The 144179-nt window shown below is 44.8% G+C and overlaps 4 protein-coding genes and 1 pseudogene across 6 annotated transcripts in view; 4 read left to right on the top strand and 1 right to left on the bottom strand.

The window, feature by feature from the left end:
- Positions 1-3510, top strand: part of LOC124688917 (O-methyltransferase 1, chloroplastic-like) — a 4537-nt gene extending 1027 nt beyond the window's left edge. The window contains exons 2-8 of one of the 3 annotated variants that reach the window (XM_047222539.1): positions 15-190; positions 264-384; positions 740-864; positions 2467-2595; positions 2683-2779; positions 2813-2886; positions 3324-3510. In XM_047222539.1, coding sequence (XP_047078495.1) covers positions 15-190; positions 264-384; positions 740-864; positions 2467-2595; positions 2683-2779; positions 2813-2886; positions 3324-3395 — 794 coding nt within the window. In that variant the 3' untranslated portion in view covers positions 3396-3510. Of the gene's footprint in view, positions 1-14; positions 191-263; positions 385-739; positions 865-2466; positions 2596-2682; positions 2887-3323 lie in introns of all 3 variants that reach the window. The other 2 variants (XM_047222537.1, XM_047222540.1) reach the window with 2 other exon arrangements.
- A 72273-nt stretch (positions 3511-75783) lies between these two features.
- On the top strand, positions 75784-82156 carry LOC124688916 (riboflavin biosynthesis protein PYRR, chloroplastic-like). Its single transcript, XM_047222536.1, has 9 exons — positions 75784-76302; positions 76645-76779; positions 77869-77968; positions 78086-78211; positions 78302-78615; positions 79542-79661; positions 80014-80259; positions 80397-80522; positions 81896-82156. Exons 1-9 carry the CDS (start codon positions 75886-75888, stop codon positions 82154-82156), a joined length of 1845 nt encoding a protein of 614 aa, XP_047078492.1. The 5' UTR covers positions 75784-75885.
- Positions 82157-83217: 1061 nt separating this feature from the next.
- On the top strand, positions 83218-97939 carry LOC124691023 (annotated as a pseudogene).
- A 28761-nt stretch (positions 97940-126700) lies between these two features.
- Positions 126701-127594, bottom strand: LOC124691022 (EID1-like F-box protein 3). The gene has a single exon (XM_047224316.1). The coding sequence runs from the start codon at positions 127592-127594 to the stop codon at positions 126701-126703; it is 894 nt and encodes a 297-aa protein (XP_047080272.1).
- Positions 127595-136564: 8970 nt separating this feature from the next.
- Positions 136565-142236, top strand: LOC124691021 (actin-related protein 2/3 complex subunit 1B-like). The gene is made up of 15 exons (XM_047224314.1): positions 136565-136651; positions 137517-137602; positions 137749-137825; positions 137927-138021; positions 138516-138585; positions 138777-138846; positions 139316-139389; positions 139501-139543; positions 140070-140151; positions 140701-140789; positions 140880-140965; positions 141267-141327; positions 141844-141950; positions 142033-142091; positions 142178-142236. The coding sequence occupies exons 1-15, from the start codon at positions 136582-136584 to the stop codon at positions 142234-142236; spliced, it is 1128 nt and encodes a 375-aa protein (XP_047080270.1). The 5' UTR covers positions 136565-136581.
- The last annotated feature ends 1943 nt before the right edge of the window (positions 142237-144179 follow it).

Raw genomic sequence — 144179 nt, 5'->3', positions numbered from 1 at the left:
TTCCGTGGTTGCAGATCCCCTTTTTATCGATCCATATGCTGCTGTGCTACTTTCGCTTGATGTGGCACATCACGCTTCGGAACCTCTCGCCTTGCATTTAACGCCATGTGCAGACCATTATCGACTAACTACTAGATATGTTGATGATAAATTGCAAAATTTGATAACCAGTTCAGATAATTTTAGACAGGTACTGAAATTTACCTAAAATTTATGCCAGTTGTCTTCCAGTCTACCTGAGGAGCAAGGCTTATTCCTTATAGATTGTTTTGTTGACAGATGGAATGGACACTCGTCCATATAGGCTGAGTTGGCCAAAGTTGTCTGTCGTCTACGATGTATCACCTGGAAGAGTCTTCAGTGCAGCAGCCCAGCAACTCAGAGGTGTGACTAGTATTATGCTGCGCAGTCCTATTTTCGCCCTTCTGAGGAACTGGTGCATGTCTTTGTTATCGAAGATGAACGTTTAATATTTCACTTGTCCGCTGAGTGCTAATTATTCACATGTCTGAAACAGTAAGATGTATCTTATTCGAGGCTAACAGAAACATGTAATCATCAAAGCAGTATTTTTGTTACAGTGTTAGCGAATCTATTTCTACGTCTCTACTTTTTGTAACTGTGGAGGACGAAAATAATAATGCTATATGTTATTTCCAAATTTGGATTTATTTCTGCGAGGCTGAAAATTGATGACCACTAGCTCCTGTAATTTTATTTATTTCTTGGATGATGACAGGGGCAGGAGCAAAAATACCCAGGAATTGTGTTTTGCTGCATACTCCTTTAGAGTCTCCTAATTTACAGGAGGGCTTGTGCAAAAATGGCTTCAACGGAAATAGGCCGAGCTTGTGGGTACTGCAGGTAATTAGCCTTACCATTCAGTTCAACCAAATATCTGCTAATCTTTTTGTGCATTTTTCTTGCTAGTTTATTCTAGTTGGTTCAAGGATGCTTACATATTAGCTATAGATTCAGCGGTGCATATTTTATGGATGTGGCACAATTATGTTGCGTTAGAATTAGTTTGTGGTATTTGAAGTTCAATAGCTGACATCACCTTTGAAGGACTAATTGCTGTATCTTGATCCATGGATTATGTGTTCTCTTTTATTTGCATTCACAATAACCAACATATTTATCGTAAGACATAGTTGCACAATTACCACTTGCTGCATGCTTCAGTTACCATCCATTGCATACCAGGTGTGTGCCAGGGTATGGAAAAGTAGTGGTCTTTGAGTAATGGCTCGTTCCTGCATGTTCTTGCGGGTGCAGGGTACTACGTGAAATTCTGCAATTGTCTTAGTTCTTTTGTTGTTTTAGCTCAATTGTATATGTGTGGAGTAGTAGTAATATAGTGAGGATGAAGATTGAATTCTCAAGAATCAAAGACAAGACTGGACATAACAAACAAACTAGAATCCAGCAAAACCTGACCATCCGATACACTGGATTGCCTATTTTGTGCACATCTCTAATACGTCCTCTCAGATCCGCTTCAGTAATAAATCGTGTCTGGCATTTGTCCATAACTTCGAATCTGCAAAAAAATGGGAATATAAAACGCAAGGCCTTGATTATTTTGGCTAGTTTCAGCTGGTTTAATTGAAAAACTCGGAAACTTCATGCCTGGTCAAGGTTTGGGTCTGAGCTTCTGGTTAATTTCTCAGTGAAGTTTTGGAAAATCTGGTTTTGTTAAATTCTGTGTCTACTACCGTAGCCATCATACACTATGCTTGGCCTACAACATGCTCACAGCTGTACACATGGGGCACTGTCTTGGTGCTAGAATCAACAAGCACTCCTGGACCAACCCTATCATAATGCAGTACTAGATGGGTCATGTTTTATGTTTGGTCTGTAACATGGTGGGAGTGTTAATGATTTAAGATGGAGGAGATGCTCCTGTACCCTCGTGACATGACACTTAGTCAAAGATGGTGCAGATGAAATGCAAGGGCAGGACTTGAGAGGACAGGCTGACAGGGTACACAAGATAATACTTTGCTTAATCGATAATGAAATAGGGTCAGTCATTTCATAGCCAGCGGACAAGGTAAATATGTGTATGGAAAATAACAAACTTGGAAATATCCCTAACAGGTCTAAACATGCTATGTGTAAAGAATATATGGAATTGTATACCTGTTTTGTTGGGGCTGTGCGCGCTAGGGCCTGCTCCCCTCCCTATAGAACTCTCTTACATCTAATAAACCTTAACTGTCAGATCCATACCATGCTTCCAAGAAATCCTGTTCAACCATTTCCCAACCAAAATGTCAAGCAGCGAGCAATATACCTTTTGAAGTTTTACTTCCCTGATGACTATATGTCTACTGTATCAGATAATTTAATCTGCATTGGCAAATTCTATATAAGCTTGAACCTGTTTGGCCTTTTGTTCAATATAAGAAAAGCTCTAGAAACTGCATTTTGTGTAACAAAATTGCCATGTCATTGCAGGGTTTACCTCTGTTCACTTCTTCAAGCTTGGAAAGCCTTTTGCTCGTTATAAGCAGTTTAGCAATGAAGGGGAGTATCTTCATAGGAGAGTTGACACATTTTCCAGATTGGACAGCAGCAGCAGACATGGTTGATTTAAGTCCTTACTATATAAGAACATCTATATACTTGTACATTGTTCATCAAATAACAGTGTCGTTGTCCTACACTATGCAGGTCTCTGAGAAAGATAGGCTCGAGAACCTTTTCTTTACCCAGGGTTTCCAGGTCAGCTTTGTTCACTATGAAAATGTTGCAAAGGATCTTGGCTTAGGTTATGAAAATGTTGCAAAGGATCTTGGCTTAGGTCTAGCTCCTCCAAGGAAACAATGTGGCAGAGTCCTTTTGGTTGCTGAACAGCTGCGATTTTCAGATGCACAGGTAATACAACCAATGGGAGACACTAAACATCAATTTTGGCTTTGATAGTTTTGGGGATTGGCATGTGCTCAAATAGTTTAGAAGAAAGTCTATTTCTCGTTAGCACTCCTTATGTAAAAAGTTAAGGTTTTTGATATGTCATTCTAATAGTATAATTATCTCTAAAGCAAGATGAGTTTAGTGGTACCCTTACTTCAGTTGATACTTGATAGTCTATAACATACATTGGCAGTGGCAGCACCCGCATGTTAATGGTGCAACCAAATGGACCCAGTTAGCTAGACCAAACTGCGCAAGGGCTTGAATAGACAAAATGAACTGAAAGAAAAGGATTGCACAATAGTCGAGTAATTGGGGACCTGACTGCTCACATTTACTTTTGTAGGCCATCCTTGCAATTTTGACCCCTGTTTTCTCTTGTTTGTATGGCTTCACAGATGGAGAGTTTCAGGTCCCATTTTGAAAGAACAGAGGAGGATGCTGATGAAGAAGGATTCGAGGAACTTTAGTTCCGTACGTACACAGTGCATTTAAGATTTCAGAATGGTTTTGGATTGCTATTGAAGAAGGATGCATTTTGTTTTCTTGAGTTAAAATTATGTCTGGTTCTAGTCTATGGCATAAAGGGTTTTACAGTTTACTTCTAAAACACGCAAACGGCGCTCTCTCAGTGAATACAGGTTTCTTTGTCTCGGTGTTGCATGCTAGCTTCTCGAGTCGTTGAATTATTTTACTCTGACCAAGTTGAAGAAAGAAGTGCCACAATACTCTGATGTTGGACGCCGAGTATATTCCATTATTAATTGTCAGGTTATAGTCAGTCAGATTATAACCACTTCATTTTTTCCACATGATAATTAGGCCTCCACTTCCCCATCACTCTCATGAATCAATAACTTATCAATCGTGAACTTACGCATCAATTTTTTTTGCCTTAGCTTTAGCCAAATGTGAATCAGACAGAAACTTCACATCTGATTTTGTTTGCCTCAGGACATCCTGAAGTGCTCGAACTTCCCGGGATGTTCTCATCCACTGACAGTTCCATCTTGAAGCTATCATTGCTCCCGGTGGTCCTCCTTGAAGGAGGGCGCTGATTCCACTAAATCATCAGTTTCATCTTCATCTACTCCTCATTTCTTTATCCTCTTCATATCATCGATGTTTTGTGTTGTATTCATTAAATCATTATCGATAGTATTACCGGTTTAGTTCTCTACCAAGAAAAGCTATGTAGCAACGCTGCCTCCTTGACCGACCAGAACCGCCGGCGCAGTGTTGGTATCTATATTACCATCACTAGATATCAACCGCTTCCTCAGGCCACATGGAAGGCAGCCAAGATCATCTAGGTCCTTGTGTCATAGGTTCATGTCTTCATCTTCATCAACTCTTGGTTCACGGCGAACCCTTCCTCTTCCTCTACCCTCACATCCACCTCTTTTGCTAATGTGGCTGCCTTCGGCCCTTGGTGGTAAAGTCTCAAGAGGCCATAGCATCTAGCCTTCCCACCCGCACCCTTGCACGACATGAACTCCATCACCACATTCCTCAACCACATGTCCAATAAGACCACAAAAAATGACACAAGTTTGGTGATTTCTCATATAAGACCAGACACTTTTTCTTCCCCTTTAGGACTAAAGGAACCAACTGAAAAAAGGTTTACTGATATCCAGAAAGACTTGTGATGCAGGTATTTTTCAGGATTAATCCTACCCTCATTCACAATAACCGTGAAAGTTGGATCCCCAAATTTCTTTGCTACCTTTTCAGACAATTCCTTCTTCCTCATTAGGTCATCTGGCAATCCCTGGATACATTCCCACATTGGGATCTTATCAAGCTTATACTCCTGAACATGACAATGACCACAATCAATTACCCTATTCCAAATTTCCAATCGCCAAGGAGCTAGAATTGGACTAGGAACAAGTTTGAACCGATCACCTTGAAGGTAACATCCTGCGCAAATGCCTAGGCATTACACATCTATTTGAATAGTGTCGTGTGACTAAAGGGTTTGGTTGTGTGGACTTTGAAAATCCCCAACCATCTGACCTCCTTGATCAGTCCATCAAGCTCCTCCGAGAAATCTAGATCCTCTTCCTCTTTTCCATGAAGGCTCAGGCCCTCAAATTTATCCTCAAAACTGAGATCAGCCATGGGGTTCTTCCCACCTCTCCCAGTATTCGGCGATGAACTCCCGTCGCCTCCTTTCCCGCCACTGGATCAGCCGTGCAACCTCGCTCTGGGGAGCGTAGGGAACAGTGGAGAGAGATGTCAGCCGAAGATCCTCACTCCGAGAGCGTAACCACGTCAATCAAGGTGATTTTGGATTTTTGGTAACTCATGTGGCACACTGATAGAGGAAGACGAAATCCTAGAAAAACCCTAGGGGTCATTTGGTCTTCTTTTGTCTGGCGTGTTTGTTATTAAGATGGCAACCTTAATGCTGAGTGCTTGTATTGTCATGGTTAATTGTTTCATGGAAACACAGTAACACGCATGTCCGGTTTTCCTTGTGGGATGGCAAAGAACCTTTAACTGTGATATATTACTTTTATACTCTACCTAGACCGTCACTGAGGATCTGCAGCGTGCCAAAGCGCGCCTATGGTTCTAGTTCGAATGAATGGTCCATATCAATATTGGGAGATACGCTCTCAACCACAAACATAACCACACAACAATATTGCAAGTATATGATCTGCCAAAACATCTGTAGTATATGGCAAATCAGCTCACAGTAACAAATGACTTTCAGAAATTCTGTTGAATCGGCTGATGCGGCACTCGGAATCACTTTTAGCCCTGCTTGCCTATTTGGATCAGACAACAGATGGCTGATCCAAATAGGCAAGCAAGGCTAGAAGTGATTGGATAACGGTGCAGAGAAGAACAACAGCTGCTGCTACTACCGCTAAGGCTAACCATGGATTTCTGAGATGGTTATGCCACAACCAGGCCATCCATCTATTTATACGATTCTGATAATAATCTTCCATCATAAGGCAAACCGATTTAAGATAGTGCGCACTATTCTGATCAAAGTCCACATTCTTACCCAGCTTACTGAAAAGAGTTGACACTTCTTCATCGGTACGCATGTGGTTCATGATTATTCCTTTGCGAGCAAGCAGTGCAACATCACGGGGTGTACTAACAAGCTGGGAAATAAATGCAATATATGCAGTTAGATCATTTCCATACTGCGAGCATGTTTGCTCAAATGCAACCAAGTTCCTGAAGAGGCAAGCGGTGTTTTCATCAATAAGCAAGCATGGAATTTCGACCTGTCCTTTGTTAAAACTTATGTCCAGAAGAGAATGCTGGTTATGCTCGGTTTGCACTTTCCTTGTAAACTCAATTCCAGCTTCATGATACTGTTCCGCTCGTCGCCATCGACTCAGTGTCTGACAAGAACTTACATGAGACGCCTGCTGATATCTGTAGCCACTTAGTTCGGGATGTCTGGACCAGAAAATAGTGAGACGATTTGACCATCTGTTTCCAACTTGACAATGCTTCTCTGGTTGAATCCTTCGTTGAGGGCGGAAATACATATGACACAACTGGAGCAAGTGATCAAAGTCTTTCTGCCCATCAAATTCTCGAGCCACTGTTGTGTACTTCTGAACATTGAGTTCTAAATATTTACAGACCTTTTCCGTAAGTAGATCTGGAGCTTCTTCTCCCACAAGTAACCCATATATGCTCTTCAGAACAGAAAATGGTAACTGGTTCTCAAGAAGTAGTAGGTCACGAAATACTTCGCTATGATGCCATGCAAATACCGAGTCATGTTTGGGCTGCTCAGGATCCTTCTGGTCATAGCATTGTTCGCCTGAACTAATATGGCCAAGTTCCACGCCTTCTGTTGAACACAAATTGGACGATGTCCTGGCACTCATACTTTCAGTACTTGCTCCCTTATGAAATGTATGCTCCATAATCCCCCCCTGTTTTGCTATTGTGTGTTGAAGTGGTTCTCTGCCCTGATAATTACTATCAGTTGCATTTTCTTCCTTAACGCACCAATCTAAACCATTTGTTACACCGAGATAAACAAGTAGAAAGCATCCATCGAGCATGAGCATTCGCAGGAAAATGTCACTTTCCAGCGAAACTTCCTGAGAGTAGCAACTCCTTGCCTGCTTCTCCAAACTTTCCATGACTGTTAGATAGAACTCCAACTTTTTTCTGTAGTTTAGTTTCAGAACGTAATCTAGGCAGTTCCATTTTACTTTCTCCATAAACAGCAGGGAAGAATTTCCATGGTAATAAGGACCGATGGACAGAACTTTTGGTTCGTAAGATAACTTGTCAACTTGTTTAATGTTTTTCGGAACTCGGAAAATCATGCACAGTTTTCTTCGCTGGTCGTGTTCTTTGTAGATTGATCGGTAATAACTTAGCTTCCTTTCCATCAAATTCGCCAATTCATCGATGTTCATAGCTTTTGCTCTACTCATCTCACCTTGAGCCGTCATTAATTACTCAGTAACATGACACTAATGGATGATAGATAGCAGGGAGCTGAGAACAGTAAAGAAACATAGTAAGGGCAATATTACTAACTAATGTTCGCAAAGTAAAACCATGTAGTAAAGATAACAGTCTGCTTCATACAAAGCTAAGTATCTCAGGTAACTTTGGAAACATATTTCATAAGCCTGCTGTTAAGGGAAAAAATAAAACCACTGCAGATTTTAACAATCCAATGGCTAGATCCTACATTCTACTATACATTATACAATCATCTATTATATTATAAAGTAGTAAAAAGCAATGGCTTGGATTAGCTAGACATAAGAAACACAAAAAGGAATGGCTAGATTCATTGCAGAAGTCCAGGGACGTACACTATATTGAAAATCAATTCCTATCCAATACGGATTAGTCATATGATTTCGGAGGAGGGTATCAAGCAATATGAAAATATTAAATTGGTCCTTCACACGATATTTCACCCACGTAAATATTACAAGAATGAGCAGGTAGAATAATTATAAGAACATCAATCACCCACATGTTCCGTGCATGAATTATTTGCATACAGCCTTTATATGAGCTCCATGTATCAAAATTTGGAATTGATTCTATCAGAATACAGTAGCAGTTTGATACACATATATTTCAACATATACTGGGAATAAAATAAAGTTATTACTTTTTTCATTTCATACCATGCAAGTATCAACATGGTTCGAGTGGAAGCTAAAACCTAAAAGGATTTCGACAGCAAGAGACTGGGGTTAAGCTGAGGCATATACATGAATTGGTGGTCAGTGGTGAATTTTTACAAGCTGAAAAAATGGAGGAGCAATAAAGTACTGTACGATTTGAAAGTCTATGGTTTCTTATCACAGGTCCCCCCCCCCCCTCTCCCCCATCCCGACGTTAGCTGCCGTCCGCTGCAGCTTAAAACGAGGTCCAATGGTCCCCCGCATCTGCACATCGCCCTGCGGACGTGTACGTTCTGGAGGGCCGGGTTTGCGGTAGCGCGGATAGGCCTCAAGTCCGTGGCGCATGGCTATTTGTCCGCCCAGGACCCTCTAGCCAGTCAAACAAGCAACTACCACCTCTTTCCCAGTTTCCACCCCCCACGCGCCCCTCCATCGCCCCTCCGCCTTCACTGGCCGATTTGGCCACCATTTAGCCACCCCTCTGTGCGACTCTCATCTGCCACCCCTGTGGTCCGTGCTGCCCGCAACCTATTCGACCAAACCCCTAGCCGTTCGTCAAGGTAACCTCCATTTACAAGGTGACGTGCTTTCGTCGATGTTTTCGGATGTCAAGGGATCTGTTTCTGAAGATCATGCACGTCGTGAGGTGCTACGATGACTACTTCAATTTAAAGGAGGATGCCACACGTAAACTTGGCTTCACTTCATACCGGAAATGCATTGTGGCCATTAGGATGCTAGCATATGGAATCGCTAGTGACCTAGTGGACGAGTACATCCGCATGAGCGAGTTAGGTTGCCTTGAAGCAATGTACATGTTCTGCAAGGTTGTGGTTGCTATTTTTACATAAGTAACCAACTGTTGCTGACACTGCCCGAATATTGTCAATCAATGCAATAAGAGGGTTTTCTAAGCAAAAAATTTCTTATTTTGATACAAGAAGAATCGACACAAGAAAAGGCTTTTTTTTTATTTTGTTCTTATGCCGAAAAGAGGATTAAGAAGACCTGCAATTCCTCTGAAAAGGAATAATTCCTTTTATTGTTCTCGCCTTTGCCTTGGATTTGATTCTCTTTTTGGGTGGCAACGTTAGTACCATGGCCATACAGAAGGTTGCACAATCATATTGGCTATGGCATCTCAAGATCTTTGGATTAGCACTCATTCTTTGGCATGGTAGGCTCGAACAATGACAATAGTGTGCTTTAGCAATCTTCAGTGTTGATACGTCTTGCTGAAGGTCATGCTCCACCGGTCCAGCATGAGGTCAATGGCTACCTCTATGACAAAGAATACTATCTAGCTGATGGTATATATTCTCCATGGTCCACACTTATGAAGACAATCTGACAGTGTTTGCTATAGAGCAAGAAGCCTGTAGGAAGGATATGGAGCGGGTATTTGGGATGCTGCAATCACGTTGGGCTATAGTTTGGCACCCTGCTAGGACTTGGAGCCATGAGACTATGTGGAAGGTCATGACTTCTTGTGTGATCATGTATAACAGGATCGTGGAGGATGAGCGCGATGGAAACTTGTTTGACGAAGGCTAGGAATCCCAATGTAAGAATGTTGCGCCCTAGCCTGGACCCCCAGCTGACTTGGTCGATTTCCTAGCCGTGCAGCATGAGATGCGTGACAAGGCAACTCACATCAGCCTCTAGAAAGATTTGATCCAACATAAGTGGAATCATCTTGGAAATAACCACTCCCTCCAATTCATATTACTTGCCACTAGTATGGATGTACCTATAACTAAAATATCTAGGTGATCCATACTAGTGGCAAGTAATATGAATAAGAGGGAATAATACTCTTATGTTTATTTGATTTTCATTCTAATTATCATCATTTGTGTAAAACTATGTTCTATGATATTTTGTATTTGTTTTATGAGTTTGGATGCTATGATTGTGTAATAATTCCGTGTTTCACCTTTTTCGCAATCAAAATTTGTAAAAGTAGATAAACAACACTAAAATATGTGAGGCCGCGGATATTTGGGGGTCACCGTTGGGGCTGCTGCCACCCGCATCTAGACCGCGTCCTAATTCATGTCCATGGGCCGCCGCATCCGGATCCAGGCGGACCGAAAAGCGGTCCAAAATGAGGGGCCCTTGGAGATGCCCTAATATTGTTCTCTTGGGACTTACGCTTTATACAATATTATTAATCTGTATTTTAAATGATATCCAATATTAATGTACGGGTGAATTAGTACAATACTTTTAGCACATGGGCTGATGACTTGATTTTTCTGCCATGGTATTTGCTCTCTATTCTGCATCGAAGTCTTCTACAATTTTAGAAACACACGATAAGATATAACAAACACAAAAATATATAAGACACATAAAAATGTATATCCCTGCCCAAAAACATAACAATACATTTGAAATACCTAGCCATCATTATACGCGGAACATACCATATTTTTTTTCCCCGATAAAGAGAATATGTTAATATCGAGAAGAGATCAATTACACATAGCTTCTGCGCAAACAAGATGTCCAAAGACATCAAGAATGCACACGGCCAAGAAAAAAGTAAAAGCAGAGAAAACAAAGATCACACCGTGGTGATGATACACTCACAATAGAAGCACTCTAGCCACCACCGAACACAACAAAAGGGGTACAACAATGTCTCTAAGAAGAAAACAATGCACAAGATTTGTTGTTGCCCGATCGATGATCTTAGGTTTTCACCCTAAAAAAGTTCAAGTCCACAAAATAATGTCTTCAGCAAGGTCATTGTTAGGTACAACCAATAAAGAGCATACCTTGGGTTTTCAACCTGAAAAACGCGACTCGGTACTCGAGGAGCATCACCACAAATATTGTCCTCCTATGCTACCACCCCCTCTTGCCAAGGCCATTGGTACAAGTCACCAAACACCCGGCACATGGGAAGAGCCTGTGCAACACTGTATTCATTGCAACCAATATACCTCTCAGTCATAACTTTAAAACTCCCAATCGTAGCCACCATGAATGTCTCCACCTCTGTCAAGATAGTGGGAATTTCTAATCTAGATATCTACTGGTTCTAGGGGTGTGGGGGGGGGGGGGGGGCTAGAGTAGATGAGCAAGACGACCCTCCGCATCTAGCCCCTCGTGGTTCTACTGAACTGCAGTCTAATTTCACATCGAGGTTACAAGCCAACCCTCCAACGTAACTAACCAAAGGACTAAATACCCACTCGCACGGTTGCCGTCTTCCACTAGCTCATCTAGGCTAGATCGGTGAACCGACCAGTGTCTTCTTCCTTCTCGTGGGCTTTGGTTTGGGCCCAAGGCCCATTCCTTCTCCTTCATTAGCGGCAGGATTAGTACAAGCTTCAGGTGTAGGATGATCTCTGACACTACCTTCTGTTATAAACCCATTAGTAATACTGACATGTTTCAGTGGTCGCCCATACCTAGTTTCCAAGTAATATGGATATAAACCCATTAGTAAAATGACTTGCGATGTCAAGTACTAATATATATGAGACAAATCTAGCTACTCTGATTCATATTACTTGATATTAAATGTATCTAGACACATTTTAAATTTTTAACTATAGATACATTTATTTTAGTGACAAGTAATATGGATCGAATGGAGTATCAGAATTTCATACCATGCCTATTAGTTCGTTTACGTAATCTAGCATCTGCATTTTACAGATAACGTTATTGGTGAAATCCACTTCACGGAACAATGAAAGACATACCAAGCATAGTATTTGGTCATACTTTTAATCCACCAATGTACTATGTTCACGTCATATCAGTTGCACTCACTTTCCGCAAAAACACAATGCCCTAATCTGAGCAGAACATGAAAATATCGCACCATTCATCAGACTGATGAATTATACGTGTTACAAGAGGTTCGAATCCGATCCGAGGCCAACCAAAAAACCAAATTAATCTGAAATGAAAACAACCGATGTTTTCTTTTGAAAAACTCAAGGAGCAATAGATAGGTGTAGAAATTTTCATTACCGTCTGAATTATCTCGGGAGCAACAGGTGAGATCGAAGCTGGACTAATTTTCTGCCGCGCCAAAGCCGATCTCCATCGCAACTCGACGGCCGAGTTTCATTGGAGAAATTGGTTGAAGGAAGGTGCAAACCGGGAGAGGGTGAGGACGCCGCCGAGGAATGAAGGCTTTTCCTTTCTTCCGGGGAATGTATCACAACTGGCAGACGCCTACACTTGCAGAGGCCTCACATACGCGCGCCTACTCACGCAGCATTTTTTTCCTAATAATAGGAAAGAGATCCGCGTTGCTAAAATTAGGTGCAACCAAATTGAAGAAATTCCTACGGTCAAACCATTCCACATATATCTCGTCCAAGGTCGTGGTGACTGGTGAGCAACGCCCAAAACGCGAAATTTTGGTCTGGTAGATGGCCTAGCAACGATCTCGGTCCGTGCCAACGACTATGACGTCACCTGCAATCCATCTGCAATCCATGAACATGTACTTCAGCAGGCTAATTCAAAAACGCCACCCGTCGTCAGATACACCATGGCTGGGCATTAAAAACCGAGAAGAGGGTTGGAGGGGAAGAGCCCAAAAGGATGAGGCTAGGAAGAACCTGTGAGCTGACCCGAGCGGCGCGTGCGGCCAAGCGCCACGGGAACAGTCAATCGAGAAACGCGTCGAGCAGGATGGAATTCGCGGCGCTGGGACCTTGGGGCGGTAGGCTAAGATTTAGCCCCGTAATTAGCTACATACAGGATTTGACATGCAATGCTCCTCCCTTGGCAAGGGCGTGTAAAAACAAAGACGATGGAGATCATCCTATACCCCCTTAATAAGCGGGAGCACGATCGTAAAATCATCAAATCTGACATGTACGCTGTAGAGACCCGTATGGCCCGCGTTGTCTTTCAGGAGCAAATTCCGTAGGTATGGCGTACTCATACCGTCACGTGTGTGTGTGGCGCAATGTTTACCAAAAAGGCACCACGTAGAAAAGAGTATATACCATATCTATACAGAAGGATATACATAGTAGCTTCTACCATACCTTCCTTTTTATATAGTAGAGATAGAGATATATAGTATAGATATAGATAGAGAGTAGAGATAGAGAAAGCGGGACAAAAACTTATTTCGAGGAGGAGGGACTTTGTAATCGACCTATTTATCATATAATGAATTATAGAAGGAGTAGGAATCCCCACCGGTACTCGAACCTAGGTAACATTGTTGCCAATCCCGTCTTGGAAATTCCACATCCCCTTGCTCCTCTCTCTCTCTCTCTCTCTCTCTCTCTCTCTTGTAATCCACCCTCGATGGCTATTACTGTGACGAAACCACGGCAAGTGATTTCATATGGAATCACTTAGTCGCTTTTCCTAAACTTGAATGGTTGATTTTCGATGATATGCCCAAATGGGAGGAGTGGTTTCTACTTGAGGAAGAAGTTGCTGGTGATGAATAGGGAGAGAATGAAGCTGCTGAGATGCGAAAAGAGCATACCTAGTCTACAAGGTTGCAATTGCTGCCTTGTTGCGCGAACTTGGGATTTCAGGGTTGCCTGAAGGTTAAGGCTCTCCTGTGATAGATTGGAGAGGACGCAGCCAGCTTTGACGAAGTTCAAATTATTTGGAACAAAAAACTTGAAGGCCGTGGACAACTTTCCACTGCTTTCTAAGCTCGTTAACATTGAATGTGATGGCCTGGAGAGGCTCTCCCGTGATAGATTGGAGAGGACGCAGCCAGCTTTGACGAAGCTCAAATTATTTGGAACAAAAAACTTGAAGGCCGTGGACAACTTCCCACTGCTTTCTGAGCTCGTTAACATTGCGAAATGTGATGGCCTGGAGAGGGTCTCCAACCTCCCACAAGTAACAAAACTATGTGTACAAGGTTGTCAAAACTTAAGCCTTGTTTGTTGGGTTGGGCAGTTTGCAGCAGCTACGGCTGGGTGAGGATATGCAAGAAATCTCTTCCCACTTGGTACTCGGGCTTCAAAAGCAGCGCACAACATGTATTAGATGCTTTTACATCTAATTTTGTTTTCATTTTCTCGAGGATGACAATTGTATTTTCTCACCGCACATATCTTCATCGTGTTGTTTGCAAATTCCTGTGCATAGTACAGAAAAAAAATTCTTCACAAAATTGTTTACGCTGAATTTGCATATATGCAGTATCTGTTTGTTTGGGCTGACCCTGTGCAGATCATGTACTTGCACATGCCGCCGCAACACGCGTGGGGTGTCATCCAGTAATACTAAGTTGGCAGGACAGGCAGAAGAAATCAGTAAATTAAAACATGACATGCTCCGCACAGATACATGATACGCAGGAAGTTAAGAGTTGGGAAAGATGATCATCAGTTCATCATATATATTTGTTCCAGCGACAATTAAGCTCAGAACTGGCACAATTAATTATTATAACAAAGGGGTGTTACATCACTTATTTCTCGTTCACCATTGGCCGGATAGACCTTCCTGGATAGAGTTTTCAGCCGCGGGACGGGGGGAGGCGTGGAGGAAGGAAGTAGCCTTTCGCGGGGAACAAGATCTTGTCTTCTGTGGTAGCTCGAGCGCTCCCACCGTACCCTAGCAGACATCAGAGGGCAAGGGTCAAGAAGGTTTGCAAATGTAATTAAGTAGACTCGCTTGGCTTGGAACTAAGTGGCAGGCAATGCAGTACTCACCTGTTCCAGATACTATGCTCGGTTTGGGAGCTGGAACTGTGGAAGCCACAGGAGCGGCCAACGGGATACGCCCGGCCGAGGCGCCAGGGCTGGTGGAGCCGACGACTCCAACTAGTATCATGGCGCAGACGACGAGAGCTTTCAGAGACATGATGATTCTTTCTTTTTCGATATGGTGATTCTTTGTTCGTGCGTCGTCGTATCAGAGCAGCTTGACGCATTATATAGCCAGCCATATCACGGATCGGGGATGGCTAAAGCGAAGCAATACGTACTGAGCAATTGCGCACATGAACGAACGTGGGCGTCCTCATCGGTAGATTCCCGACTGCCAAATAATTTGGTCTGTTCGGCCGGTACTTACGTGCATGCCTGCCCTATACCGTGCAAAACTACGCCGTCGCTTTGAAGTCGTGAGATAGCTGACCGTAGGAACTAAATACACTCCTACTGGTAGTATCAAAGGTTAATAAAGGGCCTGTTTGATCCAAAGAAATTTGAAAACAAACGAAGAGGAAAAAACACATGAATAGTATGTCATGACTCATGACATGTGAAATTCTAGCGAATTAAAAAAAACACAGAAATTAGTTTTAGAAGTTGTTTGATTGTGCCACACAAAAGAACGCAGAAAATTTCTATAGAGATTGAGGACATGCTATAGTTGTCATAGAAACAGAGGACTTTTTTTTCAAGAGGTCTAACTTCTTGCAAGAAATCCTATGAAACTGAGTATAGTAAAGCAATCTATTGAAACTTCGAGGGTTCGTCCTGTACTTGCGTGCGTGCCTGCTTGCTCTATACCGTGCAAAACTATGTGTCACTTTAAATCCGTGAGATAGCTTACCGTTGGAACTGACTACTCGTACTGATAACATTAAAGGCATGTTTAATAATATAGCTAGCAGCTAGCTATAAGATGTTGGCATGTCATTTATAGCTAATCTTATGACTAATGTGTATGATAATTAGGTAGAACGATATATGAGTATTACTTTACCTGCTTTTTGTCTTTTTACAATCCGTTTTTTTACCGTTTATCCTAACATTTGTGACACGGGTTTCCGTTTCTCAATTATTCTCTTGCATTTTGTTCCATCAGTTTTTGCTCGAAATTTCATAGTCTTCTCCGGAATCCACGCTTAATAGTAAGATAGAAAGCAAGTCATGTGCAAGAAAGGACCCGGTGGTACAACAAAAACGCAAAAATGGGGGCGCACAACATGATCGCCTTACATACATCGATATTTGCGGATTAATCTGTGATAGGGATCTCGGTCTTTATGAATTGAAGAGGTAACCGTTGGAATTATTCCGTATCAAAGATTGTGCAGTTTAAACATAATCATAATGATGAGTAAAACTGACACGTCTCATGTAACAATTTGTTTGCCTGTATGTAACATTGGTTGCAACATTTTCCGCATCGTGCGTAAAAGTTATAATGATGAGAAAAAAAACAACGTATGCAAAAAATCACTATTTGGTTCCCCACTACAATAGTATGGTTTAACTAACCAATGTCACTTACCAAAGCATCTCAAGATTTCACTTCCGGTCCTTTTGGCTGATGATGGACGGTTTCCATGAAGCGGTCGCTGCAGGGTGGTTTGCTCTGGAAGAACAACATGATCCTTTCGATAAACTAAGTAATTGTTTGAGATCAACTGCTTGGATTGTCACACGATTGCGGTGACCCAGCATACCACTGCATGTTGTAGTATACAAGTCGTTGATATGATCTTTGTGAAGGGACTTCTTCACAAATTGTCATATCCCTCAGAGTGGTACAACAGAAACATTGCAGGTCATAACACTCCATATATTATTACAAACATTGTCTTAACAAGTTGGTATTCTCACAGGTCCTATGAGAACACCCTAAGATATTACTTAAGTATGATTACAACTTATAACCATATATAAAAGAGAGCTCAACAACTTATTTAGGTAAATTCTACGTTGCTCGGCTCTATGATGCTAGGGTATATCACTACTCCTCCACCTCCGTGTCATCGGGTCCGTAGACTATCCCATAGTCTACTCCTTCAACTCCGCCGGTAAGATCAGGTTCCTCGTAGACCACCTCGTAGCTTCCTTCCGGTGCTCAATCGTTGATGGCCTCCACTTCCGGATCACAGTCTAGCAAGGGTGTCGAAGGAAAGTGAGTACAGAGGTACTCAGCAAGTTCTAAAAGAGTAAAAGGTGTTTGATGCACTAGCTACGACTCTTGATCAGGAAATCGCAGGTCAATGCATGTTTTGAAATCATTTCTTCAAAAGGTTGCTTTTATTATGAAAACTATGCCCGTCAGTCTTCACAGGTTGACCGAACTTCATGGAGTTCCTTTCCTGCCGCGTTCGCAGCTCCCTTCCCGGAACAAGGAGTGACAACCACAATTTGATACGCTCTCGCAGAGGTGCGTTACTTTTCCCACAAGAGATCCCACCCTTTTTGCCATCCGCAGGGACTTGCCCCCGTTCACACTTCCTTTGGTGTGAGGCCAGGTATAAAGATCCAAGCCCACACCGCCTTCTCCGCGACTGCAACCCCACCCTTTTGTCCGACCGTACACCCCCAGTAGACTTCTTCCGATAATACGGCTTTACTCACGGTGTACTCCGGACAATCCATCATAGACCGTAGAGCTAACATCACTAATGGATGGGGATTTAAAAGGATATCCCAACCTACGGCAGTGCCTCCAACACCCCGCAGCTCTACCAGTCCGTTGGCGTGCAGAAGGGAAAAGATACGGCTGGCTTCCCTAGAGCCATTATAGATCTCATGGTTAACGCGGTTTGTACGGCGCTAAAATCACTGGACGGCATTGGTGGTTAATCCTGGGTTAATATAACCCATGCAATGGAACCTCCACCATATCAACACATACCATGGTTCCATTGCCAGCCACATAGTCATATTCATAGTTGGAAAGTAACATTTTATTTGCGATGCAGGAATGATAAGTATATAGCTTTGCATTAAAGTAATAGAAAATACTCAAGTTGGTATGAGCAAGGGTGAACTTGCTTGTGGACTGCGAGATAGTGCAGCTTCAATGCAGCTTGATGGAACCTGGACCTCGGGTTCTGTAAGAAGCATCATTGTCCGGTAAGGACAATGTTATAAAATCCAAATAATGCAATCATGGATGTATTATTTTATGTTGAATCCCTTTACCCCACTGAGTTATAACAATTTAGGGTTGAGTTTAAGATTTATGCCTTTGGCAGTAACTTGCAATTGCTTTAATGTGTAAACCACTTTAATTCTCATAAAGTAAAATAATTCAAAGTAAAACTACTTTACTTGGTGATTCATTATTCATTCCAAAAATGAGTTGAAATAATAGAGTTGTCTCTATATTTTTGGAATACATAGGGAATAGAGTATTTTTCTTTGAAAAATACCTTTCTCAATAGAAATGACTTGGAATAATAGAATTTCATTTTGAAATGTTTGAAAATAATTATTTGAACTTATTTGAGATTTTTCCTTGATTTTTAAATACAAGGAAATAATAGTTTGAAATTCCAAGTTATTGTTTTAAATTCATCAAATTCATAAATTTGAATTTGTTTCTTAAATTCTATTTTATATTTTATTCTGGTTAAGAATAATTTTTCATTCACTAATCCAATTTTTAATGGATTTTTAGAGTTGTATTTTATTTACTAAAAATTGGTGAAATTCTGGCCTTTTTCTTATTTGTGAAATGACCAGAATACCCCTGGCCCCTATTGGGCCAGCCCATTAACCTAAGCCCATGGGACAGCCCACTAAGGCGTGCCCCATAGCGGTTTGGTGACGCCGAAGCGGCCCACCTCGCTCACTTACGCGTCTCTCTCACTCGCTCGCCCTAACCCTAATCTCTCGCGACTCCCGTGGCGATGGCGTCGCCGCCATGGCCGCCGCCGTGCTCCGGCCATCTCCCCGGCCTCCCTACCTTCGCCACCTACCTAATCTGGACCGCCGCGAGACGATCTATCGATCTGTCCGTGTGGTTTCTCCCATTACCTCCTCTCCTGGCGAATCGCCTCCTCTCTGGATCCACTGGAGAATTGCCTCGGCGATTTGGTGGTCTCCGGCGAACTCTCGTCCTCGTCGTCGACGTGCGCGCCCCTTGAGACCGACCTGGCGCAGGTGCTGCTCGTAGTACCTGTGCCGTCGTCTCCGTGTCGTGCTGCTGTGGTGGTGTTCGTGCTCGTCGGTGTAACGCCGGCGTCTACCCTGGGTCTTGCAGCTGCTATGGCCGCGCGAGCACTGCCTCGCCATGCCATAGCCTCTACCACCAGGCGCATGTAAGTGATCTGCTCCTTCTCCTTCTCTTCTCCATGCATGTGCGCCTCCCAAGCTACTGTGCTTCTTCTTCCTCCTGTTCTACTGCTCTCTGGTGATCCTGTGATCACACAGAGCCTTGCCATAGCTGCCTAAGTTGCCTATGCTTCCATTTTCTGCAAGCTATGGCCAATCTACCAATTTCTGGTACTGTCCAGTGCTACCTTGCTTGATGTACATGCCATTTGTTGATTGCCTACTGCTCCTAGCATGCTCTGATCTTGCTATGCTATCCTGTACTTGCTTACAAGCTTGCTATACCATGCTGTTCATGCTTATGGGCTTGCTATGCTTACTGGCAATCTACACTTGCTTGTCTAGGTGTACTGCTGTGCATTTGTGACACCTGTGAATGCCAGTGATGTGTGTGAGATACTTCTGTGCTTCCTGTGTAAGCCATTGATCCATTGGATCAACCATTTCTTGTTGGCTAGCTTATCTGTGTGGCTTGACTTGATTCAATTGATCCATTTGATCAATTAAATGTCAGTGATTGGTGATTGATTAATTCTGTGGCTAAGTGAATCATTTTCCTTGTTGATGCTGATGCTCAAGCATCACTATGCTTACTGTATACATGTGCTGTTGCTTATCCTAGCTCACTGGACTTGATCCAGTGGCTATGATGCAGTGACTTGTGCTGTGTTGCCTCACAGTGTGCTACTGTCAATAAATAGCATGAATCCATTACATATTCATGCTTGAATAAATGGATTCATGATGAACTGCTTATGCAGTGATGATCTAAATTACCTGCTTGTATATGAATTTGTTGTTCATGATTATTTAATAAGCAAATGAATCTGAATCCAACTCTGGATAATGATGTTCTGTATTTGGCTTTACTTTAAATGGTGCAAAATGTGATGTGACCTCAGTAGCCTTGCTACTGATTGGTTGCTCACATGTTTGGTTGGATCTTGTGGGCTACTCAACTTTGCTTGCATGTTTGGTGATCATACTAGATATGAATGCCAATATGCTTGCCACGTGATGAAATCTAGGGTTTTACCGATGGTTATGTGCCTAGGATTTTCTCGTGTAATCTTTACTAGCTGCTAATTATTGCAATACATCTACTGCTGCTTATCCGTGCATAAGATCTTGCTTCGTGCACAAGATCCAGTATCTGGATGGTTTCTATTTTGGTGGCTTTTTAGACTAGCGATGATCCTTGGTGAAAACCAAGTGATGATTCACCCTGTTGAGCATCTGCTCAATCCCATGACTGTGCCATGCATGATTTATGGATTAGATCCATTGGATCTATTCCAGGAACTTGGTATACCTTGTTCCAGCTCCTAGAATGAAATTTTGTGTTGATGCAGACTTGTGGTTTATTCACAGCCCTTCACCTCCAGTCCTGGCTGATCTTCTAGGTCACCATGATTTCTGGTGGCTGAGGGTTTGTGTGTGTTGGTTCTGTTCTTGAGCAAGAACTGGATGAACTCTGTGTTGCTCTAACTTCACCCTTACCTGGTGAATTTCTTATCTGGTCGACTGGTCATTGTTCTAGGGTTTGTGTTGCTTTTATATGAGCCCTACTTCTATTCTGGCCATGACACACAAGCCTGACTTGCTTTGTGACTAAGCCCTTGCATGGCCTTGCTGTGACTTGCCCAGCTCAAGCTCTCATATGCTGAAACTTGAGCCCTCTGTGGTGCTCAGTCTTGGTCTGCTTGATCCTATCTTGTGCTGTCCAGGCTTTGGACAAGCACAAGTGTGCAGTGGCAGTGTACTCTGTCCAAACTGAATTTCTGTGATGTCCTCACTTTGTCCAAACTGAATTTCTAACACTTAATATTCTGGCTAGCACTTGTGATTCCGTTTTGCAGGTTTTGAAGTTGAATATGACCAGAAGATATTCTTCAAAGCATTTAGTCTAGGTTTTAGTTTAGGACAATATTGTAATTTTCCTTTTTCATTTCTGTTTATTATTCATCAATTCTTGTATCAAGAATATTGTAAAGACAATGTAATTTGTGTTGTGTATCAATAAAGCTCAAGTTTTTGTTTATGAGCTTTTGAGTTATATAATGTTTATATTCTGGATTAAATATTGTATTTAATATTCAATTTGAAATTCAAAGTCATTTGAATTCTTATGTTGTAATTGAATTGTGAATTCAATATTCATAGTGCTTATTGCTTATTGTTTAATGTGTTATAACTTGTCAAATGAATTCATTCCCCAAATCAACAAGATACAAAAGAGATCATGTCGAAATTTCTCTAACTCACATTGCCTAAACCTAAGTGCAAAATGAGAGAGAACCTCGATCCCTCTTAGGTTTAGTTGTAATAAGGAGCGAAAATTTCCCCCGTTTTGCGATGAAATGCACATCCCATTTCTAAATCTACCCTTCGTTGTTCCTATGTTCTGGGTTATTACAACAATGGAGTCAAAGGCGCGTGGGTAATGTCAAGGAACATATCCTCATGGCTAATGAAGTTATCCTCCAGTTGCACAAGGTGATGGTTGATGCGTGTAGTTGACACGTCCGTTGGGAACCCCAAGAGGAAGGTGTGATGCGCACAGCAGCAAGTTTCCCTCAGTAAGAAACCAAGGTTTATCGAACCAGTAGGAGTCAAGAAGCACGTTGAAGGTTGATGGCGGCGGAGTGTAGCGCGGCGCAACACCAGGATTCCGGCGCCAACGTGGAACCTGCACAACACAATCAAAGTACTTTGCCCCAACGTAACGGTGAGGTTGTCAATCTCACCGACTTGCTCGTAAACAAAGGATTAAACGTATTGTGTGGAAGATGATGATTGTTTGCGAAGAACAGTAAAGAAAGCGCTTTTCTTTAACGCCTTTCAGCTAGGTGTAGAAAGTGTGTATCAAGTATTGTCAAGAGACGAAGCATCAACATCAATAGGTATGTTAGATGCTCCCCCATCCGTAGTGGTGCTAAGGGCTTTGTCAATTTTAGGCCTATAATAGCTTTTTGGCTTAGGCACTTTAGAGGCATACATGAATTTTTACTCCTTACCCACATAAGCTTTCTCCCTAAACTTAAGAGAAGAAAAAGTTGAACCCAAGGTTCCCATAGCTTCTTCAAGTTCACTGATCCTATGGGTTCGATTATCATGAGTAGCACAAGTTTCTAAAACTGCAATTCTCTCATTAATTCCACCTAGAGATTTATCAAGTTTATCAGTGCTATTAAGTAATATTCCCAATTTAGTCTCAATACTTGGAAGATCTTTCTCTATGGCCTCCAACTTTTTCATGACATCTTCAAGAGAGATTTCAATTTTAGCTTCATTAACAGGTGGTATTCCAACTAGACTCTCAATAATGCAACTAGCTTCTAAAGCCGGAGTGCCTAGGAAATTACCTCCCGCAAGAGTATCAAGAACATACCTATTCCAGCTAGAGATACCAACATAAAAGTTCCTAAGTAGTATAATAGTGGAGTGTTTCTTAATGCACCTATGATGAGCATCACTAATTCTATACCAAGCATCTTTAAAACTTTCTCCCCCTTGTTGCTTACAGGAACGAGCTTCAACTTCTGGATTACTCATTTTTAGCAGTAATAAATAAAGCAAACTAAATAAAGTAAATGCAAGTAACTATTTTATTTTTGTGTTTTCAATATGGAGAACAAGATAGTAAATAAAGTAAAACTAGCAACTAATTTTTTTGTGTTTTTGATATAGAGAGCAAACAAAGCAGTAAATAAAATAAAGTAAAGCAAGACAAAAACAAAGTAAAGAGATTGGATGTGGAAGACTCCCCTTGCATCGTGTCTTGATCTCCCCGGCAACGGCGCCAGAAATTTGCTTGATGCGTGTAGTTGACACGTCCGTTGGGAACCCCAAGAGGAAGGTGTGATGCGCACGGCAGACAAGTTTCCCTCGGTAAGAAACCAAGGTTTATCGAACCAAGTAGGAGTCAAGAAGCACGTTGAAGGTTGATGGCGGCGGAGTGTAGTGCGGCGCAACACCGGGATTCCGGCGCCAACGTGGAACCTGCACAACACAATCAAAGTACTTTGCCCCAACGTAACAAAGTGAGGTTGTCAATCTCACCGGCTTGCTGTAAACAAAGGATTAAACGTATTGTGTGGAAGATGATGATTGTTTGCGAAGAACAGTAAAGAACAATTGCGATAGATTGTATTTCGGATGTAAAGAATTGGACCGGGGTCCACAGTTCACTAGTGGTGTCTCTCCCATAAGATAAACAGATGTTGGGTGAACAAATTACGGTTGGGCAATTGACAAATAAAGAAGGCATAACAATGCACATACATATATCATGATGAGTACTATGAGATTTAATCGGGGCATTACGACAAAGAAAATAGACCGCTATCCGAGCATGCATCTATGCCTAAAAAGTCCACCTTCGAGTTATCATCCGAACCCCCTCCAGGTATTAAGTTGCAAACAACGGACAATTGCATTAAGTATGGTGCGTAATGTAATCAACACAAATATCCTTAGACAAAGCATCGATGTTTTATCCCTAGTGGCAACAAGCACATCCACAACCTTAGAACTTTCTCGTCACTCGTCCCGCATTTAATGGAGGCATGAACCCACTATCGAGCATAAATACCCCCTCTTGGAGTCACAAGTATCAACTTGGCCGAGCCTCTACTAGCAACGGAGAGCATGCAAGAACATAAATAACATATATGATAGATTGATAATCAACTTGACATAGTATTCAATATTCATCGGATCCCAACAAACACAACATGTAGAATTACAAATAGATGATCTTGATCATGATAGGCAGCTCACAAGATCTAACATGATAGCACAATGAGGAGAAGACAACCATCTAGCTACTGCTATGGACCCATAGTCCAGGGATGGACTACTCACACATCGATCCGGAGGCGATCATGGCGATGAAGAGACCTCCGGGAGATGATTCCCTCTCCCGGCAGGTGCCGGAGGCGATCTCCTGAATCCCCCGAGATGGGATTGGCGGCGGCGGCGTCTCTGGAAGGTTTTTCGTATCGTGGCTCTCGGTACTGGGGGTTTCGCGACGAAGGCTTTAAGTAGGCGGAAGGGCAGGTCAAGGGGCGTCACGGGGGCCCCACACAACAGGGTCGCGTGGGCCCCCTGTAGGCCGCGGCGCCCTAGTGTGGCGGCGCCCCGTGGCCCCACTTCGTTTGCTCTTCGGACTTCTGGAAGCTTCGTGGAAAAATAGGCCCCTGGGCGTTGATTTCGTCCAATTCCGAGAATATTTCCTTACTAGGATTTCTGAAACCAAAAACAAGCAGAAAACAACAGAATCGGCTCTTCGGCATCTCGTCAATAGGTTAGTGCCGGAAAATGCATAATAATGACATATAATGTGTATAAAACATGTGAGTATCATCATAAAAGTAGCATGGAACATAAGAAAATTATAGATACGTTTGAGACGTATCAAGCATCCCCAAGCTTAGTTCCTACTCGCCCTCGAGTAGGTAAACGATAACAAAGATAATTTCTGAAGTGACATGCTATCATAATCTTGATCATACTATTGTAAAGCATATGAGATGAATGCAGCGATTCGAAGCAATGATGAAGATAATGAGTAAACAATTGAATCATATAACAAAGACTTTTCATGAATAATACTTTCAAGACAAGCATCAATAAGACTTGCATAAGAGTTACTCATAAAGCAATAGATTCTTAGTAGAAAGCTTTGAAACAACACAAAGGAAGATATAAGTTTCAGCGGTTGCTTTCAACTTCAACATGTATATCTCATGGATAATTGTCAACACAAAGTAATATAACAAGTGCAATAAGTAAACATGTAAGAATCAATGCACACAGCTTGATACAAGTGTTTGCTTCCGGGATAGAAAGAATAGGCAAACTGACTCAACAATAAAGTAGAAGATAGGCCCTTCGCAGAGGGAAGCATTGATTACTATATTTGTGCTAGAGCTTTTCATTTTGAAAACAAGAAACAATTTTGTCAACGGTAGTCATAAAGCATATATGTTATGTATAAGATATCCTATAAGTTGCAAGCCTCATGCATAGTATACCAATAGTGCTCGCACCTTGTCCTAATTAGCTTGGATTAACATGGATTATCATTCCATAGCATATGTTTCAACCAAGTGTCACAAAGGGGTACCTCTATGCCGCCTGTACAAAGGTCTAAGGAGAAAGCTCGCATTGGATTTCTCGCTTTGGGTTATTCTCAACTTAGACATCCATACGGGACAACATAGACAACAGATAATGAACTCCTCTTTAATGCATAAGCATTCAACAACAGATAATATTCTCATAAGAGATTGAGGATTAATTGTCCAAACTGAAACTTCCACCATGGATCATGGCTTTAGTTAGCGGCCCAATGTTCTTCTCTAACAATATGCATACTCAAACCATTTGATCATGAAAATCGCCCTTACTTCGTACAAGACGAACATGCATAGCAACTCACATGATATTCAACAAAGGTAAAAGTTGATGGCGTCCCCAGAAACATGGTTACCGCTCAACAAGCAACTTATTAAGAAATAAGACACATAAGTACATATTCTTCACCACAATAGTTTTTAAGGCTATTTTTCCCATGAGCTATATATTGTAAAGACAAAGAATAGAATTTTTAAAGGTAACACTCAAGTAATTTACTTTGGAATGGCGGAGAAATACCATGTAGTAGGTAGGTATGGTGGACACAAATGGCATGGTTATTGGCTCAAGGATTTGGATGCACGAGAAGAATTCCTCTCAATACAAGGCTAGGCTAGCAAGGTTGTTTGAAGCAAACTCAAGTATAAAAGGTGCAGCAAAGCTCACATATGAACATATTGTAACTATTATAAGACTTTACATTGTCTCCTTGTTGTTCAAACACCTCAACCAGAAAATATCTAGACTCTAGAGATCAATCATGCAAACCAAATTTTAACAAGCTCTATGTAGTTATTCATTAATGGGTACAAGGTACATGATGCAAGAGCTTAAACATGATCTATATGAGCACAATAATTGCCAAGTATCAAATTATTCAAGACATTATACCATTTACCACATGCGGCATTTTCCGTTTCCAACCATATAACAATGAATGAAGTAGTTCAAATTTCGCAATGAACATTAAAGATAAAGCTAAGAACACATGTGTTCATACGAAACAGCGGAGCGTGTCTCTCTCCCAAAAAAAGAATGCTAGGATCCGATTTTATTCAAACAAAAACAAACAGACGCTCCAAGTAAAGCACATAAGATGTGACGGAATAAAAATATAGTTTCACTAGAGGTGACTCGATAAGTTGTCGATGAAGAAGGGATGCCTTGGGCATCCCCAAGCTTAGACGCTTGGGTCTTCTTAAAATATGCAGGGATGAACCACGGGGCATCCCCAAGCTTAGACTTTTCACTCTTCTTGATCATATTGTATCATCCTCCTCTCTTGACCCTTGAAAACTTCCTCCACACCAAACTCAAAACAAACTCATTAGAGGGTCAGTGCATAATTCATATATTCAGAGGTGACATAATCATTCTTAACACTTCGGACATTGCTCAAAGCTACTGAAAGTTAATGGAACAAAGAAATCCATCAAACATAGCAAAACAGGCAATGCGAAATAAAAGGCAGAATCGTTAAAACGAACAGTCCGTAAAGACGAATTTTAAAGAGGCACCAGACTTGCTCAGATGAAAATGCCCAAATTGAATGAAAGTTGCGTACATATCTGAGGATCACGCACGTAAATTGGCAGATTTTTATAAATTTTCTACAGAGACTACTCCTCAAACTCGTGACAGCAAGAAATCTGTTCCTGCGCAGTAATCCAAATCTAGTATTGACTTTACTATCAAAGACTTTACTTGGCACAAAAATGCAATAAAATAAAGATAAAGAGAGGTTGCTACAGTAGTAACAACTTCCAAGACTCAAATATAAAACAAAGTGCAGAAGTAAAATAATGGGTTGTCTCCCATAAGCGCTTTTCTTAACGCCTTTCAGCTAGGCGCAGAAAGTGTGTATCAAGTATTGTCAAGAGACGAAGCATCAACATCAATAGGTATCTTAGATGCTCCCCCATCCGTAGTTGTGCTAAGGGCTTTGTCAATTTTAGGCCTATAATAGCTTTTTGGCTTAGGCACTTTAGAGGCATACATGAATTTTTACTCCTTACCCACATAAGCTTTCTCCCTAAACTTAAGAGAAGAAAAAGTTGAACCCAAGGTTCTCATAGCTTCTTCAAGTTCACTGATCCTATGGGTTCGATTATCATGAGTAGCACAAGTTTCTAAAACTGCAATTCTCTCATTAATTCCACCTAGAGATTTATCAAGTTTATCAGTGCTATTAAGTAATATTCCCAATTTAGTCTCAATACTTGGAAGATCTTTCTCTATGGCCTCCAACTTTTTCATGACATCTTCAAGAGATATTTCAATTTTAGCTTCATTAACAGGTGGTATTCCAACTAGACTCTCAATAATGCAACTAGCTTCTAAAGCCGGAGTGCCTAGGAAATTACCTCCCGCAAGAGTATCAAAAACATACCTATTCCAGCTAGAGATACCAACATAAAAGTTCCTAAGTAGTATAATAGTGGAGTGTTTCTTAATGCACCTATGATGAGCATCACTAATTCTATACCAATCATCTTTAAAACTTTCTCCCCCTTGTTGCTTAAAGGAACGAACTTCAACTTCTGGATTACTCATTTTTAGCAGTAATAAATAAAGCAAACTAAATAAAGTAAATGCAAGTAACTAATTTTTTTTTGTGTTTTCAATATGGAGAACAAGACAGTAAATAAAGTAAAACTAGCAACTAATTTTTTTGTGTTTTTGATATAGAGAGCAAACAAAGCAGTAAATAAAATAAAGTAAAGCAAGACAAAAACAAAGTAAAGAGATTGGATGTGGAAGGCTCCCCTTGCATCGTGTCTTGATCTCCCCGGCAACGGCGCCAGAAATTTGCTTGATGCGTGTAGTTGACACGTCCGTTGGGAACCCCAAGAGGAAGGTGTGATGCGCACAACGAGCAAGTTTCTCTCGATAAGAAACCAAGGTTTATCGAACCAAGAGGGAGTCAAGAAGCACGTTGAAGGTTGATGGCGGCGGAGTGTAGTGCGGCGCAACACCAGGGATTCCGGCGCCAACGTGGAACCTGCACAACACAATCAAAGTACTTTGCCCCAATGTAAGAGTGAGGTTGTCAATCTCACCGGCTTGCTGTAAACAAAGGATTAAACGTATTGTGTGGAAGATGATGATTGCTTGCGAAGAACAGTAAAGAACAATTGCAGTAGATTGTATTTCAGATGTAAAGAATTGGATCGGGGTCCACAGTTCACTAGTGGTGTCTCTCCCATAAGATAAACAGATGTTGGGTGAACAAATTACAGCTTGGGCAATTGACAAATAAAGAAGACATAACAATGCACATACATATATCATGATGAGTACTATGAGATTTAATCGGGGCATTACGACAAAGTACATAGACCGCTATCCAAAGCATGCATCTATGCCTAAAAAGTCCACCTTCAGAGTTATCATCCGAACCCCTCCAGTATTAAGTTGCAAACAACAGCACAATTGCATTAAGTATGGTGCGTAATGTAATCAACACAAATATCCTTAGACAAAGCATCGATGTTTTATCCCTAGTGGCAACAACACATCCACAACCTTAGAACTTTCTGTCACTGTCCAGATTTAATGGAGGCATGAACCTACTATCGAGCATAAATACCCCCTCTTGGAGTCACAAGTATCAACTTGGCCAGAGCCTCTACTAGCAACGGAGAGCATGCAAGAACATAAATAACATATATGATAGATTGATAATCAACTTGACATAGTATTCAATATTCATCGGATCCCAACAAACACAACATGTAGAATTACAAATAGATGATCTTGATCATGATAGGCAGCTCACAAGATCTAACATGATAGCACAATGAGGAGAAGACAACCATCTAGCTACTCGCTATGGACCCATAGTCCAGGGATGGACTACTCACACATCGTTCCGGAGGCGATCATGGCGATGAAGAGACCTCCGGGAGATGATTCCCCTCTCCGGCAGGGTGCCGGAGGCGATCTCTCGAATCCCCCGAGATGGGATTGGCGCGGCGGCGTCTCCGGGAAGGTTTTCCGTATCGTGGCTCTCGGTACTGGGGGTTTCGCGATGAAGGCTTTAAGTAGGCGGAAGGGCAGGTCAAGGGGCGTCACGGGGGCCCCACACAACAGGGCCGCGTGGGCCCCCTGTAGGCCGCGCCGCCCTATTGTGGCGGCGCCCCGTGGTCCCACTTCGTTTCCTCTTCGGACTTCTGGAAGCTTCGTGGAAAAATAGGCCCCTGGGCGTTGATTTCGTCCAATTCCGAGAATATTTCCTTACTAGGATTTCTGAAACCAAAAACAGCAGAAAACATGAATTGACTCTTCGGCATCTCGTCAATAGGTTAGTGCCGGAAAATGCATAATAATGACATATAATGTGTATAAAACATGTGAGTATCATCATAAAAGTAGCATGGAACATAAGAAATTATAGATACGTTTGAGACGTATCAATGGTCCGTAGGCAACTCAATGTTGATGAAAGCTTGTTGCGGGGTTGGCCAAAGAAGAAGATTCTTGGGTTGGTGTCGCTCAAACACACAATCGCACGACAAAGATCACGAATTTCTTGGTTGCAAGAGGGTGACGCCAACACGATGTTTTTCACCTCCATGCCAGCGCCAGAAGAAGGAGGAATCACATATTTAGATTGGGAAGATAGGGACTTACGGTGACAGAGCCTGCAGCTATGTGTGAGGCGGTGAAAACACACTTCCAAAACCTGATGGGAACGCCAATGGTGAGAGGTAACACACTGGATCTAGATGCCCCTGGGGTAACCCCAGATCTGGGTCTTCCGCATCGAATGATGACGGTACCCGACGTCATTACCCCTGTTGAGGGCATCGTTTTTGGAGTAGCAGTCGACTGGAATGATTTGGAGGTGGACCAGTGGAGCGGCGTGTCTCTACTGCATCCGTCGACGATTTATTGAGTGAAGTAAACCTTAACCTAAACCCTAAGACCATAATAAATCACCAACTCAGAACCCTAGTCAAATACGTAAACAAAAACCAACATACGATGATTTCGAGGGTTTAGAATGTTTGATATCATCTTATTGCATCACATCATATTGATGCTCTTTTGAAAATTAGTCTATAATGGACCAATCATGATCTTCCATATGGATCTTATGACCATGTTGAAGCATGTTGATTACTTAATCTGGCACTAAGGAGGCAAGTTCAACACTTGCATAATCCTTGATTATTTTACATTGTTTACGAAAACCTTTCTATACTCTGTACCTTATCACATGCATTAAAAGGAAAAACTATTTTCTAAAATCTAAATTGAGGGTTACCGGCCTAGGGTGGTTGCGTAATTCATTCGGTCGGTACTGGAACCATGGTAAGAGGGCGAAGCCCTATGGTGGAGGTTCCACTGTATTGCCAACAACATTAAGATTAAGCAACAAATTTATTTAGTCTTTCCAGCACCGTATATATAGTGATAACCACAGATCCCGGCATGGGACGAGGAAGTCAGCTCTAACCTTCCCCCCATATCTCCTCAGATACCTGGATGGGCTGCATTCCTATAGGGAATCAACAGGATGGGAGTCCGAAACGTCCCCTTCCGTGTTGCAGAATCACAATCATAGTATCGTATAAGGGTATATTGCCACTATGTCTGATTTTGGTAACCAATGACAATCTTTATGGACTAATGTTTTCATTGAGTTTATATGAAGAAATATTCCATAAGTAATTATTGTAGACCATGTGTGGATGCCATGAAGATAAAGATATATCTTTACTATTGGCATCAAGATTATCGATTTGAAGAGAATAATATGACATGATCAAGATCTTGAGAGTTTGATTTCAAGAGAAGAATTCAAGATGTGGCTCTAAGACGGTGTCATGATAGTCTCATGAGTTGAGCTATGGTTGACTAAGGTTTAGAGCACGCAATCAAATCAACAGTTCTTTATGTACCTCAAGATAGTCTCATGAGGAGATACAAAGTTGGCCAAGTGATGCATGTAAAATGCATACATGGACTTTGTAGTTTATTGACACATATTTGCAACATATATGATGTTATATCCATGTTTTATATTGATTTTTGGGATTTACCAATGATCCCCTTTATTTGGGTTATAACTATGTAGTACAGGAAAATTTTGTTTGTGTATTTTTTTTACTTTCAGGGATCTAAACGGAGTTAAATTAAGCTAGGATTCCGAGGACATCAATATTTCATCAACATAAGCATCTGGAGTGTTTGGACCTCACGGGAGAGGCCTGGATGCCCAAAAGAGAGGCGGTGGCATGCCCACCTGGCCGCGCCACCCATACTCTTTTGGATGTCGGTCGTCCGATTCACCTGATTCTTTCGTCCACTGAGTTCTTTTGACCTAAAACCCCCATATGTGCAACTCCCCAGGATTTCCTCGAGGAGAGCACCGCAGAAACACCGAAACACCAAAATAGAGGCTGAACCAACGAAGATTGGAGGGAGAAACTCCGCCGGAGCCGCCGCCGAAGGGATCTCCACCTTCTCCAACGTCTTCTACATCATCACCATGACGAAGGGGGACTAGTCCACCTCTGGACTATGGATTTGTGGAAGGAGCTTGATCTATTTCTCTCTTATTCTTTGTAGATCTTAGTACCATATGAGCTTCCTAACATGATTATGGTCATATATGTAATTTCGATGTGGTGGATCTTTATTCTATGATATCGACATATGAGATTGGAATCTATTGTGTGTAAGATGTATTGATAGATGCATATTATATACCCCGCTCTTAAGTGTTTGTTCTGATCCAATTTGTATGCAAGAACATGTGTGGGGAGAAGTATGTATTAGATGGAGTAGAATGGTTGTAGTGATTGAATAGTGACAACAAATTCATGATCTATTATGGTTTTTACCTTTTCCTTTGCCACTATGGATAAAGTGAATGCATGTGCTATGTGATACGTCCCAAACGTATCTATAATTTCTTATGTTCCATGCTACTTTTATGATGATACTCACATGTTTTATACACATTATATGTCATATTTATGCATTTTACGGCACTAACCTATTGACGAGATGCCGAAGAGCCGATTCTGTTTTCTGCTGTTTTTGGTTTCAGAAATCCTAGTAAGGAAATATTCTCGGAATTGGACGAAATCAACGCCCAGGGTCCTATTTTTGCACGAAGCTTCCAGAAGTCCGAGGGTGAGACGAAGTGGGGCCACGAGGTGGCAACACAACAGGGCGGCGCGGCCTGGGCCCTGGCCGCGTGGCCCTGGCGTATGGGCCCCTCGTGACGCCTCTTGACCTGCCTTTCCGCCTACTTAAAGCCTCCGTCGCGAAACCCCCAGTACCGAGAGCCACGATACGGAAAACCTTCCAGAGACGCCGCCGCCGCCAATCCCATCTCGGGGGATTCAGGAGATCGCCCCCGGCACCCTGCCGGAGAGGGGAATCATCTCCCGGAGGTCTCTTCATCGCCATGATCGCCTCCGGATCGATGTGTGAGTAGTTCACCCCTGGACTATGGGTCCATAGCACTAGCTAGATGGTCGTCTTCCCCCCATTGTGCTATCATGTTAGATCTTGTGAGCTGCCTATCATGATCAAGATCATCTATTTGTAATCCTTCATGTTGTGTTTGTTGGGATCCGATGGATATTGAATACTATGTCAAGTTGATTATCAATCTATCATATATGTTATTTATGTTCTTGCATGCTCTCCGTTGCTAGTAGAGGCTCCGGCCAAGTTGATACTTGTGACTCCAAGAGGGAGTATTTATGCTCGATAGTGGGTTCATGCCTCCATTAAATGCGGGACGATGACGAAAGTTCTAAGGTTGTGGATGTCTTGTTGCCACTAGGGATAAAACATCGATGCTTTGTCTAAGGATATTTGTGTTGATTACATTACGCACCATACTTAATGCAATTGTCTGTTGTTTACAACTTAATACTTGGAAGGGGTTCGGATGATAACTCGAAGGTGGACTTTTTAGGCATAGATGCATGCTGGATAGCGGTCTATGTACTTTGTCGTAATGCCCTGATTAAATCTCATAGTACTCATCATGATATATGTATGTGTATTGTTATGCCTTCTTTATTTGTCAATTGCCCAACTGTAATTTGTTCACCTAACATCTGCTATCTTATGGGAGAGACACCGCTAGTGAACTGTGGACCCCGGTCCTATTCTTTATTTATCAAGTTTTAAAGATGCTTGGTATAGAATTAGTGATGCTCATCATAGGTGCATTAAGAAACACTCCACTATTATACTACTTAGGAACTTTTATGTTGGTATCTCTAGCTGGAATAGGTATGTTCTTGATACTCTTGCGGGAGGTAATTTCCTAGGCACTCCAGGCTTTAGAAGCTAGTTGCATTATTGAGAGTCTAGTTGGAATACCACCTGTTAATGAAGCTAAAATTGAAATCTCTCTTGAAGATGTCATGAAAAAGTTGGAGGCCATAGAGAAAGATCTTCCAAGTATTGAGACTAAATTGGGAATATTACTTAATAGCACTGATAAACTTGATAAATCTCTAGGTGGAATTAATGAGAGAATTGCAGTTTTAGAAACTTGTGCTACTCATGATAATCGAACCCATAGGATCGGTGAACTTGAAGAAGCTATGGGAACCTTGGGTTCAACTTTTTCTTCTCTTAAGTTTAGGGAGAAAGCTTATGTGGGTAAGGAGTAAAAATTCATGTATGCCTCTAAAGTGCCTAAGCCAAAAAGCTATTATAGGCCTAAAATTGATAAAGCCCTTAGCACCACTACGGATGGGGGAGCATCTAACATACCTATTGATGTTGATGCTTCGTCTCTTGACAATACTTGATACACACTTTCTACGCCTAGCTGAAAGGCGTTAAAGAAAAGCGCTTTCTTTACTGTTCTTCGCAAACAATCATCATCTTCCACACAATACGTTTAATCCTTTGTTTACAGCAAGCCGGTGAGATTGACAACCTCGCTGTTACGTTGGGGCAAAGTTCTGTGATTGTGTTGTGCAGGTTCCACGTTGGCGCCGGAATCCCTGGTGTTGCACCGCACTACACTCCTCCGCCATCAACCTTCAACGTGCTTCTTGGCTCCTACTGGGTTCGATAAACCTTGGTTTCTTACTGAGGGAAACTTGCTGCTGTACGCATCACACCTTCCACTTGGGTTCCCAACGGGCGTGTGCTTTACGCGTCATCAAGCTAAATTTCTGGCTCCGTTGCCGGGGAGATCAAGACACGCTGCAAGGGGAGTCTCCACTTCCAATCTCTTTACTTTGTTTTTGTCTTGCTTTGTTTTACTTTATTTACTACTTTGTTTGCTGCACTTATATCAAAACACAAAAAAATTAGTTGCTAGTTTTACTTTATTTACTGTCTTGTTCTCTATATCAAAAACACAAAAAATTTAGTTACTTGCATTTACTTTATTTAGTTTGCTTTATTTACTACTGCTAAAATGGGTACTGTTGAGAATACTAAGTTGTGTGACTTCACTAGCACAAATAATAATGATTTCCTATGCACACCTATTGCTCCACCTGCTACTACAAGCAGAATTCTTTGAAATTAAACCTCGCTTTACTTGAATCTTGTTATGAGAGAGCAATTTTCCGGCGTTAGTTCCGATGATGTTGCTGCCCATCTTAATAATTTTGTTGAACTATGTGAAATGCAAAAGTATAAGGATGTAGATGGTGACATTATAAAATTAAAATTGTTTCCTTTCTCTTTAAGAGGAAGAGCTAAAGATTGGTTGCTATCTCTGCCTAGAAATAGTATTGATTCTTGGACTAAATGTAAGGATGCTTTTATTGGTAGATATTATCCTCCCGCTAAAATTATATCTTTGAGAAGTAACATAATGAATTTCAAGAAATTAGATAATGAACATGTTGCTCAAGCATGGGAGAGAATGAAATCTTTGGTAAAGAATTGCCCAACCCATGGATCGACTACTTGGATGATTATCCAAACCTTTTATGCGGGATTGAATTTTTCTTCACGGAACCTATTGGATTCAGCTGCTGGAGGTACCTTTATGTCCATTACTTTGGGGGCGGCAACAAAGCTTCTTGATGATATGATGACAAATTACTCTGAATGGCACACGGAAAGAGCCCCACAAGGTAAGAAGGTAAATTCGTTGAAGAAACCTCCTCCTTGAGTGATAAGATTGATGCTATTATGTCTATGCTTGTGAATGGTAGATCTAATGTTGATCCTAATAATGTTCCTTTAGCTTCATTGGTTGCCCAAGAAGAACATGTTGATGTGAATTTCATTAAAAATAATAATTTCAACAACAATGCTTATAGGAATAATTTGGGTAACAACTATAGGCCATATCCTCGCTAGTGGTAATGATCATGGTAATTCTTATGGTAGATATGAGGAAAAGATGCTAGAAATTGAAAGATCCACTAAGAGCTTTATGCAATCACAATATGAGCAAAATCAATTGTTTACTAAAACTATGAATGAACAATCTACCTTGTTGAAAAATATAGTAAATCAACTTGAAAATTTGAATATGGGGATTTCGGGTTTGCAAACTAAGATTTCAAATGCTGAAAACCGAATCTCATACCTGTCTGCGTCACAATCCTCCTTAATTAATAAAATGGTTGCTAAACCTGAGGATATTGAAAATAAAATTGTTACTACAGCAAATGCCATCCAAGTTCGAATTAATGAGAATATTAGATTGATGGCCGAATTGCATGCTAGGTGGGAAAGAGAAGAAAACGAAAAACTTGCTAAAGAGAATAATGTAGTTAAAGTTTGGACTATTACCACCACTAGTAATGTTAATGATTCACATGTTGCTACACCTCCTACTATCAATGGTAAAATAATTGGTGTTGGCAATGTTACTACTCCTAGTGCAAAGCGTGCAAAATTGCCTGAAACTCGCTAAAACTGCTGAAATTGATAAACCTGCTGAAATTTTTCAAAATATTGGGGATAATGATCCCATTGCTGTAGATCATAATGGTTTAGACTTTGATTATTGTCACATCTCTGAAGTTATAAAGTTCTTGCAAAAGCTTGCTAAAAGTCCCAACGCTAGTGTTATAAATTTGGCCTTCACAAAACATATTACAAATGCTCTCATAAAAGCTAGAGAGGAGAAACTAAAACTTGAAACTTCTATTCCTAGAAAGTTAGAAGATGGTTGGGAGCCTATCATTAAGATGAGGGTCAATGATTTTGATTGTAATGCTTTATGTGATCTTGGTGCAAGTATTTCTGTTATGCCTGAGAAAATTTATGATATGCTTGACTTGCCACCATTGAAGAATTGTTATTTGGATGTTAATCTTGTTGATAATGCTATAAAGAAACCTTTGGGGAGGATTGATAATGTTCGTATTATGGTTAACAATAACCTTGTCCCCGTTGATTTTGTTGTCTTCGATATTGAATGCAATGCATCTTGTCCCATTATATTGGGAAGACCTTTTCTTCGAACTGTTGGTGCTACCATTGATATGAAGGAAGGTAATATTAAATATCAATTTCCTCTCAAGAAAGGTATGGAACACTTCCCTAGAAAGAGAATGAAGTTACCTTATGATTCTATTATTAGAACAAATTATGATGTTGATGCTTCATCTCTTGATGTTACTTGATACACACTTTCTGCGCCTAGCTGAAAGGCGTTAAAGAAAAGCGCTTATGGGAGACAACTCATTATTTTACTTCTGCACTTTATTTTATATTTGAGTCTTGGAAGTTGTTTACTACTGTAGCAACCTCTCCTTATCTTTATTTTGTTGCATTGTTGTGCCAAGTAAAGTCTTTGATAGTAAAGCCAATACTAGATTTGGATTGCTGCGCAGAAATAGATTTCATGCTGTCACGAATTTCGACCTGCCTCTCTGTAGGTAGCTCAGAAAAATCTGCCAATTTACGTGCGTGATCCTCAGATATGTACGCAACTTTCATTCAATTTGGACATTTTCATCTGAGCAAGTCTGGTGCTACTTTAAAATTCGTCTTTACGAATTGTTCTGTTTTGACAGATTCTGCCTTTTATTTCGCATTGCCTGTTTTGCTATGTTAGATGGATTTCTTTGTTCCATTAACTTTCAGTAGCTTTGAGCAATGTCCAGAAGTGTTAAGAATGATTATGTCACCTCTGAATATATGAATTATGCACTGACCCTCTAATGAGTTTGTTTCGAGTTTGGTGTGGAGGAAGTTTTCAAGGGTCAAGAGAGGAGGATGATACAATATGATCAAGAAGAGTGAAAAATCAAAGCTTGGGGATGCCCCGTGGTTCATCCCTGCATATTTTAAGAAGACTCAAGTGTCTAAGCTTGGGGATGCCCAAGACATCCCTTCTTCATCGACAACTTATCAGGTTCCTCTAGTGAAACTATATTTTTATTCCGTCACATCTTATGTGCTTTACTTGGAGCGTCCGTTTGTTTTTATTTTTGTTTTTGTTTGAATAAATCGGATCCTAGCATTCTTTGTTTGGGAGAGAGACACGCTCCGTCTGTTTCGTATGAACAAATATGTTCTTAGTCTGTATCTTTAATGTTCATTGCGAAAGTTGAACTACTTCATTCATTGTTATAAGGTTGGAAACGGAAAATGCCGCATGTGGTAAATGGTTTAATGTCTTGAATAATGTGATACTTGGCAATTGTTGTGCTCATATAGATCTTGTTTAAGCTCTTGCATCGTGTACCTCGTACTCATTAATGAATAACTACATAGAGCTTGTAAAATTTGGTTTGCATGATTGATCTCTAGAGTCTAGATATTTTCTGGTTGAGGTGTTTGAACAACAAGGAGACAATATAAAGTCTTATAATAGTTACAATATGTTCATATGTGAGCTTTGCTGCACCTTTTATACTTGAGTTTGCTTCAAACAACCTTGCTAGCCTAACCTTGTATTGAGAGGAATTCTTCTCATGCATCCAAATCCTTGAGCCAATAACCATGCCATTTGTGTCCACCGTACCTACCTACCACATGGTATTTCTCCGCCATTCCAAAGTAAATTACTTGAGTGCTACCTTTAAAATTTCTATTCTTTACCTTTTCAATATATAGCTCATGGGATAAAATAGCTTAAAAACTATCGTGGTGAAGAATATGTACTTATGTGTCTTATTTCTTAATAAGTTGCTTGTTGAGCGGTAACCATGTTTTCTGGGGACGCCATCAACTCTTTTACCTTTGTTGAATATCATGTGAGTTGCTATTCATGTTCGTCTTGTCTGAAGTAAGGGCGGTTTTCACAATCATATGGTTTGAGTATGCATACTGTTAGAGAAGAACATTGGGCCGCTAACTAAAGCCATGATTCATGGTGGAAGTTTCGAGTGTGGACAGCTAATCCTCAATCTCTTATGAGAATAATAATCGTTGTTAAATGCTTATGCATTAAAGAGGAGTCCATTATCTCGTTGTCTATGTTGTCCCGGTATGGATGTCTAAGTTGAGAATAATCAAAAGCGAGAAATCCAATGCGAGCTTTCTCCTTAGACCTTTGTACAGAGCGGCATAGAGGTACCCCTTTGTGACACTTGGTTGAAACATATGCTATGCAATGATAATCCGTGTTAACCCAAGCTAATTAGGACAAGGTGCGAGCACTATTAGTATACTATGCATGAGGCTTGCAACTTATAAGATGTCTTATACATAACTCATATGCTTTATTACTACCGTTGACAAAATTGTTTCTTGTTTTCAAAATGAAAAGCTCTAGCACAAATATAGTAATCAATGCTTCCCTCTGCGAAGGGCCTATCTTTTACTTTATTGTTGAGTCGGTTTGCCTATTCTTTCTATCTTAGAAGCAAACACTTGTATCAACTGTGTGCATTGATTCTTACATGTTTACTTATTGCACTTGTTATATTGCTTTGTGTTGACAATTATCCATGAGATAAACATGTTAAAGTTGAAAGCAACCGCTGAAACTTATATCTCCTTTGTGTTGCTTCAATGCTTTTACTTTGAATTTATTGCTTTATGAGTAACTCTTATACAAGTCTTATTGATGCTTGTCTTGAAAGTATTATTCATGAAAAGTCTTTGCTATATGATTCATTAGTTTACTCATTATCTTCATCATTGTTTCGAATCGCTGCATTCATATCATATGCTTTACGATAGTATGATCAAGATTATGATAGCATGTCACTTCAGAAATTATCTTTGTTATCGTTTACCTACTCGAGGGCGAGTAGGAACTAAGCTTGGGGATGCTTGATACGTCCCAAACGTATCTATAATTTCTTATGTTCCATGCTACTTTTATGATGATACTCACATGTTTTATACACATTATATGTCATATTTATGCATTTTCCGGCACTAACCTATTAACGAGATGCCGAAGAGTCAGTTGCTGTTTTCTGCTGTTTTTGGTTTCAGAAATCCTAGTAAGGAAATATTCTCGGAATTGGACGAAATCAACGCCCAGGGTCCTATTTTTGCACGAAGCTTCCAGAAGTCCGAGGGAGAGACGAAGTGGGTGTCGTGGTATCGTCACGGCATATGCCATAGGGTGGCTAATCGAAGGGGCTCCTGAGAGATCTCACGGCGGTATCCGGAAGCGGGTATGGGCACGAGCGACACGGCGACGTACCCAGGTTCGAGGCCCTCCGATGGAGGTAAAACCTCTACTCCTGCTAGAGTGTATATGATGTCACACAGTACAATGGTGCTCCTAGAGCTGTGTCCGGCTGACCCTGAGAGGCTAAGGGAGACGATGGTCTCTCTCACAGGGCAGCTCTGTAGGTGGGTGAAAGCAATAAATGATCGATCCTCTGCACGAGGGGGGGTAGTGCGGCTTATATAGGCACCGGCACTTTACATAAAAGACCCTATAGTTTACTGGCCGGCTTGGCCGGCTCCGGCTTCCGCTCCTTCCCGAGGCGGTGACGTCAGGAGTGGTTGAGGCATCGTGGCCTGTCCCATCCGGCTGCCACGGTCGGCGGTATGGAGAGGAGATGTCCCTGTCGCCGTCGCCCACCGTAGCCGCACGGATCGTCGTAAGCCCCGACGGCCTGTCCGGCGCGTGGCACTATTGCTCCACGGTGCCCCGCGCTTTACGGAAGATGGAGTCGGCGTGGACTTTGGGAACCCGGATCACCAACCCGGTTCCTTCCAAGGCAAGACTCGCCAGCCTCGAGTCGGTCCGAGGTACAAACCCCGGCCGGATATGGCTTGTAGAAGCCGGCCCAGCTACAGCATTGGTGGCCGCAGCCGAGCCGACTAGGACCTAGAGCCAACCGGCTTCCGGACCAGCCGGCCACGGCGCCGCCCGGCTGCTCCTCGGCCCGGCCTTTGCCGCGAGCCGGCCGCGTGGCCAGCCGGCCGCTCCGCGTCCATTGCCCTATCCGGGGTCTTCCCCCCGACATTAGCCCCCGAAGCTGGCAAGGTCCTGCGTTTAGAAGGACCTAGGCAGGTTTTCCTGGCTTCTCGAATATATTTGACGGCACTTGGAGGGGCCGACTGAGAATTTTCATTCGGCCGGCTGCGCCCTCATCCGGCTCGTTCTTGCCGGCTGCTTCTAGCCGGCAGCTATTTACACTTGTTTAGTTTTTGCTTTCTTGCAAGATCTGATGGCGTCTCCGCCTTGCTGATGAATTTTGGTTCGAGTGGAACTTTTTGTCCGGCTCCGGCTTGCCGCGCGCCGGGGTCTCCGCCGCCTCGGGCCCCGCGCTCGACTTGACTGGTCTGACGCCTGGCCTGGCGGTCGGTTCGTCTGGTCACATCAATGTCCCGCCGGATCCGGTGCGGTAGTGGGCGACGTGGTGTGGCAGTTTCTGGTAACGGTAGTGGTTGTGGGAGGAGTTACGCGCAGTTACGGCGCAGTAAATCCGGGGAGTTACGGCCCACGACCGCCACTTGGAGGCCAACCGCCCGCGGCAGGAGGCTATAAATGCCGCGGGGGAGGCATCGAGGCGGCCACTTGCCATTCTCTTCCTCCTCGCGCTCCTGCTCCCATCGCTCTCCGCGCTCGAGCCCGCTATCGCTCCGGCGAACTTCTTCCGCTGGCGAACTCCGGCGGGCGAATCTCCACCGATCCGCCGCCGCCACTCCGTCAATCCGGCGCCACGGGGCCGCGCATCTCGACGGAGCGTCCTCAGCCGCCGTTGTCGCCGCCGCGGTCGCAAGGTTCTTCCTCGCCGTTCAGCCTCTCCTGGTCATCTTCTTCCTCGTCCTCGTCAATGGCGTCCCCCAGCGGATCGTGGAGGGGCTCCTACATGCGGGAGGACGACATCGAACGCCTGGTGCGCCTCCGGCGGATCCCGCAGTCGGTCATCACGCGGGTGCCCGGCGGGGAGGTGGAGCCCAAGCCGGAGCCCGGCGAGCGCGTCGTCTTCGGCGCGCATCTTGATCGCGGGCTGGGCCTGCCGGCTTCGACGTTCTTCCGGCAATTCCTCGACCACTTCGGCCTTCAGCCGCATCACCTGCCGGCCAACGCGTGCGTCCTCCTGAGCTGCTTCGTAGCGTTCATGGAGGCTTACGCCGGCTTGTGGCCCGACATCGATTTCTCGGAGCCGGCTCTTCTACTTGAAGGCCCAAACCACTGAGGGCCGCCGTCGCGGCCTGCGGCGCCGCCTCGATCTACACTCGGCCTGGTACGCCTTTCCCCAAAATCCCCACCGTCGACTCGGTGAAGAACGGCAGATGTCATTCTTCTACGTGCGCAACGACGGGGCGCTCGTCGACCGGATCAACTTGCCGGAGTTCAACCCGGCTCCTCCAGTCGGCCGGATCAACTGGAGCCACAACGCCCGCTCGACGGATCAGAACGCCGAGGTGAACCTGCTTTGGGACTTCCTGGCGACAGCCACCGGCGGCGGGCTGACTGCCGAGGACCTCCTCTGCACCATCGCCGAGCGCCGGGTGCTGCCGCTCCAGATGCGCACCCACAAGATCGGGCACATGTCCGGCCGGTTCGATCCGAACCGCACGTCCAGGGCGCCGCTCAGCAAGGCCCGGTGTGGCCAGCCGGGTGAACCACATCACCAAGGCGAACCTAACGGAGAACTCGGAGCTACGGGCTGGTGCCTTGCGACAGGGAGCATCCGCCGGCGCGGGTAAGCCTCATGTCTTTGCCATTTTCCGGCTTGCGGCTGCGAGGCCGACTTCCTTTTTCTTCTGCCGACTGCCGGCTTGTCATATGTTCATGTTTTTTCTGTCCTTCTAGCTTTTTGAGCGCCAGAACGCCGAGGACGGCGACCTGGCGACGAAGAGGTGGACGCCGGATCACGTCGATCCGGCTGACCAAGCCGGCGAACATGCCGGTGACGACGACCTGCCGCAGGCGCCTGATCTAGGCGGCCAGGGGGAGCACAATCCGCCCCCTCACCGCGAGCAGCAAGAGGAGGAGGAGCCGGCGACGTCCGGCACGGGGCCCATCCCCGCCGTGCCTCTCGCGGACGAGGCCGCCAAGCACCACGGCGACTTCGGCGCCCAAGGGCACGAAGCGAGCCGGCTCCACCGCCGCCTTGGAGGCGAAGGCGAAGAAGCAGCCGCCGGCAGCGGCCGAAGATGGTCCCGGAGCAGGCCGGGTGAGCTCTTTTTCTCCTTTTCTTGTTTGATTCCTTTTCTTTCCTTACTTTTATGCTTATTATCTCTCTCGTTTATCCGGCTAGGGTCCCTATCAAGTTTGCCCGTGGCGGCGGCTCTCGGCAAGTTCCGCGCGTTGTGTCGCCGCTTCCCCGCCAGAGGAGGGAGCGCACGCCGCAGCCTTCCTCGCGCGCATCTACACCGCCGCCGCCTGCCACGGGGCGCCTTCCTTCGCCGTGCCGCTGGCCTCAGCGCCTGATCGCGGCACGCGTGTCGAGCCGACTCGCCAGGCGACGCTGGACGACATGTTCCCGAGCCGGACTCGTCCTCTGGGCCCAGCTGCTGGGGCTGGTCTGGGAATGCCGCCTTCAGCCGGAGTCGGAGCCGGCAGGGCTGCTCCGCCCGCGACCGGAACCGGAGCCGGCAGGGCTGCGCCGCCCACGATCGGGGCCGGAGCCAGGCCGAGCGTGGTGGTGCTGGACGAGAGCCCGGAGGGGGCACCTCAGGCGCCGGAGATGGCTGCGCCGACTGGACCGTCTGCCTCGCCTGGAGCGCCGCCACCGCCGGAGCCGACTATGGGGGAGCCGGCCAGGCGAGAGCCGGCAAGGGACGAGCCGGCGCGCACGCAGGGCGCCGACTCGCGTGCGTTGGTGAGGACGGAAGCCCCATCGGCGCCGCAGCGAGGCCTCGCACGTGGCCAAGGGCACACTTCTTCTTCGGGTGCCGTCCGCCTCCGACTCCGGCCTCGGCTCGGCCGCCACCATGGAGCAGTGCGTGGCTCCGTGCCGACTCCTACGAGGTGACCAGCCGGGAGGGGGACCCCGGCCAAGCATCGGTGGAGATGTTCTTCTCCAGCCTGCAGGCCAATCTCAAGGCCAGGGCAGCCGAGGCCGCGGCTAACGTCGCCAAGGTAGAGGAAGCCGGCAAGGTAAGCTTCGACTCGTTTTTGATCCGATTATTATCCTGGTAGCCCTCCGAGGCATGGGCCGGCTGCTTGGAGCCGGCACGGGTTTCGCCTGATCGACCGACTTTTTCTTTTCCTTAGGCTGTGATGGACCGGCGCACCACTTTGTATAATCGCGCCGTCACCCATTACCACAAGGCCAAGCTGGACCGGGCCGACTTGGCCCGCGAGCTGGAAGCCGTCAAGGGTAAGCTCTGTGCTTCTTTCGACTTGATGTCTTATTTTCTTTCTAGTCTTGGTTGGCTGACATTTCTTTCTGGCCGCCTCGCAGTTGAAGCCGCCAAGGTCCCGCAGCTGGAGTCGGATCTCCGAGCCGCTCGCGCCCAGTGCGCCGAGAGCGAGGAGGCGGGCCGATCCGCCGCCCGCAAGCTCAAGCTGGCTGAGCAGGAGCTGACGCGGCTGCGCCCGCCGGAGCAGAACCACCTCGCCGAGCTCGGCTCCCTCGGGACGGCGGAGAAGGAGAAGGTGGATGATCTGAGCCGGCGGCCGACGGAGGTGGAGAAGCAGCGGCTTGCGCTGCGCAGAGGAGGTCACCGCCAAGTCCACGAGCTGACGGCTACCGCCAAACGCTGGACCGATGATTTTGGCGCGCTTGATCGCGGCTTGGCGGGTGAGTGCATCTTTATGTTCCTTTCCCTTTGCCGGCTTTCGGCCGTCGGCTGCCGGCTTAGGTTGGCAGCCGGCGGCAGAAACTTGATTTTTCGATATCTCCATCTTCGGGCTGGGCGGCTCGGTTCTCGCCGGCTGCCGCCGGCTTTTGCTTTGCTCCTTCGAAATCTCCATCTTCGGGCTGGGGGCGCTCGGTTCATGCCGGCCGCCGCCGGTCTTACTTTAGAGCTTCGGAATCTCCATCTTCGGCTGGGGGCGTCGGCTCGTGCCGGCTGCCGCCGGGCTTTTGCTTTGCTCCTTCGAAATCTCCATCTTCGGGCTGGGGGCAGTCGGTTCATGCCGGCTGCCGCCAGTCTTACTTTAGAGCTTCGGAATCTCCATCTTCGGGCTGGGGGCAGTCGGCTCGTGCCGGCTGCCGCCAGGCTTTTGCTTTAGGACTTCGAAAATTTGCATTTTTCAGCTTATTTCGGCTTTGACAGCTCCTGACATGTTTCTTCTTCTTGCAGCGGCCTTCCCGGAGACGCAGGAGGCGGCTTTGACAGCCGTTGGCGTTGCGCGCGACTCCCGGAGGCGGGAGACCGGCGAGGGCAGCTCGGAGTATTTCTCCATGGAGGACCACCCGGCGTCCATGGCTGCCCGCATCGAGCCCATCACCAAGCTCGGCCGGGAGCTTCGGAAGGCGGCCGAAGAGCTGGTGCCCATGCTGTGGCCCGAAGAGGCGGCGCCGCAAGATATCTCCGGCCTCATCTCTGCGATGGAGCGGGCGCCGGACCGTTTCCTCGACTGGAAGGAGTCGGCCACGCGCGCCGGTGCCGACATGGCGCCGTCCTTCGTCCTCTCCCGGTACAACGAGGTGGACCTCGGGGCAGCTTGAGTTCCGGCGAGCCGGCGTGGAGGACAAGCTCCCAGTCGATCTCAAGGCCGCCCGCCTTGCCCGAGCCAGTACCATCGCCGAGTTCGTCGACAAGACCCTCTTCATCGCGGACCCGAACCCTCCTCTATCCGATGGAGATTACATGGACGATGAGGAGGCGGAGGACGTGCCTGAGGACGACCCGGCAGCCGGCTCCACTGATGCCCCTCTGGCTTAGATTTCCTGCTTTCCGCTTGTTCTTTTGCCAAGACAATTTATTAAATCCCCGGGATGCCGGGTGCAGATGTATGAATATTATCGCCCTTTAATTATGTCGCACTTTAATGTGTTTGTTAATCGTTTGTGTGCCGAATTGCTTTCTTTCGACTCGTTCGCTTTTTCCCATCCGCCCCACTCTTTGGCTGTGCCCTTGCCGGTCGTACGTCCGACTTGCGATCCGTCGCCGGATCAAGGGCGGGCCGCTGGGTGAGGCCGACGATATTTCGACCGAACGAGCTGAATTCGGCAATCCGGCACTTTTATGAAAAGTTGCAAGTCAACTCGCTTTTACTCTTTCCCTTAGTCGTTTTCGCGTGCCGGCTCCCTAGGCCTTACTCCCGCCAGCCGGACAGCCGGGTTGCGGTCCGTAGCTGGATCGGAAGCCGGCCGTCGGAAACCGGATCACGTTACTGAGCCGACCGCGTGAGAGGGTTCAAGCCAATTGGCGAAACAAGGTAAAGTACGCGAAAAACTTGTCGTAAACGGCGCTCTTGGCGCAAGCTTTTTCATAACTCACAAAAGGGATACAAGGGATACATACATTCCTCGTTCTCATGTGTAAAATGGGCGGAGTAACCTCGACATTCCAGGGACGTTTAGTCTCCTCGTCGGCCTTGTCCGGCTTGTTTTTCTTAGCCTCTTGGGCATCTATGAGATAGTAGGAATCATTGCCTACTCGCTTTGCTCACGATGAAGGGACCCTCCCATGGGGATGCTAGTTTATGTCTGTCCGGCTGTCCGTTGGATCAGCCGGAGCACTAGGTCTCCTTCTCGGAATACTAAGGTCTTGACCTTCCGAGCCGTGGTAGCGACGGAGGCTTTGCTGATATACGGTTGACCCGGACTCGGCCATCGCCGGACCTCTTCAACCAGGTCGACTCCATCTTCGCGAGCTTCTTTGGCTTCGGCCTTCGTGTAGAGCTTGATCCTTGGCGCGTCGTGCTCGATATCAGTCGGCAGGACGGCTTCGGCCCCGTATACGAGGAAGAAGGGTGTGAAGCCGACTGAGCGGTTTGGCGTTGTGCGCAGGCTCCACAGCACGCTGGGAAGTTCTTCAATCCAGCAGCCGGCTGAGCGCTCAAGCGGCTCCATCAGCCGGGGCCGGATGCCGGCTAGGATCAAGCCATTAGCCTTCTCCACTTGGCCATTGGTTTCCGGGTGCGCCACGGACGATAGGTCCATCCGGATCCCCATCTCTCCGCAGTAGCGTTTGAAGATGCCCTCGGCGAAGTAGCTGCCATTGTCGGTGATGATGCTATGCGGGTAGCCATATCTCACGATTATTTCCTTGAGGAATGTGACGGCTGTGGAGCCGTCTAGCTTCTTGATTGGCTTGGCTTCGATCCACTTAGTGAACTTGTCAATCATCACCAAGAGATGAGTCATGCCGCCTCGGGCTGTTTTGAATGGGCCCACCATATCCAAGCCCCATACGGCAAATGGCCAGGTAATGGGGATGGTCTTCAAGGCGGAAGCCGGCGTGTTCCTTTGCTTGGCGAAGCGTTGGCAGCCGTTGCACTTCTTCACCGGTTCTTCCGCGTCTCCGAGCGCGATCGGCCGCGAAAAACCGTGCCGGAAGGCTTTGGCCACTATGGCTCGGGAGGAGGCGTGGTGGCCGCACTCACCCCGATGGATTTCCCTTAGGAGTTCAATCCCTTCAGCCGGCTCGACGCATCCGCCGGAGCACCCCACTTACGCTGCGTTTGTACGGCTCGTGGTTGATGATTGTATAGGCCTTGGCCCTTCTCTCAATCTGCCCGGCCCGGACTCCGTCATCGGGCAGCACACCGTCGGTGAGGCAGGAGAGGAATTCTTGTGCCCATGAAGGTACGCATCTTATCTCGAATACGCCGACCAACAGGGTCTCCCGCGTGGGAGCTTCCGGTTTCGACTGCATGGTCGCCGGGTTCGGCTTGCTAGCCGGCGGGTTCGGCTTGCTAGCCCCCGAGTGTGGCGATGAAGCCCCCGGGTTGGACTGAGAAGTCCCCGGGTTCGGCATGGTAGCCGGCGGGTTCGGCTTGCTAGCCCCCGACTCGGGCGATGAAGCCCCCGGGTTGGACTGAGAAGTCCCCGGGTCAGCCGGCACGAATATTGAATCCGAATCCGGTGACGGTATGATGGACGGCTTCTTGATAACCGCCAAGGCGATGCCCGGCGGAATGGCTTGCCGGGTTGAGCCAATCTTGGACAACGCGTCGCCCGCCTCGTTGTTTGCTCGTGGCACATGGTGGAATTCGCAGCTCGTCGAAGAAGCCGGATAGCTGCTGGACATGGAAGCGGTATGAGGCCATGTTGGCGTCCTTCGCGTCCCGGTCGCTCGATGCTTGCCGTATAACCAAGTCGGAGTCGCCGAAGCGAGTATGCGACGCACGCCAATCTCCTTGGCCAGCTTCAGCCCATGTATGAGCGCTTCATACTCCGCCACATTGTTGGATGCGGCGAAGTGGATCTGCAGGACGTAGTCCAGCCGGTCTCCCTTGGGAGAGGTGATGACGATGCCGGCTCCCAAGCCGTTGCGCATCTTCGAGCCGTCGAAGTGCATCTTCCAATGCGTGGAATCCGGCACAGGCGGCGATATTGCATCTCGGCCCGGCCGACGAAGAAGTCCGCGAGGATCTGCGACTTGATGGCTGTGCGTGGCTCGTAGAGGATGGTGTGGGCGGCTAGCTCCAGTGCCCACTTGGCAACCCGGCCGTTGGCATCCTTGCTGCCGATGATTTCCGCCAAAGGTGCTGTGGCAACCACCCTGATGGGGTGCTCTTGGAAGTAGTGCTTGAGCTTCTTGGCTACCATGTAGACGCCGTAGGTGACCTTCTGGTAGTGGGGGTAGTTTTGCTTCGACTGGGAGAGCACTTCGCTGAGGTAATAGACTGGGCGCTGGACCAACTGCTCTCTGTTTTCGGCTTCTTTGCGTTCCACCACTAGGACAACGCTGACCACTCGGTTGGTGGCTGCGATGTACAACAGCATCGGCTCCATTGAACCCGGCGTTGCAAGGATTGGCGCGGTTGAGAGCACGCGCTTTAGGTCCCGGAAGGCTTCATCTGCCTGCGGTGACCAGACGAACTTGTCCGCCTTCCTCATCAATTGATACAAGGGCAGTGCCTTCTCCCCAGCCCGGCCGACGAAGCGGCTCAAGGAAGCCGGACGACCGGCCGAACTTCGGACGTCCTTGAGGCACCGCGGCAGCTCCATCTTCTCAATGGCACCGATCTTCTCCGGGTTGGCTTCGATTCCTCGCCGAGAGACGAGGTAGCCCAGGAGTTGGCCGGCCGGCACGCCGAAAGTGCACTTGGCCGGGTTGAGCTTCATCCGGAATCTTCGCAGATTGGTGAAGGTTTCTCTCGGGTCGTCAAGGAGGGTAGGCATCTCCTTGGTTTTTACAACGACATCATCCACATATGCGTGAACATTTCTCGCCGATTTGATCCTGCAAACACTTTTGCATGCACCTTTGGTAGGTGGCGCCGCATTTTTCAAGCCGAACGGCATAGTCGTGTAGCGATAAGCCCCGTACGGGGTAATGAACGAAGTCTTTATTTGATCATCCGGATTCAAAGGAATCTGGTGGTAGCCCGAATAAGCATCTAGAAAAGACAACAATTCACAGCCGGCGGTCGAGTCTATGACTTGATCTATGCGCGGCAGGGGAAGGGGTCCTTCGGGCACGCCTTGTTGAGGCTAGTGTAGTCGATACACATGCGCCAGGAGCCGTTCTTCTTCAAAACCAGGACCGGGTTTGCCAACCAGTCCGGGTGCAGTACTTCCATGATGAAGCCGGCAGCTAGGAGCCGGGCGATTTCTTCACCGATGGCCTTCCTTCGTTCTTCGGCGAAGCGCCTGAGAGGCTGCTTCACCGGCTTGGCTTCAGGCCGGACGTGGAGGTGGTGCTCGGCCAACTCCCTCGGCACACCCGGCATGTCTCTTGGAGTCCATGCGAAGATGTCCCGATTCTCACGGAGGAAGCTGGTGAGCTCGCTTTCCTATTTCTTGCTCAGCCGGCACCGATGGTGACGTACTTGCCCGGCTGCGCCGGGTCCGGCGAGATCTTCTTGGTGTTGTCGGCCGGCTGGAAGTGAGTCGTCCCAGCTCGGGTTGCTCGCAGCCGGCATGTCCGTCCGCGCGGCCTTGGCGAGGGCAACGGCGTCGTGGATGAGCTGCTTCTCGGTGGCGATGACCGGTGTCCGGGCCATCTTGGAGCTCGCGTGGCGCAGGTCCATGGAGCGGCGGTAGTCGCCGGCTACGGTGATGACCCCTTTTGGGCCGGGCAGCTTCATCTTCGGGTACCCATAGTGGGGCACCGCCATGAACTTGGTCGGGGCCGGCCTGCCCGAGGAGCGCGTGGTAGGGACTCACGAGGTCCACCACCTCGAACTCGATTCTCTCGGTGCGGAAGTGATCCGGCTTCCCGAACATCACCTCCGGCGTGATCCGGCCAATCGGCGGGCAGCAGTGGCCGGGCACGATGCCATGGAAGGCGGTGGGGGGGGGGCGCAACTCGGCCTCCTGGATGCCCAGCTTGCGGGCGGTGTCGCGGTAGAGGATGTTGATGCTGCTGCCGCCGTCGATGAGGACGCGCGAAAAACGCACGCTGCGCCGAGTCGTGCCGATGGTAGGGTCGAGGACCAAGGCGTAGCTGCCCGGCCTCGGCAGGACAGCCGGTGTGTCGCGGCGATCAAAGGTGATGGCCTGCTCCGACCCGGTTAGGTGCTCGGGGGACCGGCGGTATGACCGCGTTGACCTCGAGGGAACGGCTATGCTGGCTCGTCTTGTCCTCGGGCTCGGAGGTGAAGATGATGTAGGTAGCATCTTCGGCCAGATATCGGCCGTGGTGCACTTGGTTAGCCTCGTGGTGCTCGAGGTTGGCGTTCGCTGCGCCGCCTTGGCCACCCGGCCCGCCGGCTGGAGGGGGCGGCGGTGGGGGCGGGAGAGGTTCGCCGCTTGTCAGCCGCTTCATGAAGTGGCAGTCGCGGGTGGTGTGGTTGGAGGGGTTCTTGCCGCTGTGGTACTTGCACGGCGAGTCGAGCATCTGCTCGAAGGTGTACTCCGGCTTCCACCGCCGGTCCGTTTGCTTCGGCGGCGGCTGCCGCCTGCCGCGTGGTCCGACACGGCTGCCACATGGGCGGAACCGTACCGGCGGTCCGGCTGGTCGCTGTGGCGCTTGCCGCGGTAGTTGTCCCGCCGGCTGCCATGCGAGCCGCCCTCGGCCGGCTTGTGCTCAGCCGGCTTGTTGTTGTCCCGTCTTGCTGGGGCCGGCGAAATATCAGCCGGCGCCTTGCCGGCTTCCTCCGCCAGCCGCGTACTTGTCCGCGATGATCATCAAGGCGGCCATCGTCTTGGGCTCGCTGCGGCGCAGCTTGTGCCACGAGCATGGTGTTCAGCCGGCAGCCTCCCATGAAGAAGCCGATGGCCTCGCATCTCGTGCACGCCCTCACGGGAGTTGCGCATCTCGCACCAGCGCGTTAGGTATGCGCGATCCGTCTCGTCCGGGCCCCGCTTGCACATCTCAAGCCGTTGAGGGCGACCCGGCCGGCGATAGGTGCCGGTGAAGTTGCTGATGAAGGCGGCTTCGAAGTCCAGCCAGCCGTTTATGCTGCCGACCGGCAGGTTGTTGAGCCACGTGCGGGCGGAGCCGAGCAGCATGAGGGGGGAGTAGCGCACGGCCCAGCGCTTGTTGCCCTTGGCGATGCCGACTGCCGTGGAGTAGTCCAGCAGCCAGTCCTCCGGCTTGGCCGTGCCGTCGTACTTGGGGGTGTCGCGCGGGAGCTGGAAGCCGTCGACCATGGGCTCGTTGAGGATCCGCGGCCCGAAGCACTTTGGGCCGGCTGGCCCTTCTTCTTCCGCGATGCGGGTTTGAACCAGCCGGTCGAGGCGGTCCCGGGCGTCGGTTGGCTCGATGCGCGGGCCCAACCGGGAGTGGGCCGGCTGGCGAGCGCCGCTGGCTTCTGGAGCCGGCCGGTGTGGGCGTCGAGGCTCGGAGTCTTGCTCCTGGTTCCGGCTTGGCGGAGCCCGGCTGCGGCTGCTGCCGCCGCCTGGCTGGTGGCTCGGGGTTGCGCGCGTGGCGCGGGAGTCGCTGCGCCGGCTTGGTGCTGGGGAGGCGGACTCGGCCGTATCCCTGGCGTTGCCTGCGGCACCACGAGCATGAGAGGCTCTGGGGTCTCGGGCGTACCTGGGGTCTTTCGACCGCCCGTTGGCAGCCTTCACCAAATCAGCCACCCGCGCAGTCTGGCGGCGTAGCTCTTCGCCCTCGAGGCGGTGCAGCTCTTCCGCGGCGGCTTCGGCCGCGAGCATGTTCTTGTCGGGGGTGTTGTAGATGGGCAGCTCCATGGATGGAGCCGGCTCGTCCGCGCCCGTCGCGGTCGATCTCGGCGCCTAGGTCGCGGCCTCTCGCGGCGGATCCGGCCGGCTCGACCGGGGTTGTCGCCGCCTGGGGTGAGGCCGTGGGCGCGGTTGTACTCGCGCCGGGTGATGTCCCACCGGTGCTTAGCGGCAGCCAGCTCCTCGGTGCTGCGAGGAGGAGCACGCGGTGCGCCTCCGGATCTGCCTCGACGGCGGCGGCGTCGGTGCCGGCGCCGGTGGTGAGCGGGGTGCTCGGCTTTGCCCGGACTTGCTCCAGCCGGGACGGTGGTGGTGGCGCCTTTGGGCCCGAGCCGGAGGCGTTGGGGTCGACGTTGCGCTCCAGGTTGGGGCCGCGGGTGCGCGGGTTCTTGGAGGGGAGCTCCTCGCCGACCATCATGACTTGCACGACGGCGGGGCCGACGGGAGCGCTGCTGCCGGCTCGCGGAGGAGGGCTGGCGCAGCGCAGCACCGCCGCGGGTAGCGCGGCGGTGCGACGGTGGCGACGTAGACGTCGTGGCCGCCGAAGGAGATGACGCTGCCGCCGGCTGGGAAGGGCCGGTCGGCGAAGCAGCCAGCGTTGTCGGCCGACGCGAGTCGAGGGAGCCGAATCTCCGGACCAAGCCTCGAAGCAACTCGCTCGCCGGTGGTGATGGTGAGGCCCGTCCGGATGAAGACACCGGCCGAGGATGCTGAAGGCCCCACGGTGGGCGCCAAATGTCGTGGTATCGTCACGGCATATGCCATAGGGTGGCTAATCGAAGGGGCTCCCGAGAGATCTCACGGCGGTATCCGGAAGCGGGTATGGGCACGAGCGACACGGCGACGTACCCGGGTTCGAGGCCCTCCGATGGAGGTAAAACCTCTACTCCTCGCTAGAGTGTATATGATGTCACACAAGTACAATGGTGCTCCTAGAGCCGTGTCCGGCTGACCCCGAGAGGCTAAGGGAGACGATGGTCTCTCTCACGAGGCAGCTACGTAGGTGGGTGAAAGCAATAAATGATCGATCCTCTGCACGAGAGGGGGTAGTGCGGCTTATATAGGCACCGGCACTTTACATAAAAGACCCTATAGTTTACTGGCCGGCTTGGCCGGCTCCGGCTTCCGCTCCTTCCCGAGGCGGTGACGTCAGGAGTGGTTGAGGCATCGTGGCTCGTCCCATCCGGCTGCCACGGTCAGCGGTATGGAGAGGAGATGTCCCCGTCGCCGTCGGCCACCGTAGCCGGCACGGATCGTCGTAAGCCCCGACGGCCTGTCCGGCGCGTGGCACTATTGCTCCACAGGTGCCCCGCGCTTACGGAAGATGGAGTCAGCGTGGACTTTGGGAACCCGGATCACCAACCCGGTTCCTTCCGAGTGCAAGACTCGCCAGCCTCGAGTCGGTCTGAGGTACAAACCCCAGTCGGATATGGCTTGTAGAAGCCGGCCCAGCTACAGCATTGGTGGCCGCAGCCAGGCCGACTAGGACCTAGAGCCAACCGGCTTCCGGACCAGCCGGCCACGGCGCCAGCCGGCTGCTCCTCAGCCGGCCTTTGCCGCGAGCCGGCCAGTGGCCAGCCGGCTGCTCCGCGTCCATTGCCCTATCCGGGGTCTTCCCCCCGACAGTGGGGCCACGAGGTGGCGACACAACAGGGCGGCGCGGCCTGGGCCCTGGCCGCGCGGCCCTGGCGTGTGGGCCCCTCGTGACGCCTCTTGACCTGCCCTTCCGCCTACTTAAAGCCTCCGTCGCGAAACCCCCAGTACCGAGAGCCACGATACGGAAAACCTTCCAGAGACGCCGCCGCCGCCAATCCCATCTCGGGGGATTCAGGAGATCGCCTCCGGCACCCTGATGACCCACAAGTATAGGGGATCGCAACAGTCTTCGAGGGAAGTAAAACCCAATTTATTGATTCGACACAAGGGGAGACAAAGAACACTTGAAAGCCTTAACAGCGGATTGTCAATTCAGCTGCACTGGAAACAGACTTGCTCGCAAGAGTTTATCGAGTAGTAACAGTTTTATAGCAAGTAGCAGTAGTGAAATAACAAGCAGCAGAGTAACAAAGATAGCAGTAGTGATTTTAGTAAACGAGCAGGATTAAAATACCGTAGGCACGGGGACGGATGACGGGCGTTGCATGGATGAGAGAAACTCATGTAACAATCATAGCAGGGCATTTGCTGATAATAATAAAACGGTATCCAAGTACTAATCAATCAATAGGCATGTGTTCCAATTATAGTCGTACGTGCTCGCAATGAGAAACTTGCACAACATCTTTTGTCCTACCAGCCGGTGGCAGCCGGGCCTCGAGGGAAACTACTGGATATTAAGGTACTCCTTTTAATAGAGTACCGGAGCAAAGCATTAACACTCCGTGAACACATGTGATCCTCACATCGCTACCATTCCCTCCGGTTGTCCCGATTTCTGTCACTTCGGGGCCATTGGTTCCGGACAGCGACATGTGTATACAACTTGCAGGTAAGATCATAAACAACGAATATCATGATGAAATAATAACATGTTCAGATCTGAGATCATGGTACTCGGCCCTAGTGACAAGCATTAAGCATAACAAGTTGCAACAATATCATAAGAGTACCATCTACTGGACACTAGGCACTATGCCCTAACAATCTTATGCTATTACATGACCAATCTCATCCAATCCCTACCATCCCCTTCGGCCTACAGACGGGGGAATTACTCACACATGGATGGGGGAAACATTGCTGGTTGATGGAGAGGCGTTGGCGGTGATGGCGGTGATGATCTCCTCCAATTCCCCGTCCCGGCGGAGTGCCGGAACGGAGACTTCGGCTCCCGCGACGGAGTTTCGCGATGTGGCGGCGTTCGGGGGTTTCGGCGACTTCGACTTCTCCCCGTGCGTTTTAGGTCGAGGCGAATAAGTAGTCCGAAGGGGGCGTCGGAGGCCGGCCGAGGGGGCCACACCACATGGCCGCGCGGGCCCCCCCGGGCCGCGCCGCCATGTGGTGTGGGGCCCTCGGGCCTCCACTTCAATTGTCCTTCCGGCTCCGTCATTATTCTCGGGAAAATAGGCCCTTTCGTCAAAATCCCGAGGTTTTTCCCGAAAGTTGGATTTCCGCACAAAAACGAGACACTGTAACAGTTCCGTCGAAAACAACGTTAGTCCGTGTTAGTTGCATCCAAAATACACAAATTAGAGGCAAAACAATAGCAAAAGTGTTCGGGAAAGTAGATACGTTTTGGACGTATCAACTCCCCCAAGCTTAGCTTATTGCTTGTCCTCAAGCAATTCAGTTAACAACCGAGCGATAAAAGAACTTTCACGAACACATTTGCTCATATGATGTATATATTCTCATGATATGGCTAATACTTAAGCAGTTCATAATAAGATACATGCAAATAAGATCATCTAACAGACTATGTCAATCATGAAGAGGTACCAACAATTAATAATAAGCATCATGAATCATGTATATAAGCAGGATTGCAATGTTCATAAGAGAGTATGATAAAGTGGTATCTCGCTTGCCTCGTATTTGATCGGCAAAACATAAATGCCCGGGCACCTCCGGAGTTCATAGAAAGACTAGAAGTAGTGATTGTCAAAGATAAAAGCATCAAAGTTATACCACAATCAATCATATTTTGAGACAAGCATATTATACTAAGAATGACAGAGTTGTGCTCTCAAGAAAGTGCTCAAAGAAATAATGGAGACACAACATAAAAGTAAAAGATTGACCCTTCGCGAGAGGGAAGCAGGGATTAACATGCGCTAGAGCTTTTCATTTGTAAAGCAGGAGTAAAATTATTTTGAGAGGTGTTTGTTGTTGTCAACGAATGGTAATGGGTACACCAACTACCTCGCCAACCGGACTTTCAAGAGCGGCTCCCATGAATTATTTGCATGTTTATGTGGCACTCCTTCCAACCTTTCTTACACAAACCATGGCTAACCGAATCCTCGGGTGCCCGCCAACAATCACATACCATGAAGGAGTGCCTTTTTATTTTAGTTTTATTATGATGATGACACTCCCCCAACCTTTGCTTACACAAGCCATGGCTAACCGAATCCTTCGGGTGCCGTCCAACAATCACAAACCATGGAGGAGTGTCTATTTAAGTTAATTAATTCGGGACCGGGAATCCCATTGCCAGCTCTTTTTGCAAAATTATTGGATAAGCGGATGTGCCACTATTCCATATGAGAGTCCGTCAAAAGTAAATGACAAGGTTGAAAGCTAAACACCACATACTTCCTCATGAGCTATGAAACATTAACACAAATTAAGAAGTATTTTGAAGATTTTAAAGGTAGCGCATGAGAATTTACTTTGGAATGGTTTGAAATGCCATGCATAGGTATTTATGGTGGACACTTTGGAATAACTTGGGTTTCATGTGTTTGGAGGCACGAGCAGCGTTCCCGCTCAGTACAAGTGAAGGCTAGCAAAAAGACTAGGGAGCGACAAATCAAGAGAGCAAGAATCGTCATAATCATGCTTGCGGCAAAATAAATTAACTGAGGCATAAAAGTGATACAAGAACTCTGAAGCAATGTAAATCATTGAGGCTTAATTGACTCTCGTTCAGTCATATGCATGCGTGAGCATGTGCCAAGTCGATATAAATGAATTATTCAGAGGAGGATACCACAATGCCATACTTACTTATGAATAAAACAATGCAAGCAAACATCCATGACATGCTACTCATATTAATAGATTGGAGCTAATCATGAGAGATCATGAACTACTAGACTTTATTAAATGACATATACCTCACATGAACCAACTAAGCATGCTCACATGGATGAGTATATGTACAAAAATGAAAACAAATAGAGTTCATACCAGCCTCTCACCACAATCGGATTGTCGTAGATCGTCATTATTGCCTTTCACTTGTGTAGCTTGGATAATATGAAATGAAAACCACGCTCCAGCCACCGAAGACCATTGAACTCATGATGAACTTTACAAACCAAAGAAGAACAGCAAATATTTTTGGTGTTTTCGAATTTGAGAACAAGAACAAAAGGAAACAAGCAAACAAAGCAAAATCTTTTTGGGTTTTCTTATAGCAAACTAGCAATAGCAAATAAAGTGAAACAAATGCAAGAAACCAAGATAAGCAAATGGTGAAGAGAAACAACAGAAATATTTTTGGTCTTTTTGTGTTTTGGGAAAGAAACAAAGTGAAAGCAAGAAATAGCAAGCTAAAAGAAACACCAGAAAAACGAGATGGCAGAAATCTGCCAAAACCTGACAGCAGTACAGAAATCGATTTTTACAAAAATCTTACGTTGCTCAGTTCGAAAAGTGTTCAACTAATGAAAGTTAGATAACAACCTGGGGAACCTGCACAAAAATTGGCAGCTCAAAATAACACTCTGGCTTTGCGCACGAATTTTTCTAGTAACAGTCCAGAATCTGTTTTCAGGCAGCACTTCCCCAAATATCATCTCCCTCTCATTAGAAAACCACTCAAAGAGACTAAACAAGTATGTACAAGTATCCAGCAACCATAATATGCAAAGAATGAGTGATGCCGGTATACCTCCCCCCAAGCTTAGGCTTTTGACTCTTCTTGATCACATTATATCATCCTCCTCTCTTGACCCTTGAAAACTTCCTTCACACCAAACTTCTCATAAACTTCATTAGAGGGGTTAGTACTCAAAAACTTGAATTCATATTGATCCTGTAGTGACACATTGCAAGAACTCAATAAAACATTAGCTACAGCTCTCCACGTCTAGAAAGCCTTGCTTAAAATCCGCAAGAGACAATGCAAAAAACAGAGACAGAATCTGCCAAAACAGAACAGCCCGTAAAGACGAATTTTAAAGGGGTACTTCCGTTGCTCAAATCAGAAAACTCAAAACTAATGAAAGTTGCGTACATATCTGAGGATCATTCACGTAAATTGGCAGATTTTTCTGAGTTACCTACAGAGAATCATACCCAGATTCGTGATAGCAAGAAATCTGTTTCTATGCAGAAATCCAAATCTAGCATCAATCTTCTATTAGAAACTTTACTTGGCACAATAATGCAATAAAGTAAAGATACAAATGTATTGCTACAGTAAGTAAAACAAGTGGAGGAAGAAAGAGATGTTGTTTACCTCCTCTATACATATAAAATGTATTTGTTAACAAGGTTGATCAAGTCTTGCCACCAAATAAATTTTACATAGCATATGAAGAAATTAAACTCAAATCAATCATGTTACCTTGAATTGTATTGATATGGATCCAATCACAAGAGTTTGATATTCTTCTTTAGGCTCATATATAGGACAATCGATAGTTCCAACTTTGATAGTTCTCACATTAGAAATACTATTAACTCCGCACGCTTTTTCAATCCTCTTGGGGAAATAGACGGTGTGTTCCTTATCATCAACATTGAAAGTAACCTTTCCTTTATTACAATCAATAACAGCCCCTGCGGTGTTAAGAAAAGGTCTCCCAAGAATAATAGACATATTATCATCTTCAGGCATTTCCAACACAACAAAATCAGTTAATATCAAGCGGTTATTAGTAACTTGAACAGGAACATCCTCACATATACCAACAGGAATAGCAGTAGATTTATCAGCCATTTGCAAAGATATATCAGTAGGTATCAACTTATCTAAGTAAAGTCTCTTATAAAGAGAAAAAGGCATAACACTAACACCGGCTCCCAAGTCACATAGAGCAGTTTTAACATAATTATTCTCAATAGAACAAGGAATAGTAGGTATACCTGGGTCACCCAACTTCTTTGGAACTTTGCCATTGAAAGAGTAATTAGCAAGCATAGTGGAAATTTCCTCATTGGGGATTTTCCTTTTGTTAGTAACAATATCTTTCATATACTTTGAATAAGGAGGCAATTTAATAGCATCGAGTCAAAGGGATTTGCAAGAATAAAGGTTTCATCCAATCACAAAATTTATTATAGTGTTCCTCTTCCTTTGATTTTAGTTTCTTAGCAGGAAAAGGCATTTGCTTTTGCACCCAAGGTTCTCTTTCATTACCATGTTTCTCAGCAATAAAATCTTCTTTAGTATACTTTTTATTTTTAGCATGCTTTTCGGGTTCTTTTTCAACCTCTTCTTTATCGGGAGTATCATTCTTATCATTATCTTTATCATGTTCATTACCACTTTCGGTTTCAGCATCAAAAATAGAAATACTATTAGGATCATTAGCAGGTTCGAAGGATTCTACAACATTTTTATGTTTCTTCTTCTTTTTCTTAGATGGAGCACTAGTTTTAGTTTGTTGAGAATCTTGTTCAATTCTTTTGGGATGCCCTTCGGGATATAGAGGATCCTGGGTAGAGACACCACCTCTAGTTGTTACTTCATAAGCATGTTTTTCTTTAGCATTATTTCCTAACAAGTCATTTTGCACTTTAGTGAGTTGATCAATTTGAGTTTGAACCATATGAAAATGTTTAACAAGCATCTTAACATCATTGGAGGTTCTCTCCACAATATCATGCAATTCACTAATAGCTTGAGAATTTTCCATTAGATGATTCTCTACCCTCATATTAAAATTTTCTTGCTTAACAATATAATTATCAAACTCATCTAAGCATTGCGCAGGAGGTTTTGAATACGGAATATCTTCCCTAGTAAAGCGCTGAAGGGAATTTACCTCAATCATGGATGAAGGGGGAATTATCTCACATATATCTTCTATGGGAGGTAGATTCTTCACGTCTTCGATTTAATACCTTTCTCCTTGAGAGACTTCTTGGCTTCCCTCATATCTTCATCATTCAATTTAATTAAACCCCTCTTCTTCACTATCGGCGTTGGAGTTGGTTCATGCGTAGTCCAATCATCATAATTCCGGCCTATTTTAGCCAATAATTCTTCGAGCTTCGTGCGGAGTTCTTTTCCTGAAAACACAACCAGCACAACTATCCAGGTATGCCCTAGACTCAATGGTTAGTCCACTATAAAATATATCAAGTAAATCATGCTTTTCCAAATCATGGTCGAGCGGGGCTCTAATAAGAGAGCAAAATCTCGCCCAAGCCTCGGGCAATTTCTCTTCATCTCCACGATCAAAATTATAAACTCTCTCGCAAAGCGACATATTGAGCACTAGCGAGAAAGTATTTCCGAAAGAAAACGAGCAAGCAATTCTTTTGGACTTTTAATAGAACTAGGTGGCAAACTATTATACCAAGTTTTAGCGTCATCCTTTAATGAGAATGGAAAGATTTTAGCAACAAAGTAAGTACGCTTCTTAACATCATCAGAAAACAAACTACTCAAGGTAGATAACTCAGTCATGTGTTCAACGAGCACTTTCTTTTTCAGGTACCACAAAAGGGTGTTTTCTCAACAATAGCTATATGAGATAGATCAAGAGAAAAATCATAATCTTTATCCTTAATGTTTATAGGAGATGTGGCAAATTTAGGATCGGAGACGAGTTTATATCTAACGGTATGTTCCGCAAGCAACTTTTTAATTTTTCTTGCATCGGTGGTAGCATGGCATTTTTCAATAAAATCATCATCAAGTTCCACATAATCTTCATCAAGATCATCACTAGAGTATTCAAGTTCGGGTGAATTAACGAGTGTAGTAACATCGGGAGTTTCGGCATTTTCAATTTGTCTAGACCTAGCAATGGAAGCATCTAGAAAAGTTCCCAATGAACCACTATCATCAAGCACGAGCAGAAATATTATCGGTATTATGAGAGTTTTCAGATTCAGCAGAAGTACCAGCATTCGAAGCATGTGGCGGTGAAACAAGTTTATCAATCACGGATGGTGAATCAAGAGCGACGCGAGGTACTCAGAGTTGTACCTTTTCTTGTAGTGGATGGTAATATGGCGACCTTAGTATCGCGAGGTTTACCCATGATGGAGAATTTGCAGCGAACAATATTAATCCAAGTGAACTTCCAAATAAAGCTATGCTCCCGGCAACGGCGCCGAGAAAATAGTCTTGATGACCCACAAGTATAGGGGATCGCAACGAGTCTTCGAGGAAGTAAAACCCAATTTATTGATTCGACACAAGGGGAGACAAAGAACACTTGAAAGCCTTAACAGCGGAGTTGTCAATTCAGCTGCACACTGGAAACAGACTTGCTCGCAAGAGTTTATCGATAGTAACGGTTTTATAGCGTAGCATGTAGTGAAATAACAACGAGCGAGTAACAAAGACAGCGAGTAGTGATTTTAGTAAACGAGCGAGGATTAAAATACTGTAGGCACGGGGACGGATGACGGGCGTTGCATGGATGAGAGAAACTCATGTAACAATCATAGCGGGGCATTTGCGAGATAATAATAAAACGGTATCCAAGTACTAATCAATCAATAGGCATGTGTTCCAATTATAGTCGTACGTGCTCGCAATGAGAAACTTGCACAACATCTTTTGTCCTACCAGCCGGTGGCAGCCGGGCCTCAAGGGAAACTACTGGATATTAAGGTACTCCTTTTAATAGAGTACCGGAGCAAAGCATTAACACTCCGTGAACACATGTGATCCTCACATCGCTACCATTCCCTCCGGTTGTCCCGATTTCTGTCACTTCGGGGCCATTGGTTCCGGACAGCGACATGTGTATACAACTTGCAGGTAAGATCATAAACAACGAATATCATGATGAAATAATAATATGTTCAGATCTGAGATCATGGCACTCGGGCCCTAGTGACAAGCATTAAGCATAACAAGTTGCAACAATATCATAAGAGTACCATCTACGGACACTAGGCACTATGCCCTAACAATCTTATGCTATTACATGACCAATCTCATCCAATCCCTACCATCCCCTTCGGCCTACGGCGGGGGAATTACTCACACATGGATGGGGGAAACATTGCTGGTTGATGGAGAGGCGTTGGCGGTGATGGCGGTGATGATCTCCTCCAATTCCCCGTCCGGCGGAGTGCCGAACGGAGACTTCGGCTCCCGCGACGGAGTTTCGCGATGTGGCGGCGTTCTGGAGGGTATCTGGCGACTTCGACTTCTCCCCGTGCGTTTTTAGGTCGAGGCAAATAAGTAGTCCGAAGGGGGGCGTCGGAGGCCGGCCGAGGGGGCCACACCACATGGCCTAGCGGGCCCCCCCCGGGCCGCGCCGCCATGTGGTGTGGGGCCCTCGGGCCTCCACTTCAATTGTCCTTCTGGCTCCGTCATTATTCTGGGAAAATAGGCCCTTTCGTCAAAATCCCGAGGTTTTTCTCGAAAGTTGGATTTCTGCACAAAAACGAGACACCGAACGATTCGCTGAAAACAGCGTTAGTCCGTGTTAGTTGCATCCAAAATACACAAATTAGAGGCAAAACAATAGCAAAAGTGTTCGGGAAAGTAGATACGTTTTGGACGTATCACACCCTGCCGGAGAGGGGAATCATCTCCCGGAGGTCTCTTCATCGCCATGATCGCCTCCGGATCGATGTGTGAGTAGTTCACCCCTGGACTATGAGTCCATAGCACTAGCTAGATGGTCGTCTTCCCCCCATTGTGCTATCATGTTAGATCTTGTGAGCTGCCTATCATGATCAAGATCATCTATTTGTAATCCTTCATGTTGTGTTTGTTGGGATCCGATGGATATTGAATACTATGTCAAGTTGATTATCAATCTATCATATATGTTATTTATGTTCTTGCATGCTCTCCGTTGCTAGTAGAGGCTCTGGCCAAGTTGATACTTGTGACTCCAAGAGGGAGTATTTATGCTCGATAGTGGGTTCATGCCTCCATTAAATGCGGGACGAGTGACGAAAGTTCTAAGGTTGTGGATGTGATGTTGCCATTAGGGATAAAACATCGATGCTTTGTCTAAGGATATTTGTGTTGATTACATTACGCACCATACTTAATGCAATTGTCTCGTTGTTTACAACTTAATACCGGAAGGGGTTCGGATGATAACCTCGAAGGTGGACTTTTTAGGCATAGATGCATGCTTGGATAGCGGTCTATGTACTTTGTCGTAATGCCTCGATTAAATCTCATAGTACTCATCATGATATATGTATGTGCATTGTTATGCCTTCTTTATTTGTCAATTGCCCAACTCGTAATTTGTTCACCCAACATCTGCTATCTTATGGGAGAGACACCGCTAGTGAGCTGTGGACCCCGGTCCTATTCTTTACATCTGAAATACAAACTGCTGCAATTGTTCTTTACTTGTTCTTCGCAAACAATCATCATCTTCCACACAATACGTTTAATCCTTTGTTTACGACAAGCCGGTGAGATTGACAACCTCGCTGTTACGTTGGGGCAAAGTTACGTGATTGTGTTGTGCAGGTTCCACGTTGGCGTCGGAATCCCTGGTGTTGCGCCGCACTACACTCCTCCGCCATCAACCTTCAACGTGCTTCTTGGCTCCTACTGGTTCGATAAACCTTGGTTTCTTACTGAGGGAAACTTGCTGCTGTACGCATCACACCTTCCACTTGGGGTTCCCAACGGGCGTGTGCTTTACGCGTCATCACTATGTTTATCATGTGATAATCTTGTTTGCTCAAAGGTAGCATATTTCATATTCAAACATCATATCAAAGTACTTAAGGCGATGCTCTGTTAATTCTTAATACAAGATTGCTTGGAGTTTTCCATTTCTTGTGGAGTATAGTATGTTAGGCCGTGATGCTCATATGAAAGTTTATCAAACACATATTAAAGTTCCATCAATATTATGTCATTGATGAATTGTTAGTATCCACTACAACTTAAAAAGAGAGTAGACAAGTGAACCCATGAACCCCGGTCTAATTGTAATCATAAGAAACACTTTTCCATCACTTTTATCATACTTTATATTTGTTGCAATATTTTAATCCGAAAATACAAAATAATTTATTTACTTAAACACACACACAACCCAAAAACAATTATCCATTTACTATTTTATCTAGTTTACTTAGTTTATTTACCTTACTTTACTTTTAGTTTCTACTTTATCTACAATTACTAATACGAAACCTTGTGCTTGACAACCACACGGTAGAGTTGGGGACACAAGGCAAAACTTTGCTTTGCAGGATTGCTGGAAGAGGAAAAATTAAAGATAAGATAACTCTAAGCCAATTCCCCGAGAGTTCGACATAAACCCTCGAGTCACCCTTGTGGGAAAAACTATGCTTACTACCACACTCTGCGCTTGGAGTTCCAACGAATTGATGATATACGTGAGCGTCATCACTAAGACTAAGAGTGAAGATTGAATTCAAGTTGGTCAACACATCAAGCATAAAGAATGTACAACATGAGATCACGTGATATTGTGGTGTGGTAAGCTTTATCAATTATTCTTTATGAACTAACGTACCCATCTTATGTGTGTCTTTGTCTAGGTTAGGTATCTTGACATATGCATGCATCAAAAGTAAGATCACACATAGCCCATGAGAGAGTATGCCATCAAGTGGTGATCATCATCAAGGTTGAGAAGGGAAAGTTCAAGATGCACATATTGAGAAGATTAGGCTTGAAGTTTTCCATCCATTTGGCGATAATGGACATGTGAAAATGTTCCTTAATGATACTAACCCATAGTGGTGTATGGGGGAGCAAATTATGTGTCATCACAAAGCAACAATGCTCAAGTTAAGCATTCCATCTTGAATAGAGATTGACGCATTGTCATCAAGATCAAGCGAGATGCGCAAGGAAAATGTATGTCCTTGCTAGGTTTTCCTTTTACTGGTTTCAATGCGGTTGTTGGGAGATCGGACCATAGGGTAGATAGACACACTATCAAGAGGATATTAAAGTTGAGTAACTTGATCACATTGTCTTAGGAGCTCAATCCTTTGCATTCTTTGCATATCTATATTCTTGTTGCTTCTTAGTGTTTATCTATGTGAGGTTCTTGAAATTATTGATAGCTTCTCAACAAGCCTAGATTCATCGAAAACTGAATTCGTATGCATCTTCTATTGCGTTTTCGAGGTTGGAGGTTTTATCGGTTCTTCGTTTTGGAAGGTTTCACTTCTTCCCACTTTTGACATTTAATGTCTTGAACCTTCTTTGGTTTTAGAGTCTCCATTATATAGATCTTATTTTTAGTTCTTGCAAAGCCCAAGTTTGTTGAAATTGGAGTCTCAATGCCAAATATATCGTGTTTTTCATAAGGAAAATTTTCTGCTGGTAATCCAGTTGGTCTATTGGGTCCAGGACCGAAGCTGACGATTTTATAACAGTGGGAACCTGGTTCTGGGTCCGGCTTATGGTCCAGTTGGACCGGTTTAGCTACCGGGCTTCCCGTTTTGGCCCCCACACGATCATATTTGCTTTTCCTACGAAAGAGGCTTCTTCCCCATTTGTTTAGCTAGGGTTTTGAGCTTATTTTCTCCCACCATTATTTATCTTCTTGAGTTTGCTTCCTATCTCATCCCTTCTATGATTCTTGCATCTTTTGAGGGATTTTAAAAGGAGATCTATATCTACAACCTCCATCAATCCATTCCTTCTCCAAGTGAGAGGAACTCTCGGGATTAGATCTTGGAGTCATTGGTTTACCTCCACCATTTTTCTTCCTCTCTAGTTCCTCCATATCATTTGTTTCTTTGGTAGGAATTCAAAGAGAAGGATTTGAGCACTTTTCTTGGTGTTCTTGCTTTGCATCCTTGCATAGAGTTGTTATCTCCATTACAATTAGTTCGAGTGAGAGACCGCGAGCTTGTTACTCTTGGACGGTGACCTCCTAGTTGGCTTGGCGGTTGGTGCTCCAGCGATCTCTTCGTGAAAGATTGTGAAGAGGCTCGAGCTTCTCCTTCGTGGATCTTGTGAAGCAGTTGTGGAGCTTTCATCTTCGGAGTGGAGGAAAAACTAGCCATAAGGAAAGGGCCTTTGTGATTTGGGGAATTGGCTTGGAAGAGAAGGTGAGACTTCACGGCGTCACTACAAGAAATATGTTGACTTGCGACACTTCATTTTTGTCACTGAATCGTCATTATATTTAATCTATGACGTTTTTATGACAAAAAATAGATTGTCAAAAACGGAGCGTCAGTAATTAACCAACATGACCTTCTACTTGAAATCGTCATGATCGTCTACGACGATATTTCATCGTCATAACATCTATGACGATCTAATATCGTCACGGGCGATCAAGGCATGCCACATCAGATCCTACGTGGCCTGTCTGACGTGGCAAAATTATGACAAAAACAAATCGTTGTAGATCAAAATCAGCCCAGTCCATTTCACTGATCTACATGGGCCAAGCACAATAATTCTAGCCCTTTTTCTCCCTGTCTTTGGCCCATTTGTCCTTTTGGGCTTAGCCTTTTTACCACCTTATTTTTCAGCCTTTCACTTTTGGGCCTTAATCTTTTTACAACCCTTTTATTTTCTATATGCTTTGGCCTTTTGCAGTCCATTTATTTTATTTTCGACCTTTATTTTTGTATCTGGTCCCACTAGTCAGATGGTTCCTGGTTCCACTAGCTAGATTCTTGCATTCGCTTTCAACTGATCAGATTTCCATTTCACACTTTCAAAACACATAAATCTATTTAATACAGAGAAGAGAACATATGAAATTCATCTAATAACACTACAATTTTACAACGTCTATTACAACCCAGATTTGCCTAATATTACAATATAATATACTCTTTGCAGAGTTAAGCTTCACAGCTTCGAATCCTGAAAAGAGTGAACTGCCACATTTTTAGTCTAATGAAGCAAATATCTATAACTAATAAAATTAAAACAAAACAATTAGTAACAAAATACAAAGACAAATCAGCAAGAAGTAGGTCTGAATCACTTAGGAAAGCACACATGCTCATTCGGTTGGGCATGCAAATCATGTTGTTGCCAGGTATTAAAAGTTTTCTATGGTGCTTCTGTTGCACAATCAATAACAACGTAGAAGCATAATTACATGCTCTAAAATTTTGTTGCAACGATAGTGCAAACTAAAATTTTGCATGATCAATACCTGTCTCCAATCATACCAACTTCAATCATACCAACTTCAGGGATCTAATACAGTTTGCCTATTACCTATGACAGACGAATGGGTCAAAAATAAATCTTCAATCACAAGCTATTGCTATTTTGTAAGACTGAGATATGCATAACGGTATCATAGTTTCCAACAAATAAAACTAGCTCGTTTTGGAAACCTTGCATCTAAGTTAGCATACACAGACCAGTAAATATGATGCTAGTTTAGAAACAATCCAAAAAAAAAACAGCTGCATAGTCAACTGAAGTGCACCAATATAATCTGACAAATTGCACCAACACATAGTGCGCCAAAAAAATGAGATAACAAGCGGGATAGCACCTAATGCACAATTGTTACTCGCATACGTACCCTTTCCACAGTAACAGGAGAAGCGCTTCCAGGGGAGGAAGACAAACCTCGCCGCTTCTCCTTACCTTCGATCCAGCAACCAAAACCATTAGATCTGCAACCACATCTAGGAAAGGAAAGAGATGGCAGCCACAAAATTAAAAGACATGTCGCTCTAAGATTTACAGGAAGCATCATTATCCACCACAATAAATAAATGGGACAAATGCACGAATTGACATTAGCCACCTGGAGATTGTACTACTTGCCAGAATATACCAATAAGTATTTACTATTACATGTGTGTATGGCTATGCACTAGCATCTTGAAACCAGACTTATGTTTCTTATAAAGACAAACTAAACCAGACTTATGCTTCTACTTGGTCCCCTCGGGGAGCAGCTTGTCATGCTCAGAGAGGACAGATGTGAAATTTAAATCACAAATAATAAACTGATGGCAAACAGACTAATGTTGTAAATACAAAATATTCCATATGAGTGTTATGGCAGTAGAAAAATACACTTGCGAGATATCAGGACATTTATTTTCATCAAACAAACTACCCAAACCACAAACAATCATTTTAAAACCCTTGAAGCCCCATATGTTTAGATCAGAACTCATCGCTATGAAGAATTGGACGTAGTTACACTTACTGTCAGCAGATTTAGTTTTGCTAAAGCATAGCTACAGCAAAGGTAGACATGGTATATTTTGGTGTTGCAGTATTGTCATGATATAGAAGATAAGATTATTTTAGTAGCAAGGCATTCTATCATGATATAGAAGATACATTGCAGTACTGTCACTATATAGAATAAAAAACTGCAGTACTGCCGTTATATAGAATAAACAGTAATCTGATACATATATGCAGTTGTCTCAAACATGAATAGAATTGATTACCAGACTTAAAATGTATGGAACATCAGACAGTAGGGCAATCACTTGATAAATCCTAACAAACAGCAGGTTTTCGATTCCCTCATGAACTCGAATCAGACACAGCAGAAAAAAGAAGCTCTCCATTCTAGTGCTCTAGTGACAATTAACAATATAAATGGAGTGCTATGAGGGTTACTGCAACTCCTAAAAGAACAGTCCTCACGAAAAAGCTCAATATTGGTGCTTGCCTATAAAGGTAAAACAGCAATAATTGATCGAGAGAGATGGATTTCATCTACAAACCCATTCAGCAAATTGAAGAGATTGGTTCCAAAATTTAGGGGCAGATGGGGGAACAAAGAGAGCGGACGCACTGCTGGAGCAGAGACAGGCGCCGAGGACTGACCTACCGTCAATGTTGCTGGTGCGCTCGAGTCGCCTTCGTCCTCTCGTCTCACCTTCACCACCAGCAGATGCGGTTCATGACCTGGGAGGAACTCAGAGAAACGAATGATTAAAGAGAAATAAATGGCGAAACCAGGAGTCTAACAAGCGCAAATGAGAGGGGAGCGAGGAATTGTTCCTGGAACTAAGAATGGCGAGGGGAGGTTGTCCTCGGCCGCGGATCTAGCGTGGTCGAGCGCGGAGGTGTGCAGAACCATGGGCGGCGGTGGATCCCGCAAGGGGATATTTCGGGGTGCGGTGGCGGCGCTAGATGACGGGAAGGAACGAGGTGAGCTCGCGAGAGCCGCCGCCATTCCCGTACACGAGGGAAACACGGGGATCCCCTCCCAAAACGGTAATCTATAGCTGTCCATTTGGACAGTAGAGGCGGGGAATGCAGTGGAAGGCTAGGGAACAAGCAAAAAATCGAAAAATAAGGCTAAATTTGAAAAACAATTCACAATACAAATTAAAATTTAGGAATACAAATTAGTACATAAATTACAGGGACCATATTCAACCACGACAACATAATAATCTTTACATCTCCAGCAAAATTCAATCCTCAACAAGCAATTCTCAACCAAAACTTCACACAGTTTCATTATGATTTCTGACTTTCATGCCCTTCGCTACGAAGTCTCAACATTCAAATGCTAGTACTGCAGAAGAGAAGTATGTGTTAGTTACAAAATTATGTAGATCAATAGATCAGCCTCCTCGTTCTTAAGGTCGACGAGCTCATCAGCGGTGGCGTCATTGTTGGCGAGGTAGACGACACCTGGGGGCTGGCCCCAGGGCGTGCAAGGCTTCCTGCGATTCCCGGAGCTGCGCCATTGCCTCAGAGAGCATGGCATCGACCGCCTCTCGTTCGGCGGTGGTCGCCGACGGAGGCTGGCGGTGGAGCGACTCGAAGGAGGCCCTCTTACCTCCCAAGTCGAGGTCTATGCGCGCCGCCGCCTCCCTCACGCCTTCCCGGTAGGGGCTGTGGAGGTCGTCCTCGTGGGCCTCCACGGCGGTCTGCACCATCTCCCACCCGCCGGCTCCGCCCCCAACGCGCACCATCCCCTAGCCGCCTCTCCGGAGCAGAATCGGGCAAAGGAGACCACATATCCGTCGCATCATCTCCCTCTCGTCAGCTCAGGCAACCAGCGCACACGATCTCCCCTGCCGCTAGCTGGAGCAGAATCACCGGAGCTGGCTCCCACGTCAGGTAGGGGCAGTTGCTGTCCGGCGCGCACCTAGACCACAATATTCATGCAATAGACATTAAAGATTTACAAACTGTAACTATAAATCCTACACTACGCCAAACATTAATCTGAAGAGTGGCTGAACTAGCTTGACACTTCACATAAACTTTTCTTTTTTTTGCGAAACCACATAAACTATACCACATGCAGGAACGGAAATATAAACAACGGTTGTCCGGCCAGCAAGATTGCATCCCTACATGCAAGCATTTCTGCTGTAAAAGGACCAGACACATGATCATACCTTCGGCCCTCCGCTGCAATGAGCTCGCCACCCTCGATTCTGACAACAATACCTGCTCCTGCTTGCATTCAGAGCACAAATAGCAATACTAGCTTTGCGGCCTCCTGGAGTCTTTGTTGAGCATCTTGAATACACAATCTATATGCTACAAAATGGAAGATGAAAACCAAAGCCCTCGGGCAACCAAATGACTGCTACAATCATTGGTACGGTATCTAATCCTTATCCTATCCAAATTAGAGATGCTAGCACAGGAAGATAAATTGATGTACCTGTCACTCACAGATTAGTTGATTCGTTTGTCCTCAAATTAATCCAGAACCAATTAATCCAGAAAATATCCTCTTTCACAAAGGATATCACCTAAACCGGGAGGACATGATCAGTTAATATCCCCTTTCACAAAAGATAACATAAACTCTAGGTGAAAGGCAACAGTAAGTAAACACTAGATTCAGACGCATCGTAGCTCTGTATAAATTAACATCATCTGCAGAATAACCAGGACATCAGAAGTATTCCACAAACCAGGAATGCAACTTATGCTCAGTACTAATGCAGGTAGCAGTAGTATTCTAAGAAGTCAATACTAATGCAGCTTATGCTCACCCTACATTTGAAATTAGAGAGCAATATTATTCTGTATGTTGCACAGCTCGAGCCAAAGCACACTATAACAAAGAGAAGGCAAAACAAAATTACCAAGTGTCAACATATTACTCTCTAAACTTACATCAGGTTGAGAAGAACCACAACATCAGAAGTATTCCAGAAACATGACAATGATTTATGATTAGTTTGTTCATTATTGAAGCCAAAACGAAATGAAGACAATCATGTCTGCTAGCTACCTGTCTCTTGGCCTACACCGACAGTCATGGGCGGACCTAGAAGTTTCTAGAAGCCTGGGCAAACATGCCTACCATGCCATTTTTGGAACAAAATGCTACAGAACAACATATGATTCTAGGCGTGCCGCCGCCGCCAAGCCCGGGCGGCCGCCCGGGCTGGAGGGATGGTGGATCCGCCCATGCCGACAGTGATGTGTGCAAGCTTACTCAGTTACTGGGAATGGACAGAACTTGAAATTCAAGCGAAAACTACTGAATTGCAATGTCTACTAAACATGTATTTTGGCTGACAGTGGGTGTGTAAACTTATATACTGAGTTGCTAGACATTCAAGTCATGATCCTTAATTTGATAGTATAAAGAGGCACAACAAGATATTTTAATCCTGCAATGCAAACCACCTGTCGAAACAGCGAAACTTACATAACTGTACAGCGGCTCCAAATCCACAAATCTGAATGTATCCTCAACCTGCGCCAGACCTAAGAACGATCTATATGATCAGTTGACCATACACTCCATATACATATATAAATTAATTGAAACACGCCGCAAGTGATTGGCTAAGCAATATACTCCCAATAGTTTTAACAAGGAATCAAAGAGCATTTCAGATGAAAAAGCAATTCTCATAACAAGTACAACGTCAAGATTTCCTAATAAATAAGTAGTACCTTCAAGTTTATGGGAGAGCTCTTCAGAGACAAGATCACCAAAATCAAAATACAGCCTTCTCAGCACAGCACCAGCAAGCTGCAATCATTCAGAAAAATTAGCATGTCAGAGACGCAGAGACCATTAATCCGGTGCAAAACGGCAAGCAAGAAAGCAAAAGAGCATGAAGAATTCATGGTCAAGCCAATCAGTTATCAGCAATCTACTTGTGGAAAAATAATCTGTTAATACTAAACCAGGGTTTAAATTGGAGAGAAGGGGAAGGAGGTTGCGCTGGTGTGCTCACTGTGATCTGAGAATGGAAAAGGTCATTCCTCTCGTTTCTTGGTCCTCGCTCGTTAGTCTGTAGCAAACTTTTGGATCTAGAACAAGAAAGCTTATCAGTACAGATCGGAGAAGAACGGAAAAGGGAAAAGGAAGAAGAGGTGAAGGGTATTACCTTGCTCGCCGGACCACCGTCGTCGTCGTCGTCGCCGGAGTGGAGAAGAGGCTTCAAGGCGGAGTGCAGATCGGAGGGAGGATGGTGACTTGTAGCTTCAAGGCGATGCGATCGGGGATGGGCTTGGGGATATCTGCTTGGGGAGGGGTTGGGGTGATGCGCTCGGGGAGGCGTTCGATCCGGTCGCCGGAGGAAAGAGCTCAGGGGCGGAGCCGCCGCTCCCAGCGCCGCCGCGTCGTCGCCTTTCTGTCGCGAGAGAGACGCGGATTTCGTTCCCCACGTCTCGAGTCGTGGAATGGACGCCCGGGGAAAAGACGCGGAAGGGCCGAGCTTCCTCCCCTCGTCGACAGCCAAACGGTACGGTAAGTTAACCCGGGCCAATTCGACCCGGGGTTTTTTGGGCCAGGGAAAGGCCGCGGAACCCCTAGGGATTGGGCGCAACCAAACGAGCCCTAAAATGGTGGAGGCGGCCGGGTGTGGTAGGCTGGTAGCGCTGAGGGAGGATGAATCTGGGCAAAAGGCTTGGCGGCGGGGGCAGCTATGGATAGGAGAGACGCCTAGGGTTACAAATTTAGAATTGCACGGAAATACCCCTAGTTATTTCGCTGCTGCAACGGGACTTGTGGGGTGTTTCGGTCATTTTCCGTCCAAAGAGGGGGAGGCTGGACAAGTTGGCGCCGAGAGGAAAAAAATTCGTTGGAGTGGAGGGAAATTGGATTTTGGGAGAGAAGTTTGCAGCAGCGCACGGATTATTTGCACTTTTCTACATACTTTTTCAATTAAAAATGAATTGGGTTAACCATCTTACACAGACTGAATGGTATATCACCAAAAATAAAATAAATATTGATTTAGCTGAAAGAATTTTAGGGACCGTGCATAAAAAAGGTTAATTTTGAATCGGGTCACTCAAGATGTTGCCCAAACTAAATCAACTCCCCAAACTAAACCTTCAATATGAACCACTTGCTCTCGCGATTCTAAACCAAGCGAACTGTTCATGGCGGGACCTCCTCGATCCCCTCCCATGGAGGGCCCCGCACGCCAACATGGAGAGCAAGCGTGGAGACCTTATACACAGTTACGACAATCTTAATTCGTCGCAATCGCCTAGAAATAACGTCGTAGACCGCGTGGCTCGGGTTATGACGATTTCATGTTAGGAAATAATGACGTTTATATTCACATCGTCGTAATTTCCTAGGGTTTTGGTCCCCTCAAAACAGCTAACGACTATTCAGTGCGAAATCGTCATAGCATCATGACGATTTTATCCAGAGTCACTGAGAAAAGATCACGAGTCAACACATTTCTTGTAGTGCGTTTGGGAGACCTTTGTGGTAACCCGCATCTCTCTAACGTGAAATACCTCACTCACTTCATAAGAGGGAACATATGAATACATCTTCGTCTCCATGTGCCTCGGTTATCTCTATTTTTGAGTTTACTTTCCCTGTGATAGCCATCATGGTTGAATTACTTATATCTTTGTTATCACTTGTGTTATATATCTTGTGCTATCTCGGAAATTCAATTCGGCTCCCGGGTGCGTATGCTCCCTCTACCAAGAAAACATATTTTCAAGTGTGGAAAGATTTTGACAAAAAATTCTACATGTACATCTCCATAATATATGTCTGTGCGGTAAGTTTCATGAAAAAATAATATTTTTTGTGGCCTATGTAAAAAAGAGAAAACTTATCCTGTAAAAAGCATTATTTTTAGCACTGAATTTTGTCTTTTTTACACACGTCACATGATAAGTGTATTTTTGATGAAACGACTTTGTGAGTGCTTAGCACGTGAAGATGTACGTGCGAATTTTTTGTTTCAATTTTTTTGAAATTTAAAATATGTGTAAGATACATTTCAAAATATAGGGAGCATATGCTCCCATGTTCCAAAACACCACTCCCGTGCTATCTTGCCTATATTAACTTGTTGTTGTTGCACTTAGTTGAGCCTAGCTTATTTAGGTTTTGTGCTTGTAAAATAAACGTTAGTTTAATTCTATATTCTTACAAGCCAAATCTATAATTGATTTTAAAATGCCTACTCACCCCCTCTAGGAGACTTCTCGTCCTTTTACCCGCGACCAAAACTTGTTACACTGGGTGGAGTGCAGGGTCGCGGAGACGTACAATGATTGACAGAGTCTTTAGTCCGGACCTTAGACCAAGGAAGTCTGAATGGGAATAAGTCAGACTTGTCCCAGATGTGTAACATGGATAAAGTGTGTGGATAAACTAGCTTACCTGTTGAGAGTGTAGAAAGTGTACCATGATACCCCTGTTCTTGGGCAAAGAATTACGATCGCGGTGAAATGAGCTCCATGAAGTTCTCACAACCCATGAAAGCTGATGAACATAGTTTTCACAAATCTGGAACATACCTTCTCTAAAAATGTTTTTGAAAACCTTGCATGTCTAGGATCCCTGATTGATGGTCGTAGATAGTGCATCGGACTCCCTAGTAGTTGAGCTTGTTGAGTACGTCCATACTCAATCTATTCTCTCATCCCTTTCTAGACTTTAGAGAAGGTAGGTCATCCATCCAGATCCAATAGGATGAAGAGGAGGACCACTACAGGAGCCAATGTCAGACAGTCGGAGTACACCAGTAGTCACCGAGTTTAGATATATTTGAAATTGAGATACAATATATGAGGGAACCACTCTTCCGAACCCTATAACCTATCCATTGAAAGTCTTGCTGTAGAAGCAATCATAAGCCCCGTAGGACCCAAGATAGGCTTTGTCATAGAGTAATCGACGAGTTGCTTCTTATAGATTTTTGGTTTGATTAGAAGCTTACATGGGAGCTTCAGTGTGCCGTGGAGATTACAGAGAATATCTTGTGATGAGAGTCTATTGTCAACCCTCTTTGGATCTGTGATGTTTCTGTTGAGCTACTTTGTTGGATGTAGCATTTATGGACGGTGTTTCGTGAGGGTTATCTCAACGACTTGTACAGTACAACATGCGGCGGTGTGCGCGGTCACTACAACGGGAAGAAAAAGATGGAATATCCACCACGAGACGACGACCACAAATACCCGTTCCTGTCTCTGAAGTAAAAGTATCAACGAGGGAACATATGGCAGGTGGAGACTCTGCTCAAGAGGGGTGGGGCTTGAGAGCACACGATTTTTTTTTTTGAAAATTCAAAATATCGAAAGTAAACAAAAAACAAAAATACTGTTGAATGTAGTCGGTGAGGTCTCTACCGGTGTGCAAATTTTGAATACGAAATACCTTGTATTCTAGGCTAAATAAAAATGAAAAAGGTCCGGATCTAGGTGTGGTAAACAGTGTAAAATTTCAAAACACCTAAAATCTGTAAGAGGTCGTTTGGTATCCATCATTTGAGCCTGGAATCTTGGAATTCATTTTAAAATTCCATAGGTGGGCTGTTTGGTTGCCACAGAATTGGGCCATCATTTCATTTGGGAAATCCAGCAAAATGATGCCATGTGTAATCACAATTCCGAGCTGAAACCTGTCATTCACAATTCCTGTGGCAACCAAACAAATTCAATATTGAATTCTACTATCATTTATAATTCCTGTGGCAACCAAACAAGTGTCCATTTCTAGAATTATAATGTAAATGAAATAAATACATGTATTCATTTCAAAATGCTACAAATGAAATGAAAACCTGGCTTCCAAACGACTTCTAAGATTTATCATTTTTTCTGAGCCCAGAATAGATACATATTTTGCATTGGAATTTGGAAATCTATACACTTCTACTGTACGCCGTTGACAACATTCCGAACTTTTTCGGATTATTTTTGGCAATTTCAAATCGATTTTACAATTTTGAACAGAAACTCTAGACCCCAGCCTCCTTCCCCAACCCCACCCTTCACATCTCCAAATCCTCCCAGCCTACCAGCGCCGCGCCGGACAGACTGAAGCTCGCCGTCGGCGAACGGCACGGCGGCCGCCCCTGCTCGGCCCTATGCTGGCACCGGCACCATCCCCTCTCCAGTTCCACTCCGCCACGCACCCGTGAGCTCATCTCAAGTCCTCAGCCATGCCTCCGCCGCCGCGGCCGCTCGTGGCTGCGCCTGCTCCGGCCTCCTATTCCCGCCCGCTCCGCCTCACACCCAGCCGGCGCCGCCTCACCTCCACCCGCGCGGCAGTCTCCACCGCCTCCCACGCCCACGACGCCGTCTTCCTCCGCCGCGCCGCCGACGTGGCCGACCGCTCCGCGGGGCTCACCTCCCCGCACCCCAACTTCGGGTGCGTCATCGCCAGGCCCCAGCTCGAGACCGACGACCTGGAGGCGTGGGTGGCAGGCGAGGGGTTCCTCTACGCGCAGGGCACGCCCTGCGCGGAGCTCCTCGCCGCCCAGGAGGCCGGCGAGCACGCACGCGGCGCCACCGCCTACCTCAACCTCGAGCCGGGCGACTGCTACGGGGACAGCACCGCCGTCTCCTCCCTCGTCCAGGTGCTCCACTGAACACCCTTCGCCATCTCAGTTCAGTTTCTCTTAGGGGATGCTGTACTACTGAAAACTGTTATAAAACCAAATGTGGATAGTGTACAAGCATAAGATTTAGGGTATCGTTTTACTGTACAAATTGGATCCTGTTTTCGTTCGAATTATGAGGTTTTGATCGTCGTGAGCTTGCTTGCACGAGCACTGTGGTTCCATGAAAAACTAGAATGTATACTATAGGAATGCTGCATTAGATTTGCTCAAGCTTTTAGTCAGTACATTCAGATTCTTGTCGTACATTCATGTGAAAAGATGTCCTAAATGCAGGGAGAAAACTAATGATTTTATCAGGCAGGAATTACAAGAGTTGTGGTGGGTCTTAGACATCCCTTGAAGCACTTGAGAGGCAAAGCAATTCAATCATTGCGAAGTGAAGGCATTCAAGTTGATGTTGTGGGGGAAGATCTCCAGAGCAAATTGTTCGAGGTGACTCTTGGTTTATATGTTAAGTATTAACTTATGTATCAGCTACAGTGTCAAAATAGCAGTAAGTGCTTAGCGGAGGCACACCCTACCTTGCAGTGCTGTTGCATCATGTCCTCTAGAAGCCATCTTTAGAAGTGGTTTAACAAATTTAAAATGCAAATATTTATTTATGCTGTATGATTGCTAAAGAAAAGCACACAACTAAACAATAAGTTCCAGAAATATCTTTTATGCTTTACTTTGAGTAATAATTGGATATAAATCACTATGCAACTGTTGGTTTGTAAGATCACGTGTGTCCTGAATGTACAGTTATGATTTTGTGGATTTGGCAGTTGACACTAAGTATAATTTTTTTTAATGTTCTTAGGTTTTCTTTAACTAGAAATGTCTTAGTGACCACTTCTGTTGATCTATCAGAGTTTAATCAGAAATTCAAGTTCATTAACGTCTTTAGTAGCTACTAGAAATGGCAAACATAGGGATTATATCTGAGATTATTTATTGTTTTCAGCCCATAGGAGACAGCTCCTTGTCTTCAGCATTATGGATATGCTGTGTATTGTGGCAAGATAACAAAGATAACCGATTCACCAAATTGTTATTGGAGTATAATTGCTAACAAATACCGAGCATCTTACTAAAGCTAAGAACACCTTGATGCTCGTTTAGTTGTAAGGTCAGGACCCTTAATAGTTGCAAATTACAACGTATCATAATGATTTAGTTTTCTTACATGGTTGACATACTTATATTTATCTAGGTAGCTTTCTTGATCCCGCCACTCATTTATTCACTTCAGTTGTTCTGTTATGAGTTTGGAACATCTACAAACCCCTTTTTCCTGATGTATTTTCGTGTTTAACCTAGTAAGCATCTCGGAGATATATATTATCAATTTGCTCTTTGAGTTTTCTATTTGAATTCTTTTCTTTACATTAGGTGCTGGTTGCTTAGGCTTTCTTTGCCACTGCAATAGGTTATGGTAATCGTTACCAAGCAGTTTTTTGTAATAAGAACATTACAGTGCAGCAGCCGCAAACTTGAATTTCACTGACTTGCTAATATGTTTTAAGGTGTTCACTGTAGGAAGCTCTAACTTCATGCCTCATCGTAAATGCTCCATTACTTTACCGAGCTGCCTATCATGTTCCATTCTCGGTTCTGAAATATGCTATGACTGCAGATGGTGAGGCCTAGTATTTTTTCATTTTCTTATATTAGTCTGGTTAATTTGTTACGTACTACAGCTGAGAAGTAATATTCAACTTGTACTTTATATCATTTCCATCGATGGAAATGACAGGCAAAATTGCAGCTAGTAGCGGGCACGCATCTTGGGTAAGCGGCAGAGCATCCAGAGGCCGAGTATTTGAATTGCGTGGAAGAAGTGATGCTGTTATAGTTGGTGGAAATACGGTCCGCCGTGATGGTAATGAAGAGATAATGCAATAAATTTTATCTTGTGTGTTACATATCACTGTTCTTTCATAGGATTGAATAACTGTTAGTTGTGTTATAGATCCTCAATTAACTGCAAGGCATGTGAAGGGGCATGTTCCAGTGCGCATTGTAATGTCACAAACCTGTGACCTTCCTGAAGAAGCAAATTTATGGAATGTTCATGAGGCCTATACAATAGTTGCAACACAAAGAGGTGCTCGGAGAGATTTCCAAAAGAAGCTTGCTATGAAGGGTGTGGAAGTAGTGGAGTTTGACATGCTAAATCCTAGAGATGTTATGTCATATTGTTATGATCGTGGTTACCTTTCTGTATTATGGGAGTGTGGTGGGACCCTATCAGCTGCTGCTATATCTGCAAGAGTTATTCACAAGGTAAATGCTTTTTATTTAACGAGTCATGTGCATTTACTTATGTATCGAACATATTATATAGTTATCCAGAATGTTTATTTGTTGCCTTTGTTTTTCTAGTTTGTTGGCTAATGTTTGTTTGAGTTCTGAATTTGAAATCAAACCTACCAATCTTAAGACACTTCTACTCCCTCCGTCCCATGAAACATGTCTTAAGTTTGTCTAAGTTTAGTGTCTAGATACATCGAAATTAGAAAAACTTAAGACATATTTCATGGGACGGAGGGAGTATTTAAGAAGTTGATAGAGTTCTCTTGTAAATTGTTAGGTGCAATAGCAGTCTTCTGTTTATTGCAAGTTCACAACTACCAAATCTGAATGATATTTATAATTTGTATACTTTCCAAAAAGAAGTGGCACCATTAATTTATATGTTATCCATTGAATTGGTCAACAAGCTATGTTCAACGTCTTTGCAGTTGAATTTTGGTAACTTCTGAGGATATTACATCGATATGCTCTTTATTTATTTTTACTTCATCGAAATCAGCTTTCCCTTTTTAGAATATAAGAATGCTAGAAGGATAATCTTATGACCTCGGTATACAGATGATCCCCAATTTAAGCATTATGTAGACATACTTTATATCAGGGAGAAGTAGTGCTGCTCAGGGACCTTTGGGGAGGGACCACTCTTTGGGCGGGACTTACAAAACCATAGGGATAGTCTCTGTGCATTCACTTTCCTAAGCATCTTATATCCAACATGCACCATAAAATTCAGCCAGTTCCCATATGTGCATTAAATGACTTCATTTTTAGGTTTGCTCTTCTTTTTTTTTGCTTTTGTGTGCATGTTGTAAATTGAGCTCTGCTTTTTATGCTCTCCATATTATAATTGAGCTCTGCTTACAACTTCATATCGGTATATTTTGTTCTTCCAACAGGTGTATGCATTCTGTGCTCCAAAAATAATTGGTGGAGTAAATGCTCCAACACCAGTAGGTGAACTAGGGATGAATCAAATGACCCAGGCAATTGATTTAATTGATGTTTCATATGAGCAGGTTAATTCCTTATGTTCCATTTCGAATTCTCATGTGTTCAATTATATGTTCTCGCTAGTTGCTAGATTACAATTTTATTACACCATGTGTCATGCTTTTCTTGCTGCTGTGTAAGATAAGACATATTTCTGTAGAATTCAGTAGTTCCATACTGGCTACCGCTTCTTCCAGCTTTGGATAGAAGTTCATACACGTGGTATCTTATATAATTGTTACATATGTTACACTGAACATTGGAGTAGCTGTGCGTGCGGCATATATATATATATTATTTAGGAGTAGTAGTTACATCTGCATGTGTCCCTCTTAGTTTCGTGGCAGTAATATTATATATTTCCTTACAATATTGCAGATTGACCGTGACATGCTCATGAGTGGATTCATCCAACCTATTCCTGATCTCTCACCTGTGATACCCTCTGTGAATGAAATACCTTCAGTTGATCCGGAAGTATCTCCATATGAAACAAATATTATCTCCTTCTACAAGACTTGGGATACCTTTGGGGCTTTCTCAAACTTTTCTCCTCATCCACTTCACATGCCTCATGAAAAAGGAGATTGTTTGACATGGCTAACAGTGGAGCACTATTACCAGGTTTATCTTGCTGCTTTTTGTGCTACTCTCTGCTATGAAAATGAATTCTTGATCATGTTTGACTAGAGCATCTTTTAAATCTTCAACATCTGCAAACGTTATTTTAGCATCATAAGTAAGCCCAAAATTATTTGCAGGCACATAAATTTGTTGGTGTTGACAATCTTCAAGCAAGAGACATTGTGCAAGAAATAAAGCAGGCAAGGAGTCCTGAAGAAGCTGCTAGAATAGGAAGGACTCGGCAAAGAGAATTCCCTGAATTGGTATATCTGAATATTCTGCTATACTGTTTGCTGATTATTGTGGGAAAGGATCAACAGACCATCTAGATACAATATATAAAATTGGCATCTAATTTTTTTTGGATCTTTCTGATGAAAGGTATTATAAAGAGAATACCTAGGAGGAAGTAGGTGTCTTTTCAATCAAGAAGATAAGCACCCAAAATGAGTCAAAGAGAACCTGAATAAAGAGGAAAGTATCTCGGTAGCATTAAAATAAGATATATAAATTGGAAAATAACTGGCAAGAGTGTAACTTTGGTGTTGTTTTCCATCTGGGATGATTGTAGTCTCATTATGCAATCTTTACATCTAGTTCTGCTAATTGAACTTGTAAGTACATACTTGGCCACAATTTTTGTCATCTAACATTATCACTATAATGCCACCAATATTAAGTTGATGGGCCTTGTCTATAGCTTATATATAACTTATGGTAAAACTTCCCATCCCACCATATATCAGCTGCAATTCATTAGGTACCTCGTGCGCACACATTTATTTAAAAGTACAGCACACTGTATTGTAGAGTACATCACACTGTATTCTTACTTGCCTTTACCAGAAAATATGTCCAACCTTACCTGTCGTTGTACTATGGTGATCAAATTGTATGTTACCTGATGATGTCAACATTAATAGATCAACCACTTAGATGAGAATTATCACCAGTCCAAATGCGTTTTTTTGTTCCAAAAATAATTGATCAATTTGCTGTTTCGTTGTTTACGATTTAGACTAGAAATTTAGTGTCCAATGCTGCTCACACCCCCTTTGCGATTTGAGCATGAAAGGGAGTTCTGATTTTTTGACAAAATTCATTAATGTAGACATGCAGTGCTCCTGAAGTAATTCATAAACATACCTTCAAATTTACTCTTCAAACGTGTCCCGGCTAAAAGTAGAAATGTAGCGCCATAGCAAACGGGTGCACTAATCCCTGGCTGCTCTTTTTTTGTGGTCCTAGATAGCAGAAGCGAACGCGTATCTGAAATTATGTAGGTTTGCATCACATTATGCATAGAAAATATTCAACAATTTTGAAAGCATTCTTTTTTCATCCTCAAATCACAAAAGTGGACAGGAACTCCCCTTAATTTTCCTTCTAATTTATGTGTTAGTTCTAGGGTGTATATCATCACTCACTGCTATTGGTTGGGTACTTGGGTAGGTGTTACCAGCATGACAGTGCCAAGGAATCATCATCGGTAGGGTGTCCATGGCGACAATTACCACATAATATTTTTGTCTTGGCTCGTTCGCTCGCTTGTCACATAGACCATTTGCTGCATACTCTTTGCTTGGTTCGGCAAACCAATTTATTTCTTTCTTTCAACTCTTTATTTCCTCTTTAGGTACGGCCAGATTGGGAGTCGATGAAAATAGATGTGATGTACAAAGCTCTAAAATGCAAGTTTTCAAGCTATCCCCACCTGACGGAGATGCTGCTGTCGACGGCTGGCTCTGTTCTCGTCGAGGCCTCGCCCCATGATCTGTTCTGGGGCGGTGGGCGCGAAGGTGAAGGTCTGAATTACCTGGGTAGGTTGCTGATGCAGTTGAGGTCGGAGATTCTGGGGACAGTTCGAACGAGCCTGGAGGTAGCGGGTTCAGCTTGACTAACGTCAGGAGATGTGAGGTCTACAGATTCTTGAGAGTTACTCCTATTTTATTCTGGTGAACGTCACCCAATTTTGTAAGGCTAAAAACAAATATTGTTGAAGGTCATTCTGTACACGAATGCATGTTGATTCTGGAAATTGGAATGGTGTTTTCTAGTTTCCCTGCACTAGCTACATATATATACATGGAAGGTTGATTAAAGTTGTGTGATTGTTATCTTTTTGAGTGGCTGATTTGACTTGTTTGGACTGTGTGGGTGTTAGAGTACCGATGACACAATAACGGACGGACCTAGTTTCATTTAATCTTGTAAAGAGAAAAATCTCAACAGAAAAAAACTTGTGCAGATAAAGGGAGGTCTGCAACTCTGCAAGGAGCAGGCTATCATGTGACCAGATGCATATCAGCCGAATATTCTCTCTGCTGGAGCTTACCTACTTTAGCAACAAAGTTATTTTAAAAACTGAAGCATTACAAAACCATAGTATTTAACTGCTTGTGCTAGCAATACTTCAGTTTCAGAAAAAGAGGTTCGAAGTTGTTTTTTTCAATACTTTAAAAATAACACGTTTTGAGAGATATTAAAGTATCAATACCACAATTTTTAGCCACAGCCGAACACATCAGACTTTTTAAAACAGTGGCATCCTGAGAAACTACATTATTGCTGAAATACTGTTTTGCTACCAAACACAGTCTGAACATCCGCCCGTTCCCTCCATCAAAAGTCAGGTCAACCAAAGGCGTCATTAGTTTAGAAATTGATGGCTCTGTTTAGCCAAACATGATTAAATAAAAAATTAAATTATAAAAAATATTACAGGTGGGCCTCGTCATATCATATGCGGGGTCCACATGTCAGTGAGTCAAGTCCTGCCAAAGTGAACCCAGAACCAAGTCAAATCTCAACCGATCTTGTCCAAGCCCATTTCTAGCTCTTTTCCATCTTTTTCTCTCCCTCTCTGTTTTCTCCGGTAGCCTCTGTACTCCTGCTCCTCTACTGGTGTTCCCGTAAGACCCAGCCGAGCCAGGAGCATACAACCCACTCGCAGCAGCAATGGCGGCAGCGGTCGTCGGGGGCATGGTCGTCTCGGGTGTCATCAAGGTGGTGATCACAGAGATCGGTTCCGCCATTAAAGGCGAGCTCAAGCTGCACAAGAACTTGAGGAAGGATATGGAGAAGATGAAGATGACACTCGAGTCGGTGGAAGCCGTGCTCATCGAGGCAGAAAGGCGTTCTATCACGGACGAACCTACGCGCCTGTGGCTGAAGCGGCTCAAGGACGCCTTGTATGAGATCTCCGACATGCTTGATGACTTCGAAGCTGACAACAACCTGGTATGAACTAGATCTGATGTTTTTTTTTATATATACTGCACTCATGGAACTTTCGTATGGGCTCGGTATAACTATGCTACCGGCTCGGCGGCCAGAACCGCGGCGGCCGGTCTTGAGTAAGATGGAGTCGATCTCCCTATATATATACTGCATAAAATTTGGGGAACCTTGCTCAGATAGAAAGAGGAAAGCATGGGAACAAGATGGCGCGATTGGAGCCTGGAAACAGCGTTGTCGCTGGCCATGTCTTCACTGTGCGCCGCATTTTTTTTTTTAGAAACACAGTACAAACGCAGGTGCTCATATACACGCGCATACACTCACCCCTATGAACGCACACACGCACACCCTACCCCTATGAGCACCTCCAGAAGACTGAGCCGGCGGATTAGATCTTGAAATTGACGAAGTCACCACAGGCGCCTCGCTGTCGACGGGAACATCGCCTCCCACTGAATGAATATTCCGCCTGTATGAGACACACAGATGTCAAACCTGGGGTTTGAACTCTGGTGGGCTGGGGGTACAACCACCCTCCTAACCACCCAACCTCAGGTTGGTTCTCACTGTGCGCCGCATTGTTCTGGATTTTGCCTGAATTTCGTCCATCTCGTTGGGGGCGGGGAAAAAGAAGCAGAAAACGAAATTCAAATCCTCGTCTTGGAGTCCTGTTATACAAATAGATGCATGTGTGCCACCATATATACAAGTTCTAGTAGGAAACCCAGTGTCAGGGAGTATGGGTATGAGTAGTGGATTTACTAGTGGGCTAATAGCTGTATGGGTAGTATGGGTATTCCACCTTTTTTTTCGATAAAGAGCATATATTAATATCGCGGAGATACCAATTACATCCAGCCTCTGCAACAACATCATGCCCTAATGGCATAAAGGATGCACACAACAACAAAAAAGAGAATAATTACAAAAAAGAAAAGTCCCGGAGATCGAAAACTTGAAACAACAACACTGTCACCACCAAGACAACACCAGAAGATCAACTTCTCCATAAGCAACGCCTCCAAGAAGGAATAGTGCACAAACACTATCGTCGCCCGATCAGGTTTTCACCCTGAAGAAAGTCCTCACTCTCAAAACAATGTCTTCAACAAAAATGTGGAATGATGCAAATTACAATGCATTGATGTGAGACAAATACATGTACCTATATAGGCCACAACCTCAACTATACATGGAAGGAGGTGGGTCCTGCATAAATACAGAAGATACACGTACATATATACACATATCTCAACATATCTCAACACACCCCGCAGTCAAAGCGTCGATAGAACTGACGCAAAGACTGGATCGAAACTCCTCGAAGGACGCCGTAGGCAGGCCCTTGGTCATGATGTCCGCAAAGTGCTGGGAGGTGGGCACATGAAGAACACGAATATGGCCAAGAGCCACCTGCTCCCGAACGAAGTGGATGTCCAGCTCGATGTGCTTGGTGCGGCGATGATGGACCGGGTTGGCGGAGAGGTAGACCGCGGAGACATTATCGCAGTAGACAAAGGTGGCCTTGGCGACGGGAACCGAGATCTCGCCAAGAAGCTGTCGGAGCCAGGAGACCTCGGCGACGGCGTTGGCGACGGCTCGGTACTCTGCTTTGATGCTGGAGCGAGAGACCGTGGGCTGTCGCTTAGACGACCATGATATAAGCGAGGGTCCAAGTTAGACACAATAGCCCGACGTGGAGCGTCGCGTATCGGGGCAGCCGGCCCAGTCTGCATCGGAGTAGGCGATGATGTCCATGGCGGTGGAGGCGTGAAGCGATAGACCAAGGTCCATGGTCCCAAAGATGTAGCGAAGTATGCGCTTGACCGCAGTCCAATGAGTATCGCGCGGAGCGTGCATATGGAGGCAGAACGGCGTACTGGAGCTCTGGGCGTGTCAGAGTGAGGTACTGCAGGGCACCGATGATGGATCGATAGAAGGACGCATCGGGTGCGGGCGCTCCATCCGTAGCGGAGAGCTTGGACCTCGTGTCGACAGGCGTGGTCGCGGCCTTGCAATTAAGCATGCCTGCGCGGTCGAGGAGCTCACGTGCGTACTTGCGCTGGTGCAGGAAGAAGCCATCGGTGCGACGAACAACCTCGATGCCGAGGAAGTAGTGCAGGGGCCCCAAGTCCTTGAGGGCGAACTTAGCGCAAAGACGGTCGGTGAGGCGGCGAAGAAGGTCCGTGGTGCAAGCCGTCAAGATGATGTCGTCGATGTAGAGAAGGAGGTACGCAATGTCGGCGCCTTGGCTGTAAACAAACAAACGAGGCATCGAAGCGTATCGAGCGGAAGCCGAGGTGATGAAGAAACGCTGCGATGTGCTGGTACCACACGCGAGGAGCCTGCTTGAGTCCGTATAACGAACGCGAGAGCAAGCACACGTGCTCGGGGTGAGTGGTGTCGACGAACCCCGTAGGCTGCTGACAGAAGACCTACTCCTCAAGGTGATCATGGAGAAAGGCGTTGGACACATCCATCTGATGAACTGGCCAGGCGCGGGAGAGCGCAAGCTGGAGGACAGTGCGAATCGTCCCGGGCTTAACAACCGGAGCGAAAGTGTCGGTGAAGTCGATGCCGGCTCACTGACGAAAGCCGCGTACCACCCAGCGCGCCTTATGGCGATCCAGGGTCCCATCAGGATGGAACTTGTGCTTGAGGATCCACTTCCCGGTGATGATGTTGGCGTGGGGCGGTCGAGGCACGAGCTGCCACGTCTGGTTACGTGCATGGCGTCAAACTCCTCCTGCATGGCCGCAGACCACATGGGGTCGCGGAGGGCCGCCCGAGCGGAGGCGGGCAGCGGTGACCAGACCTGGCCATGGGCAGCCCGGCCCGAGGCCCGACACGAAGCCCGGCCCGAGGCCCGGCCCGAAAAACTCGGGCCTAGGCCGAGAAATGTTGGCCCGACTGCCGGGCCTGGGTAGCCCGAAAACACAGTTTAACACTACGACGGGCTTGGTGGGTATTTGGTCGGGCCGGGCCGGGCTTGGGCCGGATTTTTTTAGCGTCGAGCTTTCCTCGGGCCGGCCAGAGGCCCGGCCCATCCCGACACATGCCCAGGTATAGCGGTGACGGTGCAGAGGTCGATGCAGTGCAGACGTACTCATCGGAGGGATACCGCATACTCGGGCGAGAGATGCCCGCTCGTGCGCGAGTTAGGGGTCCCGTGGCTGGTAGCGGGGGCAGCGGTGGAGCGGCACCCGGCGAAGGCGGCGGAGACGAGGCGTGGCCCGGTGAAGACGGCGCGGCGCCCGAGATGGGGCTCGAGGGCGACGCAGGCGGTGTTGGGGCGGGCGTCGGCGCGGGGTCACCCGAGACATGGCTCGAGGGTGACCGAGAGGGCGACGAAGGAGCACCCGAGCCAGAGCTCAAGGGCGCGACGGAGGACGATGAGGCAGTGCCCGAGTCCGAGCTCGAGGGCACTGCAGCCGGCGGGACTGCCGGGGCAGGGGGTCGACGCCGGGGACCATCAGTAGTCGAAGGAGGAGTGGCCGCCACCTATCTCTGTGCAAAAGGAAAGCAATGCTCATCAAAGTACACGTGCCGGGAGGTGATGACGCGGTGAGAAACCGGATCATAGCAGCGGCAGCCTTTGGTGTTAGCCGGGTAACCACGGAAGACACAAGGAACGGAGCGCGGGGCGAGTTTGTGAGGGGCGGTGGCGGCGGTACTAGGATAGCAGCGACAACGAAAGATGCAGAGGCCGTCATAGGACGGGGGAGACCCGAAAAGAAGATGGTGTGGCGCGTAGTTCCAGCGAGGATGACACGGGCGGAGATTAACTAGGAGGGTGGCGATGGTGAGGGCGTCTGGCCAAAATGAAGGAGGTATATGGGCGTGGAAGAGAAGGGTGCGGACGCAGTCGTTAAGGGTGCGGGGGACGCACTCGGCTCGGCCGTTCAGCTGGGATGTGTATGGGCAGGTTAGACGAAAGATGGTGCCGTGGGAAGCAAGAATGTTGCGGATGGTGGTGTTGTCAAACTCCTTACCGTTATCGGTTTGGAGAGCATGAATGGGGCGACCGAATTGGGTGGAGACATAGGCGTAGAAAGTGGTGAGGGTCTGGGCTACATCGGATTTCTTACGGAGAGGGAACGTCCATACAAAGTGAGAAAAATCATCTAACAGAACAAGGTAGTATAGAAAACCAGAATTACTAGTTATGGGAGAAGTCCAAACATCGCTATGAATTAACTGAAAAGAAAATGACGCAACTGTGGAAGAGCTACTAAAGGGGAGACGTACGTGCTTGCCAACACGACACGCCTCACAGGTGTGAGTATCAAGTTTATTACAAGAAAAAGAAAAACTCTTCATGATTTGACGGAGTGTGGCGGGGCTAGGATGTCCCAGGCGAGCATGCCAGAGATCGACGCCGGCGACAAGAGCGCGAGGTGCAGCGTGAGAGGAAGGAGTCGGCTGGACGGGATAGAGATCGCCAGGACTCTCACAGCGGTGCAAAACCATCCGGGTACGGGCGTCCTTTACAGAAAAACCAAACGCGTCAAATTCCACAATTACAAAGTTGTCAGGAGAGAGAGTTTTAACAGAAACTAAGTTTTGGACAAGTTGAGGAGAAACAATCACATTATTGAGAGATAAAGGCTTAGAATTAGACGGAAAATTAGTGGAACCTATGTGGGAGATGGGGAGACCAGCACCGTTACCGACAATGATGCGAGAGGAAGTGGAAGTTGGTGACAAGGTGGAGAGGTTACCCGGGTGAGCAGCCATGTGTGCGGAGGCACCGGTGTCCATGAACCAGTCACCGCCGCCAGTGTAGGAGCCCGGAGAGGGCGCCTACTGGAGGGCGGTGTAGAGGGCAGGGTCCCAGGGGGCCGGTGCGGCCGGCGGTGGGGCGGCGTACGGTGCGAAGCCGCCGTAGGGCAGGGCGTCGGGGGCCGGCTGCGGCGCGGCGAAGAGATCCTGATGCGTCGGCGGGCGTGGACCCATGATGCCCGGAGCGGGTGGATGGGGCACGGGCATGGTGTAGACGTAGATGACCCCGGTCCAGGGGTTTTAGGAGGGAGTAGAAGACATCGCGGCGGCCAGCTGGAGGGGGCCAGCGCGGGGGGCAGGAGGAGGATCGGCGGCGGCGCCAAGGGGAGAGGCGGCAACCGGTTTTGGGAGATTACGATCATGGGGAATCTGATACCATGTGAATGATGCAAATCACAATGCATTGATGTGAGACATTGTACCTATATAGGCCACAACCTCAACTATACATGAAAGGAGGTGGGTCCGTCATAAATACAGAAAATACACCTACATATATACACATATCTCAACATAGCTCAATAAAAATATTGCTAGGCACAACCAAGTAAGGCCAGACCTTGGATTTTCACCTTGGATTTTCACCTTGAAGATAGAACTCTGAACTTCTCCTGTGCAGTCGCCCCCACATACAAGTCGTTGTTTGAAGTCACAAAGCACCAAGCCAATTCCACCTCACTAGCAAGATCCGATTACCATTGCTCTTCCACCGATCTCTCTCTGCTTTCATGACCTTCTCCGCCAGCGCCATGGAAAGAAAACGAGCTCCATGATATTAACACCCAGCAGAGTTTCGAAGCGTTCCCTCTGAAACCAAACGGTCAGATAAAAAACATGGGTGCGCATGACCGAAAACACCCAGTCCAGCAATCTTTAGGCATTGATCGCACAATAAATTTTGCCGGCAAGGCCTTCCGGAACACGACAAACCAGCCAGTCCGGTGGGAAGAAGCTTCCGATTGATCTTCACTTAGCGCGAGAGAAATCCGAGGACCACCACCGTTATTCGCAAGACTAATAACCAAGTATGCAAATTCAGCTGCCGGGCAATCGTCGTCCTTCCTTCCACCACCGCCACTTAGCGGCCTCGAACTCGACATGAGCATGGAGACCTCTGACCTTGAACTAAGTTGAAATACCCGCCTCCGGCAGCTCCATGGTAATCGCGGCAATGATTTGCCGTAAGACATTTCCTAAGGTGATCTTGTCCCCAATGGCCTGCAGCCAACAGCAGCAATGAAGTAGCCACGACCAGGGGATCTTGTCCCCAATGGGCCGCAGCCAACAGCAGCAACGAGGGCGCCACACGGAATGCCGGCAAGGCAGTCACCAGTGGATCCGGAGCAGCCGAACGCCTTCAGACAATCAGTCCCATGGCCAAGGCGGGCGTTGAACTCAAACTGCCACAAACGACCTTGCACTGCACATCTTCTTGGAGATTGCACAACAGGACGACAAAATCTCATTGGAGTGTCGACGTGGCGCGGATCATGCTAGATCGTGGCTGCAAATCCTTGGTACAAGACTCAGGGATCCGGCAAACCAGATCGAGATCGGATGGGATGAAAGAGACATCAACGAGGGCTAAAAAAAATGAACGGGGAGGACGCCCGCCGCCGCCGCCGCCGTCCGCCGTTAGACGGCCTCCTCCGGCGGCGGCGAGGTAGTTTAGGATCCACGGGAGGCGCTCTTTGGATGGCGGCGGTGGCACCTCCGGAGTCGCCTCTAGCGACCCGGGAGGCTAGGTGGGTTCTCACGGGTATTCCACCTATGTTGTTATGTTATAGTGGGTTAGGTCTATATAAGCCTACCCTTGTATCCTGTTGTAAAACCAAGAAATGTGGATCCTAATTTTATCCTTTATTTCCAGCAATTTATCTTTTATTTAGTTCTTGCATTTATCATTTTTCTACCGAATTCCTCTCAAATCTCTCTTCTTGATGATCCTCTTCCGGTCAGATCCATCGGGATCCTGACACCCAAGGAGGCCTAAAAGCTAACAATCATTTGTTTAACCATAAAACTGTATGTGCTTTTCCTGTCTTCCGTGGTACTGACATATCACACCTCTTGCAGTTGGAAGGTTTCGTGAACAAATTTAAGATGCCAAATAAGATGAAAGAGATGCAAGAGAGGCTACATAAGATATCAGAAGACCATACGAAATATAGTGTTGCGGCAGAAACTCGCAGGGACAAGCAGCCCGTTCCTGATATCCGGGAAACACCAGTGAATGCAGAAGAAACAGATCCCATTGGGAGGACTGGTGACAAACAGAAGATCATGGATCGTCTATCTAAGGGCATCGCTAAAAAGACCACCTTCCTTTCCATATGGGGTTTTGGAGGCATCGGGAAGACCACCTTGGCAAGATTGGTTTACAAGGATCCCCAGTTCAAAGAGTACTCTAAGGTGTGGGTCTATGTGTCAGAGAAACTTGACTTAAAAAAAATTGGCAATTCTATAATATCACAATTATCAGAAAAGGAAGAGCAGAGCAAGATAGACGAGCTGAAGATCATTCATGATCGCCTTGAAAAGCTACTTGCTGGTAATAAGAAGATTCTGATCATTTTGGATGACCTGTGGGAGAAGCGTCCTTCTGAACTTGAAAAATTGAAGGTTATGCTAAAGCAGGCTGGGGGGAGCAAGGTGATGGTTGTGGTAACCACACGTGAAGAAAGCACTGCAAAGGAAATTGGTAGTGTCGGTCCATACTGCTTAGCTCCTTTGACATATGAAATGTGCTGGGATATTATTAAACAAAAGTGCAACTTTGAAGCACATCCTTGCAAAGATCGTTTGGAGCTGATTGGAAAGGAAATTGCAAAAAAGTGTGGAGGTGTGCCTTTAGCTGCTGAATCACTTGGACACATGTTAAAATCCAAGCCATATGATGTGTGGGATTCGGTCAGGTCCAATCATATCTGGAATCTACCTAATGCCAGAGATATATCATCTACACATAAAGTGCTTGCATCCTTATTGCTGAGCTACAACTTCATAGATAATCCATCATTGAAGTTATGCTTTGCTTATTGTGCAATCTTTCCAAAAGGCCACAATATAATTAAAGATGATCTAATTCATCAATGGAATGCTCTTGGATTCATGGAGCCATATAATAATATATTGTCTACCTGGCAACTCGGTGAGAGTTATGTTACACAGCTTCTGGAGATGTCATTTCTGCAACACTCCAAGGTGAGTTAACTAATCCATACCTCCACAAACGTTTGCTCTTTGCATTACTCGAACTCCTCATCTCTAAAATGAGGTATTCCACCCCTCATGCCTACTATTTGCAAAGAGAGAATTCCTTATTTGACACTACCTTAAAATGTGGTTCCTTATTTGACACCGAATTTTTTTCCTGACCTGTCTGACACTTTGTCTACACTTTTTCCCTTATATGACATCGCCGTTGGTTCCGTTAGTCTCTTCCAACATCTGAGACCATAGTACCCTTGAATCCCTGTGTAACTGTAAAGGGTCGCGGTTCTCCAATGTTTCTGTCTGGCACGCCATCCGTGTTGGTTTTCATCAGAGCACAGTACTAGATGGATACGGCCAGCAGCAGATGTGGAAAGCAAGCATCTTAATGGATTCCTGTGCATAAAAATCTGGTTCATTTGCTACCTCCTTTGATCGGAACCCACGGCCAAAAAAAAAAAAAACTCGCGTGAACCACTGAAAAAACGGAAAAGGGTTCATGACTGCTACACATAGCAGCCCTTGCGGGTGCTTATATAGACGTACATGAGGATTAGGATGTGTAAGTATTTGGTTTGGGAGGCAAAGCTAGTACGTGTGGACGTCGGAGTAAATTTGCACGCGACCATGCTGGCGTGTCTGGCCAGAGTGCCAGACTCGATCACACAGCCGCACAGGCTCAGCTCGTTGCATGTAATGATGTAAATATAGTTGGGGGGCAATTAATTGAGATGGCCAAAATATACATAAGGCATGCAATATATATGCATCCTATTATCCTGATTATCATTTGTGTAACATGATTTTAGTTAGGCGTATACAAAATCTGATCACATAATGTAACAAGGGCAAAAGTGTCCTTTCATGCCACTATTTAACACCGTCAGTGCTCAAAATGAAGTAGAGTGTCATACCAGGAATAAAATTTTCCGTTTTGCTATGTCTCAGTCAACTGAGATTTTCTTAAGTCTAAGTCACTTACAAAAAAGTGCTTGAGTTGCACTTTTCTGTTAAAAAAGTGCAACTGCACTTTTCTGCCAGAAATGTGCAACTGGATCGAGTTGCACTTTTCTTTGAACTGCAGTTGCACTTTTCTGAGGTGACTGAGACTTAAGAAATTCCCAGTCAACTTAGACATAGACACACCCTAAAATTTTAACCAAGTGTCATATTTTTTTCGATAAGGGGGAAAAAGCCCCAGCCTCTACATCAATCGATGAACCAAGTGTCATATAGGAAAGACAAAAGAATTCAGTGTCAAATAAGGAAGCACATTTTAACGTAGTGTCAAATAAGGAACCACATTTTAACGTAGTGTCAAATAAGGAATTTTCTAATTTGCAAACCCAGTCAAATAACTTTCTAAACGTTCCTAATGGTTTGTTAACAACTAAAATGTCTTGTTAACAGTGAATCTGTGCAAGCTGCTGTGTTGAGCCCTTTTTCAACTTTTAAAGTTCTTACTTGGTCCAGTTAATCCTGTGCAGACCATTGCCGAATATTCCTACGCAAAAGAAGAAGCTACATTATTCACCATGCATGACCTGGTGCATGACCTCGCAAGATCGGTCATGGCTGACGAATTTTACTTGAAGGGCCCCAACTGCCGCTATGCATGTCTTACAGATTGTACCAAGCCATTGAAGTCATCCGCTACTTCACCTACAAAGATAAAGGCGCTGCATATTGTGGACCATCCTGATGATGGCTTGAAAGAAAATCGGTTCCATCCTGATGCATATTCACAAGCTAAGCATGTTCGTGTCTTAGTCTTAGATGTAAGCCCATACTATTTAATGAAGTTGCCAGATTCTATTGCTAAATTGAAGCAGTTGAGGTATCTTAGTGTTCAAAATATCAGTGGTCGAATGGATCCGAGATGTATCGCCCAGCTCACAAAATTGAATTATCTCAACCTTCGTGGTTCTACAAATCTGTTGAGATTACCTAAGTCAATTGGTGAAATGAAAGGTCTGATGCATCTTGACTTATCGTATTGCCGAAATCTAAAGGAACTCCCATTGTCATTTGGCACGCTCAGCGAGTTGATATATCTGGACTTATCACACTGTGGTGGTGTTTTAGGAATACCGGAAGCTTTGAGTGGCCTCACGAAACTCCAACATTTGGAGTTATCAGAATGTGAAAATCTGAGAGGGCTGCCAGAAGTCATCGGCTGTCTCACTGAACTCCGGTATTTGAATCTAACAGGATGCTTGCATTATATCTTTGACAGCTCATCGGAAAATCTAATGGATAGTTTTATTCACTGTATATGCACACTTCCCAATATGCAGCAGTTGGACTTGTCTCAGAATAAATATCATTTTAGTATACCAGGAAGTGCCCGCCGCCTCAGGAAGCTGGACCTCCGTGGGTGCATCAACGTTACTGGGCTTCCAAGATACGCGGCTAAAATGAATGGAATCGTCTTGGAACAGGTGGAGGAACATTTACGGACTTTTTCTGTAGATGCAAATGGCACTGTATATGCAAATGGCACTGTATATGCATATGGCACTGAATCTGGGAGCAACCTTTACTTGCTTGAGCCTGTAAATCCTGTCAGTATGCATATCGAGATGCTTGAAAATGTGCAGAGCACAGAAGAGGCAAACAGTATAAATATCAGTAAAAAACAGAAAATTAGAGAATTGACATTAGAGTGGACCAGAGATGCAAACAGATATGTGGAAGACATGGAGTTGTTGGAGGAGCTAGTGCCACCAACCAGTTTAACGAAGTTTTCGATAGAGGGTTACAGTAGTGTAGCTTTTCCAGATTGGCTCATGAGTATTAGCAATTATCTCCCTAATCTTGGCAGCATAGTGATGTGGGATTTGCCCAAGTGCAGCTGTCTACCACCCCTCGCCCAACTACCAAACCTCCGAGTGCTTACTCTGAAGGGAATGGAAAGCCTGGAAGAATGGAACACATCAGACTCTAGTTTGAGTGGGCCCATGTTCCCTAAACTTCGGAAAGTGAACATACATTGTTGCCCCAAGTTGAGGATAAAACCACAACTTCCTAGAGCTGCATCTTGGAATATAAGCGGAGGTGGTAATGTGCTCACTTCATGGGGAGATATCGCGTCACACATGGGTGCTTCCTCATCTTCTTCTCCAGTATGTCGTCTGTTAGTTCAGCATACCAGTGTGCCTATGTTGCAGTGGCGTTTGCTTCACCACTTACCTGCCGTAAGTGATTTAAGAATCGAATTTTGTAGTGATTTGACAAGCTCACCAGAGATCACCCGGGCCCTCCAATCCCTCAAATCACTGAGACTGTCATATCAGGAAGGACTGATGGAATGGGTAGGCGAGCTCACGTCTCTTCAACATCTGACAATAGAGTTATACTGCAAGCTAGAGGAATTGTCCGATAGCATGAGACAACTCACACAATTGCAATCATTAACTCTGAAAAGCTGTGATAGTTTGACATCACTGCCGCTATGGTTAGGAGAACTTGCCTCTCTCGAGGAACTTAATATCACGAGCTGCCATGCATTTATGACTCTGCCAGAGGGTTTCACAAGTCTCCAAGTGTTAAATATCATTGATTGCATTAAAATCATGACTCTGCCAGGGAATCTCACAAGTCTCCAATGGTTACGTATTCAAGGGTGCCCAATGTTAAAGAAGTGGTGCGAAGCAGAGGAGAACAAGACAAAGCTTGCTCACATAGAAAAAAAGGTATGTACATGCGCTGTCATGACACGATAACATATCCTGTCATGTGTAGTACACATTCTATTTTGCAGAAATGCTTTCCGCCTTGCAATCTAATCTATTATATACTAAAAGCACAATACAGGATCATGTTTTCGAGGCACCACATTAATCCACATCATCTAAATTATTTAGACACTTAGATATATAATTTACGGTTAGGATTTAATAGGAGAACCAGAGTTAAGTTACACTTATAATTTAATTACGTAACCACCAGACGTGGCATGTCATCCATCCAATTCATGAAAAAGTGTTACGTAACATCTATGCAATTTAATTAAATAACCTTCTAACAAGGCAGGCCACGCTAAAAAAAAAAAGGCAGGTCACGTTTAATTCAAGGAGTCTGATTTAATAGGAGAACCAGGGTTACGGTACACATATAATTTAATTACGTAACCACCATACGTGGCAGGTTAGCCATCTAATTTATGAAAAAAAGAGTTATGTTGCATCTATGCAATTTATTAATTACATAACATTCTAACAAGGTAGGTCGCGCTAAAAAAAAAAGGCATGTCACGTTTTATTCAGGGAGTCTCCGTCCAGACCTTATCCAAACCATAGTTAAAAGGAGACCTTCTAAACTCTAGCTATATACTAGTCTCCAAAGTTAGTCAGGTATTTTAAAAGAAGATCCAAAGCTGATTGGTGAATATAAAAGAAATTCCAAAGCTAATCGATGATTGTAAAAATAGTTCAAAGCCGATCAGTGATTATAAAAAACTCAAAAATGGTCTATGTGTACTCTCTCCGTGTTATTTAGTTTGTATTCTAGGCTTAGTCAAAGTCAAGATTTAAAAAGTTTAATCGAAAATATACGATATTAATATCCATAATTTAGATACATATAACGTGGAAATCTATTATGTAAAAATTCTAATATAATTTTTTTATTTTAGATATTAATATTTTTTTTATAAATATTTGGTTAAAGTTTACAAAGTTTGGCTTTGACCAAACCGAGAACACGCGCAACAGTTACAAAAGAAGGGAGTAGGTAGGAGAAACTAGCTCCAGAAATCCAAAACATATCGGTTATCTAAACTGAAATCTCTATAGCTGATCGGTCCATGTTTAAAAAGAAACTAATCAATACAAGAACGTGAGCATAGAATGACTGAATTGGAAAGTAGGATTAGTGCAGAGAGAGTTAAGAGGTAGATAAAATAACATCGTGTCTGTTGAAAAATAGCATTTTAAATGGTGAAATGTCAATAAATATAGTTAACAATACGTAAATATATTGCTTTAACGTGTAAAAAGAAATTAAGAAAACTAAAAATTAAAAAGTACATTATTTTGAGTAACATGTCCATGTACCAATTACCGGTCAAAGTTGTGTATTTTCCGAACAAATGAAGGAACATGATGTAGAAAGATCAAATTAAATAAAATTTAAATGCTTATTATTTAGTTGACATGTATATTGACTTGGAGAATTTTTTTTCTATTTACTTTATGAATAAAAAATATTATATTTGATTAGAAATGCCTAAATATCGTATGGTTCGTGCTCAAGTAAACCCTAACTATTTAGCAAATGGATTGTTAACTTAGTCTGCCGATTTAAAATCACATAAAAAATACTAGCTACCTATGAATTATCTCAATTGTGTATACCGAACAAATTGCACACATTAATATTATAATTATAGTGTTTTCGGAAAAAAATCCGGTAATCATTTACCCAAAAACGAGCGATGATTAATGATATTTTATATACATGTGATTTTATTTTGTATGGGTGGCGGCTATAGACTTCTTATTATTTTCTATCACATAATGTGAATGTGAGTCCATAAATTTATTTCATGGTAAATTTTAACATTCTAAGGATAGTACTCCTCTTTACAATATAACAACTAATGATGATGCCCTCGCAAAATAACACAATGACCATTTGTATAAAAAAGAAAATTTGATTAAACATGTTATTTGCCGTTCTCTATTGTTACACAACCATATAATATATTTACACATTATGACACGTTCTGAATATACAAGATTACTGACACGATATGAATATACAAGATTTATATAATTAAAGAACAATGAGACCAATAATTAAATAGTATAAATGTTGCCCTCGCATTTGCGAGGGCCACCTTGCTAGTTTATTTTTTAACAATGGAAAAAATAATAAAGCAAGAGAGTTAGTTTTTCGGTAAAAGTAATACTATTTGCTAAATCTCAGTAAACTGAGAACTAACCTAGTGCTCCGTAAACTCTATAACCGTCAGATTTTATGCGGAGATTCGTGCAATTATTTTTTCCACTGTTTTTAGCCGGAACGGACAACTATTTGTACGTTGCAGAAATGTATATTTACCTGCAGCCGGGATTCGATCCCTGCACATTGACCCCAATGGCGTACTGGACAACTGCTATTAACCAAATCAGGCAAAATTGCTTCATGCAAAATCTAGATACATACCATTTGTGTACCATATATTATGTACGGTAGCTATAAAGTTTATCTTATTTTGTATCTTCTAAATATCAGCACTCAAACCAGAAGAATCAGTGGTCGGACCAGTAAATCTTGAACGCCCAGCTACTCTCTTTGTAATTATTTACACATATGACGAATTTTTATTGATCTGATCAAACATTTTCCTTACGTGTACTGCTTACAATTCCTTGCGAGCACAGATTCAAGTTAGTGATAGTACAGGCTTTATATTCTTTTCCAGGTTCTTGAAATTTAGGAGGGACGTTTCGTGGATGTTTGACATTCCAGTCTGCCGATGGTGGCTCTTCACTTTCAGCAACAGATTGATGCTGAATTTCGTAAGCTGCAATCTAGAGGAACTTCCAGAACTTTTATCTTGTGGTATCTGCCAAGACACCTTAATTTGTAGAGAACAAATCTGGGGAGAAGAGTTTTCACAATGTAATTTGAACGACGAGGAGCACTACCAAGAGTACCTGGAGGAAGCAGCGCAGGATGCCAAAGATGTGATCGCCATTTCAATAGGTGCGATTCAGCGAGAGGTAAGCCATTATTAGTACACACTCTACCATTTGTAAGGCTGTATTTCTGGAAGTCACCGATGCACGAATGATTGTAGGACGCATTCTGGCAATTGGAATGGTGTTTCTTTGTTTAGTTACCTGTACTAGCTACATGCATACGTGGAAGCTTGGTTCATGCTCCGTGACTGTAATCTGGCCGAAGGACTGATTTGTCTTGTTTGGGCTGTGTGCGTGGTAACCTTTTCGACGCCAATTACGGACGGGCATAGTTTAAATTAGCATTTATAATCGAGAGAAGCATTGGTGAGGTCAGATCGGAATGCTTTGCTGTGTCAGTTCTGTCGTCAGTTCGAACGCGCAGCAAGGAGGCCGTGGTCCTCTCGCTGAAACACCCCGCTGTCAGTTCCTTTACTTCCATTTCCACACCACCCTTTGCTATTTGAGCACCCAAGGGTGTTCTGAATTTTTGACAAAATTCATTAATGTAGACATGCAGTGCTCCTGAAGTAATTAATAAATCATACCTTCAAATTTTCTTTTCAAACGCGTCCCAGCTAGAAGTAGAAATGTAGTACTGTAGCAAACGGGCACTAATCATTGGCTGCTCTTCTTTTGTGGTTCTTGATAGCAGAGGCGAGATTCTGAAATTATGTAGGTTTGCATCACTATATGTTTAGAAAATATTCAGCAATTTTTAAAGAATTCTTATTTCATCCTCAAAACACAAAAGCGGACAGGAACTCCCCTTAATTTTCCTTATAATTTATGTGTTAGTTCTAGGGTGTATATCATCACTCACTGCTATTGGCTGGGTCGGTGGTCCGAGCATGGCAGTGCCAATGAATCATCGGTAGATTGTCCATGGAGACAATTTGTCAGGATCCTTACCTGACGGACACCAAGTTCTTCAGTGAACTGTTCAGTTTCAGCGACAAGAATCAACGGTCGAGATGAAGCCCAGATTCAAAATGAAGATCCTACGGCGAGAGTAGCTCCGCTGCTGTTTACCTTTTTGTCCTAGCTTTAAAATCTGTAACCCTATGGCTTGTAAGGGTATAACCGTAAAACGCTTGAGCTCATGCCTTGGATATAAAGGTGTGAGTGGGGTGGATGGGTGGATCAAGCATAATCAAAACCCTATTTTATCTACTGCCGTTTTCTTCTTAGCAAGTAGAAGTAGATCTGAGCCCGCGTGCTCCCCTTCTTCCTCCTCATCGATCGAGCGCAGTCATGGATCAACCGAGATCCTGACACGGTGGTATCAGAGCGTCGATCTGGTCTACCCTGCCTTCTCCCAGCCGTCGGTGGCTCGTCCCGCCCTCCCTGCCCCTCGCCACCTACCATGCCGGCCAACACCAGATCCCGATCCTCATCAAGGGACGGGGCTGCGCGCGCCACCCGGCATGCCGGAGCTGCGACGTCCACGGATGACGAGCATGAAGACGCCCAGCTGCGCCAACACGTTCCTCGCGACGTGCGCGCCATTGGTCGTCGCCTCGATCGACACCAGGCAGCCTTCCACAACCTCCAAGGTGAGATGGCTAAACTCACTTCCATGGTAGCTAACCTGCAGACCAACTTCTCCCATGCGCCGGCAACACCATCAATGAGCCAAAACCACACCTTTCCATCACCGCCACCGCTCCCAAATACCAGCCTTTCTCTAATTCCAGAAGGAACAACCCCTATATCCACACCACCCAACCCAAAACCGCCACCTTTTCCACCCAACTTCGGTAAATTCACCCCAGACCAGCTTCCCCATCCTCCAGAGACGCACCGCCCATCTTCCATTCGACAAATTGCCCATGTGACCACCAATACCCCTCCAATCACCACCTCAACCCCATCCTCCTCCCACCAGACCGAAATCACCCAACTTACCAACCCACACACCAGCCCAAACTCCTACAATCCCCCAGAACAACCACCATACCCACCAAATCCATATCCACCCAACCCATACTACCCATACCCACCATACTACCCTCCTCCTCCACCCTACAATTACCCCTACCCAATGCCAACCCCAACACCATACCAGACAACCAACAACTCCTCCCAATACCCATCTAATGACAACACCAACCACCATAACAACGACCCCAACATTCGAGCCCCGCATGTGGAACTGCCAACCTTTCAGGGAGAAAACCCACGAGCTTGGATTCTGGAATGCGAGGACATCTTCTCATTGGTTGGGATTACCGAGAATCATCGAGTTAAATGGGGTCTGGCACACGTAAGAGGACAAGCCAAGACATGGCTGAGCACTTCAGGCATCAACTTACAGCAATTGTCGTGGTCACGCCTCTGCCAAGTTCTAGTTGAGCGTTTCCCAGACAATCATTCTCTGGACCCAATGGACCAGCTGCAACACCTGAAGCAAACAGCCAATGTCGACAGCTACATCAGTGCGTATGAAACCTGGATGACATTGATGAAAAGAGGACGATCATACCTGCCACAAGACTTCTTCATCGACAGATTCATCAGTGGTCTTAAGGACAATCTCAAACATACGGTGCAATGCCAGAAACCTGACTCCTTGCTGTCTGCATACTGGTATGCCCGGCAATACGAAAAATCTTACTTGTCGTCTAACAGAAGATCTATGCCAGGAACCAATGCAGTACCTCTGCCAGCCAGGAACCTCCCAAACAGAGACAACAGGAACAGAGACCTGAATGCTCGTCCGAGAGAACCAAGGAAGTGTTGGTATTGTCCCGAGAATTGGACAATGGGACATAAGTGCCAACCTATGCAAAGTGCACTAAATGCATTACAGATGCAAGGGAATTCAGAGGAAGACAGTGACGGGGAACTATCACAAGAAGAAGGCCCTCACCCTGACAACAGAGAACAACCAGCAGCACATCCACAGGTTCAGAACCAACCTGTCGATAATCTGATGCATATATCTGCTGCAGCATACACTGGGTCTCCTAGCGCATCTACTATATCTCTGTTGTTACACTTGAAAGGAGCAAGAGCCATTGCTTTGGCAGATACTGGCAGCACCAACACATTTCTTGATCATTCTTTTGCCCTTAAGCACAATATTCCAATAAGACCTGCACCCAAAAGAACAGTAACAGTAGCTGGTGGAGGCACCCTTACATCTGATGTAGTGGCAGTCAACCAGCCTTTCAAGATCAACAATATACTGTTCCATGCAGACTTTCGAATACTAAAACTGCAAGGAGCCGACATCATTCTTGGGGTTAATTGGTTCAAGCTCCACAACCCAGTGACCTTTGATTTCCTTGGCAGAACCTTGACACTGGCCAATAAAGGAATACAACAAACCTTCTCTGATCACTTAGTACCTAACAAGAACCTACTGATCACAACTGAAGAATGCTCCAAAATATTGGAACAGAGAGCCACTGGATACATCTTAATTCCTCCTAAAGGTGCTGATAATTCTACTACAGAGCTACCAGCAGAACTAGCTCTCATCCTTCAGGACTTTGAGGACATCTTCTCCTCTCCAACTGGACTGCCACCTCACAGAGCTGCTGACCACAGTATACCCCTTGTGGCTGGTGCAACACCTCCAAACATCAGGCCATACAGAATGTCCCATGGACAGAAGGACACAATTGAAGCAATCATCAAACAAATGTTGCAGAATGAGGAGATTCAACCCAGCACTAGTCCCTTCTCTTCACCTGTCATTCTAGTCAGGAAGAAAGACAAATCTTGGCGCCTCTGTGTTGACTACAAGAGTCTGAATGATATTACCATCAAAAACAAATTTCCCATACCAGTCATCGAGGACTTACTGGATGAATTGCATGGGGCACAAATTTTCTCCAAGCTGGACCTACGGTCAGGATACCATTGATGCGCGTAAATGTACACGTCCGTTGGGAACCCCAAGAGGAAGGTATGATGCGCACAGTGGCAAGTTTTCCCTCAGAAAGAAACCAAGGTTTAATCGAACCAGGAGGAGCCAAGAAGCACGTTGAAGGTTGATGGTCGCGAAATGTGATGCGGCGCAACACCGGGGATTCCGGCGCCAACTAGGAACCCGCACAACACAACCAAAGTACTTTGCCCCAACGAAACGAGTGAGGTTGTCAATCTCACCGGCTTGCTGTAACAAAGGATTAAACGTATCGAGTGGAAGATGTTTGCAAAGAAAACAGTAAAACAAGTAGATTGTATGCTATGTAAAGAATAGGACCGGGGTCCACAGTTCACTAGAGGTGTCTCTCCCATAAGATAAAAGCATGTTGGGTGAACAAATTACAGTCGGGCAATTGACAAATAGAGAAAGGCATAACAATGCATATACATGACATGGTAAATATAGTGAGATTTAATCCGGGCATTACGACAAAGAACATAGACCGCCATCCAACCGCATCTATGCCTAAAAAGTCCACCTTCAGAGTTATCATCCGAACCCCTCCAGTATTAAGTTGCAAAGCAACGGACAATTGCATTAAGTATTGTGCGTAATGTAATCAATAACTACATCCTTAGACATAGCATCAATGTTTTATCCCTAGTGGCAACAGCACATCACAACCTTAGAACTTTCTGTCACTGTCCCAGGTATCAATGAAGGCATGAACCCACTATCGAGCATAAGTACTCCCTCTTGGAGTTAAGAGTAAAAACTTGGCCAGAGCCTCTACTAATAACGGAGAGCATGCAAGATCATAAACAACACATGAACAATAGATTGATAATCACCATAATCATAGTACTCTCTATCCATCGGATCCCGACAAACACAACATATAGAATTACATATAGATGATCTTGATCATGTTAGGCAGCTCACAAGATCCAACAATGAAGCACAACAAGGAGAAGACGACCATCTAGCTACTGCTATGGACCCATGGTCCAGGGGTGGACTACTCACTCATCACTCCGGAGGCGACCATGGCGGTGTAGAGTCCTCCGGGAGATGAATCCCCTCTCCGGCAGGGTGCCGGAGGCGATCTCCAGAATCCCCCGAGATGGGATTCGCGGCGGCGGCGTCTCTGTAAGGTTTTCCGTATCGTGGCTCTCGGTACTGGGGTTTTCGCGACGGAGGCTTTAAGTAGGCGGAAGGTCAACGCGGGGGGCCACACGAGGGGCCCAGGGGGCAGGTCGGCGCGGCCAGGGCCTGGGCCGCGCCGGCCACCCTCCTGGCCACCTCGTGGCCCCACTTCGTTAGGTCTTCGGTCTTCTGGAAGCTTCGTGCAAAAATAGGACCCTGGGCGAAAGTTTCGTCCAATTCCGAGAATATTTCTTTACTAGGATTTCGAAACCAAAAACAGCGAAAACAAGAATCGGCTCTTCGGCATCTTGTTAATAGGTTAGTTCCAGAAAATGCATAAATATGACATATAATGTGCATAAAACATGTAGGTATCATCAATAAAGTAGCATGGAACATAAGAAATTATCGATACGTTGGAGACGTATCAAGCATCCCCAAGCTTAGTTTCGCTCGTCCCGAGCAGGTAAAACGATAACAAAGATAATTTCGAAGTGACATGCCATCATAATCTTGATCATACTATTTGTAAACATATGTAATGAATGCAGCGATCAAAGCAAAGGTAATGACATGAGTAAACAAGTGAATCATATGACAAAGACTTTTCATGAATAGTATTTCAAGACAAGCATCAATAAGTCTTGCATAAGAGTTAACTCATAAAGCAATAAATCAAAGTAAAGGTGTTGAAGCAACACATAGGAAGATTAAGTTTCAGCGGTTGCTTTCAACTTGTAACATGTATATCTCATGGATATTGTCAACATAAAGTAATATAACAAGTGCAATATGCAAGTATGTAGGAATCAATGCACAGTTCACACAAGTGTTTGCTTCTTAAGGTGGAAGGAGATAGGTAAACTGACTCAACAATAAAAGTAAAAGAATGGTCCTTCAAAGAGGAAAGCATCGATTGCTATATTTGTGCTAGAGCTTTGGTTTTAAAAACATCGAGAGAGCATAAAAGTAAAGTTTTGAGAGGTGTTTGTTGTTGTCAACGAATGGTAATGGGTACTCTAACTACCTTATCAACCGGACTTTCAAGAGCGGCTCCCATGAAGGACGTTATTTCTACCACCGTGGTAGATCATCCCTCTTCTCTTTTGTTTACACATGTATTTTAGTGGGGTGGCACTCCTTCCAACCTTTCTTTCACAAACCATGGCTAACCGATTCCATCGGTGCACGCCAACAATCTCATACCATGAAGGAGTGCCTTTTTATTTTAATTTTATTATGATGACACTCCTCCCCACCTTTGCTTTCTCAAGCCATGGCTAACCGATTCCATCGGGTGCCGTCCAACCTTTCACATACCATGGAGGAGTGTCTATTTGCAAAATTAAGTTGCTTACTGATAAATCGAGCAAAACATGTGAAGAGAATTATTAGTGAAGTTAATTAATTGGGGCTGGGAACCCCTTTGCCGACTCTTTATGCAAAGTTATTGGATAAGCGGATGAAGCCACTAGTCCATTGTGAAAGTCTCGTCCGAAGTAAATGACAAGATCGAAAGATAAAACACCACATACTTCCTCATGAGCTATAAAACATTGACACAAATAAGAGATGATAAATTTTGAATTGTTTAAAGGTAGCACTCAAGCAATTTACTTTGGAATGGCGGAAAAATACCATGTAGTAGGTAGGTATGGTGGACACAAATGGCATAGTAGTTGGCTCAAGGATTTTGGATGCATGAGAAGTATTCCCTCTCGATACAAGGTTTAGGCTAGCAAGGTTATTTGAAGCAAACTCAAGGATGAACAAGTGCAGCAAGACTCACATAAAAGACATATTGTAAACATTATAAGACTCTACATTGTCTTCCTTGTTGTTCAAAACTCAATACTAGATATTATCTAGACCTTAGAGAAACCAAATATGCAAATCAAATTTTAGCAAGCTCTATGTATTTCTTCATTAATGGGTGCAAAGCATATGATGCAAGAGCTTAAACATGAACACAACAATTACCAAGTATCACATTATCCAAGACATTTTAGAATTACTACATGTAGCATTTTCCAATTCCAACCATATAACAAATTAACGAAGAAGAAACTTCGCCTTGAACATTATGAGTAAAGCCTAAGGACACATGTGTCCATATGCAACAACGGAGCGTGTCTCTCTCCCACAAAGTGAATGCTAGGATCCATCTTATTCAAACAAAACAAAAACGAAAACAAACCGACGCTCCAAGTAAAGAACACCGAGATGTGACTGAATAAAAATATAGTTTCGGGGGAGGAACTCTGATGATGTTGTCGATGAAGAAGGGGATGCCTTGGGCATCCCCAAGCTTAGACGCTTGAGTCTTCTTAAAATATGCAGGGATGAACCACGGGGGCATCCCCAAGCTTAGAGCTTTCACTCCTCTTGATCTTAGTATATCATTCTCCTCTCTTGACCCTTGAAAACTTCCTTCACACCAAACTTCAAGCAAACTCATTAGAGGGTTAGTGCATCATTAATAATTCACACATTCAGAGGTGACACAATCATTATTTTCACTTCTGGACATTGCATAATGCTACTGGACATTAGTGGATCAAAGAAATAAATCCAACATAGCAAAAGAGGCAATGCGAAATAAAAGGCAGAATCTGTCAAAAACAGAACAGTCCGTAAAGACGAATTTAGTAATGGCACCAGACTTGCTCAAATGGAAAAACTCAAAACTAATGAAAGTTGCGTACATATCTGAGGATCACGCTCGTAAATTGGCAGATTTTTTCGAATTTTCTACAGAGAATTGTGCCCAGATTCGTGACAGACAGCAATGCTGTTTCTGCGCAGCAATCCCAAATATAACATCAACTTTGACATAGAAACTTTACTTGGCACAAAAACATGATAAGGAGAGGTTGCTACAGTAGTAAACAACTTCCAAGACACAAATATAAAACAAAGTACTGTAGTAAAAAAAAACACATGGGTTATCTCCCAAGAAGTTCTTTCTTTATAGCCATTAAGATGGGCTCAGCAATTTTGGTGATGATGCTCTCATGAAAATAGACAATGAAGCAAAAGAGAACATCAAGAAGCAAATTCAAAGCACATTTAAGTCTAACATGCTTCCTATGCATAGGAATCTTGTAAATAAATAAGTTCATGAATAGCAAAGTAACAAGCATAGGAAGATAAAACAAGTGTAGCTTCAAAAATTTCAGCATATAGAGAGGTGTTTTAGTAACATGAAAATTTCTACAACCATATTTTCCTCTCTCATAATAACTTCCAGTAGCATCATGAGCAAACTCAACAATATAACTATCAAATGAAACATTCTTATCATGAGTCTCATGCATAAAATTATTACTACTCCCAACATAAGCATAGTTGTTCTTATTAATTGTAGTGGGAGCAAATTCAACAAAGTAGCTATCATTATTATTCTCATCATCAAATATAGGAGACATAGTATCATCAAAGTAAATTTTCTCCTCAATGCTTGGGGGACTAAAAATATCATGCTCATCAAAACCAGCTTCCCCAAGCTTAGAATTTTCCATAGCATTAGCAACAATGGTGTTCAAAGCATTCATAGTAATAACATTCTCATTAGCATGCATATAAAGTTCCATGGGTTTCTTAATTCTTTCTTCAAACACATCATGTCCTAATTCAAGATAAAGTTCATAAAGATCTCTCATATTTTTGTTGTTTTCCATTATGCCTAACTAGTGAAAATAAAAACAAGTACAGGACTAGACATGATAACAAAATAAATTAAATGCAAGTAACTAATTTTTTTTGTGTTTTTGATATAGAGAGCAAGACAGTAAATAAAGTAAAGCTAGCAACTAATTTTTTTGTGTTTTGTTTAGTGCAGCAAACAAAGTAGTAAATAAAATAAAGCAAGACAAAAACAAAGTAAAGAGATTGAGAAGTGGAGACTCCCCTTGCAGCGTGTCTTGATCTCCCCGGCAACGGCGCCGTAAAACGAGGCTTGATGCGCGTAAATGTACACGTCCGTTGGGAACCCCAAGAGGAAGGTATGATGCGCACAGTGGCAAGTTTTCCCTCGAAAGAAACCAAGGTTTAATCGAACCAGGAGGAGCCAAGAAGCACGTTGAAGGTTGATGGTCGCGAAATGTGATGCGGCGCAACACCAGGGATTCCGGCGCCAACTAGGAACCCGCACAACACAACCAAAGTACTTTGCCCCAACGAAACAAGTGAGGTTGTCAATCTCACCGGCTTGCTCGTAACAAAGGATTAAACGTATCGAGTGGAAGATGTTTGCAAAGAAAACAAGTAAAACAAGTAGATTGTATGCTATGTAAAGAATAGGACCGGGGTCCACAGTTCACTAGAGGTGTCTCTCCCATAAGATAAAAGCATGTTGGGTGAACAAATTACAGTCGGGCAATTGACAAATAGAGAAAGGCATAACAATGCATATACATGACATGGTAAATATAGTGAGATTTAATCCGAGCATTACGACAAAGAACATAGACCGCCATCCAACTCGCATCTATGCCTAAAAAGTCCACCTTCGAGGTTATCATCCGAACCCCCTCCAGTATTAAGTTGCAAAGCAACGGACAATTGCATTAAGTATTGTGCGTAATGTAATCAATAACTACATCCTTAGACATAGCATCAATGTTTTATCCCTAGTGGCAACAAGACATCACAACCTTAGAACTTTCTGTCACTCGTCCTGGTATCAATGAAGGCATGAACCCACTATCGAGCATAAGTACTCCCTCTTGGAGTTAAGAGTAAAAACTTGGCCGAGCCTCTACTAATAACGGAGAGCATGCAAGATCATAAACAACACATGAACAATAGATTGATAATCACCATAATCATAGTACTCTCTATCCATCGGATCCCGACAAACACAACATATAGAATTACATATAGATGATCTTGATCATGTTAGGCAGCTCACAAGATCCAACAATGAAGCACAACAAGGAGAAGACGACCATCTAGCTACCGCTATGGACCCATGGTCCAGGGGTGGACTACTCACTCATCACTCCGGAGGCGACCATGGCGGTGTAGAGTCCTCCGGGAGATGAATCCCCTCTCCGGCAGGGTGCCGGAGGCGATCTCCCGAATCCCCCGAGATGGGATTCGCGGCGGCGGCGTCTCCGTAAGGTTTTCCGTATCGTGGCTCTCGCATGCGGGGTTTTCGCGACGGAGGCTTTAAGTAGGCGGAAGGTCAACGCGGGGGCCACACGAGGGGCCCGGGGGCAGGTCGGCGCGGCCGGGGCCCTGGGCCGCGCCGGCCACCCTCCCGGCCACCTCGTGGCCCCACTTCGTTAGGTCTTCGGTCTTCCGGAAGCTTCGTGCAAAAATAGGACCCCGGGCGAAAGTTTCGTCCAATTCCGAGAATATTTCTTTACTAGGATTTCGAAACCAAAAACAGCAGAAAACGACAGAATCGGCTCTTCGGCATCTTGTTAATAGGTTAGTTCCAGAAAATGCATAAATATGACATATAATGTGCATAAAACATGTAGGTATCATCAATAAAGTAGCATGGAACATAAGAAATTATCGATACGTTGGAGACGTATCACCATCAGATTAGGATGAATCCATCTGACATATACAAGACTGCTTTCTCAATTCACCTTGGCCACTATGAGTATAAAGTGATGCCTTTCGGCTTGAGCAATGCCCCTGCAACTTTCCAAGAATTGATGAATAATATCTTCTCCCCATACCTCATGAAATTTGTTCTAGTGTTCTTCGATGACATCCTCATATACAGTCAGACTAAAGAACAACACACACAACACTTGAAAATTGTGTTAACCATCCTGATGAGCTCAAAGCCAAGCTAAGCAAATGCTCCTTTGGCCAAAAGCAAGTGGAATACCTAGGCCACATCATATCTGGAGAGGGAGTGGCCACAGATCCCACCAAAATTGCTGATATAGTCCAATGGAAAATACCCAAGTCAATCAAAAAATTGAGAGGATTTCTGGGCTTGACTGGTTATTACAGAAGGTTTATTCAAGGATACGCCACCATCTGCCAGCCACTCTACCATGTGCTCAAAAAGGACAACTTCCATTGGGGCACCGATCAACAAAAGGCTTTTGACACACTAAAATCAGTAATGTCTAAGCCCCCCTTGCTCAGCTTGCCAGATTTTACCAAGCCTTTCACCCTAGAGACTGATGCATGTGCCACGGGTGTTGGAGCAGTCCTCATGCAACAAGGGAAACCTCTGGCCTTCTACAACAAATCTCTAGGCCCTAGAACCAGTGCTCAATCCATATATGAAAAAGAAGCATTAGCAATCTTGGAAGCTCTTCGAAAGTGGCGACACTATTTCTTGGGCAACAAGCTCGTCATCAAAACAGACCAACGCAGCTTACAGTACTTGGGAAGTCAAAGGCTGCTCGAGGGCATCCAACACAAGCTCATGTTGAAGTTATTGGAGTTTGATTATTCCATTGAATACAAAAAAGGGAAGGAAAATACAGTAGCCGATGCCCTTTCCAGACAGTTTCAACCTGACGAAACTGATAAGGATTTGCCAGTACCAGAACCAATGCAACAATGCCACGCGATCTCTGTCTTGGTACCCACTTGGCAAACTGAAATCTCTGCTTCCTATATTACTGATGACACAGCTATCAAGTTGCTCCAGGAGCTGGCAATCAATTCAGACCACAAGCCAAATTACACCCTGCAGTCAGGTATAATTCGCTACAAAGGCAGAATTTATATTGGCAGCATGATACGTCTCAAACGTATCTATAATTTATTATGTTCCATGCTACTTTATTGATGATACCTACATGTTTTATGCACACTTTATGTCATATTCGTGCATTTTCTGGAACTAACCTATTAACAAGATGCCGAAGTGCCAGTTCCTGTTTTCTGCTGTTTTTGGTTTCAGAAATCCTAGTAACGAAATATTCTCGGAATTGGACGAAATCAACGCCCAGGTTCCTATTTTGCCCGGAAGCATCCAGAACACCCGAGAGTCGCCAGAGGGGGGCCACACAGGCCCCAGATGATAGGGTGGCGCGGCCCACCCCCTGGCCGCGCGGCCCTATGGTGTCGTCGCCCCTTCGACCCTCCGAGGCTGCCCTTTCGCCTATATAAAGCCCCTGCGTCGAAAACCCTTACGGAATAAGCCACGGTACGCGAAACCTTCCAGAGCCGCCGCCATCGCGAAGCCAAGATCTGGGGGACAGGAGTCTCTGTTCCGGCACGCCGCCGGGACGGGGAAGTGCCCCCGGAAGGCTTCTCCATCGACACCGCTGCCATCTCCACCGCCATCTTCATCACCGCTGCTCGCTCCCATGAGGAGGGAGTAGTTCTCCATTGAGGCTCGGGGCTGTACCGGTAGCTATGTGGTTCATCTCTCTTCTATGTACTTCAATACAATAATCTCATGAGCTGCCTTACATGATTGAGATTCATATGATGATGCTTGTAATCTAGATGTCATTATGCTAGTCAAGTGGGTTTTACTTATGTGATCTCCGAAGACTCCTTGTCCCACGTGTGTAAAGGTGACGAGTGTGTGCACCGTGTGGGTCTCTTAGGCTATATTTCACGAGAATACTTATTCACTGTTATGAATGGCGTAGTGAAGTGCTTATTTATATCTCTTTATGATTGCAATGTGTTTTGTATCACAATTTATCTATGTGCTACTCTAGTGATGTTATTAAAGTAGTTTATTCCTCCTGCACGGTGTAATGGTGACGAGTGTGTGCATCCGTGTTAGTACTTGGCGTAGGCTATGATTATGATCTCTTGTAGATTATGAAGTTAACTATTGCTATGATGGTATTGATGTGATCTATTCCTCCTACATGGTGTGAAGGTGACGAGTGTGCATGCTATGTTAGAACTTGGTTTAGTCGTGTCGATCTTTCATGCACTCTAAGGTTATTTAAATATGAACATTGAATTGTGGAGCTTGTTAACTCCGGCATTGAGGGTTCGTGTAATCCTACGCAATGTGTTCATCATCCAACAAGAGAGTGTAGAGTATGCATTTATCTATTCCGTTATGTGATCAAAGTTGAGAGTGTCCACTAGTGAAAGTCTAATCCCTAGGCCTTGTTCCTAAATATCGCTATCGCTGCTTGTTTACTTGTTTTACTTGAGTTACTACTCGTTGCGTTACTCATCGCTTGTTTACTTCCTACAATATTACTACCATCAAGCGCACGCCCAGTAAGCTATTTTACGGCGCCGTACTCATCGCTCATATTCATTCATACCACTTGTATTTCACTATCTCTTCGCCGAACTAGTGCACCTAATAGGTGTGTTGGGGACACAAGAGACTTCTTGCTTTGTGGTTGCGGGGTTGCATGAGAGGGATATCTTTGACCTCTTCCTCCCCGAGTTCGATAAACCTTGGGTAATCCACTTAAGGGAAACTTGCTGCTGTTCTACAAACCTCTGCTCTTGGAGGCCCAACACTGTCTACAAGAATAGAAGCACCCGTAGACATCAAGCTATTTTCTGGCGCCGTTGCTGGGGAGGAAAGGTAAAAGGTACTCACACTCCGGATCTTGGCTACCAAGCTATTTTCCGGCGCCGTTGTAAGTACTCGAAGCTATTTCCTTTAGATCCTGCAATTGCATCTTTTGGTTTCTTGTTTACACTAGTTAGGCTTAATGGAAGACAACAATAAAATGAGAGATCTTTATGAACTTTATCTTGAATTAGGACATGATGTGTTTGAAGAAAGAATTAAAAAACCCATGGAACTTTATATGCATGCTAATGGGAATGTTATTACTATGAATGCTTTGAACACCATTGTTGCTAATGCTATGGAAAATTCTAAGCTTGGGGAAGCTGGTTTTGATGAGCTTGATATTTTTAGTCCCCCAAGCATTGAGGAGAAAATTTTCTTTGATGATACTTTGCCTCCTATTTATGATGATTATAATGATAGTGGTCTTTTGGTGCCGCCTACTATGGAGAGTAAATTTTATGATGATAATACTATGCCTCCTACACTTGATGAGAATAATAATGATAGCTACTTTGTTGAATTTGCTCCCACTACAACTAATAAAATTGATTATGCTTATGTGGAGAATAATAATTTTATGCATGAGACTCATGATAAGAATGCTTTATGTGATAGTTATATTGTTGAGTTTGCTCATGATGCTACTGAAAGTTATTACGAGAGAGGGAAATATGGTTATATGCATCTTAATAATATTAAGTTTCCGCTCTTTATGTTGAGAATCTTGAAATTGCGCTTGTGTTGCTTTTCTATGCTTACCACTTTGTTCTTCATGAATTTATTTGTGTACAAGATTCCTTTTCATAGGAAGTGGGTTAGGCTTAAATGTGTTTTGAATTTGCTTCTTGATGCTCTCTTTTGCTTCAAATACTATTTCTTGCGAGTGCATCATTAAAACTGCTGAGCCCATCTTAATGGCTATAACGAAAGAACTTCTTGGGAGATAACCCATGTGTTTTTTTACTACAGTACTTTGTTTTATATTTGTGTCTTGGAAGTTGTTTACTACTGTAGCAACCTCTCCTTATCATGTTTTTGTGCCAAGTAAAGTTTCTATGTTAAAGTTGATGTTATATTTGGGATCGCTGCGCAGAAACAGCATTGCTGTCTGTCACGAATTCTGGCACAAGTCTCTGTAGAAAATTCGAAAAAATCTGCCAATGTACGAGCGTGATCCTCAGATATGTACGCAACTTTCATTAGTTTTGAGTTTTTCCGTTTGAGAAAGTCTGGTGCCATTTTAAAATTCGTCTTTACGGACTGTTCTGTTTTTGACAGATTCTGCCTTTTATTTCGCATTGCCGCTTTTGCTATGTTGAATGAGTTTCTTTGTTCCATTAACTTTCAGAAGCTTTGTGCAATGTCCAGAAGTGTTAAGAATGATTGTGTCACCTCTGAACATGTGAGTTTTTGATTATGCACTAACCCTCTAATGAGTTTGCTTGAAGTTTGGTGTGGCAGAAGTTTTCAAGGGTCAATAGAAGAGGATGATATACTATGATCGAGAAGAGTGAAAGGTCTAAGCTTGGGGATGCCCCGGTGGTTCATCCCTGCATATTTTAAGAAGACTCAAGCATCTAAGCTTGGGGATGCCCAAGGCATCCCCTTCTTCATCGACAACATTATCAGGTCACTTCTAATGAAACTATATTTTTATTCCGTCACATTCTTATGTATTTTACTTGGAGCGTCTATATGTTTTTGTTTTTATTTTTGTTTGAATAAATGCTTGTGTGGGAGAGAGACACGCTCCGCTGGTTCATATGAACACATGTGTTCTTAGCTTTTAATGTTCAAGGGCGAAAGTTGATCGCTTCACTTGTTGCTATATGGTTGGAAACAGAAAATGCTACATGTAGTAATTCTAAAATGTCTTGGATAATGTGATACTTGGCAATTGTTGTGCTCATGTTTAAGCTCTTGCATCATATACTTTGCACCCATTAATGAAGAAATACATAGAGCTTGCTAAAATTTGGTTTGCATATTTGGTCTCTCTAAGGTCTAGATAATTTCTAGTATTGAGTTTTGAACAACAAGGAAGACGGTGTAGAGTCTTATAATGTTTACAATATGTCTTTTATGTGAGTTTTGCTGCACCGGTTCATCATTGTGTTTGTTTTAAATAAACCTTGCTAGCCTAAACCTTGTATTGAGAGGGAATACTTCTCATGCATCCAAAATCCTTGAGCCAACCACTATGCCATTTGTGTCCACCATACCTACCTACTACATGGTATTTCTCCGCCATTCCAAAGTAAATTGCTTGAGTGCTACCTTTAAAACAATTCAAAAGTTATTACCTCTTATTTGTGTCAATGTTTTATAGCTCATGAGGAAGTATGTGGTGTTTATCTTTCAATCTTGTTGGGCAACTTTCACCAATGGACTAGTGGCTTCATCCGCTTATCCAATAATTTTGCAAAAAGAGTCGGCAATGGGATTCCCGAGTCCCAAATTAATTAACAAAAATAGACACTCCTCCATGGTATGTGATTGTTGGATGGCACCGAAGGATTCGGTTAGCCATGGCTTGAGAAAGCAAAGGTGGGGAGGAGTGTCATCATAATAAAACTAAAATAAAAAGGCACTCCTTCATGGTATGAGATTGTTGGTAGGCACCCGAGAATTCGGTTAGCCATGGTTTGTGAAAGAAAGGTTGGAAGGAGTGCCACCCAAAAATAAAATAAAATGGGAGCCGCTCTTTGAAGGTTTGTCTGGCAAGGGGGTTAGAGTACCCGCTACCATTCGTTGACAACAACAAACACCTCTCAAAACCTTATTTTTATGCTCTCTTTATGTTTTCAAAATAAAAGCTCTAGCACAAATATAGCAATCGATGTTTTCCTCTTTGAAGGACCTTTCTTTTACTTTTATGTTGAGTCAGTTCACCTATTTCTCTCCACCCCAAGAAGCAAACACTTGTGTGAACTGTGCATTGATTCCTACATACTTGCATATTGCACTTGTTATATTACTCTACGTTGACAATATCCATGAGATATACATGTTATAAGTTGAAAGCAACCGCTGAAACTTAATCTTCCTTTGTGTTGCTTCAATACCTTTACTTTGATTTATTGCTTTATGAGTTAACTTTTATGCAAGACTTATTGATGCTTGTCTTGAAGTACTATTCATGAAAAGTCTTTACTTTATGATTCATTTGTTTACTCATGTCATTACCATTGTTTTGATCGCTGCATTCATCTCATATGCTTACAATAGTATGATCAAGGTTATGATGGCATGTCACTTAAGAAATTATTTGTGTTATCGTTTACCTACTCGAGGGCGAGTAGGAACTAAGCTTGGGGATGCTTGATACGTCTCAAACGTATCTATAATTTCTTATGTTCCATGCTACTTTATTGATGATACCTACATGTTTTATGCACACTTTATGTCATATTCGTGCATTTTCTGGAACTAACCTATTAACAAGATGCCGAAGTGCCAGTTCCTGTTTTCTGCTGTTTTTTGTTTCAGAAATCCTAGGAACGAAATATTCTCGGAATTGGACGAAATCAACGCCCAGGTTCCTATTTTGCCCGGAAGCATCCAGAACACCCGAGAGTCGCCAGAGGGGGGCCACATAGGCCCCAGATGATAGGGTGGCGCGGCCCACCCCCTGGCCGCGCGGCCCTATGGTGTCGTCGCCCCTTCGACCCTCCGAGGCTGCCCTTTCGCCTATATAAAGCCCCTGCGTCGAAAACCCTTACGGAATAAGCCACGGTACGCGAAACCTTCCAGAGCCGCCGCCATCGCGAAGCCAAGATCCGGGGACAGGAGTCTCGTTCCGGCACGCCGCCGGGACGGGGAAGTGCCCCCGGAAGGCTTCTCCATCGACACCGCTGCCATGTCCACCGCCATCTTCATCACCGCTGCTGCTCCCATGAGGAGGGAGTAGTTCTCCATTGAGGCTCGGGGCTGTACCGGTAGCTATGTGGTTCATCTCTCTTCTATGTACTTCAATACAATAATCTCATGAGCTGCCTTACATGATTGAGATTCATATGATGATGCTTGTAATCTAGATGTCATTATGCTAGTCAAGTGGGTTTTACTTATGTGATCTCCGGGAGACTCCTTGTCCCACGTGTGTAAAGGTGACGAGTGTGTGCACCGTGTGGGTCTCTTAGGCTATATTTCACGAATACTTATTCACCGTTATGAATGGCGTAGTGAAGTGCTTATTTATATCTCTTTATGATTGCAATGTGTTTTGTATCACAATTTATCTATGTGCTACTCTAGTGATGTTATTAAAGTAGTTTATTCCTCCCGCACGGTGTAATGGTGACAGTGTGTGCATCCGTGTTAGTACTTGGCGTAGGCTATGATTATGATCTCTTGTAGATTATGAAGTTAACTATTGCTATGATGGTATTGATGTGATCTATTCCTCCTACATGGTGTGAAGGTGACAGTGTGCATGCTATGTTAGAACTTGGTTTAGTCGTGTCGATCTTTCATGCACTCTAAGGTTATTTAAATATGAACATTGAATTGTGGAGCTTGTTAACTCCGGCATTGAGGGTTCGTGTAATCCTACGCAATGTGTTCATCATCCAACAAGAGAGTGTAGAGTATGCATTTATCTATTCTGTTATGTGATCAAAGTTGAGAGTGTCCACTAGTGAAAGTCTAATCCCTAGGCCTTGTTCCTAAATACTGCTATTGCTGCTTGTTTACTATTTTACTGAGTTACTACTGCTGCGTTACTACTGCTTGTTTACTTCCTACAATATTACTACCATCAACTGCACGCCAGTAAGCTATTTTCACGGCGCCGTACTACTCGCTCATATTCATTCATACCACTTGTATTTCACTATCTCTTCGCCGAACTAGTGCACCTAATAGGTGTGTTGGGGACACAAGAGACTTCTTGCTTTGTGGTTGCGGGGTTGCATGAGAGGGATATCTTTGACCTCTTCCTCCCCGAGTTCGATAAACCTTGGGTAATCCACTTAAGGGAAACTTGCTGCTGTTCTACAAACCTCTGCTCTTGGAGGCCCAACACTGTCTACAAGAATAGAAGCACCCGTAGACATCACAGCAACACTGACTTGAGGTCCAAGATATTTCAGACATTCCACTCTTCCTTATATGGTGGTCACTCTGGACATCGAGTTACTCTCCATCGTATCCAGCAACTCTTCTATTGGCCTCACCTTAAACAGTTTGTCGCTCAGAGTGTGGCAGAATGTCCAACCTGCCAGATATCAAAACCTGAAAAGGTACAGTACCCTGGTCTCCTCAGTCCTCTTCCTATTCCACAGCAGAAATGGACAGACATAAGCATGGACTTCATTGAAGGATTGCCCAAGTCACAAGGCAAAAATGTCATCCTCGTGGTGGTGGACCGCCTCACCAAATACGCTCACTTCATTCCCCTCGCACATCCCTACACTGTGCAGAAAATCGCAGACATTTTCATGGATAACATTGTGAAACTGCATGGACCTCCGGCCAGCATAGTCAGTGACAGAGACACCATATTCACCAGCACATTGTGGAAAGAAATATTCGGCTCCTTCAACGTTGCACTCAAATATAGTTCAGCACACCACCCAGAGACTGACGGCCAAACCGAACGAGTCAATCACTGCCTCCTCGAACAGTACCTCCGTTGCATGGCCTTCTAGGAACCCAAGAAATGGTGCCAATGGCTCCCAGCAGCAGAATGGTGGTACAATTGCTCCTACCACACAGCAATCAAAATGTCCCCATTCCAAGCGCTATATGAGTATGCTCCTCCCTTGCTCCACAGTATTGCCCTTCCTTGCAAATTGCAATGTCTCCGAAGCAACACAAGTCACTGTCCAAGAAAAGGACCATATGCTGAAAACCTTGCAGGATAATCTTCTGCGTGCTCAGAACAGGATGAAGAAATATGCTGACATGAAACGCACACAACGATCCTTCCAAGTGGGTGATATGGTCTACCTCAAAATGCAACCGTACCGCGAAACAGCTCTGGGATTGCGCAATGCTCTCAAACTGACATCCAAATGGTATGGTCCCTTCCGTGTTCAAGACAAGATTGGTCAGGTGGCTTACAAGCTCCTCCTTCCTCCTGGCAGTCAAATGCACGACGTTTTCCATGTAAACCAGCTCAAGAAACACCTCGGTAAGTCTGCTATTCCCAACCCCAAATTGCCCTCTGTTACTGCTTCAGGCAAAGTCAAGGTTGCTCCTCAAGCTATCCTTGACCGGCGACAAGTCCCACGCAGCGCGGGCAGCTACGACACTGCAGTTCCTCAATGGCTCATACTTTGGGAGAACCTATCAGAAGACGAAGCCACCTGGGAAGATGCAGCTTTCATCCAAGCCACATTCCCAGGATTCAAGCCCTGAAGCCTTGTCTTAGGGGGGGGGGTGTCGGGATCCTTACCGACGGACACCAAGTTCTTCGATGAACTGTTCAGTTTCAGCGACAAGAATCAACGGTCGAGATGAAGCCCAGATTCAAAATGAAGATCCTACGGCGAGAGTAGCTCCGCTGCTGTTTACCTTTTTGTCCTAGCTTTAAAATCTGTAACCCTATGGCTTGTAAGGGTATAACCGTAAAACGCTTGAGCTCATGCCTTGGATATAAAGGTGTGAGTGGGGTGGATGGGTGGATCAAGCATAATCAAAACCCTATTTTATCTACTGTTGTTTTCTTCCTTAGCAAGTAGAAGTAGACCTGAGCCCGCGTGCTCCCCTTCTTCCTCCTCATCGATCGAGCGCAGTCATGGATCAACCGAGATCCTGACACAATTACCACAGTTTTTTTTTTGGTCTTGGCTCCTTCTCTTGCATGTCACATTGACCATTTGCTGCATACTCTGGGTTTGTTCTTCAAACCAATTTTGTTTCTCTCTATTTAACTCTTTATTTCCTCATTAGGTACGGCAGATTGGGAGTCCATGAAAATCGACGTGATGTACATACTGCTAAAATGCAAGTTTTCAAGTTACCCCCACCTGACCGAGATGCTGCTGGCTCTGTTCTCGTCGAGTCCTCGGCCCACGATTTATTCTCGGGCGGTGGGCGCGAGGGTGAAGGTCTGAACTACCTGGGCAGATTGCTGATGCAGTTGAGATCGGAGATTCTGGGACCGGTTCAAACAAGCGTTGAGGTAGCAGATTCTGCTAGAATTGCGCCAGGAGATGTGAGGCCTGCTTGCAGGTTCTTGATAGAGTTATATCGTACACACCAAATTTTTATATGGGTGCTCATAACTCAATTCAGTTCACCCCCTTGAAACAGTTTCAAATCTACACTTTATCACTTCATCTCTACCATTTGTAAGGCTATAAAGCATTTTTTTTCTGAAAGTAATCCAACACAAATGCTTATTGGACGCATTCGTCCGACTACGATTGGAACAGTTCAAGTTCTGTGATTGCCATCTTGTTTAAGGACTGATTCGACTTGTTTGTGCTGTTTGGTTTGCTTATTAACACAATCGTAGACTCTTCTAATGAGGTCTGCAAGTACCGGACTAGGTAGTAGATTGCCGAACAATTAGTTCATCCAACATAACCATACTCAAATCCAAGGCAATCAAACCCAATATTTGGAGTTCAAATTCAAATATTCTGAACACCGATATGACAAATTATGGTACAAACGACATATCTTCTCTTTTATAACACGTGCGAGGCTGGTGTATTTTTTTTTCCATTAAGATAGAGATAGCTTGATCACAGACAACTAAGCTCGGCCTCCACACACACACAAAGAGCTTTCTCAAAACCAATCCACATTTTCTGCACGCACAAATATCGTGATGCCAAAGCTTCACTTCGCTGAATGCATGACTCGTCAGGATTCCAGTTCTGCTCACAACAGTGACCAACCCTATCAAACTTAACGATAAAAATTGTTCTTTGTTGCAGGTCATCTGGTATTCTCCGTTCATGGTTACCTCTTCAGCGGGTGGAGAACCGAGACCTATTTACGAAGGTCTGTACACGGTTGGAGGCTACGGCGAGGGATACTTTTTCCCTACATGGGTGGCAGCATAGTCTACGGATTGAAGCTCCACCCTCTCCTTAGGCGTTATATAATTCATCGTCTCGATATGTATTTCGCCTTTATCATTTACTGTTGGATCCAGAAACTTGAACAGCTGTGTGCATCCTGGTTATGCAGAGGCTGGATGTAATTGCTTATCACAAGTAATAAAACATCCTTTATCGAAAAAATGTAAGAATGAAGCAAAATTAGCCAAGCTATCCCTTCAAAAGCATTTATTTCTATCCCTTCAAAAATGACAGGATACACCAGCCTCTCCTGTCATGTTTGTCTATTTGTTATCGTTTTTGAGATGTTGGAGGAAACAGAAAACACGATAGCGCAAATCGAAGAAGCTCGTCCGATCGAGGCTAGTTAGTTCATAGTTCACACGCTCTCGAATTGTCTTATCAAACTACACGTCTCTCCGTACATGCCACGCATGGAGCCCCGACCACTCCAGTAACGCCCCTCCCTCCCCCTCGCGTTATTGCGTTGTTGCGGAAGTTGGCTGTAATTGGTATTTTTTGATATTAATATATTTCTTTTATCGAAAAAAGATCAGCTGGGGAAAACAATAATGTAACAATAATGTTGATTGGTAGGCGATGGATCAGTTCAATGAACACACACCAAGGTGGTGATGGTTCTCTCTCTGGAGCACCATGCTATCAGTTCCTTTCTTCCCACATCGACCAACATGATAATGGAGACTCCTCCCTAGTTCTCTCCAGGACCAGCTTGAGCCACCAATCTACCAAGAATAAAATGGCCTGCATGCTATAACATTTTTTGAAACAAAAAAAATGTATAGCTTTGATGTTCTTGTACCTTGTTTAGAGTATTTAAATAATTGCTCTGAAAATAGAGCCCTAAAGTCAAAATGGGGCTGCCCCTATTTTCGCCGCTCCGAAATAATACCTCTAGCTCTAGCAACATCCTTCATTTATCAGCCCCTATTTTTATTTTCTCATCTATTTGCACATATCCTCTATGCTCACACTAGCGTGTGGGTCACAGGTCTCATCCGCACGCAATATCATCCTTTAACTTGTAGTGCATAAGTAAGAACTAGAGTGTATCATGCGTTTAGTTGCTGGTTGCATAATTTTTACATGAAGCTTCGTTAGTTGCGTGACTAATAGAAAGACCAATCGACATTTCAGTGCGCGCCCAAATGATGGACCCCAAAACTTCGATTTGCTGAATGCATGACTCGTTCAGAATTCCACTTCTTCTCCCGAACCGTAATGACCAAACCCAGCACATTTGTCATGAACTCACGCGGTCACAGTTGATTATAAATAAGCAACTCCGTGTAAGAATGAAACAAAACTAGCCAAGCTAACTAATTTTTCTAGCAAAGCTCTTCCTTATGGGCCTCGTGTTTTAGAAGCGGTGACACCCCAGCCTCCAGCTCCTGTCTATAGCTATACAGTATCATGTTTGAGATGTTGGAGGAAACCGAAAACACAATATCACAATGGGAGGAACGTTTTGCGGTTGTCAGTTAGTTCATAGTTGTCATGGTCCCAAATTGTCTTACCAAACTAGATGCCTCTCATCGTAAGAGAGACTTGGCTACCAATAAAACAGTAGCACAGTCTATATCTTCCCAAGCTCCAGTGTTTTGGTACGATCCATTTTCAGTATGGAAAAATCTCGAACTGAAGTTTATCTGCAGCAACCTGTGCATGTGGTTGATTATGAAGAGCTTGAACAAATTCCGCCTTCCGCTCACCGTCAGGACCATCCTTCGACGAGGCTCACTGGTCCGCTCTTGCATGTTCGGTCAATCATCGTGGCATCCTCGGCGGTACCAGCACATGGCGATGATGGACACAAAGAACTCGTCCTCCGTGGCAAGAATTTTGTCAAGTGTGAAGGATTGGATAGGGTTTCATGACTTCTCGACTTCGGATTGGCATGCTATTCCCACGGTGAAAGATTGGGGGTAAATTTGATTCATCAAAGTACCAATGGAGGAAGCGCTCGCCTCTTTGGCTATACTCATTTCTTGGGAGATATGAAAGGAGGAAATGCCTACGAAACTAATATTCCACGTATGTGATGGTGTTTGACAAGACCTTGTTTTTTTGTAAGACCTCTAAAACCTTCTTTTTATTCAACAAAATTGGCAAATCACTAGTAGAAAACGGGCCTATTGTCTCGGTTCTGGAGGGCCTTTAGCCCGGTTGACCAACCGAGACTACCAAAACGGGACTAAAGCTCCCACCTTTAGTTCCGGTTGGGTCACAAACCGGAACTAAAGGCCATCCACACTGCGAAACGCTCGGGCTGGGGGACCTTTAATCCCAATTAGTAACACCAATCGGAACTAAAGTTCACGCCAAGGTTTAGGGTTCTTCCACTGTATTTTGTATTTTCCATTTTCATTCAATTATTTTTAATTTATACATATTATACGCTAATACATATATATTATACAGGTTGATGCAGACTACTACATACTGCACACGTTAATAAATATATATAACATATTTTCTCTTACGATCACACATATATACATACAATCGGTAGCCATGAGAGCTCGAAGATCATACATGTTGATGCATCTATTTTATTACATGGATATCAATAATTACAAGGGGCATAGGGGTAATAGTATACTCCGGTTTCAGATATGACCTCCGTAAGCAAACATTCTGACAATTTATCTTGAAATTTTCGTAGGCGTGCCTTTGGTAGGACGTTCCCCCACCTGCTTTAGGTCTATAAAATAGGATCAAATATGAATATATGAGTTGTGTGTATAGCATCTCATCATAAAAAGAATTGTGAAATTTTTTTTACGTACTCGATTTTTTTGTAATCTCCGCCTCGCTCAATCGCCATGTTGATAAACTCGAAAACGTAGTATGAAATTTTGCGCTTTGGTGTGCTGTTTGCCCCAGCGGTGATCTCTACCTTGTATCAGTTCGTTGCTATATTAATATAGCGGGACGAAAGCCTATTTCAAGGAGGAATTCCATTTCTGCTCCCGAACTATAATGACCAACACCAACACATTTGTGATGAACTCACGCGGTTATACTTGATTATGAATAAGTAACTACGTGAAAGAACGAAACAAAACTAGCCAAGCTAACTCATTTTTTATACTAGCAAAAAGTGATGCTTCTATGGGGCTCTCCGTTTTTTTAGAAGACTATGACACCCCAGCCTCTACCTCATGTCTATTGCTATCATGTTTGAGATGTTGGAGGAAACCGAATACACAATATCACAATCGGTGGAAAGTCTGCGGAGGTAAGTTAGTTTCATAGTTGTCATGGTCCCAAATTGTCTTACCAAACTAGATGCCTCTCATCGTAAGAGACTTGGCTACCAATAAAATAGCAGCACAGTCTATATCTTGTACAGCTTCCCAAGCTCCAGTGTTTTGATACGATCCATTTTCAGTATGGAAAAATCTCGAATTGAAGTTCTTCTGCAGCAACATGTGCATGTGGTTGATTACGAAGCGCTTGAACAAATTCTGCCTTCTGCTCGCCGTCGGGACCGTCCTTGGTCCGCTCTTGCATGCTCGGTCCATCACCGTGGCCTCCTCGGCGGTACCGGCACACAGTGATGACGGACACAAAGAACTCATCCTCCGTGCCAAGAATTTGGTCAAGTGTGAAGGATTTGCTGGGGCTTCATGACTTGTCGCCTTCGGATTGGCATGCTATTCCCACGGTGAATGATCGGTATGTAAATTTGAATCATTGAATTACTAATCGTGCAAAGCGCTTGCCTTTTTGTATATACTCATTTCTTTTGAAAGGAGAATGCCCGCGGCTTTTTTTTTTGAACAAGGGTAGGGTGCTGAGCATCCTAATTGCATTACTTATAGACATCGTACAGATACAAACATTCTTCTTGATGGTAGTAATCTATTGATTGCTACAGATACAGGGCAAGCAGAAGATCTATGAGCTGGGTTATTGCAAGAACATAAAGGCGAGACTCTAGCCAGAGTTTTTGCCTGTTGAGCACAGTTGTGGGCAATGACATTAAGGGGGGCTGCCCTAGCTGGCGCTCGATCGCTAGGAGATTAGCGAGCGATCGGTTTCGGACATGATTAGGAGTAAACGTTGCCGTACATTTGCATGCATGTAAAAAGGAACAAATTTGAAAGTTTAAAACGTTTTAACTTTCAAACGACAACTCCAAATTAAGATCCGCTTTCACCAATAAATCTGTCTCGACGAGATCTTCAAAACTAGCACCCATGTTAATATGTTTCGACGACTTTTTTTTGAGCTAAAAGTTATCAACCCTCTCTATTTGAATAATCAACCCCTCCGTACTTGAGTGATCAACGGCAAATGTATAAAATTATCAACCCGGTGCAGGCTATTGAGGGAAAGTTCTGCATGCATGCACAAATAGACGAATCTGCTGATGTCAGCGGAATCTTTTCCAAATTTCAAAATTCAAAACGTTTTAACTTTCAAACGATAACTCCAAATTAAGATCCGCTTTCACCAATAAATCCGTCTCGACGAAATCTTCAAAACTAGCACCCATGTTAATATGTTTCGACAAACTTTTTTTCTGGCTAAAAGTTATCAAGCCTCTCTATTTAAATAATCAACCCCTCCGTACTTGAGTGATCAACGATAAATGTATAAAATTATCAACCTGGTGCAGGGTATTGAGGGAAAGTTCTGCATGCATGCACAAAAAGATGAATCTGCTGATGTCAGCGGAATCTTTTCCAAATTTGAAAATTCAAAACATTTTAACTTTCAAACGACAACTCTAAATTAAGATTCGTTTTCACCAATAAATCCGTTTCGACGAGATCTTCAAAACTAGCAACCATGTTGATATGTTTCGAGAAACTTTTTTTCTGGCTAAAAGTTATCAAGCCTCTCTATTTGAATAATCAACCCTTCCGTATTTGAGTGATCAACGGTAAATGTATAAAATTATCAACCTGGTGCAGGGTATTGAGAAAAAGTTCTGCATGCATGCACAAATAGACGAATCTGCTGATGTCAGCGGAATCTTTTCCAAATTAAAAAATTCAAAACGTTTTAACTTTCAAACGACAACTCCAAATTATGATTCGCTTTCACCAATAAATCCGTCTCGACGAGATCTTCAAAACTAGCACCCATGTTGATATGTTTCGAGCAACTTTTTTTCGGACTAAAAGTTATCAACCCTCTCTGTTTTGAATAATCAACCCCTCCGTACTTGAGTGATCAACGGTAAATGTATAAAATTATCAACCCCAAAGTTAATTTTATTTTAAACATTTTAGCGAATTATTTTTAGTTTAGAAGCTATCAACCCGGTGTCGTGATATTTATCAACAGTAAATATAAATAACTACCAACCCTAAAAATCTAAATTCATTTTGAATATTTTGGCGACTCTTTTTAGTTTACAAGTTATCAACCCGGAGCCCCGTTATTTATCAATGGTAATTATAAATAACTACCAACCCTAAAAAGTATTTAATTTAGAAATATTTTAGCGAACATTTTTTTATTTTACAAGCTATCAACCTTGTGCCTCGTTATTTATCAACTGTAAATATAAATAAACAATAACGCTAAAAAGTATTTCATTTAGAATATTTTAGCGACTCTATTTTAGTTTACAAGCTATCAACCCGGTGACCCGCTATTTATCAATGGTAAATATAAATAAATATCAACCCTAAAAATTTAATTTAATTTAAAATATGTAGCGACTCTTTTTTTGTTTACAAGTTATCAACCCGGTGCCCCGTTATTTATCAACGATAAATATAAATACCTAGCAACCCTAAAAAAGTAAATTTCATTTAGAATACTTTAGCAACTTTTGTTAGCTTAGAACTTAAAACAATACTTAATTTGAGTAGCAAGTGGTAGTTCATTTGAGTTGCAAGTGGATCTTCCCACCCGTTATTTTCCCCCTTAAAAACCACTGGCCCGAAAAATGGAATTGCAAAAGGACCCCCTTAAACATGAATTACCGTACGAAAAAAACCAAAAGAGAATTGCAAAAAGAGAATTGAGAGTCTGCCTCGTGCTGAAGAAAAAGAGTGAGATGCTATGTGTATGCATGCAACAACTTACGAAAGCATCTTTGAAAAGTTGGCTCATTAAATGCAAATCCATGAGATGATCCGTGCATGTGCATGCATGCGGTGTGAACACTTCTTTCTTTGCATGCAACTTGCAAAGTAGTAATACAAGATGTTAGTGTGAACACATGTGAACGCAATTAAATACTAGGTGATAAAAAAGGAATTGACTCGCTGCGCGAGCGCTTCCGCGCCACGGAAAGTGATTGCTCGAGCGTTCGATAGCCAGAGAGGGGATTCACATTAAGGGCTCTGTTCAAACCAATATTCCGCCTATGCGATGGTGTTTGACAAGACCATGTTGGTTTATAACACCTCTAAAACCTTTTTCTTGTTCAATAAAAATGGTAAGTCTTTTCCCTCATTTTTTTTTAAAAATATACCAGTTTGTTTCACAGTGGACTCGATCTCGTGCATGTTTCGCTGCGGAGAGACAGGTCTTTGCATGTACCCCTCGAGCTAAAATAGAAAGTCGAGCTGTTCTATCCAACTAATATAAATGGTGTTTAAAAACCTTGCCATGGTATCGACTTGCTCATAAGTCATAACTCGACTCAGTTCAACTCCAGAGACAGCTTCAAATCTGCACATTACCATCAGTTCACACATTACCATTTGTAAGGGTAAAAAGTAATATTGCTGAAAGTCATGCGATAGATACACACACGGTAGCGACGGCGATGTAGACTGACCGACGGAGAGAGGCAAACTTGACCACGGGCGTAGACGCGGAGCAACATAGGGCGTCTGATAACTGTGAACTCGAGCCATGATCGTCGTGTCGACAAGAATTAACCTAGGTGCAAAAGTCCACTGCGAAACACACCGCAAGACGACAGGAATTAAGCCAACGAAACGAAACGCTCCGTATAGCTACTTTCATCAAGTGGTTCTTTGCTTTACAGCGCCATGCGCCCGGTCGTCCTCAGTCGTCCGCTGTCGGCGTCAGTGAACCCGTCATCGTCGTCGTCGTCGGAGCCGGAGCCAACGGCGCCGCCGTCGCTGGAGGTGAGGCGCGCGAGCCGGCAGCTGCCGTGGAGGTGGCCGCTGACGCAGACGAAGTACTGGAGCCGCCTCTCGTGCGCGCCGAGGCGGCGGCGCGCGCCGCGCGGCGCGGCCACGCTCCAGACGCTCGCGCCGCAGTATGGGCACCGCACTCTTGGCTCCAGCGGGGTGCGGCCGTCCACCAGGCGGGCGCGCGTGCGGGACCCCACGAACCCGCGGAACACGCCCCGGTACGCTCCCACGTCGTCTTCGCCGTCGTCGCCGGGTGCGGCGTGCTCGCACGGGTCCGACACGTACAGGACGTCCTTGCCGCAGCGCCGCGGCAGGAAGCTCCGCCCGGACGTCTTCGAGAACCGGGACACGGGGGCGAAGTGGCCCAGCACCGGCACCGGCACCGGCACGACGGCCCCCGCCGCGGTGCCGCAGCAGAAGAGGAGCAGCTTCGCCAGCGCCGGCCATCCGCCGCCGACGCGCCCCTTGGTGGTGAGCGCCGCCACCATCAGCGGCGCCCGCGAGACGCACAGGTCGCGCCAGAGCACGCGCTCCGCGACGGCGCGGAGGCGGCGGCTGGCGCGCGCCACGGAGGAGAGCGTCTGCGGGTCCCAGTCGAGCGCGCGGAATACCAGCACCAGCACCTGCTCGTCCAGGAACCCCACGTTGACGCCGCGGATCCGGGCGCCCATGCAGCGCCCGCCGCTGTTCCAGTCGTCGGCGACGATGCCTATGCTGCTGCTGCCGCTGTCGGGGACGCGCAGCCGCCTCACCATGTCCAGCGTGCCCTCGCTCATGATTCCCTCCTCCGGTGCTGCTCGGAGGAGAGGCGGTCTGGCCGATCTCGATCCACTCGGCCGGCCGGTCCTGGTAGCGATGCGGTTTGATCAGAAGCCGCACCTTCCAAAGCTCCAAACCGCTAGTGACAAATATCTCCAACGGCAGTCGGTAACCCACTTTTTTTAGCAAAGAGAGCCCCCTCTCCTTTTCCTATTAATAGAAAGCGATATTTAGCTACAAGAAGGAAGTCGGCACCCGACAATTGCTCTTTCGTGCCTCCAACATCAATGCCATTCTTGGAATGGAGTCTTCAGCACTTGCCCCTCTCACCACCAATGATATTCTACTAGTACTACCACTTGTCTACTTGTCTTTTTTTTTTTTCTTTCATGAAAGGCTCACCAGTCCCCACTTTTTTTTTTGCAAAAATTGAGAAAATTGCACATAACACCACCAAGGCCCCACTTTTTATCAAGAGTTTGGGCTATGCAAGGAATCAAGTTCCTTTTGCAGCCGACACCGTTTTTTTTGTCTAATTTGTTGCAGCTACCTCAAATTCTTCATTTAAGGACATAACTAGTGTCTGACATGTGGGATGTAACTATGTACCGTGTTCCTACTTTTTTTTAGGAATACACCGTATCGCTACTTAATTGACAGCCAAATGACCCAGAACGCCTTCTCCACTAGAGCGGGCGGGAGCTCAGCGGATCGACAGGGGCGCCGGCGCCAGCGTAGAGGTCCATGAATTCTGCCCCCCCCCCCCCTCTCGTTCGCTTCCCCGTCCGAATGCGGAGCACGGAATCCGGCGACCTCGTCTAGTTTAATTCACAATTTCTTTACACTTTTGATAGCTAAAGAACCCTAGGTTGCCCCCCTGCTTCTGGGTTCTGATTTGCATATAAGTTTAGTGGATTTCTTGATTTTGTGATGTGATGTTGCTAGTTACAAGAATTTTTATATCGTTGCACAATAGGATGAAACAAATCGTACATATTGGAAACAAAAAAATTAAGGACGCACATGAATTCCAGTCTATTATTTGCCAGTCTTTTTATATTTGACCTGCATCTTTTGCCATGGCTCTCTATCCTCATGTTACTACTACATTTGCATGGAGTATTTGTTAAAATTTGGAGCTGTGGGTGTGTGTAATTTGTTATTTAATTTTGTAGGTTGGAGTTATTTTAAGTCCTAAATCATCTATTTGGTATAACTATGGTATACCATATAAAAAATTAGGCCCACATGTCAAATACACTTTTAAGGCTAAAAATCCCCTGTTTTGGGCTTGCTGCCATTGGTTAGACAAAGAACTGGGTCAACTGCAAAAGATATTTGATTTATGTGTTCTGTGCAAAAATGACACCAAACTTGGTATTATGTGGGATTTCTCTTGCAAAATTAGATAAGTTCTGGCATACACATAAACCAGGCTCGGCTGGTTAACCCAAGGCATGACTGGCTCGGTTCCTTGATAGCTCGGGCTCGGCTGTCGGCTCCAGCTTGCTACATCACTTTTCGTTTGAAATCTCAACTAATTGATATCCATGTAGATTGGTAATATTAGAGCATCTTCAGTGGTGTCTTCCAAAGCGTTTTCCAAAGGTTTTGAGAAGTGTTGGACTATTTCGTCCCCAGTCGCGCATCCCAAAGGCTCCTTCCGCCCGGCACGACCCAATACGGTGTCCGGCGCCTCGAGCCCGTCCCCGCTCCACATGGGACGCTCCGGGCGCGCCCGACAGAGTGAGAAGCGAGGTGGGAAGTGGCGGACCCGACACGTCATTGACACGGAAGTCTAAAACCTCGTCGGCCGGAGGAACACGTGGAACAAGGAGGGGCGCATCCTTTTCTGGGGCGTTCGCGGGTGCACCCTCTCGGCCGTCGTTGACGACATCCACAACAACGCCCCAAGGTTAGAGAGGCCACCTTCTCCGCCACCATCTCCTCGGGCTTAAGCGCCCTGGGAGCCGAGGAGGACGAGTACTTCTTCTTTGGGGCCGGCGCGGTCGGTGCCTTCCTCGCATCGCACCATGCGTATAGCATGCCGAATCTCGAGGTGAAGGAGGAGCCCGAGTACGCGATGCCGCATGCGATTCGAATGCGCGGCATTCATGGCGTCCTTGAACGGCAAGGACGCCTGGAGGGTCGACATCGACGCGACAATCTCCATGTCCATCCGCCCCGCTGGGATGCCACTCGTCGGCCTCACCAACGACGGTGAAGCTGGGTCCAGTGGTGTGGTAAAGGACGAGCCCGCCGACAAGACCGACAAGCGCGACAAGAAGGACGTTATCGACGATAACATGTACAACTTTCACGAGTACTACGACCCCTTTGGGCGCCGCAAGTACTATTAGATTAGGGTTTAGGTTTAAATTTCATTGAATTTCGTTCAAGTCCATGTAATATATAGCAAGTTTGAATGAATTCAACTATTTTGATTAAAATTTAAAAATCTAAATTTCGGTTTGGGGGATGCGACTAGACATCGACGGCTCCCAAATGCGGCATGAAGAAAAAGTGTCCCCCAAATGCTCAATTCAGCGCTATTTGGGCGACACTTTGGAAAACGCGGCTGGAGATACTCTTAGTGGTCTCTCCAAAATTTACTACCTGGTTGTTTTTGAGGGAGAGAGGAGAATATTAGATCTCGTCTCACAAGTGGGTCCCATCAAAATTTACAGTACACCACGATACTAGAACCAGTCTAGCGTGCGCCTCCCTTTACTTTTATAAGCTTGCCACGTTGGCCTGACACTGGGTTTCACATGTCATTTTTGCGGTTAGATGAGAGTGTCAGTTGTATTAGAGTTTTCTGTTACGTATTAGGGCATGTACAATGGTGATGACTCAGCAGTCTGTAAGAGGTAATTATAGGTGATTTTGGTGATGTGGAGGAAAGAGAATGAGGAGAGAGAAGGAGGCTGTCTTACAGACAGTCTGTATGCTTCTTACAGACAGCTTAAAGACACCATTTTTGCTATTGTATGAAGGGTGTCTATAACTTATACTCACATATAGCTATGATTAAAAATAGATAACTTACAGACAGACTATTGTATACACTGTCTGTATCATTGACTATAGATGACATGGAGCAGTATTACAGACAGCATTCGTCTAAACCAATGTACATGCCCTTAGCGCTGAAGTGGTAGTTTTTTTAAACCCTACCTAAGGTGATAATATTTTGAAATCCTAATCATAATTGTGGTGGTTTTTTGTATTTTTCTCGAAAGGATCGGATTGTGATCCTTTCCTTGTCATGTATTGTAATACTCCGTACTACTACTGTCGGGTCATTATGGCAAACATGTTTTCGGATTTGGTTGCATGGCCTTACTACACAAGCTCGGAAGTCAAGCACAGAACGAGTGTTATCTACAAAGCTTCGCTTCATCATCTTGATTGCTTAGGCTCAGTTCTTTTGGCGGCTTCTCCGAGAAGCTGCCATCCCCCAGCTTCCTGGAGAAGCCACATCAAAAATTTAGAGAGGCTTCCGGATTAGTCTAGGCTAGACCATTTCAGAAACCTTTCTAAATTTTGGGGACGGCTTCCCCAGGAAGCTGGGGGAAGGGCAGCTTTTCGGAGAAGCTGCCAAAAGAACTGAGCCTTAGCCTGCGAGCGATGTCATCCTCTTCGCACTGCACATCTCTGCCTCCGTCATCTTGTAGTGAAATGTCATAGTTACACACGTTAGCATTTTGAACACTTGGTTCATGTGGAGGTAACGAAGACTCACCAAACACACACCCAAAGGTGAGCAAAAAGGATTGCTGAGGAGACATATTGAGAAGCCGAGAGATGCGGGTGGTGTTTTTGAGCACTCGTGAGGGCATTCTATTTATGAGATATGAAGCGGTAAGAAGGGTTACGTCCCAGACACAAATTGGAAGTGGATGCCTGCATTACTCAATACAATTTTGTTGAAACGTATGTGGGCACGAAACACGATGTGAGATCCCGTGTCTGGAAATAAGCATGAAGACGGTGATATTCACCCGCCAGTCAGACTTTGTTGCATCAATTTTTGTTTAAAATGATGTACATGATTCAAAAACATGTAGAAGATGCCCTCGATGCCATATTTATGTTTACGCAAATAGATCCAACAAACGACAACAGTCATCAATAAAATAATACTTAAAACAGCCTGGAAAGGTAAGGCAGATCCTCAAACATCGGTAGAATAAGCTCAAGAGGTGCATGAGAAACAAGTGAGGAATAATTATATGTTAATTGGTGGCTCTTTAGCACGTTGACACACACCAGACATGGATGAATCAATGTTTGGAGAACATGAAAGATTATTGGACTTGGCAATAATGAACTACATTAGTCGAAGGATGACAAGGACACTGATGCTATTGATGGCGTGAAAGCTTGACCCTAGAAGATGCATGTCACTCATGAGGAGTGGCTCGACCGAAAGGAAGAGTGGATAAAGACCACCACAAATCCTAGTACGAAGAATGATTTCCCCCCGTGACCTTGTGCTTCACAAAGAAAAAATATTTATAAAACTTGATAAAGATATCGAAGACAAGATGGTAAATGGAAAACATTTTTTTGCTAATGCCATGCACAATTTTTAAATCAACAACTTTCAATGAACCAACTAAAGGAGAATGACCAACATGCGTAATAGGCAAACCTGCACCGTTAGAAACTTGAACTTGGCGCTTCCCATAATAGGGCTCTTTATTTTGGACGCTCAGCCGATCCATGTTGTTGGTGAGATGGTCGGTTGCACCGGTGTCCATGTACCGTGCTCATTTTGATGAGAGGCGGTGAGCTGTCGAAGGGATGATCGTCGACTCGTACACCTGGTTGAATCGTTTCTTGCGGTTTAGGGACTCATGACCCCAAAACTTGTAGATTTTACAACATGGGCAAAAAATAGGAGTTACGGTTGCCTCCGCTGCCGCCACCACCACCGCCTTATCCACTTCCACCACCGTTTCCACTCTCTCCATTGTAGTTGCCATAGTTGCCCTATTGACCGCCACCGCCACCACCTTGCTGCCCACTATTTGGACGAGCATCGGAGTTGCCGCTATTGTTTATGTTGTTGAAGGACAGGACACCATTGTGGTTGGTGTCGCTGCACCGGGCAACAACGTTGGCCTAGGTAGAGTAATCATCGGCCTAGGATTTTTCTCTTGCATGGTGTAGAAGTCCGCTCAAGGATGTTGCAACGGTGTTGAGGGCGGAGAGCTAGGCCTAGAGTGCCTCAAATTGAGAGCTGAGACTAACAACGATGTAACTTTTTTCCACGATCATTTTGATATATTATACATTTTTTCCGACTTCGTATACAACCAGAAAAGTCGTTTTACCGATACATGATGCAATTTTACAAAAAAATATCGAAATTTATTTTTGTTAAATTCTCTTGTAACTAGATGACATAACACATGTACATCTTGAAGAATTTAATTTTCTGAATTTTTTATCAGTTTCTGCCATTCAGTTGAAACTTAAAAAGGCGATCCACCGGGAGTGTGTGGAGGGAAAAAAAGTTCAACCTCTACGCCGAGGGTGGCCGTCGGCGTACATTAACAAAACGGGAAGAAGGCTATGCCGAGGATAGCCGTCGGCGTAGCTTTGACGCCGTGAAAGCGCCGTCACGACCTAACTTTGGTGGGCTGTATGCACATGCATACGCCGACGGCCCACTATGCGTCGAGGGCAGCCGTCGGCGTAGCGTTCCTATGCCGAGGGAATCGCTACGCCGACGGCCCTTCCGGGCTGGCCTGGCGGCCAATACGTCGACCCCAACTTTTGGCTGTCGGTGTATGAGTAGGCCGTCGGCGTTTCGAGCCATTCCTGTAGTGACAATAATATTTAAAACTCCTAGATTTCAACCATACTCAAATCCAACATTTAACCTTAGCTGGCGTGTGGGTCACAAGGTCTCATCCACACGTGTTACCATCCTTTGACTTGTAGTGCATGGAAGTATCATGCGTTTAGTTGCTGGTTGCATAATTTTTACATGAAACTTCATTAGTTGCATGACTGATAGAAAGACCAATCCACATTTCACTGCGCTCCCAAATGTCGTGATGGACCCCGCAACAATAATTTGCTGAATGCATGACTCCTTCAGAATTCCATTTCTGCACCTGAACCATAAAGACCAACCCCAACACATCTTTGATGAACTCACGCAGTCACGCTTCACGCTTGATTATAAATAAGCAACTCAGTGTAAGAACGAAACAGAACTATCCAAGCTAACCCATTTTTTCTAGCAAAGCTATGCGTCTATGGGCCTCTCCGTTTTCTTAGTAGAGGAGGATACACCTAGGGGCTAGATACACCAGCCTCTAGCTCCTGGTTATTTCTATCATGTTTGAGATGTTAGAGGAAACCGAAAACACAATATCACAATGGGAGGAACGTTCTTGATGTCAGTTAGTTCATAGCCGACATGGTCCCAAATTGTCTTATCAAACTAGATGCCTCTTATCGTAAGAGACTTGGCTACCAATACAACAGTAGCACAATCTATATCTTGTACAGCTTCCCAAGCTCCAGTGTTTTGACACAATCCATCTTCAATATGGAAAAAATTGAATTGAAGTTCTTCTGCAACAACCTACGCATGAAGTTGATTGTGAAGTGCTTGAACAAGTTCAGCCTTCATGCTCGCAGCCAGGACCGTCTTCGACGAGGCTCACTGGCCCGCTCTTGCATGTTCGGTCCATCATGGGTGGCCTCCTCGGCGCTACCGGCACGTGGCGATGACATGCACAAAGAACTCGTCCTCTAGGGCAAGAATCTGGTCAAGTGTGAAGGACTGGCTAGGGCTTCATAACTTCCCGCCTTTGGTTTCGCATGCTATTCCCACGGTGAAAGATTGGTAGCTAATTTGATTCATTGAAGTACCAACTGTGGAAGGGCCTCTTTGGATCTACTCATTTCTTGGGAGATATGAAAGGAAAAATTGCCCGCGGCTCAACCTATGCGATGGTGTTTGACAAGACCATGTTGGTTATAACACCTCTAAAACCTTTTTCTTATTCAATAAAAATGGTAAATCTTTTCTCCCAATTTTTTTTCAAAAATGTACCGGTGTGTTTCACAGTGGACTCGATCTCGTGCATGTTTCGCCACCGAGAGACAAGTCTTTGCACGTACCCTGAGGTAAAAAGAAAGTCGAGCTGTTCTATCCAACTAATATATATGGTGTTTAAAAACCTTGCAATGGTATCGAGTTGCTCATAATTCGACTCAGTTCATCTCCAGAGACAGTTTCAAATCTGCACATTACCATCAGTTCACACGTTACCATTTGTAATGCTAAAAAGCAAGTCATGCGATAGATACACAAACGGTAGCGAAAGCCATGTAGACTGGCCGATCGACGGAGAGAGGCAAACTTGACCACGGGCGTAGACGCGGAGCAACATAGGCCGTCTGATTAACTGTGAACTCCAGCCATCATCAGACCACCATGTCGACAAGAATTAACCTACGCGCCAAAGTCCACTGCAAAACACACCGCAAGACGACATGAATTACATCAGAGAACCCGCGGTCGACCTCAGTCACCCGTTGTCGGCGTCAGCCAAATTGTCATTGTCGTCGTCGGAGCCGGAGCCAGAGGTGAGGCTCCAACTCATTCGTGAGAGCCCTCCGCGACGCACTCTTCGGCCTCGCTAGGCTACGTAAGCTCCCCCTCGCATCCAACAAGCTCACCGGCGAGCTGAACACACACGTCCATGAGCTCACGCGCCTCACCATGCTAGACTTGTCTACCAACCGCTTCTCCGGCAGCCTCCCACACACCTAATTTGAATTGTGGTAAGGATATGGAAACTGTAATTTGTGTAACCAAACAACTAATTCGTGTTTTCGTACGTCTAAGTTAGGCTGAAAGCAGGCAACTAAACAATGAAGCTTCGCTTTCCTATCGGGTGCAGAAATGTACGGCCCATGCTACCAAACAACAGGCCGTTGCTGGCCCGTAACCCGTCTGAAGTACATGGGAGTTGTTCTTCCTAGCGCGCGCAATGATACAATAATTCGGCACAAGCTACCAAACGCCCTAAAATATTAATTTGTTGAATGCATGACTTGTTCAGAATTCCATTTCTGCTCCCGAACCGTAATGACCAACCCCGACACATCTTTGATGAACTCATGCAGTCACGCTTGATTATAAATAAGCGACTCCGTGTAAAAACGAAACAAAACTAGCCAAGCTAACCCATTTTTCCTAGCAGAGCTATGCTTCTATGGGCCTCTCCGTTTTTTAGAAGAGGATGATACCCCACCCTCTAGCTCCTGTCTACTGCTATCATGTTTGATATGCTGGAGGAAACCAAAAACACAATATCACAGTTCGGAGGAACGTCCACGGAGGCCAGTTAGTTCATAGTTGATATAGTTCCAAATTGTCTTACCAAATTAGAGGCCTTTCAACGTAAAAAATATGTGGCTACCAATAAAAGAGTAGCACGGTTGGAGGAAACGGTCAAGGAGTTTATTAGCTAACATGAATGACTATATAATCGTAGAATCTTTCCTCATGTAGCTTTTTCGGATGACTAGTTGTGTTTTTTCATGCCAATCTTTGGTAGTGACCAGGACAGGAAGATCCGACGGCTGAGAAGCAAGGTACGCTGTGAGAGCCCTATTGGGTGCAGCAATTATACCTTTAGATAGATTGCCATCACCATGTTCTCAGTGCAAACTAAATTGTCAGTGCTGACGAGTGGGACCTAGTGTGTCTGTGTGGAACGTGGCCGGGTGTGCGTGCGTGCGGCATTCACTCGCTGGACCGACCGGCTGGCCCATCCTACTCGCAGAGCAGCACCACCCTCTAGTGATGGTGGTCGGTATACCGTAGTGCTAGACTAGTATAGTGGCCTCGTCTTCCCTTCGCCTCCAATCCCCCCTCCATTGACGCACAACTCCCACCTCCGCGCGCCTCTCCCCGTCCCCCCCGCCGACGCCGCGGGGCTCTCCTCCTCCGGCGCGCGCGCGCCCGATGGCGGCGCAGGCGATCCACCAGTTCGCCGAGTGCATCACCTGCCACGCATGGAGCCCCGACCACTCCAGTAACGCCCCCTCCCTCCCCCTCGCCCTCCTTCTCCCCCGCGCTCTAGATCTCGCGCCCCTCTGATTCGCTCCCCAATCCGTCCGATCGGTGCCCGCACGCGTCGAATTTCAGGCGGGTTCCTAGGGTTTCGGTCCATCCCCTCGACGATTACCTGTTCATTTCTAGGAAAAACCTGTAGAGTGGTCCGCTGCCTTTTCGTTCCACGTGCTGCGCGATTCCTCATTCGGAATGTTGAGCATTTCGTGATTCGTATTAGCTATCGGTTGGTGCCAGGTGAATGCCCTTTGTTGCGGGTTGCGTGCATTCACTGATACTACATTGGGGTAGTGTAGGTGCCATGAATGATGGATCGATGAATCGATCCCAGCCCAGGTGGGTGCTTAGATTTTCATGTTGGAAACCCTTTCACATGTTTGAGGTTGTGAGGTACTGCCTGCGTGTTGAGAGATTTTTCATGGGGCGAGTTGGTTTGGGTTTTTTTAGAAGGAAATCTGGCAGTTGACCAAACGAATTTCTGTCTTCTATCAATTGCATGGACATGCGTATTGCCATGCCGTTATTCTGTTACCTAGCACGAGCTCTTGCGGTTTTGAAATACACCTTCCTACCCCTGCCTAGATGTTGCGTCGCATATGCTGTCCCTTCAATTGATCGTGAAAAATACTACTGGTACAGTAGATAATACAATCTTCTTGTAATGACAAAACCTCATTCGTTGTCTTCTGAAACTACTACTAGTATCTCGCCCCTGAAAAAACACTACTATTATCTCACAAGTGTTGTCATTCTGCAATTTCTAAATGCACGTGCCTTGTCATCTGGTATATTTAACTTGACTGGAACCTTTGCTTTCTTTCTTTCAGTGATTGCCTTCTGTCCAAATAACACTGAAGTACATATTTACAAGTTCATCGCAGACAAGTGGGAGAAACTTCATGTTCTTTCAAAGGTAACATTTCTGTTTCTTCTCCTGACAGGTGAAATATCATCTGCAATTGCACACTCTCCCCTCTCTCTCTCTCTCATAAAATTATTTCATTTACCAGTGCTTAATCAGGACATTAACTTGCTTTGTTTTATTGTTGTATCTTGTAGCATGATCAAATAGTGTCTGGAATAGACTGGGGTAGATCTACAAACAAAATTGTGACAGTTTCACATGACCGAAACTCGTAAGCGTCCAGGTTTAATAAATTTCTAATGTTCAATTGAATATATTGTGTTTCTTAGTCCAAAAAGATATAAATACATTCGTTTCTGTTCATAACTGCAGATATGTTTGGACACAAGAAGGACAAGACTGGGTACCTACCCTTGTTATTCTCAAGCTAAATCGTGCAGCTTTATGTGTCCAATGGAGCCCAAAAGGTTCTTGTAATAACCCGCCTTTATACTTGTATACATCCACAACAGTACGAACTCTTTTGCTGCTCAGTTATATGGTTCTCAAAGTAGATATTTTCCTCCTGTTTATTTCGCACAATCTGCCTCAAAGTAGATACTTGTTTCTTTGTGGATTGGGTTGTGATCACTTAGCTCCCATGGTAGAACATAGCTGCACGTGAACTGCTTTCTTTGAGGGAGCACATTAACTACTTGGTAACCAATTATAAGCATGGTTTTAAATAGCGTGCCATATCGCTGCTATACTGGCGCTATAGCGTTTTGAGCAATGTGCCTCTAAATAAATCCATGTACATTTGCTAGCTATAAGCATGCTATAGCACGCTATAGCGCCGAAGTAGCGCGGATTTTAATGGCTGACGCTATTTGTTATAGCGCGCTATTTTTTCATTGGTTATAATTGAAACATATGAAGATGTACATTCTGTGCCCTTCAAATTTCTTTCTATTGTTTGCAGAAAATAAGTTTGCTGTGGGAAGTGGTGCTAAGTCTGTATGCATTTGCTACTATGAACAAGAGAACAACTGGTATTGCTTGCTGCCACTTCTGTTAGCTTTGTACCACTTTCATGTTAAATTGTTTGTTCCATTAGTTATGCCTAGTGTCCTACAGTTGATAAGATTGCTTTCTTCTGTCCATACAATTATTGGAGTCAACTTTCCCTTCTCGATACACATTCTTTGAAGTTGGACCATTTTGATTCTGTCTTGTGCTACAGGTGGATCAGCAAGATTATTAGGAAGAAGCATGAATCTACTGTCACTAGTATTGCATGGCATCCAAACAATGTGAGCATAATGTTATGCCTCTCTTTGAAGTAATGTGAGCATAATCATCGGTAGCGTAAAACATAAGGGGCAATTATTTATTGTTTGCTTTAATTATGGTTATGTTATTCATCGATTGGGAGTAGTAAAAAATTCTTATACGCCTTGCCTCCCTCCATATGAGTAATGCAACTTAGATTGGAGATGTAAAAGGGCCCCATATGTGTATTTAATCTCACCTCCACCATCTTACATAATTGAAAGTTTTCATGGAAACAGGGGATATGAATTTCTTGATTTATTGACCCCTAGTTAATATACAGTGTATCTAATATCTAGCATTTGTGACCATTGCAACCATAAAGATGATTCGATGAACTCTAGTTGCTCTATATCTCTGTATAAAGTTATATTGCCATGTATATGTGATACTCGCAATACGTGTTCCATCGTTTGTAGTATTGATTTGTCTCCTTTCATGTTCCTTCAGATACATCTCGCAACAACTTCTACTGATGGTAAATGCAGAGTATTCTCCACTATCATCAAGGGCGTCGATACAAGGTGAACCTTGTCACTCTTAGTTTTTGAGCTGAAAGCCTTGCCATTCTTCTAGCTATTAGGACATTCCAGATGCTTTAAGTGCCTCATACTTTTCTCTCTCTTGTTGATCAGGGGATCACAAGGAAGCGCCTCTGCTGATTGGAAATTCGGCGAGGTATTTACTACGTATTGATCAATTAGTTCATAGTTTGCTGTTTCTTGGCATGCAATGAACATCTCACAGTATGCTCCTTTGCAATTGTTGCCAATTTCTCTATTCACCTTATAGACTTTAATTGAGTATTTATGGCCTTCACAAATAGCAACCAAGTCATATAACATCTATTAACTTTGTACTCCCTCTGTTCCATATTAGTAGTCGCTGTTTTAGTACAACTTTGCACTAAATCAGCAACAACTAATATGGAACGGAGGGAGTAGTCCACCCTATCTAAAGCTAAGAATTGCGAACTATAGTTCCTTTGCTGATTCACAAAGTTAGTTTCCAGCCAATATGGTGACATATTTTCATCTATGAATTCCTTGCCCTGAAATCTTTCATTTCTCGGAGGCTAAGACCCGTGGACAGTTATGGTTCAGAATATTTACAAGATGATGGCCATCATGTTTGTTATTGATCAGTTTTCTTTCTTGTTCAAACTGTTGTTTGTGCTTTAATATGCTCTCCTATCTGGACACAGCAAATTGCTCAACTTGATCTATCAACTACGTGGGCATTTGGAGTAAGGTGGTCACCAAGTGGAAAAACATTGGCTTATGCAGGTTTTCCATCCCCCCTAGATTCTTATTTCTAAGAGTACCATTATTTGCATTACTTTTCAGCAACAAAAACTGTTTCTTCTATGCATAATAAGCTAAGAACTGTTTCTTGAACTCTTCAAAGGGTTTTCATCGTCATCATATTTTAATATATGTTTTCCATTTTCTCTCGAGAAAACTCAATAGACCTTTTGTTTCTTTTCATTGAAAAGGAAGAGTTAGAAGTACAGTCCTTGTAGGAGGCTAATATGTTAGAACTTAGCAGTACAGTCTATTTTCCGTTCTTACTGACGTATTATCACCATCTTTTGTGGTAGTTGAACTTGCAAGAATTTATTTTAAGTCTTCCCATAGTTCAGCTTTTCTCCTGATAATTTTGATCCCTGTTGAGATGACAAGTGGCTTCTTCAAGTTCTACATTTCATTTCTTCAACTGGATTTGGGCTCTCTTGTTGGACTGTTGTCCCTTGATATATGCATGTAGAGTTTCTAAATATTTTCAGATTTTGTGGGATGCAGACATTGAATTCATGTGTATTATGTTATTGTCAGGGCACAGTTCCATGATTTATTTCGTCGAGGATGTTGAAGCGTCTCCGGCTGCTCAAAATTTGGCACTGCGAGATCTGCCTCTCCGTGATGTGGGTCAGCATTTTCTCTTTTGCTAGTATTTAGTTGCATGTGTTAATCTCGAAATTTCATAATATTGTGTAAGCTCTTCAAACTTTCAGATTCTTTTTGTGTCCGAAAGAATGGCGATTGGTGTTGGGTTTGACTGCAACCCTTTGATCTTTGCTGCAGACGACACTGGACTTTGGTAAGAAAATGTGCATATCAACTCTTGTTAAACTATCTGCATTTTCTTTTCATTCTGGCAAGTGCTTTGAAGTGAGTCACTCCGTCCTGTAAAAATGACGTAAAATGTTAACTTAATCTTGAGGCACCTTAATGATGCTACATATAATCTCATCGTAAGCTGGCAAAATTCTCTATTGCTGGCAATGGCTAAAATTACATGGTATGCTAGTAACTATTGACTTTCCGGCTTTATATTCAAGTCTTTAGCCCATGATCTTTACTTTTTTAACAAAATGTATGTATATGGTTGTCTACTGTAGGAGTTTCGTCAGATATTTGGATGAAAGGAAAGTTACTCCATCAGCTTCAAAAGCCTCACAGGTTTCTCCCAATACCCCCTCGTCCTCCACATTAGTTCATGTTGCCATGTCGGTACATGCTTTATGTTTATTATGCCTCGCTGTATGCTGTCAAATGTGGATGCTATTTATTCCTTGTTCATGAGATTGTTCAGCTCTGCATCTGCAGAGTAGGGTTAACTGCTTCCTGAATGAAGAAGTTTCTACACATGCAGAAGTGTCAGATGTTCTGACATGGTGTTTGGTCGCGTAAAGTTAGTTTTCCATTGCATGAACCTCACTAGATTTCGACAAGCAGCAGTAAATTGAATGAAACTGGTACTCTGCACATGATAGCTGTGTGCCGTTTCTTAATGATGGAAGTAATTGGTTAGGTTACTGACGCTTTCTTTGAATTATATGTTGCTAGTTACTGTCTTGCAGATGCTAATGGTACAGAGACTGTGTGAAGGAAATAATTGTTTCTTAGCGGTGACAGCTAGAGCTATGTGTAGCTGACAGCATGCTGTAGCTAATACCTCACTAATATATGTTTCAGCTCTCTGAAGCCCTGGGAAAGCTGTATGGCCAATCGAGGCAAGGGACAAGCAGTGACACTGTTGAACCAACGAAGCCTCGCGGGGGTGCTCATGAAAACTGCATAACGTAGAATGCCTACTTCCATCTACTGTTGCCATTTTGCAGTTCTCATCTCTAATATACGCTAACCATTTCTCTATATCCCCAGGTGCATCGTGCCCTTGAGAAAAGGGAGTGAGACTATTGTCAAGCGGTTCAGCACATCAGGTTTGAGATATATCGAACCAACATCCCCTAGTGCTTCCAGTTTTTTGTTTGAATCATGTCGTGACATCCTGGACTCGTGGTTGTAGGATTGGATGGCAAGATCGTGGTATGGGATCTGGAAAATCACGTCACCATCACAAAGTAGCCCTTAGATGAACTTGTCCCGACACAAAACCATTTCTTGGCAGCAGGCCCTGCAGGTTTTCAAAGATCCAGGGCCAGGTAGATTGCTTATTTTTGATGTACCTGTACACAAACTGTCTCTTCAGCCAGCTAGCTACTTAGCTTAGGGGTCATCACTTAAGCTGGATTTCATTTTTTGTTGGGAAACTATTTGGTCCTTTTGAATTTATGATGTAACACCTGTATAATCCTAGTTAGGAGGCAGTGACATAATTGACATAATTCCACACCGTATCATACCCCACCACTTTTTTTTTTTGCAGTACCCCGTGTAAAATAACCACACTGAAACTCACCGGAGTGGTGTGCTTCCATGAGTTCCATCTCTTGGGGGACTCGGGTGATGATGCAATTTGTGTGTAATTTACTGTGTAAGGGGCCATGAAACCAGGGGTTGCTGCTAGTATGTGGCCTGCGGGGACCATCTGCCCCTTTCGCCGATCCCCATATTCTCATGCTGCTCTGCACAATTCCCTATTACCCCGTACTCCACTAGAGAACATTCCATAACTTCCATTCCACTAGGTCGGTCGCATTTGGCTGTACCGTCCGGCCAAGAGCTGCTGGTACTCGCTTTCCTTGGGTCCTAATTAAGCGTACAATAATATATTACTCCTTCCGATCCTTATTACTTGATGCTAAAATGGATGTATCTATAACTAAAATGTGTCTAGATACATCTATACTACCATCAAGTAATATGAATCAGAGGGAGTAGTACATAGTTTAGGCAACGGCTTAAGTGGAGATCATAGTAGCCACAGAGCAAGGAAACGATTCCGGAATGTTCATGTTTCTTTTCTCCCAAATGTTACATCAACGATTCCTGATGATTGATGTTTATATTTTACATACTGTACTATACTTGTAACCATTGGGCCAAGCTACATCAGCGATGTAACAGTATCAGTGAGCCAGGCAGTAGTGATCAAAATCAAATGGGGCTACCGAAGCCGAAACCCCAGGAGCAGCCGGAGTTGGAGGCGTTGGCGCTCCACCGGCGGACGAGCTCCTTGTACTCCTCCTCCTCGACGATGGCGGCGCCGACCTTGCTCTTCCATGCCTGCTCCGCCCTGCCCAGCTCCATCTCGGCGTCCCTGATGAGCGAGTCTAGGTCCAGGCCGAGGTCAAGCCCGACGTCTAGGCTCACGCTCAGGCCCTTCTCGATCTCCTTGCTCCGTGCCAGCTCCGCCCAGTACTTGTCCTCCAGCATCGCCAGGAACTCGTCTTCCACCTCCTCCACGTCGAACCCTGCCGCCTCCCCGGACAGCTCCATGAACAGGCACGGCTTCTCGTCCTCCTCCTCGTGGTCCGGGTGCAGCGCCCGCCGGGACCCCGACGAGATCTTGCCTTTCTCCATCGTGATGAACCCCGCGCCTTCCTCCTCGTCGTCCTCTACGCGGCCGAACGCGCCGTCGTCGGCACCGGCTCCGCTCTCCATCTCAGCCACCGAGTTCTCGATCGTGATGAAGCCGCCACGGTCAGACCGGAGAGACGTCGCCCGCCGCGCAGAACCTGACGATGCCATCGCCGCCGCGGCTGGCCTGTTCCGGAGGCAGCTCAGGTCCGGCAGGCAGGAGGCGTAGGAGCCCTTGCCCTTGTTCTTCCTCTCCCGCGCATGGCCTGTCACGTATACATACAGGCCCATGTAATTAACGTGCAGCGTATAACTAATATGCAAAGTGTTGCAGCTGCAATAAGTCACATCAAACAGTGATTACTAGGGTTTGTTTACTTGTTCAAATGGAGTCAGGCTAGAGCTAGCTAGGTCATTAGAAGATTAACTCCGATGTCGACGAGAACATCTAGAATTTTGTTTAGCAGATGCATGCATCAGTGACGTGCATGGTACGTACCGTTGGCGCCATGGATCATCTCCTCCTCCTCCATCACTCTGCAGTAGAC

This window comes from Lolium rigidum, chromosome 2 (assembly GCF_022539505.1).
Source record: "Lolium rigidum isolate FL_2022 chromosome 2, APGP_CSIRO_Lrig_0.1, whole genome shotgun sequence".
Lineage (NCBI taxonomy): Eukaryota > Viridiplantae > Streptophyta > Magnoliopsida > Poales > Poaceae > Lolium > Lolium rigidum.
The sequence above is the reverse complement of the archived record's forward strand: the minus strand, read 5'-3'. Positions and strand labels throughout refer to the sequence as shown.

Coding starts and splice junctions, on each gene's coding strand:
- LOC124691022 (XM_047224316.1), bottom strand. CDS start 127,594: ATGAGCGAGGGCACGCTGGACATGGTGAGGCGGCTGCGCGTCCCCGAC.
- LOC124691021 (XM_047224314.1), top strand. CDS start 136,582: ATGGCGGCGCAGGCGATCCACCAGTTCGCCGAGTGCATCACCTGCCAC. Junction 136,652..137,516: donor ATGGAGCCCCGACCACTCCA/GTAACGCCCCCT, acceptor TCTTTCTTTCAG/TGATTGCCTTCTGTCCAAAT. Junction 138,586..138,776: donor TATGAACAAGAGAACAACTG/GTATTGCTTGCT, acceptor CTTGTGCTACAG/GTGGATCAGCAAGATTATTA.
- LOC124688916 (XM_047222536.1), top strand. CDS start 75,886: ATGCCTCCGCCGCCGCGGCCGCTCGTGGCTGCGCCTGCTCCGGCCTCC. Junction 76,780..77,868: donor TCCAGAGCAAATTGTTCGAG/GTGACTCTTGGT, acceptor TGTTCACTGTAG/GAAGCTCTAACTTCATGCCT. Junction 80,260..80,396: donor CAGTGGAGCACTATTACCAG/GTTTATCTTGCT, acceptor AATTATTTGCAG/GCACATAAATTTGTTGGTGT.